A 144179-nucleotide genomic window follows, 5' to 3' on the forward strand; every position below is an offset into this window, starting at 1 on the left:
ACGAATGCACACACTCAGACTCTCTCTGTCTGTCTCTCTCTCTCACGAATGCACACACTCAGACTCGCTCTCTCTCTCTCTCACGAATGCACACACTCAGACTCTCTCTGTCTGTCTCTCTCTGTCTCTCTCTCACGAATGCACACACTCAGACTCTCTCTCTGTCTCTCTCTCACGAATGCACACACTCAGACTCTCTCTCTCTGTCTCTCTCTCTCTCACGAATGCACACACTCAGACTCTCCCTCTCTCTCTCCCTCACACGAATGCACACACTCAGACTCTCTCTCTCTGTCTCTTTGTCTCTCTCTCTCTCACGAATGCACACACTCAGACTCTTTCTCTGTCTCTCTCTCTCTCTCACGAACGCACACACTCAGACTCTCTCTCTGTCTCTCTCTCTCACGAATGCACACGCTCAGACTCTCTCTCTGTCTCTCTCTCACGAATGCACACACTCAGACTCTCTCTCTGTCTCTCTGTCTCTCTCTCTCATGAATGCACACAGTCAGGCTCTCTCTCTGTCTCTCTCTCTCTCTCACGAATGCACACACTCAGACTCTTTCTCTGTCTCTCTCTCTCTCTCACGAACGCACACACTCAGACTCTCTCTCTGTCTCTCTCTCTCACGAATGCACACACTCAGACTCTCTCTCTGTCTCTCTCTCTGTCTCTCTCTCTCACGAATGCACACACTCAGACTCTCTCTCTCTGTCTCTCTGTCTCTCTCTCTCTCACACTAATGCACACACTCAGACTCGCTCTCTCTCTCTCTCACGAATGCACACACTCAGACTCCCTCTCTCTGTCTCTCTCTCTCTCTCACGAATGCACACACTCAGACTCTCTCTGTCTCTCTCATGAATGCACACACTCAGTCTCTCTCTCTCTCTCTCTGTCTCTCTCTCACGAATGCACACACTGAGACTCTCTCTCTCTCTCTCTCTCTCTCACGAATGCACACACTCAGACTCGCTCTCTCTCTCTCTCTCACGAATGCACACACTCAGACTCTCTCTCTCTCTCTCACGAATGCACACACTTAGACTCTCTCTCTCTCTCTCACGAATGCACACACTCAGACTCCCTCTCTGTCTCTCTCTCACGAATGCACACACTCAGACTCTCTCTCTCTCTCACGAATGCACACACTCAGTCTCGCTCTCTCTCTCACGAATGCACACACTCAGACTCTCTCTCTCTCACGAATGCACACACTCAGACTCGCTCTCTCTCTCTCTCTCACGAATGCACACACTCAGACTCTCTCTGTCTGTCTCTCTCTCTCACGAATGCACACACTCAGACTCGCTCTCTCTCTCTCACGAATGCACACACTCAGACTCTCTCTGTCTGTCTCTCTCTGTCTCTCTCTGACGAATGCACACACTCAGACTCTCTCTCTGTCTCTCTCTCACGAATGCACACACTCAGACTCTCTCTCTGTCTCTCTCTCTCACGAATGCACACACTCAGACTCTCTCTCTGTCTCTCTCTCACGAATGCACACACTCAGGCTCTCTCTCTGTCTCTCTCTCTCTCTCACGAATGCACACACTCAGACTCTTTCTCTGTCTCTCTCTCTCTCTCACGAACGCACACACTCAGACTCTCTCTCTGTCTCTCTCTCTCACGAATGCACACACTCAGACTCTCTCTCTGTCTCTCTCTCTCACGAATGCACACACTCAGACTCTCTCTCTCTGTCTCTCTGTCTCTCTCTCTCTCACACTAATGCACACACTCAGACTCGCTCTCTCTCTCTCTCACGAATGCACACACTCAGACTCTCTCTCTCTGTCTCTCTCTCTCTCTCTCACGAATGCACACACTTAGTCTCTCTCTCTCTCTCTCTGTCTCTCTCTCACGAATGCACACACTGAGACTCGCTCTCTCTCTCTCTCTCTCTCACGAATGCACACACTCAGACTCTCTCTCTCTGTCTCTCTCTCACGAATGCACACACTCAGACTGGCTCTCTCTCTCTCTCTCACGAATGCACACACTCAGACTCTCTCTCTCTCTCACGAATGCACACACTCAGACTCTCTCTCTCTCTCTCTCACGAATGCACACACTCAGACTGGCTCTCTCTCTCACGAATGCACACACTCAGACTCGCTCTCTCTCTCACGAATGCACACACTCAGACTCTCTCTCTCTCTCTCATGAATGCACACACTCAGACTGTCTCTCTCTCTCTCTCTCACGAATGCACACACTCAGACTCTCTCTGTCTCTCTCTCACGAATGCACACACTCAGACTCTCTCTCTCTCTCACGAATGCACACACTCAGACTCGCTCTCTCTCTCTCTCTCTCTCACGAATGCACACACTCAGACTCTCTCTCTCTCTCTCACGAATGCACACACTCAGACTCGCTCTCTCTCTCTCTCTCACGAATGCACACACTCAGACTCTCTCTCTCTCTCTCTCTCTCTCTCACACGAATGCACACACTCAGACTCTCTCTGTCTGTCTCTCTCTCTCTTTCACGAATGCACACACTCAGACTCTCCCTCTGTCTCTCTCTCTCACGAATGCACACACTCAGACTCTCTCTCTCTCACGAATGCACACACTCAGACTCTCCCTCTGTCTCTCTCTCTCACGAATGCACACACTCAGACTCTCCCTCTGTCTCTCTTTCACAAATGCACACACTCAGACTCTCCCTCTGTCTCTCTCTCTCACGAATGCACACACTCAGACTCTCTCTCTCTCACGAATGCACACACTCAGACTCTCTCTCTCTGTCTCTCTGTCTCTCTCTCTCTCACACGAATGCACACACTCAGACTCGCTCTCTCTCTCTCTCTCACGAATGCACACACTCAGACTCGCTCTCTCTCTCTCTCTCTCTCTCACGAATGCACACACTCAGACTCGCTCTCTGTCTCTCTCTCTCACGAATGCACACACTCAGACTCTCTCTCTGTCTGTCTCTCTCTCTCACGAATGCACACACTCAGACTCTCCCTCTGTCTCTCTCTCTCTCTCGCGAATGCACACACTCAGACTCTCTCTGTCTGTTTCTCTCTCTCTCTCTCACGAATGCACACACTCAGACTCGCCCTCTCTCTCTCTCTCTCACGAATGCACACACTCAGACTCTCTCTGTCTGTCTCTCTCTCTCACGAATGCACACACTCAGACTCGCTCTCTCTCTCTCTCTCACGAATGCACACACTCAGACTCTCTCTGTCTGTCTCTCTCTGTCTCTCTCTCACGAATGCACACACTCAGACTCTCTCTCTGTCTCTCTCTCACGAATGCACACACTCAGACTCTCTCTCTCTGTCTCTCTCTCTCTCACGAATGCACACACTCAGACTCTCCCTCTCTCTCTCCCTCTCACGAATGCACACACTCAGACTCTCTCTCTCTGTCTCTTTGTCTCTCTCTCTCTCTCACGAATGCACACACTCAGACTCTTTCTCTGTCTCTCTCTCTCTCTCACGAACGCACACACTCAGACTCTCTCTCTGTCTCTCTCTCTCATGAATGCACACACTCAGACTCTCTCTCTGTCTCTCTCTCACGAATGCACACACTCAGACTCTCTCTCTGTCTCTCTCTCTCTGTCTCTCTCTCTCATGAATGCACACACTCAGGCTCTCTCTCTGTCTCTCTCTCTCTCTCACGAATGCACACACTCAGACTCTTTCTCTGTCTCTCTCTCTCTCTCACGAACGCACACACTCAGACTCTCTCTCTGTCTCTCTCTCTCACGAATGCACACACTCAGACTCTCTCTCTGTCTCTCTCTCTGTCTCTCTCTCTCTCACGAATGCACACACTCAGACTCTCTCTCCCTCCCTCACACAAATGCACACACTCAGACTCTCTCTCTGTCTCTGTTTCTCTCGCGAATGCACACACTCAGGCTCTCTCTCTGTCTCTCTCTCTCTCTCACGAATGCACGCACTCAGACTCTCTCTCTGTCTCTCTCTCTCTCTCACGAACGCACACACTCAGACTCTCTCTCTGTCTCTCTCTCTCACGAATGCACACACTCAGACTCTCTCTCTGTCTCTCTCTCTGTCTCTCTCTCTCTGTCTCTCTCTCTCTCTCATGAATGCACACACTCAGACTCTCTCTGTCTCTCTCTCTCTGTCTCTCTCTCTCTCTCACGAAAGCACACACTCAGACTCTCTCTCTCTTTCACGAATACACACACTCAGACTCTCTCTCTCTCTCTCTCTCACACGAATGCACACACTCAGACTCGCTCTCTCTCACTCTCTCACGAATGCACACACTCAGACTCTCTCTCTCTCTCTCTCTCTCTCACGAATGCACACACTCAGACTCTCTCTCTCTCTCTCTCATGAATGCACACACTCAGACTCTCTCTCTCACTCTCTCACGAATGCACACACTCAGACTGGCTCTCTCTCTCTCTCTCACGAATGCACACACTCAGACTCTCTCTCTCTCTCACGAATGCACACACTCAGACTCTCTCTCTCTCTCTCTCTCACGAATGCACACACTCAGACTCTCTCTCTCTCTCTCACGAATGCACACACTCAGACTCTCTCTCTCTCTCTCTCTCACGAATGCACACACTCAGACTCCCTCTCTGTCTCTCTCTCACGAATGCACACACTCAGACTCTCTTTCTCTCTCTCACAAATGCACACACTCAGACTGGCTCTCTCTCTCTCTCTCACGAAATCACACACTCAGACTCTCTCTCTCTCTCACACGAATGCACACACTCAGACTCTCTCTCTCTCTCTCTCACAAATGCACACACTCAGACTCTCTTTCTCTCTCTCACAAATGCACACACTCAGACTCGCTCTCTCTCTCTCTCTCACGAATGCACACACTCAGACTCCCTCTCTGTCTCTCTCTCACGAATGCACACACTCAGACTCTCTCTCTCTCTCTCTCTCTCTCACGAATGCACACACTCAGACTCTCTCTCCCTCACACGAATGCACACACTCAGACTATCTGTCTCTCTCTCTCATGAATGCACACACTCAGACTCCCTCTCTCTCTCTTTCACACGAATACACGCACTCAGACTCTCTCTCTGTCTCTCTCTGTCTCTCTCTCTCTCTCTCACGAATGCATACACTCAGACTCTCCCTCTGTCTCTGTCTTTGTCTCTTTCACACGAATACACACACTCAGACTCTCCCTCTGTCTCTCTCTCTCTCACACGAATACACACACTTAGACTCTCCCTCTCCCTCTGTCTCTCTCTCTCTCTCTCTCACACGAATGCACACACTCAGACTCTCTCTCTCTCTCTCTCACGAATGCACACACTCAGACTCTCTCTCTCTCTCACATGAATGCACGCACTCAGTCTCTCTGTCTGTCTTTCTCTTTTTCACGAATGCACACACTCAGACTCTTTCTGTCTGTCTCTCTCTGTCTCTCTCTCACGAATGCACACACTCAGACTCTCTCTCTGTCTCTCTCTCACGAATGCACACACTCAGACTCTCTCTCTCTGTCTCTCTCTCTCTCACGAATGCACACACTCAGACTCTCCCTCTCTCTCTCCCTCACACGAATGCACACACTCAGACTCTCTCTCTCTGTCTCTTTGTCTCTCTCTCTCTCTCACGAATGCACACACTCAGACTCTTTCTCTGTCTCTCTCTCTCTCTCGCGAATGCACACACTCAGACTCTCTCTCTCTGTCTCTCTCTCTCTCTCACGAATGCACATACTCAGACTCTCTCTCTGTCTCTCTCTCTCTCTCGCGAATGCACACACTCAGACTCTTTCTCTGTCTCTCTCCCTCTCTCTCGCGAATGCACACACTCAGACTCTCCCTCTGTCTCTCTCTCTCTCGCGAATGCACACACTCAGACTCTCCCTCTGTCTCTCTCTCTCGCAAATGCACACACTCAGACTCTCTCTCTCTCTCTCTCTTTTTCACGAATGCACACACTCAGACTCTCTCTTTGTCTGTCTCTCTCTCTCTCTCTTTCACACATGCCCACACTCCAAGTCTCTCCCTCTCTGGGCTAGCCACTCGATCTCTGGGACCATTACACACCAGAAATGGAGTCACTGCTGAAGGGGCTGCTGGAACCAGTCGTGGACCAGAGGCTGGGATGTTCCAAGAAGGGGTAGGTATCCCCCAGTGTCCAGATATCTCCCTGAGAGAGAGAGAGGGGACTGAGAGACACCAGTCAGTGTACAGATATCTCCCTGAGAGAGAGAGAGGGGACTGAGAGACAAGTCAGTGTACAGATATCTCCCTGAGAGAGAGGGGAACTGAGATACACCAGTCAGTGTACAGATATCTCCTGAGAGAGAGAGAGGGGGACTGAGATTCACCAGTCAGTGTACAGATATCTCCCAGAGAGAGAGAGAGAGGACTGAGAGACACCAGTCAGTGTACAGATATCTCCCTGAGAGCGAGAGGGGACTGAGAGACACCAGTCAGTGTACAGATATCTCCCTGAGAGAGAGAGGGAGGGGACTGAGAGACACCAGTCAGTGTACAGATATCTCCCTGAGAGAGAGAGGGGACTGAGAGACACCAGTCAGTGTACAGATATCTCCCTGAGAACAAGAGGGGACTGAGAGACACCATTCAGTGTACAGATATCTCCCTGAGAGAGAGAGAGGGGACTGAGAGACACCAGTCAGTGTACAGATATCTCCCTGAGAGAGAGGGAGGGGACTGAGATTCACCAGTCAGTGTACAGATATCTCCTTGAGAGAGAGAGGGGACTGAGAAACACCAGTCAGTGTACAGATATCTCCCTGAGGGAGAGAGAGGACTGAGAGACACCAGTCAGTGTACAGATATCTCCCTGAGAGAGAGAGAGGGGACTGAGAGACACCAGTCAGTGGACAGATATCTCCCTGAGAGAGAGAGAGGGGACTGAGAGACACCATTCAGTGTACAGATATCTCCCAGAGAGAGAGAGAGACGATTGAGAGACACCAGTCAGTGTACAGATATCTCCCTGAGAGAGAGGGGACTGAGAGACACCAGTCAGTGTACAGATATCTCCCTGAGAGAGAGAGAGAGAGAGAGGGGACTGACAGACACTAGTCAGTGGACAGATATCTCCCTGAGAGAGAGAGGGGACTGAGAGACACCATTCAGTGTACAGATATCTCCCAGAGACAGAGAGAGAGAGAGAGGATTGAGAGACACCAGTCAGTGTACAGATATCTCCCAGAGAGAGAGAGGACTGAGAGACACCAGTCAGTGTACAGATATCTCCCTGAGAGAGAGAGGGGACTGAGAGACACCAGTCAGTGGACAGATATCTCCCTGAGAGAGAGAGGGGACTGAGAGACACCATTCAGTGTACAGATATCTCCCAGAGAGAGAGAGAGAGGATTGAGAGACACCAGTCAGTGTACAGATATCTCCCTGAGAGAGAGAGAGGACTGAGAGACACCAGTCAGTGTACAGATATCTCCCAGAGAGAGAGAGAGAGGACTGAGAGACACCAGTCAGTGTACAGATATCTCCCTGAGAGAGAGAGGGGACTGAGAGACACTAGTCAGAGGACAGATATCTCCCTGAGAGAGAGAGGGGACTGAGAGACACCATTCAGTGTACAGATATCTCCCTGAGAGAGAGGGGACTGAGAGACACGAGTCAGTGTACAGATATCTCCCTGAGAGAGAGAGAGAGGGGACTGAGAGACACCAGTCAGTGTACAGATATCTCCCTGAGAGAGAGAGAGGGGGGACTGAGAGACACCAGTCAGTGCACAGATATCCTGAGAGAGAGAGAGAGAGGGGACTGAGAGACACCAATCAGTGTACAGATATCTCCCTGAGAGAGAGAGAGAGAGAGGGGACTGAGAGACACTAGTCAGTGTACAGATATCTCCCTGAGAGAGAGGGGACTGAGAGACACCAGTCAGTGTACAGATATCTCCCTGAGAACAAGAGGGGACTGAGAGACACCATTCAGTGTACAGATATCTCCCTGAGAGAGAGCGGGGGGACTGAGAGACACCAGTCAGTGCACAGATATCTCCCTGAGAGAGAGGGGTCAGCGAGACACCAGTCAGTGTACAGATATCTCCCTGAGAGAGAGGGGACTGAGAGACACCAGTCAGTGTACAGATATCTCCCTGAGAGAGAGAGAGAGGGGACTGAGAGACACCAGTCAGTGTACAGATATCTCCCTGAGAGAGAGCGGGGGGACTGAGAGACACCAGTCAGTGCACAGATATCTCCCTGAGAGAGAGGGGTCAGCGAGACACCAGTCAGTGTACAGATATCTCCCTGAGAGAGAGAGAGAGAAAGGGACTGAGAGACACTAGTCAGTGCACAGATATCTCCCTGAGAGAGAGAGAGAGGGGACTGAGAGACACCAGTCAGTGTACAGATATCTCCCTGAGAGAGGGAGAGGGGGGACTGAGAGAAACCAGTCAGTGTACAGATATCTCCCTGAGAGAGAGAGAGAGGGGACTGAGAGACACCAGTCAGTGTACAGATATCTCCCTGAGAGAGAGGGGACTGAGAGACACCAGTCAGTGTACAGATATCTCCCTGAGAGAGAGAGGAAGGACTGAGAGACACCAGTCAGTGTACAGATATCTCCCTGAGAGAGAGAGAGAGGGGACTGAGAGACACCAGTCAGTGTACAGATATCTCCCTGAGAGAGAGAGGGGACTGAGAGACACCAGTCAGTGTACAGATATCACCCTGAGAGAGAGAGGGGACTGGCAGACACCAGTCAGTGGACAGATATCTCCCTGAGAGAGAGAGGGGACTGAGAGACACCAGTCAGTGTACAGATATCTCCCTGAGAGAGAGGGGACTGAGAGACACCAGTCAGTGTACAGATATCTCCCTGAGAGAGAGAGGGAGGACTGAGAGACACCAGTCAGTGTACAGATATCTCCCTGAGAGAGAGAGAGAGGGGACTGAGAGACACCAGTCAGTGTACAGATATCTCCCTGAGAGAGAGAGGGGACTGAGAGACACCAGTCAGTGTACAGATATCACCCTGAGAGAGAGAGGGGACTGAGAGACACCAGTCAGTGGACAGATATCTCCCTGAGAGAGAGAGGGGACTGAGAGACACCAGTCAGTGTACAGATATCTCCCTGAGAGAGAGAGAGAAGGGACTGAGAGACACCAGTCAGTGTACAGATATCTCCCTGAGAGAGAGAGGGGACTGAGAGACACCAGTCAGTGTACAGATATCTCCCTGAGAGAGAGAGAGAGGGGACTGAGAGACACCAGTCAGTGTACAGATATCTCCCTGAGAGAGAGAGGGGGGACTGAGAGACACCAGTCAGTGTACAGATATCTCCCTGAGAGAGAGAGGGGACTGAGAGACACCAGTCAGTGTACAGATATCTCCCTGAGGGAGAGAGAGGGGACTGAGAGACACCAGTCAGTATACAGATATCTCCCTGAGAGAGAGGGGACTGAGAGACACGAGTCAGTGTACAGATATCTCCCTGAGAGAGAGAGAGAGGGGACTGAGAGACACCATTCAGTGTACAGATATCTCCCTGAGAGAGAGGGGACTGAGATACACCAGTCAGTGTACAGATATCTCCCTGAGAGCGAGGGGTCTGAGAGACACCAGTCAGTGTACAGATATCTCCCTGAGAGAGAGAGAGAGGGGACTGAGAGACACCAGTCAGTGTACAGATATCTCCCTGAGAGAGAGAGAGAGAGGGGACTGAGAGACACCAGTCAGTGTACAGATATCTCCCGGAGAGAGAGAGCGGGGGGACTGAGAGACACCAGTCAGTGTAGAGATATCTCCCTGAGAGAGAGAGAAAGGGACTGAGAGACACTAGTCAGTGTACAGATATCTCCCTGAGAGAGAGAGAGGGGACTGAGAGACACCAGTCAGTGTACAGATATCTCCCTGAGAGAGAGGGGTCTGAGAGACACCAGTCAGTGCACAGATATCTCCCTGAGAGAGAGAGAGAGAGAGGGGACTGACAGACACTAGTCAGTGTACAGATATCTCCCTGAGAGAGAGAGAGAGAGGGGACTGAGAGATACCAGTCAGTGTACAGATATCTCCCTGAGAGAGAGAGAGAGAGGGGACTGAGAGACACCAGTCAGTGTACAGATATCTCCCTGAGATAGAGAGGAGACTGAGAGACACCAGTCAGTGTACAGATATCTCCCTGAGAGAGAGAGGGGACTGAGAGACACCATTCAGTGTACAGATATCTCCCTGAGAGAGAGGGGACTGAGAGACACGAGTCAGTGTACAGATATCTCCCTGAGAGAGAGAGAGAGGGGACTGAGAGACACCAGTCAGTGTACAGATATCTCCCTGAGAGAGAGAGAGGGGGGACTGAGAGACACCAGTCAGTGCACAGATATCCTGAGAGAGAGAGAGAGAGGGGACTGAGAGACACCAATCAGTGTACAGATATCTCCCTGAGAGAGAGAGAGAGAGAGGGGACTGAGAGACACCAGTCAGTGTACAGATATCTCCCTGAGATAGAGAGGAGACTGAGAGACACCAGTCAGTGTACAGATATCTCCCTGAGAGAGAGGGGACTGAGAGACCCCAGTCAGTGTACAGATATCTCCCTGAGAGAGAGAGAGGGGACTGAGAGACCCCAGTCAGTGTACAGATATCTCCCTGAGAGAGAGAGGGGGGACTGAGAGACACCAGTCAGTGTACAGATATCTCCCTGAGAGAGAGAGAGGGGACTGAGAGACACCAGTCAGTGTACAGATATCTCCCTGAGAGAGAGAGAGGGGACTGAGAGACCCCAGTCAGTGTACAGATATCTCCCTGAGAGAGAGAGGGGGGACTGAGAGACACCAGTCAGTGTACAGATATCTCCCTGAGAGAGAGAGGGGGGACTGAGAGACACCAGTCAGTGTACAGATATCTCCCTGAGAGAGAGAGAGGGGACTGAGAGACACCAGTCAGTGTACAGATATCTCCCTGAGAGAGAGAGAGGGGACTGAGACACCAGTCAGTGTACAGATATCTCCCTGAGAGAGAGGGGGGACTGAGAGACACCAGTCAGTGTACAGATATCTCCCTGAGAGAGAGAGAGAGAGGGGACTGAGAGACACCAGTCAGTGTACAGATATCTCCCTGAGAGAGAGAGAGAGAGGGGACTGAGAGACACCAGTCAGTGTACAGATATCTCCCTGAGAGAGAGAGAGAGAGGGGACTGAGAGACACCAGTCAGTGTACAGATATCTCCCTGAGAGAGAGAGAGGGGACTGAGAGACACCAGTCAGTGCACAGATATCTCCCTGAGAGAGAGAGGGGGGACTGAGAGACACCTGTCAGTGTACAGATATCTCCCTGAGAGAGAGGGGACTTAGAGACACCAGTCAGTGTACAGATATCTCCCTGAGAGAGAGGGGACTTAGAGACACCAGTCAGTGTACAGATATCTCCCTGAGAGAGAGGGGACTTAGAGACACCAGTCAGTGTACAGATATCTCCCTGAGAGAGAGAGGGGGGACTGAGGGACACCAGTCAGTGTACAGATATCTCCCTGAGAGAGAGAGAGGGGGGACTGAGGGACACCAGTCAGTGTACAGATATCTCCCTGAGAGAGAGAGGGGACTGAGAGACACCAGTCAGTGTACAGATATCTCCCTGAGAGAGAGAGAGAGGGGACTGAGATACACCAGTCAGTGTACAGATATCTCCCTGAGAGAGAGAGGGGACTGAGAGACACCAGTCAGTGTACAGATATCTCCCTGAGAGAGAGAGGGGACTGAGAGACACCAGTCAGTGTACAGATATCTCCCTGAGAGAGAGAGGGGACTGAGAGACACCAGTCAGTGTACAGATATCTCCCTGAGAGAGAGGGGGGGGCCAGCATATTTTGGTGTGCTTGGTGCAGTTTGGCTGAGCTGTGAACAGTGTGTTTAATCTGCTGTGTTGCAGGGCTTTGGAATTGAAATCGCACCCATTCTTCACCAACGTGAACTGGCACAGGGTCTTCGTACAGGAGGTACATCTCCCTCAGGAAACCATCGGGAATCCCTTCACACCCCATCCGACTGATGTCTCCGCCTGGGCCAAACTGCCAGTTTGGTATCAGGGAATTACTATGCACAGTTCCAGTCTCTATATCCCTCAGTTAGACCCACACTGAGAGCACTGTGCACAGTTCCGGTCTCTATATCCCTCAGTCAGACCCACACTGGGAGCACTGTGCACAGTTCCAGTCTCTATATCCCTCAGTTAGACCCACACTGAGAGCACTGTGCACAGTTCCACTCTCTATATCCCTCAGTTAGACCCACACTGGGAGCACTGTGCACAGTTCCGGTCTCTATATCCCTCAGTTAGACCCATACTGGGGGCACTGTACATAGTTCCGGTCTCTATATCCCTCGGTTAGACCCACACTGGGAGCACTGTGCACAGTTCCGGTCTCTATATCCCTCAGTTAGACCCACACTGGGAGCACTGTGCACAGTTCCGGTCTCTATATCCCTCAGTCAGACCCACACTGGGAGCACTGTGCACAGTTCCGGTCTCTATATCCCTCAGTTAGACCCACACTGGGAGCACTGTGCACAGTTCCGGTCTCTATATCCCTCAGTCAGACCCAGACTGGGAGCACTGTGCAAAGATCCGGTCTCGATATCCCTCAGTTAGACCCACACTGGGGGCACTGTGCACAGTTCCGGTCTCTATATCCCTCAGTTAGACCCACACTGGGAGCACTGTGCACAGTTCCGGTCTCTATATCCCTCAGTTAGACCCACACTGGGAGCACTGTGCACAGTTCCAGTCTCTATATCCCTCAGTCAGACCCACACTGGGAGCACTGTGCACAGTTCCGGTCTCTATATCCCTCAGTTAGACCCACACTGGGAGCACTGTGCACAGTTCCAGTCTCTATATCCCCCAGTTCGACCCACACTGGGAGCACTGTGCACAGTTCCAGTCTCTATATCCCTCAGTTAGACCCACACTGGGAGCACTGTGCACAGTTCCCGTCTCTATATCCCTCAGTTAGACCCACACTGGGAGCACTGTGCACAGTTCCGGTCTCTATATCCCTCAGTTAGACCCACACTGGGAGCACTGTGCACAGTTCCGGTCTCTATATCCCTCAGTCAGACCCACACTGGGAGCACTGTGCACAGTTCCGGTCTCTATATCCCTCAGTTAGACCCACACTGGGAGCACTGTGCACAGTTCCGGTCTCTATATCCCTCAGTCAGACCCACACTGGGAGCACTGTGCACAGTTCCGGTCTCTATATCCCTCAGTTAGACCCACACTGTGAGCACTGTGCACAGTTCCAGTCTCTATATCCCTCAGTTAGACCCACACTGGGAGCACTGTGCACAGTTCCAGTCTCTATATCCCTCAGTTAGACCCACACTGGGAGCACTGTGCACAGTTCCAGTCTCTATATCCCTCAGTTAGACCCACACTGGGAGCACTGTGCACAGTTCCGGTCTCTATATCCCTCAGTTAGACCCACACTGGGAGCACTGTGCACAGTTCCACTCTCTATATCCCTCAGTTAGACCCACACTGGGAGCACTGTGCACAGTTCCGGTCTCTATATCCCTCAGTTAGACCCACTCTGGGAGCACTGTTTCAGTTCCAGTCTCTATATCCCTCAGTTAGACCCACACTGGGAGCACTGTGCACAGTTCCGGTCTCTATATCCATCAGTCACACCCACACTGGGAGCACTGTGCACAGTTCCAGCTTCTATTTACCTCAGTTAGAGCCACGCTTAGAGCACTGTGCACAGTTCCAGTCTCTATATCCCTCAGTTAGACCCGCACTGTGAGCACTGCACAGTTCCGGTCTCCATATCCCTCAGTTAGACCCACACTGGGAGCACTGTGCACAGTTCCAGTCTCTGTATCCCTCAGTTAGACCCGCACTGTGAGCACTGCACAGTTCCGGTGTCTATATCCCTCAGTTAGACCCACACTGGGAGCATTGTGCAGCGTTCCGGTCTCTATATCCCTCATTTAGACCCACTCTGGGAGCACTGTGCACAGTTCCGGTCTCTATATCCCTCATTTAGACCCACTCTGGGAGCACTGTGCACAGTTCCGGTCTCTATATCCCTCAGTTAGACCCACACTGGGTGCACTGTGGACAGTTCCCGTCTCTATATCCCTCAGTTAGACCCACACTGGGAGCACTGTGCACAGTTCCGGTCTCTATACACCTCAGTTAGACTCACACAGTGAGCACTGTGTACAGTTCCTGTCTCTATATCCGTCAGTTAGACCCACACTGGGAGCACTGTGCACAGTTCCGGTCTCTATATCCCTCAGTTAGACCCACACTGTGAGCACTCTGTCCAGTTCCGGTCTCTATATCCCTCAGTCAGACCCACTCTGGGAGCACTGTGTCTCTATATCCCTCAGTTAGTCCCACACTGGGAGCACTGTGCACAGTTCCGGTCTCTATATCCCTCAGTTAGACCCACACTGGGAGCACTGTGCACAGTTCCCGTCCCTATATCCCTCAGTTAGACCCACACTGGGAGCACTGTGCACAGTTCCGGTCTCTATATCCCTCAGTTAGACCCACACTGGGAGCCCTGTGCACAGTTCCGGTCTCTATATCCCTCAGTTAGACCCACACTGGGAGCACTGTGCACAGTTCCGGTCTCTATATCCCTCAGTCAGACCAACACTGGGAGCACTGTGCACAGTTCCAGTCTCTATATACCTCAGTTAGACCCACACTGTGAGCACTGTGCACAGTTCCGGTCTCAATATCCCTCAGTAGACCCACAGTGTGAGCACTGTGCTATGTTCCAGTCTCTATATCCCTCAGTTAGACCCACACTGGGAGCACTGTGCACAGTTCCGGTCTCTATATCCCTCAGTTAGACCCACACTGGGATCACTGTGCACAGTTCCGGTCTCTATATCCCTCAGCTAGACCCACACTGGGAGCACTGTGCACAGTTCCGGTCTCTATATCCCTCAGTTAGACCCACACTGGGATCACTGTGCACAGTTCCGGTCTCTATATCCCTCAGCTAGACCCACACTGGGAGCACTGTGCACAGTTCCGGTCTCTATATCCCTCAGTTAGACCCACACTGGGATCACTGTGCACAGTTCCGGTCTCTATATCCCTCAGCTAGACCCACACTGGGAGCACTGTGCACAGTTCCGGTCTGAATATCCCTCAGCTAGACCCACACTGGGAGCACTGTGCACACTTCCGGTCTGAATATCCCTCAGTAGACCCACACTGTGAGCACTGTGCACAGTTCCGGTCTCAATATCCCTCAGTAGACCCACACTGGGAGCACTGTGCACAGTTCCGGTATCTGTATCCCACAGTCAGACCCACACAGGGAGCACTGTGCACAGTTCCCGTCCCTATATCCCTCAGTTAGACCCACACTGGGAGCACTGTGCACAGTTCCAGTCTCTATATCCCTCAGTTAGACCCACACTCTGTGCACTGTGCACAGTTCCAGTCTCTATATCCCTCAGTCAGACCCACACTGGGAGCACAGTGCACAGTTCCAGTCTCTATATACCTCAGTTAGACCCATACTGTGAGCACTGTGCACAGTTCCGGTCTCAATATCCCTCAGTAGACCCACAGTGTGAGCACTGTGCTATGTTCCAGTCTCTATATCCCTCAGTTAGACCCACACTGGGAGCACTGTGCACAGTTCCGGTCTCTATATCCCTCAGTTAGACCCACACTGGGATCACTGTGCACAGTTCCGGTCTCTATATCCCTCAGCTAGACCCACACTGGGAGCACTGTGCACAGTTCCGGTCTCTATATCCCTCAGTTAGACCCACACTGGGATCACTGTGCACAGTTCCGGTCTCTATATCCCTCAGCTAGACCCACACTGGGAGCACTGTGCACAGTTCCGGTCTCTATATCCCTCAGTTAGACCCACACTGGGATCACTGTGCACAGTTCCGGTCTCTATATCCCTCAGCTAGACCCACACTGGGAGCACTGTGCACAGTTCCGGTCTCTATATCCGTCAGTCAGACCAACACTGGGAGCACTGTGCACAGTTCCAGTCTCTATATACCTCAGTTAGACCCACACTGTGAGCACTGTGCACAGTTCCGGTCTCAATATCCCTCAGTAGACCCACAGTGTGAGCACTGTGCTATGTTCCAGTCTCTATATCCCTCAGTTAGACCCACACTGGGAGCACTGTGCACAGTTCCGGTCTCTATATCCCTCAGTTAGACCCACACTGGGATCACTGTGCACAGTTCCGGTCTCTATATCCCTCAGCTAGACCCACACTGGGAGCACTGTGCACAGTTCCGGTCTCTATATCCCTCAGTTAGACCCACACTGGGATCACTGTGCACAGTTCCGGTCTCTATATCCCTCAGCTAGACCCACACTGGGAGCACTGTGCACAGTTCCGGTCTGAATATCCCTCAGCTAGACCCACACTGGGAGCACTGTGCACACTTCCGGTCTGAATATCCCTCAGTAGACCCACACTGTGAGCACTGTGCACAGTTCCGGTCTCAATATCCCTCAGTAGACCCACACTGGGAGCACTGTGCACAGTTCCGGTATCTGTATCCCACAGTCAGACCCACACAGGGAGCACTGTGCACAGTTCCCGTCCCTATATCCCTCAGTTAGACCCACACTGGGAGCACTGTGCACAGTTCCAGTCTCTATATCCCTCAGTTAGACCCACACTCTGTACACTGTGCACAGTTCCAGTCTCTATATCCCTCAGTCAGACCCACACTGGGAGCACAGTGCACAGTTCCCGTCTCTATAACCCTCAGTTCGACCCACACTGGGAGCACTGTGCACAGTTCCAGTCTCTATATCCCTCAGTTAGACCCACACTGGGAGCACTGTGCACAGTTCCGGTCTCTATATCCCTCAGACCCACTCTGGGAGCACTGTGCACAGTTCCAGTCTCTATATCCCTCAGTTAGACCCACACTGGGAGCCCTGTGCACAGTTCCAGTCTCTATATCCCTCAGTTAGACCCACACTGGGAGCCCTGTGCACAGTTCCAGTCTCTATATCCCTCAGTTAGACCCACACTGGGAACATTGAGGGTTGGAATCAGAGTGAGAAAGGGCTGTAAACATTTACATAACAAGAAAAATTCACAAATGCCCTGAGTATCTTTGAGTCTGTCCCATAGGGAGGGGGTGCAGTGGCTGGAGGGGGTTACAGAGATAGGGAGGGGGTGTAGGTGCTGGAGGGGGTTACAGAGATAGGGAGGGGGTGTAGAGGCTGGAGGGGATTACAGAGATAGGGAGGGGGTGTAGAGGCTGGAGGGGATTACAGAGATAGGTAGGGGGTGGAGGGGGTACAGCGATAGGGAGGGGATGTAGGGGGTTACAGAGGGAGTGATGATGAGGTGGAGGCCGGCGTCCAGCTCACTAACCCAGTCTGTGCTGTCTGTTACAGTACTCTCCCCCACTTATTCCACCTCGGGAATCTGTGCTGGACACCAGCCTGCACTCTGAGCACATCGATGGCACACAAGTCTCGGTAATAAACATCGTGTGAATCTGTGTAACTGTGAGTGAGACACACTCTCGCTGTGCTGTGTGACTGTGAGTGAGACACACTCTCTCTGTGCTGTGTGACTGTGAGTGAGACACACTCTCTCTGTGCTGTGTAACTGTGAGTGAGACACACTCTCTCTGTGCTGTGTGACGGTGAGTGAGACACACTCTCTCTGTGCTGTGTAACTGTGAGTGAGACACACTCTCTCTGTGCTGTGTGACTGTGAGTGAGACACACTCTCTCTGTGCTGTGTGACTGTGAGTGAGACACACTCTCTGTGCTGTGTGACTGTGAGTGAGACACACTCTCTCTGTGCTGTGTAACTGTGAGTGAGACACACTCTCTCTGTGCTGTGTGACTGTGAGTGAGACACACTCTCTCTGTGCTGTGTGACTGTGAGTGAGACACACTCTCTCTGTGCTGTGTGACTGTGAGTGAGACACACTCTCTCTGTGCTGTGTGACTGTGAGTGAGACACACTCTCTGTGCTGTGTGACTGTGAGTGAGACACACTCTCTCTGTGCTGTGTAACTGTGAGTGAGACACACTCTCTCTGTGCTGTGTGACTGTGAGTGAGACACACTCTCTCTGTGCTGTGTAACTGTGAGTGAGACACACTCTCTGTGCTGTGTAACTGTGAGTGAGACACACTCTGTGCTGTGTAACTGTGAGTGAGACACACTCTCTCTGTGCTGTGTGACTGTGAGTGAGACACACTCTCTCTGTGCTGTGTGACTGTGAGTGAGACACACTCTCTCTGTGCTGTGTAACTGTGAGTGAGACACACTCTCTGTGCTGTGTGACTGTGAGTGAGACACACTCTCTCTGTGCTGTGTAACTGTGAGTGAGACACACTCTCTCTGTGCTGTGTGACTGTGAGTGAGACACACTCTCTCTGTGCTGTGTGACTGTGAGTGAGACACACTCTCTCTGTGCTGTGTGACTGTGAGTGAGACACACTCTCTCTGTGCTGTGTGACTGTGAGTGAGACACACTCTCTGTGCTGTGTGACTGTGAGTGAGACACACTCTCTCTGTGCTGTGTAACTGTGAGTGAGACACACTCTCTCTGTGCTGTGTGACTGTGAGTGAGACACACTCTCTCTGTGCTGTGTAACTGTGAGTGAGACACACTCTCTGTGCTGTGTAACTGTGAGTGAGACACACTCTGTGCTGTGTAACTGTGAGTGAGACACACTCTCTCTGTGCTGTGTGACTGTGAGTGAGACACACTCTCTCTGTGCTGTGTGACTGTGAGTGAGACACACTCTCTCTGTGCTGTGTGACTGTGAGTGAGACACACTCTCTCTGTGCTGTGTAACTGTGAGTGAGACACACTCTCTCTGTGCTGTGTGACTGTGAGTGAGACACACTCTCTCTGTGCTGTGTGACTGTGAGTGAGACACACTCTCTGTGCTGTGTGACTGTGAGTGAGACACACTCTCTCTGTGCTGTGTAACTGTGAGTGAGACACACTCTCTCTGTGCTGTGTGACTGTGAGTGAGACACACTCTCTCTGTGCTGTGTAACTGTGAGTGAGACACACTCTCTGTGCTGTGTAACTGTGAGTGAGACACACTCTGTGCTGTGTAACTGTGAGTGAGACACACTCTCTCTGTGCTGTGTGACTGTGAGTGAGACACACTCTCTCTGTGCTGTGTGACTGTGAGTGAGACACACTCTCTCTGTGCTGTGTGACTGTGAGTGAGACACACTCTCTCTGTGCTGTGTAACTGTGAGTGACACACACTCTCTGTGCTGTGTAACTGTGAGTGAGACACACTCTCTCTGTGCTGTGTGAATGTGAGTGAGACACACTCTCTCTGTGCTGTGTAACTGTGAGTGACACCCACTCTCTCTGTGCTGTGTAACGGTGAGTGAGACACACTCTCTGTGCTGTGTAAGTGTGAGTGAGTCACACTCTCTCTGTGCTGTGTAACTGTGAGTGAGACACTCTCTCTGTGCTGTGTGACTGTGAGTGAGACACACTCTCTCTGTGCTGTGTAAGTGTGAGTGAGTCACACTCTCTCTGTGTTGTGTAACTGTGAGTGAGACACACTCTCTCTGTGCTGTGTACCTGTGAGTGAGACACACTCTCTCTGTGCTGTGTGACTGTGAGTGAGACACACTCTCTCTGCTGTGTGACTGTGAGTGACACACACTCTCTCTGTGCTGTGTGACTGTGAGTGAGACACTCTCTCTGTGCTGTGTAACTGTGAGTGAGACACACTCTCTCTGTGCTGTGTAACTTTGAGTGAGACACACTCTCTCTGAGCTGTGTGACTGTGAATGAGACACACTCTCTCTGTGCTGTGTGACTGTGAGTGAGACACACTCTCTCTGTGCTGTGTAACTGTGAGTGAGACACACTCTCTCTGTGCTGTGTGACTGTGAGTGAGACACACTCTCTCTGTGCTGTGTAACTGTGAGTGAGACACACTCTCTCTGTGCTGTGTAACTGTGAGTGAGACACACTCTCTCTGTGCTGTGTGACTGTGAGTGAGACACACTCTCTCTGTGCTGTGTGACTGTGAGTGAGACACACTCTCTCTGTGCTGTGTAACTGTGAGTGAGACACACTGTCTCTCTCTGCTGTGTAACTGTGAGTGAGACACACTCTCTCTGTGTTGTGTGACTGTGAGTGAGTCACACTCTCTCTCTGCTGTGTAACTGTGAGTGAGACACACTCTCTCTGTGCTGTGTGACTGTGAGTGAGACACTCTCTGTGCTGTCTAACTGTGAGTGAGACACACTCTCTCTGTGCTGTGTAACTGTGAGTGAGACACACTCTCTCTGTGCTGTGTAACTGTGAGTGAGACACACTCTCTCTGTGTTGTGTAACTGTGAGTGAGCCACACTCTCTCTGTGCTGTGTGACTGTGAGTGAGACACAGTCTCTCTGTGCTGTGTGACTGTGAGTGAGACACACTCTCTCTGTGCTGTGTGACTGTGAGTGAGACACACTCTCTCTGTGCTGTGTGACTGTGAGTGAGACACACTCTCTCTGTGCTGTGTGACTGTGAGTGAGACACACTCTCTCTGTGCTGTGTGACTGTGAGTGAGACACACTCTCTCTGTGCTGTCTAACTGTGAGTGAGACACACTCTCTCTGTGCTGTGTGACTGTGAGTGATCTACACTCTCTCTGTGCTGTGTAACTGTGAGTGAGACACACTCTCTCTGTGCTGTGTGACTGTGAGTGAGACACACTCTCTCTGTGCTGTGTGACTGTGAGTGAGACACACTCTCTCTGTGCTGTGTGACTGTGAGTGAGACACACTCTCTCTGTGCTGTGTGACTGTGAGTGAGACACACTCTCTCTGTGCTGTGTGACTGTGAGTGAGACACACTCTCTCTGTGCTGTGTAAGTGTGAGTGAGTCACACTCTCTCTGTGTTGTGTAACTGTGAGTGAGACACACTCTCTCTGTGCTGTGTACCTGTGAGTGAGACACACTCTCTCTGTGCTGTGTGACTGTGAGTGAGACACACTCTCTCTGTGCTGTGTGACTGTGAGTGACACACACTCTCTCTGTGCTGTGTGACTGTGAGTGAGACACTCTCTCTGTGCTGTGTAACTGTGAGTGAGACACACTCTCTCTGTGCTGTGTAACTTTGAGTGAGACACACTCTCTCTGAGCTGTGTGACTGTGAATGAGACACACTCACTCTGTGCTGTGTGACTGTGAGTGAGACACACTCTCTGTGCTGTGTGACTGTGAGTGAGACACACTCTCTCTGTGCTGTGTAACTGTGAGTGAGACACACTCTCTCTGTGCTGTGTGACTGTGAGTGATCTACACTCTCTCTGTGCTGTGTAACTGTGAGTGAGACACACTCTCTCTGTGCTGTATAACTTTGAGTGAGACACACTCTCTCTGTGCTGTGTAACTGTGAGTGAGACACACTCTCTCTGTGCTGTGTAACTGTGAGTGAGACACACTCTCTCTGTGCTGTGTGACTGTGAGTGAGACACACTCTCTGTGCTGTGTAACTGTGAGTGAGACACACTCTGTGCTGTGTAACTGTGAGTGAGACACACTCTCTCTGTGATGTGTGACTGTGAGTGAGACACACTCTCTCTGTGCTGTGTGACTGTGAGTGAGACACACTCTCTCTGTGCTGTGTAACTGTGAGTGAGACACACTCTCTCTGTGCTGTGTAACTATGAGTGAGACACACTCTCTCAGTGCTGTGTGACTGTGAGTGAGACACACTCTCTCTGTGCTGTGTGACTGTGAGTGAGACACACTCTCTCTGTGCTGTCTAACTGTGAGTGAGACACACTCTCTCTGTGCTGTGTGACTGTGAGTGATCTACACTCTCTCTGTGCTGTGTAACTGTGAGTGAGACACACTCTCTCTGTGCTGTGTGACTGTGAGTGAGACACACTCTCTCTGTGCTGTGTGACTGTGAGTGAGACACACTCTCTCTGTGCTGTGTGACTGTGAGTGAGACACACTCTCTCTGTGCTGTGTGACTGTGAGTGAGACACACTCTCTCTGTGCTGTGTGACTGTGAGTGAGACACACTCTCTCTGTGCTGTGTAAGTGTGAGTGAGTCACACTCTCTCTGTGCTGTGTGACTGTGAGTGAGACACACTCTCTCTGTGCTGTGTGACTGTGAGTGAGACACACTCTCTCTGTGCTGTGTAACTGTGAGTGAGACACACTCTCTCTGTGCTGTGTAACTGTGAGTGAGACACACTCTCTCTGTGCTGTGTACCTGTGAGTGAGACACACACTCTCTGTGCTGTGTGACTGTGAGTGAGACACACTCTCTCTGTGCTGTGTGACTGTGAGTGACACACACTCTCTCTGTGCTGTGTGACTGTGAGTGAGACACTCTCTCTGTGCTGTGTGACTGTGAGTGAGACACACTCTCTCTGTGCTGTGTAACTTTGAGTGAGACACACTCTCTCTGAGCTGTGTGACTGTGAATGAGACACACTCTCTCTGTGCTGTGTGACTGTGAGTGAGACACACTCTCTGTGCTGTGTGACTGTGAGTGAGACACACTCTCTCTGTGCTGTGTAACTGTGAGTGAGACACACTCTCTCTGTGCTGTGTGACTGTGAGTGATCTACACTCTCTCTGTGCTGTGTAACTGTGAGTGAGACACACTCTCTCTGTGCTGTGTGACTGTGAGTGAGACACACTCTCTCTGTGCTGTGTGACTGTGAGTGAGACATACTCTCTCTCTGCTGTGTGACTGTGAGTGAGACACACTCTCTCTGTGCTGTGTGACTGTGAGTGAGACACACTCTCTCTGTGCTGTGTGACTGTGAGTGAGACACACTCTCTCTGTGCTGTGTAAGTGTGAGTGAGTCACACTCTCTCTGTGTTGTGTAACTGTGAGTGAGACACACTCTCTCTGTGCTGTGTACCTGTGAGTGAGACACACTCTCTCTGTGCTGTGTGACTGTGAGTGAGACACACTCTCTCTGTGCTGTGTGACTGTGAGTGACACACACTCTCTCTGTGCTGTGTGACTGTGAGTGAGACACTCTCTCTGTGCTGTGTGACTGTGAGTGAGACACACTCTCTCTGTGCTGTGTAACTGTGAGTGAGACACACTCTCTCTGTGCTGTGTATCTGTGAGTGAGACACACTCTCTCTGTGCTGTGTAACAGTGAGTGAGACACACTCTCTCTGTGCTGTGTGACTTTGAGTGAGACACACACTCTGTGCTGTGTAACTGTGAGTGAGACACACTCTGTGCTGTGTAACTGTGAGTGAGACACACTCTCTCTGTGCTGTGTGACTGTGAGTGAGACACACTCTCTCTGTGCTGTGTGACTGTGAGTGAGACACACTCTCTCTGTGCTGTGTAACTGTGAGTGAGACACACTCTCTCTGTGCTGTGTAACTGTGAGTGAGACACACTCTCTCTGTGCTGTGTAACTGTGAGTGACACACACTCTCTGTGCTGTGTAACTGTGAGTGAGACACACTCTCTCTGTGCTGTGTGAATGTGAGTGAGACACACTCTCTCTGTGCTGTGTAACTGTGAGTGAGACACACTCTCTGTGCTGTGTAAGTGTGAGTGAGTCACACTCTCTCTGTGCTGTGTAACTGTGAGTGAGACACTCTCTCTGTGCTGTGTAACTGTGTGTGAGACACACTCACTCTGTGCTGTGTAACTGTGAGTGAGGCACACTCTCTCTGTGCTGTGTGACTGTGAGTGACACCCACTCTCTCTGTGCTGTGTGACTGTGAGTGACACCCACTCTCTCTGTGCTGTGTAACGGTGAGTGAGACACACTCTCTGTGCCGTGTAAGTGTGAATGAGACACACTCTCTCTGTGCTGTGTGACTGTGAGTGAGACACACTCTCTCTGTGTTGTGTAACTGTGAGTGAGCCACACTCTCTCTGTGCTGTGTGGCTGTGAGTGAGACACACTCTCTCTGTGCTGTGTAAGTGTGAGTGAGTCACACTCTCTCTGTGTTGTGTAACTGTGAGTGAGACACACTCTCTCTGTGCTGTGTACCTGTGAGTGAGACACACTCTCTCTGTGCTGTGTGACTGTGAGTGAGACACACTCTCTCTGTGCTGTGTGACTGTGAGTGACACACACTCTCTCTGTGCTGTGTGACTGTGAGTGAGACACTCTCTCTGTACTGTGTAACTGTGAGTGAGACACACTCTCTCTGTGCTGTGTAACTTTGAGTGAGACACACTCTCTCTGAGCTGTGTGACTGTGAATGAGACACACTCTCTCTGTGCTGTGTGACTGTGAGTGAGACACACTCTCTGTGCTGTGTGACTGTGAGTGAGACACACTCTCTCTGTGCTGTGTAACTGTCAGTGAGACACACTCTCTCTGTGCTGTGTAACTGTGAGTGAGACACACTCTCTCTGTGCTGTGTAACTGTGAGTGAGACACACTCTCTCTGTGCTGTCTGACTGTGAGTGAGACACACTCTCTGTGCTGTGTAACTGTGAGTGAGACACACTCTGTGCTGTGTAACTGTGAGTGAGACACACTCTCTCTGTGCTGTGTGACTGTGAGTGAGACACACTCTCTCTGTGCTGTGTAACTGTGAGTGAGACACACTCTCTCTGTGCTGTGTAACTCTGTGTGAGACACACTCCCTCTGTGCTGTGTAACTGTGAGTGAGACACACTCTCTCTGTGCTGTGTGACTGTGAGTGAGACACACTCTCTCTGTGCTGTGTGACTGTGAGTGAGACACACTCTCTCTGTGCTGTGTAACTGTGAGTGAGACACACTCTCTCTGTGCTGTGTGACTGTGAGTGAGACACACTCTCTCTGTGCTGTGTGACTGTGAGTGAGACACACTCTCTCTGTGCTGTGTGACTGTGAGTGAGACACACTCTCTCTGTGCTGTGTGACTGTGAGTGAGACACACTCTCTCTGTGCTGTCTAACTGTGAGTGAGACACACTCTCTCTGTGCTGTGTGACTGTGAGTGATCTACACTCTCTCTGTGCTGTGTGACTGTGAGTGAGACACACTCTCTCTGTGCTGTGTGACTGTGAGTGAGACACACTCTCTCTGTGCTGTGTGACTGTGAGTGAGACACACTCTCTCTGTGCTGTGTGACTGTGAGTGAGACACACTCTCTCTGTGCTGTGTGACTGTGAGTGAGACACACTCTCTCTGTGCTGTGTGGCTGTGAGTGAGACACACTCTCTCTGTGCTGTGTAAGTGTGAGTGAGTCACACTCTCTCTGTGTTGTGTAACTGTGAGTGAGACACACTCTCTCTGTGCTGTGTACCTGTGAGTGAGACACACTCTCTCTGTGCTGTGTGACTGTGAGTGAGACACACTCTCTCTGTGCTGTGTGACTGTGAGTGACACACACTCTCTCTGTGCTGTGTGACTGTGAGTGAGACACTCTCTCTGTACTGTGTAACTGTGAGTGAGACACACTCTCTCTGTGCTGTGTAACTTTGAGTGAGACACACTCTCTCTGAGCTGTGTGACTGTGAATGAGACACACTCTCTCTGTGCTGTGTGACTGTGAGTGAGACACACTCTCTGTGCTGTGTGACTGTGAGTGAGACACACTCTCTCTGTGCTGTGTAACTGTCAGTGAGACACACTCTCTCTGTGCTGTGTAACTGTGAGTGAGACACACTCTCTCTGTGCTGTGTAACTGTGAGTGAGACACACTCTCTCTGTGCTGTCTGACTGTGAGTGAGACACACTCTCTGTGCTGTGTAACTGTGAGTGAGACACACTCTGTGCTGTGTAACTGTGAGTGAGACACACTCTCTCTGTGCTGTGTGACTGTGAGTGAGACACACTCTCTCTGTGCTGTGTGACTGTGAGTGAGACACACTCTCTCTGTGCTGTGTAACTGTGAGTGAGACACACTCTCTCTGTGCTGTGTGACTGTGAGTGAGACACACTCTCTCTGTGCTGTGTAACTGTGAGTGACACACACTCTCTGTGCTGTGTAACTGTGAGTGAGACACACTCTCTCTGTGCTGTGTGAATGTGAGTGAGACACACTCTCTCTGTGCTGTGTAACTGTGAGTGACACCCACTCTCTCTGTGCTGTGTAACGGTGATTGAGACACACTCTCTGTGCTGTGTGACTGTGAGTGAGACACACTCTCTGTGCTGTGTAACTGTGTGTGAGACACACTCACTCTGTGCTGTGTAACTGTGAGTGAGGCACACTCTCTCTGTGCTGTGTGACTGTGAGTGACACCCACTCTCTCTGTGCTGTGTGACTGTGAGTGACACCCACTCTCTCTGTGCTGTGTAACGGTGAGTGAGACACACTCTCTGTGCCGTGTAAGTGTGAATGAGACACACTCTCTCTGTGCTGTGTGACTGTGAGTGAGACACACTCTCTCTGTGTTGTGTAACTGTGAGTGAGCCACACTCTCTCTGTGCTGTGTAACTGTGAGTGAGACACACTCTCTCTGTGCTGTGTAACTCTGTGTGAGACACACTCCCTCTGTGCTGTGTAACTGTGAGTGAGACACACTCTCTCTGTGCTGTGTGACTGTGAGTGAGACACACTCTCTCTGTGCTGTGTAACTGTGAGTGAGACACACTCTCTCTGTGCTGTGTGACTGTGAGTGAGACACACTCTCTCTGTGCTGTGTGACTGTGAGTGAGACACACTCTCTCTGTGCTGTGTGACTGTGAGTGAGACACACTCTCTCTGTGCTGTGTGACTGTGAGTGAGACACACTCTCTCTGTGCTGTCTAACTGTGAGTGAGACACACTCTCTCTGTGCTGTGTGACTGTGAGTGATCTACACTCTCTCTGTGCTGTGTAACTGTGAGTGAGACACACTCTCTCTGTGCTGTGTGACTGTGAGTGAGACACACTCTCTCTGTGCTGTGTGACTGTGAGTGAGACACACTCTCTCTGTGCTGTGTGACTGTGAGTGAGACACACTCTCTCTGTGCTGTGTGACTGTGAGTGAGACACACTCTCTCTGTGCTGTGTGGCTGTGAGTGAGACACACTCTCTCTGTGCTGTGTAAGTGTGAGTGAGTCACACTCTCTCTGTGTTGTGTAACTGTGAGTGAGACACACTCTCTCTGTGCTGTGTACCTGTGAGTGAGACACACTCTCTCTGTGCTGTGTGACTGTGAGTGAGACACACTCTCTCTGTGCTGTGTGACTGTGAGTGACACACACTCTCTCTGTGCTGTGTGACTGTGAGTGAGACACTCTCTCTGTACTGTGTAACTGTGAGTGAGACACTCTCTCTGTGCTGTGTAACTTTGAGTGAGACACACTCTCTCTGAGCTGTGTGACTGTGAATGAGACACACTCTCTCTGTGCTGTGTGACTGTGAGTGAGACACACTCTCTGTGCTGTGTAACTGTGAGTGAGACACACTCTCTCTGTGCTGTGTGACTGTGAGTGAGACACACTCTCTCTGTGCTGTGTGACTGTGAGTGAGACACACTCTCTGTGCTGTGTAACTGTGAGTGAGACACACTCTCTCTGTGCTGTGTAACTGTGAGTGAGACACACTCTCTCTGTGCTGTGTAACTGTGAGTGAGACACACTCTCTCTGTGCTGTGTGACTGTGAGTGAGACACACTCTCTCTGTGCTGTGTAACTGTGAGTGAGACACACTCTCTCTGTGCTGTGTAACTGTGAGTGAGACACACTCTCTCTGTGCTGTGTAACTGTGAGTGAGACACACTCTCTCTGTGCTGTGTGACTGTGAGTGAGACACACTCTCTGTGCTGTGTAACTGTGAATGAGACACACTCTGTGCTGTGTAACTGTGAGTGAGACACACTCTCTCTGTGCTGTGTGACTGTGAGTGAGACACACTCTCTCTGTGCTGTGTGACTGTGAGTGAGACACACTCTCTCTGTGCTGTGTAACTGTGAGTGAGACACACTCTCTCTGTGCTGTGTGACTGTGAGTGAGACACACTCTCTCTGTGCTGTGTAACTGTGAGTGACACACACTCTCTGTGCTGTGTAACTGTGAGTGAGACACACTCTCTCTGTGCTGTGTGAATGTGAGTGAGACACACTCTCTCTGTGCTGTGTAACTGTGAGTGACACCCACTCTCTCTGTGCTGTGTAACGGTGAGTGAGACACACTCTCTGTGCTGTGTGACTGTGAGTGAGACACACTCTCTGTGCTGTGTGACTGTGAGTGAGACACACTCACTCTGCTGTGTAACTGTGAGTGAGGCACACTCTCTCTGTGCTGTGTAACTGTGAGTGAGACACACTCTCTCTGTGCTGTGTTACTGTGAGTGAGACACAGTCCCTCTGTGCTGTGTAACTGTGAGAGACACATACTCTCTCTGTGCTGTGTAACTCTGTGTGAGACACACTCCCTCTGTGCTGTGTAACTGTGAGTGAGACACACTCTCTCTGTGCTGTGTGACTGTGAGTGAGACACACTCTCTCTGTGCTGTGTAACTGTGAGTGAGACACTCTCTCTCTGTGCTGTGTAACTGTGAGTGAGACACACTCTCTCTGTGCTGTGTAACTGTGAGTGAGACACTCTCTCTCTGTGCTGTGTAACTGTGAGTGAGACACACTGTCTCTGTGCTGTGTGACTGTGAGTGATCCACACTTTCTCTGTGCTGTGTAACTGTGAGTGAGACACTCTCTCTCTGTGCTGTGTGACTGTGAGTGCGACACACACTGTCTGTGCTGTGTGACTGTGAGTGAGACACACTCTCTCTGTGCTGTGTGACTGTGAGTGAGACACACTCTCTGTGCTGCTTAACTGTGAGTGAGACACACTCACTCTGTGCTGTGTAACTGTGAGTGAGACACACTCTCTCTGTGCTGTGTAACTGTGAGTGAGACACACTCTCTCTGTGCTGTATAACTGTGAGTGGACACACTCTCTCTGTGCTGTGTAACTGTGTGTGAGACACACTCACTCTGTGCTGTGTAACTGTGAGTGAGGCACACTCTCTCTGTGCTGTGTGACTGTGAGTGACACCCACTCTCTCTGTGCTGTGTGACTGTGAGTGACACCCACTCTCTCTGTGCTGTGTAACGGTGAGTGACACACTCTCTGTGCTGTGTAAGTGTGAATGAGACACACTCTCTCTGTGCTGTGTGACTGTGAGTGAGACACACTCTCTCTGTGTTGTGTAACTGTGAGTGAGCCACACTCTCTCTATGCTGTGTAACTGTGAGTGACACACACTCTCTCTGTGCTGTGTAACTCTGTGTGAGACACACTCCCTCTGTGCTGTGTAACTGTGAGTGAGACACACTCTCTCTGTGCTGTGTGACTGTGAGTGAGACACACTCTCTCTGTGCTGTGTGACTGTGAGTGAGACACACTCTCTCTGTGCTGTGTGACTGTGAGTGAGACACACTCTCTCTGTGCTGTGTGACTGTGAGTGAGACACACTCTCTCTGTGCTGTGTGACTGTGAGTGAGACACACTCTCTCTGTGCTGTGTGACTGTGAGTGAGACACACTCTCTCTGTGCTGTGTGACTGTGAGTGAGACACACTCTCTCTGTGCTGTCTAACTGTGAGTGAGACACACTCTCTCTGTGCTGTGTGACTGTGAGTGATCTACACTCTCTCTGTGCTGTGTAACTGTGAGTGAGACACACTCTCTCTGTGCTGTGTGACTGTGAGTGAGACACACTCTCTCTGTGCTGTGTGACTGTGAGTGAGACACACTCTCTCTGTGCTGTGTGACTGTGAGTGAGACACTCTCTCTGTGCTGTGTGACTGTGAGTGAGACACACTCTCTCTGTGCTGTGTGGCTGTGAGTGAGACACACTCTCTCTGTGCTGTGTAAGTGTGAGTGAGTCACACTCTCTCTGTGTTGTGTAACTGTGAGTGAGACACACTCTCTCTGTGCTGTGTGACTGTGAGTGAGACACACTCTCTCTGTGCTGTGTGACTGTGAGTGAGACACACTCTCTCTGTGCTGTGTGACTGTGAGTGAGACACACTCTCTCTGTGCTGTGTGACTGTGAGTGAGACACACTCTCTCTGTGCTGTGTAACTGTGAGTGAGACACACTCTCTCTGTGCTGTGTAACTTTGAGTGAGACACACTCTCTCTGAGCTGTGTGACTGTGAATGAGACACACTCTCTCTGTGCTGTGTGACTGTGAGTGAGACACACTCTCTGTGCTGTGTGACTGTGAGTGAGACACACTCTCTCTGTGCTGTGTAACTCTGAGTGAGACACACTCTCTCTGTGCTGTGTAACTGTGAGTGAGACACACTCTCTCTGTGCTGTGTAACTGTGAGTGAGACACACTCTCTCTGTGCTGTGTGACTGTGAGTGAGACACACTCTCTGTGCTGTGTAACTGTGAGTGAGACACACTCTGTGCTGTGTAACTGTGAGTGAGACACACTCTCTCTGTGCTGTGTGACTGAGTGAGACACACTCTCTCTGTGCTGTGTGACTGTGAGTGAGACACACTCTCTCTGTGCTGTGTAACTGTGAGTGAGACACACTCTCTCTGTGCTGTGTAACTGTGAGTGACACACACTCTCTGTGCTGTGTAACTGTGAGTGAGACACACTCTCTCTGTGCTGTGTGAATGTGAGTGAGACACACTCTCTCTGTGCTGTGTAACTGTGAGTGACACCCACTCTCTCTGTGCTGTGTAACGGTGAGTGAGACACACTCTCTGTGCTGTGTAAGTGTGAGTGAGTCACACTCTCTCTGTGCTGTGTAACTGTGTGTGAGACACACTCACTCTGTGCTGTGTAACTGTGAGTGAGGCACACTCTCTCTGTGCTGTGTAACTGTGAGTGAGCCACACTCTCTCTGTGCTGTGTAACTGTGAGTGAGACACACTCTCTCTGTGCTGTGTTCCTGTGAGTGAGACACATTCTCTCTCTGTCCTGTGTAACTCTGTGTGAGACACACTCCCTCTGTGCTGTGTAACTGTGAGTGAGACACACTCTCTCTGTGCTGTGTGACTGTGAGTGAGACACACTCTCTCTGTGCTGTGTGACTGTGAGTGAGACACTCTCTCTCTGTGCTGTGTAACTGTGAGTGAGACACACTCTGTGCTGTGTAACTGTGAGTGAGACACACTCTCTCTGTGCTGTGTAACTGTGAGTGAGTCACACTCTCTCTGTGCTGTGTAACTGTGAGTGATCTACACTCTCTCTGTGCTGTGTAACTGTGAGTGAGACACTCTCTCTGTGCTGTATAACTGTGTGTGAGACACACTCACTCTGTGCTGTGTAACTGTGAGTGAGGCACACTCTCTCTGTGCTGTGTGACTGTGAGTGACACCCACTCTCTCTGTGCTGTGTGACTGTGAGTGACACCCACTCTCTCTGTGCTGTGTAACGGTGAGTGAGACACACTCTCTGTGCTGTGTAAGTGTGAATGAGACACACTCTCTCTGTGCTGTGTGACTGTGAGTGAGACACACTCTCTCTGTGCTGTGTGACTGTGAGTGAGACACACTCACTCTGTGCTGTGTGAGTGTGAGTGAGACACACTCTCTCTGTGCTGTGTAACTGTGAGTGAGACACACTCTCTCTGTGCTGTGTAACTGTGAGTGAGACACTCTCTCTGTGCTGTGTAACTGTGTGTGAGACACACTCACTCTGTGCTGTGTAACTGTGAGTGAGGCACACTCTCTCTGTGCTGTGTAACTGTGAGTGAGCCACACTCTCTCTGTGCTGTGTAACTGTGAGTGAGACACACTCTCTCTGTGCTGTGTTACTGTGAGTGAGACACAGTCCCTCTGTGCTGTGTAACTGTGAGAGACACATACTCTCTCTGTGCTGTGTAACTCTGTGTGAGACACACTCCCTCTGTGCTGTGTAACTGTGAGTGAGACACACTCTCTCTGTGCTGTGTGACTGTGAGTGAGACCCACTCTCTCTGTGCTGTGTGACTGTGAGTGAGACACACTCTCTCTGTGCTGTGTGACTGTGAGTGAGACACACTCTCTCTGTGCTGTGTGGCTGTGAGTGAGACACACTCTCTCTGTGCTGTGTAAGTGTGAGTGAGTCACACTCTCTCTGCGTTGTGTAACTGTGAGTGAGACACACTCTCTCTGTGCTGTGTACCTGTGAGTGAGACACACTCTCTCTGTGCTGTGTGACTGTGAGTGAGACACACTCTCTCTGTGCTGTGTGACTGTGAGTGACACACACTCTCTCTGTGCTGTGTGACTGTGAGTGAGACACTCTCTCTGTGCTGTGTAACTGTGAGTGAGACACACTCTCTCTGTGCTGTGTAACTTTGAGTGAGACACACTCTCTCTGAGCTGTGTGACTGTGAATGAGACACACTCTCTCTGTGCTGTGTGACTGTGAGTGAGACACACTCTCTGTGCTGTGTGACTGTGAGTGAGACACACTCTCTCTGTGCTGTGTAACTGTGAGTGAGACACACTCTCTCTGTGCTGTGTAACTGTGAGTGAGACACACTCTCTCTGTGCTGTGTAACTGTGAGTGAGACACACACTGTCTGTGCTGTGTGACTGTGAGTGAGACACACTCTCTGTGCTGTGTAACTGTGAGTGAGACACACTCTGTGCTGTGTAACTGTGAGTGAGACACACTCTCTCTGTGCTGTGTGACTGTGAGTGAGACACACTCGCTCTGTGCTGTGTGACTGTGAGTGAGACACACTCTCTCTGTGCTGTGTAACTGTGAGTTAGACACACTCTCTCTGTGCTGTGTGACTGTGAGTGAGACACACTCTCTCTGTGCTGTGTAACTGTGAGTGACACACACTCTCTGTGCTGTGTAACTGTGAGTGAGACACACTCTCTCTGTGCTGTGTGAATGTGAGTGAGACACACTCTCTCTGTGCTGTGTAACTGTGAGTGACACCCACTCTCTCTGTGCTGTGTAACGGTGAGTGAGACACACTCTCTGTGCTGTGTAAGTGTGAGTGAGTCACACACTCTCTGTGCTGTGTAACTGTGAGTGAGACACTCTCTCTGTGCTGTGTAACTGTGTGTGAGACACACTCACTCTGTGCTGTGTAACTGTGAGTGAGGCACACTCTCTCTGTGCTGTGTTACTGTGAGTGAGACACAGTCCCTCTGTGCTGTGTAACTGTGAGAGACACATACTCTCTCTGTGCTGTGTAACTCTGTGTGAGACACACTCCCTCTGTGCTGTGTAACTGTGAGTGAGACACACTCTCTCTGTGCTGTGTGACTGTGAGTGAGACCCACTCTCTCTGTGCTGTGTGACTGTGAGTGAGACACACTCTCTCTGTGCTGTGTGACTGTGAGTGAGACACACTCTCTCTGTGCTGTGTGGCTGTGAGTGAGACACACTCTCTCTGTGCTGTGTAAGTGTGAGTGAGTCACACTCTCTCTGTGCTGTGTGACTGTGAGTGAGACACACTCTCTCTGTGCTGTGTGACTGTGAGTGACACACACTCTCTCTGTGCTGTGTGACTGTGAGTGAGACACTCTCTCTGTGCTGTGTAACTGTGAGTGAGACACACTCTCTCTGTGCTGTGTAACTTTGAGTGAGACACACTCTCTCTGAGCTGTGTGACTGTGAATGAGACACACTCTCTCTGTGCTGTGTGACTGTGAGTGAGACACACTCTCTGTGCTGTGTGACTGTGAGTGAGACACACTCTCTCTGTGCTGTGTAACTGTGAGTGAGACACACTCTCTCTGTGCTGTGTAACTGTGAGTGAGACACACTCTCTCTGTGCTGTGTAACTGTGAGTGAGACACACTCTCTCTGTGCTGTGTGACTGTGAGTGAGACACACTCTCTGTGCTGTGTAACTGTGAGTGAGACACACTCTGTGCTGTGTAACTGTGAGTGAGACACACTCTCTCTGTGCTGTGTGACTGTGAGTGAGACACACTCTCTCTGTGCTGTGTAACTGTGAGTGAGACACACTCTCTCTGTGCTGTGTGACTGTGAGTGAGACACACTCTCTCTGTGCTGTGTAACTGTGAGTGACACACACTCTCTGTGCTGTGTAACTGTGAGTGAGACACACTCTCTCTGTGCTGTGTGAATGTGAGTGAGACACACTCTCTCTGTGCTGTGTAACTGTGAGTGACACCAACTCTCTCTGTGCTGTGTAACGGTGAGTGAGACACACTCTCTGTGCTGTGTAAGTGTGAGTGAGTCACACTCTCTCTGTGCTGTGTAACTGTGAGTGAGACACTCTCTCTGTGCTGTGTAACTGTGTGTGAGACACACTCACTCTGTGCTGTGTAACTGTGAGTGAGGCACACTCTCTCTGTGCTGTGTGACTGTGAGTGTCACCCACTCTCTCTGTGCTGTGTGACTGTGAGTGACACCCACTCTCTCTGTGCTGTGTAACGGTGAGTGAGACACACTCTCTGTGCTGTGTAAGTGTGAATGAGACACACTCTCTCTGTGCTGTGTGACTGTGAGTGAGACACACTCTCTCTGTGCTGTGTGCCTGTGAGTGAGACACACTCACTCTGTGCTGTGTGAGTGTGAGTGAGACACACTCTCTCTGTGCTGTGTAACTGTGACTGAGACACACTCTCTCTGTGCTGTGTAACTGTGAGTGAGACACTCTCTCTGTGCTGTGTAACTGTGTGTGAGACACACTCACTCTGTGCTGTGTAACTGTGAGTGAGGCACACTCTCTCTGTGCTGTGTAACTGTGAGTGAGCCACACTCTCTCCATGCTGTGTAACTGTGAGTGAGACACACTCTCTCTGTGCTGTGTTACTGTGAGTGAGACACAGTCCCTCTGTGCTGTGTAACTGTGAGAGACACATACTCTCTCTGTGCTGTGTAACTCTGTGTGAGACACACTCCCTCTGTGCTGTGTAACTGTGAGTGAGACACACTCTCTCTGTGCTGTGTGACTGTGAGTGAGACACACTCTCTCTGTGCTGTGTAACTGTGAGTGAGACACTCTCTCGCTGTGCTGTGTAACTGTGAGTGAGACACACTCTCTCTGTGCTGTGTAACTGTGAGTGAGACACACTCTCTCTGTGCTGTGTAACTGTGAGTGAGTCACACTCTCTCTGTGCTGTGTAACTGTGAGTGATCTACACTCTCTCTGTGATGTGTAACTGTGAGTGAGACACACTCTCTCTGTGCTGTGTGACTGTGAGTGAGACACACTCTCTCTGTGCTGTGTGACTGTGAGTGAGACACACTCTCTCTGTGCTGTGTGACTGTGAGTGAGACACACTCTCTGAGCTGTGTGACTGTGAGTGAGACACACTCTCTCTGTGCTGTGTGGCTGTGAGTGAGACACACTCTCTCTGTGCTGTGTAAGTGTGAGTGAGTCACACTCTCTCTGTGTTGTGTAACTGTGAGTGAGACACACTCTCTGTGCTGTGTACCTGTGAGTGAGACACAATCTCTCTGTGCTGTGTGACTGTGAGTGAGACACACTGTCTCTGTGCTGTGTGACTGTGAGTGAGACACACTCTCTCTGTGCTGTGTGGCTGTGAGTGAGACACTCTCTCTGTGCTGTGTAACTGTGAGTGAGACACACTCTCTCTGTGCTGTGTGACTGTGAGTGAGACACTCTCTCTGTGCTGTGTAACTGTGAGTGAGACACACTCTCTCTGTGCTGTGTAACTTTGAGTGAGACACACTCTCTCTGAGCTGTGTGACTGTGAATGAGACACACTCTCTCTGTGCTGTGTGACTGTGAGTGAGACACACTCTCTGTGCTGTGTGACTGTGAGTGAGACACACTCTCTCTGTGCTGTGTAACTGTGAGTGAGACACACTCTCTCTGTGCTGTGTAACTGTGAGTGAGACACACTCTCTCTGTGCTGTGTAACTGTGAGTGAGACACACTCTCTCTGTGCTGTGTGACTGTGAGTGAGACACACTCTCTGTGCTGTGTAACTGTGAGTGAGACACACTCTGTGCTGTGTAACTGTGAGTGAGACACACTCTCTCTGTGCTGTGTGACTGTGAGTGAGACACACTCTCTCTGTGCTGTGTAACTGTGAGTGAGACACACTCTCTTTGTGCTGTGTGACTGTGAGTGAGACACACTCTCTCTGTGCTGTGTAACTGTGAGTGACACACACTCTCTGTGCTGTGTAACTGTGAGTGAGACACACTCTCTCTGTGCTGTGTGAATGTGAGTGAGACACACTCTCTCTGTGCTGTGTAACTGTGAGTGACACCCACTCTCTCTGTGCTGTGTAACGGTGAGTGAGACACACTCTCTGTGCTGTGTAAGTGTGAGTGAGTCACACACTCTCTGTGCTGTGTAACTGTGTGTGAGACACACTCACTCTGTGCTAAGTAACTGTGAGTGAGGCACACTCTCTCTGTGCTGTGTGACTGTGAGTGACACCCACTCTCTCTGTGCTGTGTGACTGTGAGTGACACCCACTCTCTCTGTGCTGTGTAACGGTGAGTGAGACACACTCTCTGTGCTGTGTAAGTGTGAATGAGACACACTCTCTCTGTGCTGTGTGACTGTGAGTGAGACACACTCTCTCTGTGCTGTGTGACTGTGAGTGAGACACACTCACTCTGTGCTGTGTGAGTGTGAGTGAGACACACTCTCTCTGTGCTGTGTAACTGTGAGTGAGACACACTCTCTCTGTGCTGTGTAACTGTGAGTGAGACACTCTCTCTGTGCTGTGTAACTGTGTGTGAGACACACTCACTCTGTGCTGTGTAACTGTGAGTGAGGCACACTCTCTCTGTGCTGTGTAACTGTGAGTGAGCCACACTCTCTCTGTGCTGTGTAACTGTGAGTGAGACACACTCTCTCTGTGCTGTGTTACTGTGAGTGAGACACAGTCCCTCTGTGCTGTGTAACTGTGAGAGACACATACTCTCTCTGTGCTGTGTAACTCTGTGTGAGACACACTCCCTCTGTGCTGTGGAACTGTGAGTGAGACACACTCTCTCTGTGCTGTGTGACTGTGAGTGAGACACACTCTCTCTGTGCTGTGTAACTGTGAGTGAGACACTCTCTCTCTGTGCTGTGTAACTGTGAGTGAGACACACTCTCTCTGTGCTGTGTAACTGTGAGTGAGACACTCTCTCTCTGTGCTGTGTAACTGTGAGTGAGACACACTGTCTCTGTGCTGTGTGACTGTGAGTGATCCACACTTTCTCTGTGCTGTGTAACTGTGAGTGAGACACTCTCTCTCTGTGCTGTGTGACTGTGAGTGCGACACACACTGTCTGTGCTGTGTGACTGTGAGTGAGACACACTCTCTCTGTGCTGTGTGACTGTGAGTGAGACACACTCTCTCTGTGCTGTGTGACTGTGAGTGAGACACACTCTCTCTGTGCTGTGTGGCTGTGAGTGAGACACACTCTCTCTGTGCTGTGTAAGTGTGAGTGAGTCACACTCTCTCTGTGTTGTGTAACTGTGAGTGAGACACACTCTCTCTGTGCTGTGTACCTGTGAGTGAGACACACTCTCTCTGTGCTGTGTGACTGTGAGTGAGACACACTCTCTCTGTGCTGTGTGACTGTGAGTGACACACACTCTCTCTGTGCTGTGTGACTGTGAGTGAGACACTCTCTCTGTGCTGTGTAACTGTGAGTGAGACACACTCTCTCTGTGCTGTGTAACTTTGAGTGAGACACACTCTCTCTGAGCTGTGTGACTGTGAATGAGACACACTCTCTCTGTGCTGTGTGACTGTGAGTGAGACACACTCTCTGTGCTGTGTGACTGTGAGTGAGACACACTCTCTCTGTGCTGTGTAACTGTGAGTGAGACACACTCTCTCTGTGCTGTGTAACTGTGAGTGAGACACACTCTCTCTGTGCTGTGTAACTGTGAGTGAGACACACTCTCTCTGTGCTGTGTGACTGTGAGTGAGACACACTCTCTGTGCTGTGTAACTGTGAGTGAGACACACTCTCTCTGTGCTGTGTGACTGTGAGTGAGACACACTCTCTCTGTGCTGTGTAACTGTGAGTGAGACACACTCTCTCTGTGCTGTGTGACTGTGAGTGACACACACTCTCTCTGTGCTGTGTGACTGTGAGTGAGACACACTCTCTCTGTGCTGTGTAACTGTGAGTGAGACACACTCTCTCTGTGCTGTGTAACTGTGAGTGAGACACACTCTCTCTGTGCTGTGTGACTGTGAGTGAGACACACTCTCTCTGTGCTGTGTAACTGTGAGTGAGACACACTCTCTCTGTGCTGTGTGACTGTGAGTGAGACACACTCTCTCTGTGCTGTGTAACTGTGAGTGACACACACTCTCTGTGCTGTGTAACTGTGAGTGAGACACACTCTCTCTGTGCTGTGTGAATGTGAGTGAGACACACTCTCTCTGTGCTGTGTAACTGTGAGTGACACCAACTCTCTCTGTGCTGTGTAACGGTGAGTGAGACACACTCTCTGTGCTGTGTAAGTGTGAGTGAGTCACACTCTCTCTGTGCTGTGTAACTGTGAGTGAGACACTCTCTCTGTGCTGTGTAACTGTGTGTGAGACACACTCACTCTGTGCTGTGTAACTGTGAGTGAGGCACACTCTCTCTGTGCTGTGTGACTGTGAGTGTCACCCACTCTCTCTGTGCTGTGTGACTGTGAGTGACACCCACTCTCTCTGTGCTGTGTAACGGTGAGTGAGACACACTCTCTGTGCTGTGTAAGTGTGAATGAGACACACTCTCTCTGTGCTGTGTGACTGTGAGTGAGACACACTCTCTCTGTGCTGTGTGCCTGTGAGTGAGACACACTCACTCTGTGCTGTGTGAGTGTGAGTGAGACACACTCTCTCTGTGCTGTGTAACTGTGACTGAGACACACTCTCTCTGTGCTGTGTAACTGTGAGTGAGACACTCTCTCTGTGCTGTGTAACTGTGAGTGAGACACACTCTCTGTGCTGTGTGACTGTGAGTGAGACACACTCTCTCTGTGTTGTGTGACTGTGAGTGAGACACACTCTCTCTGTGCTGTGTAACTGTGAGTGAGCCACACTCTCTCTATGCTGTGTAACTGTGAGTGAGACACACTCTCTCTGTGCTGTGTTACTGTGAGTGAGACACAGTCCCTCTGTGCTGTGTAACTGTGAGAGACACATACTCTCTCTGTGCTGTGTAACTCTGTGTGAGACACACTCCCTCTGTGCTGTGTAACTGTGAGTGAGACACACTCTCTCTGTGCTGTGTGACTGTGAGTGAGACACACTCTCTCTGTGCTGTGTAACTGTGAGTGAGACACTCTCTCTCTGTGCTGTGTAACTGTGAGTGAGACACACTCTCTCTGTGCTGTGTAACTGTGAGTGAGACACACTCTCTCTGTGCTGTGTAACTGTGAGTGAGTCACACTCTCTCTGTGCTGTGTAACTGTGAGTGATCTACACTCTCTCTGTGATGTGTAACTGTGAGTGAGACACACTCTCTCTGTGCTGTGTGACTGTGAGTGAGACACACTCTCTCTGTGCTGTGTGACTGTGAGTGAGACACACTCTCTCTGTGCTGTGTGACTGTGAGTGAGACACACTCTCTGAGCTGTGTGACTGTGAGTGAGACACACTCTCTCTGTGCTGTGTGGCTGTGAGTGAGACACACTCTCTCTGTGCTGTGTAAGTGTGAGTGAGTCACACTCTCTCTGTGTTGTGTAACTGTGAGTGAGACACACTCTCTCTGTGCTGTGTACCTGTGAGTGAGACACAATCTCTCTGTGCTGTGTGACTGTGAGTGAGACACACTGTCTCTGTGCTGTGTGACTGTGAGTGACACACACTCTCTCTGTGCTGTGTGACTGTGAGTGAGACACTCTCTCTGTGCTGTGTAACTGTGAGTGAGACACACTCTCTCTGTGCTGTGTAACTTTGAGTGAGACACACTCTCTCTGAGCTGTGTGACTGTGAATGAGACACACTCTCTCTGTGCTGTGTGACTGTGAGTGAGACACACTCTCTGTGCTGTGTGACTGTGAGTGAGACACACTCTCTGTGTGCTGTGTAACTGTGAGTGAGACACACTCTCTCTGTGCTGTGTAACTGTGAGTGAGACACACTCTCTCTGTGCTGTGTAACTGTGAGTGAGACACACTCTCTCTGTGCTGTGTGACTGTGAGTGAGACACACTCTCTGTGCTGTGTAACTGTGAGTGAGACACACTCTGTGCTGTGTAACTGTGAGTGAGACACACTCTCTCTGTGCTGTGTGACTGTGAGTGAGACACACTCTCTCTGTGCTGTGTAACTGTGAGTGAGACACACTCTCTCTGTGCTGTGTGACTGTGAGTGAGACACACTCTCTCTGTGCTGTGTAACTGTGAGTGACACCCACTCTCTGTGCTGTGTAACGGTGAGTGAGACACACTCTCTGTGCTGTGTAAGTGTGAGTGAGTCACACTCTCTCTGTGCTGTGTAACTGTGAGTGAGACACTCTCTCTGTGCTGTGTAACTGTGTGTGAGACACACTCACTCTGTGCTAAGTAACTGTGAGTGAGGCACACTCTCTCTGTGCTGTGTAACTGTGAGTGAGACACTCTCTCTGTGCTGTGTAACTCTGTGTGAGACACACTCCCTCTGTGCTGTGGAACTGTGAGTGAGACACACTCTCTCTGTGCTGTGTGACTGTGAGTGAGGCACACTCTCTCTGTGCTGTGTAACTGTGAGTGAGACACAGTCCCTCTGTGCTGTGTAACTGTGAGAGACACATACTCTCTCTGTGCTGTGTGACTGTGAGTGAGACACACTCTCTCTGTGCTGTGTAACTGTGAGTGAGACACTCTCTCTCTGTGCTGTGTAACTGTGAGTGAGACACACTGTCTCTGTGCTGTGTGACTGTGAGTGATCCACACTTTCTCTGTGCTGTGTAACTGTGAGTGAGACACTCTCTCTCTGTGCTGTGTGACTGTGAGTGCGACACACACTGTCTGTGCTGTGTGACTGTGAGTGAGACACACTCTCTCTGTGCTGTGTGACTGTGAGTGAGACACACTCTCTCTGTGCTGTCTAACTGTGAGTGACACACACTCTCTGTGCTGTGTAACTGTGAGTGAGACACACTCTCTCTGTGCTGTGTGACTGTGAGTGAGACACACTCTCTCTGTGCTGTGTGAATGTGAGTGAGACACACTCTCTGTGCTGTGTAAGTGTGAGTGAGTCACACTCTCTCTGTGCTGTGTAACTGTGAGTGAGACACTCCCTGTGCTGTGTAACTGTGTGTGAGACACACTCACTCTGTGCTGTGTAACTGTGTGTGAGACACACTCACTCTGTGCTGTGTAACTGTGAGTGAGACACACTCTCTCTGTGCTGTGTGACTGTGAGTGAGACACACTGTCTCTGTGCTGTGTGACTGTGAGTGATCCACACTTTCTCTGTGCTGTGTAACTGTGAGTGAGACACTCTCTCTCTGTGCTGTGTGACTGTGAGTGCGACACACACTGTCTGTGCTGTGTGACTGTGAGTGAGACACACTCTCTCTGTGCTGTGTGACTGTGAGTGAGACACACTCTCTGTGCTGCTTAACTGTGAGTGAGACACACTCACTCTGTGCTGTGTGACTGTGAGTGAGTCACACTCTCTCTATCCTGTGTAACTGTGAGTGAGACACACTCTCTCTGTGCTGTGTAACTGTGAGTGAGACACACTCTCTCTGTGCTGTATAACTGTGAGTGGACACACTCTCTCTGTGCTGTGTAACTGTGAGTGAGACACACTCTCTCTGTGCTGTGTAACTGTGAGTGAGACACACTCTCTCTGTGTTCTTGTAACTGTGAGTGAGACACTCTCTCTGTGCTGTGTAACTGTCAGTGAGACACACTGTCTCTCTCTGCTGTGTAACTGTGAGTGACACACACTCTCTCTGTGCTGTGTAACTGTGAGTGAGACACACTGTCTCTCTCTGCTGTGTAACTGTGAGTGAGACACACTCTCTCTGTGTTGTGTGACTATGAGTGAGTCACACTCTCTCTCTGCTGTGTAACTGTGAGTGAGACACACTCTCTCTGTGCTGTGTGACTGTGAGTGAGACACTCTCCGTGCTGTCTAACTGTGAGTGAGACACACTCTCTCTGTGCTGTGTAACTGTGAGTGAGACACACTCTCTCTGTGCTGTGTAACTGTGAGTGAGACACACTCTCTCTGTGTTGTGTAACTGTGAGTGAGCCACGCTCTCTCTGTGCTGTGTAACTGTGAGTGACACACACTCTCTCTGTGCCGTGTAACTCTGTGTGAGACACACTCCCTCTGTGCTGTGTAACTGTGAGTGAGACACACTCTCTCTGTGCTGTGTGACTGTGAGTGAGACACACTCTCTGTGCTGTGTGACTGTGAGTGAGACACACTCTCTGTGCTGTGTAACTGTGAGTGAGACACACTCTGTGCTGTGTAACTGTGAGTGAGACACACTCTCTCTGTGCTGTGTGACTGTGAGTGAGACACACTCTCTCTGTGCTGTGTGACTGTGAGTGAGACACACTCTCTCTGTGCTGTGTAACTGTGAGTGAGACACACTCTCTCTGTGCTGTGTAACTGTGAGTGAGACACACTCTCTCTGTGCTGTGTAACTGTGAGTGAGACACACTCTCTGTGTGCTGTGTAACTGTGAGTGAGACACACTCTCTCTGTGCTGTGTAACTGTGAGTGACACACACTCTCTGTGCTGTGTAACTGTGAGTGAGACACACTCTCTCTGTGCTGTGTGAATGTGAGTGAGACACACTCTCTGTGCTGTGTAAGTGTGAGTGAGTCACACTCTCTCTGTGCTGTGTAACTGTGAGTGAGACACTCTCTGTGCTGTGTAACTGTGTGTGAGACACACTCACTCTGTGCTGTGTAACTGTGAGTGAGGCACACTCTCTCTGTGCTGTGTGACTGTGAGTGACACCAACTCTCTCTGTGCTGTGTGACTGTGAGTGACACCCACTCTCTCTGTGCTGTGTAACGGTGAGTGAGACACACTCTCTGTGCTGTGTAAGTGTGAATGAGACACACTCTCTCTGTGCTGTGTGACTGTGAGTGAGACACACTCTCTCTGTGCTGTGTGACTGTGAGTGAGACACTCTCTCTGTGCTGTGTAACTGTGAGTGAGACACACTCTCTCTGTGTTGTGTAACTGTGAGTGAGACACTCTCTCTGTGCTGTGTAACTGTGTGTGAGACACACTCACTCTGTGCTGTGTAACTGTGAGTGAGGCACACTCTCTCTGTGCTGTGTAACTGTGAGTGAGACACACTCTCTCTGTGCTGTGTTACTGTGAGTGAGACACAGTCCCTCTGTGCTGTGTAACTGTGAGTGACACACACTCTCTCTGTGCTGTGTAACTCTGTGTGAGATACACTCCCTCTGTGCTGTGTAACTGTGAGTGAGACACACTCTCTCTGTGCTGTGTGACTGTGAGTGATACACACTCTCTCTGTGCTGTGTAACTGTGAGTGAGACACTCTCTCTCTGTGCTGTGTAACTGTGAGTGAGACACACTCTCTCTGTGCTGTGTAACTGTGAGTGAGACACTCTCTCTCTGTGCTGTGTAACTGTGAGTGAGACACACTGTCTCTGTGCTGTGTGACTGTGAGTGATCCACACTTTCTCTGTGCTGTGTAACTGTGAGTGAGACACTCTCTCTCTGTGCTGTGTGACTGTGAATGCGACACACACTGTCTGTGCTGTGTGACTGTGAGTGAGACACACTCTCTCTGTGCTGTGTGACTGTGAGTGAGACACACTCTCTGTGCTGCTTAACTGTGAGTGAGACACACTCTCTCTGTGCTGTGTGACTGTGAGTGAGACACACTCTCTGTGCTGCTTAACTGTGAGTGAGACACACTCTCTCTGTGCTGTGTGACTGTGAGTGAGACACACTCTCTCTGTGCTGTGTAACTGTGAGTGAGACACACTCTCTCTGTGCTGTGTGACTGTGAGTGAGACACACTCTCTCTGTGCTGTGTGACTGTGAGTGAGACACACTCTCTGTGCTGCTTAACTGTGAGTGAGACACACTCACTCTGTGCTGTGTGACTGTGAGTGAGTCACACTCTCTCTGTGCTTTGTAACTGTGAGTGAGACACACTCTCTCTGTGTTGTGTAACTGTGAGTGAGACACACTCTCTCTGTGCTGTGTGACTGTGAGTGAGACACACTCTCTCTGTGCTGTGTGACTGTGAGTGACACACACTCTCTCTGTGCTGTGTAACTGTGAGTGAGACACTCTCTCTGTGCTGTGTAACTGTGAGTGAGACACACTGTCTCTCTCTGCTGTGTAACTGTGAGTGAGACACACTCTCTCTGTGCTGTGTAACTGTGAGTGAGACACACTGTCTCTCTCTGCTGTGTAACTATGAGTGAGACACACTCTCTCTGTGTTGTGTGACTGTGAGTGAGTCACACTCTCTCTCTGCTGTGTAACTGTGAGTGAGACACACTCTCTCTGTGCTGTGTGAATGTGAGTGAGACACACTCTCTGTGCTGTGTAAGTGTGAGTGAGTCACACTCTCTCTGTGCTGTGTAACTGTGAGTGAGACACTCTCTGTGCTGTGTAACTGTGTGTGAGACACACTCACTCTGTGCTGTGTAACTGTGTGTGAGACACACTCACTCTGTGCTGTGTAACTGTGAGTGAGACACACTCTCTCTGTGCTGTGTGACTGTGAGTGAGACACACTGTCTCTGTGCTGTGTGACTGTGAGTGATCCACACTTTCTCTGTGCTGTGTAACTGTGAGTGAGACACTCTCTCTCTGTGCTGTGTGACTGTGAGTGCGACACACACTGTCTGTGCTGTGTGACTGTGAGTGAGACACACTCTCTCTGTGCTGTGTGACTGTGAGTGAGACACACTCTCTGTGCTGCTTAACTGTGAGTGAGACACACTCACTCTGTGCTGTGTGACTGTGAGTGAGTCACACTCTCTCTATCCTGTGTAACTGTGAGTGAGACACACTCTCTCTGTGCTGTGTAACTGTGAGTGAGACACACTCTCTCTGTGCTGTATAACTGTGAGTGGACACACTCTCTCTGTGCTGTGTAACTGTGAGTGAGACACACTCTCTCTGTGCTGTGTAACTGTGAGTGAGACACACTCTCTCTGTGTTCTTGTAACTGTGAGTGAGACACTCTCTCTGTGCTGTGTAACTGTCAGTGAGACACACTGTCTCTCTCTGCTGTGTAACTGTGAGTGACACACACTCTCTCTGTGCTGTGTAACTGTGAGTGAGACACACTGTCTCTCTCTGCTGTGTAACTGTGAGTGAGACACACTCTCTCTGTGTTGTGTGACTATGAGTGAGTCACACTCTCTCTCTGCTGTGTAACTGTGAGTGAGACACACTCTCTCTGTGCTGTGTGACTGTGAGTGAGACACTCTCCGTGCTGTCTAACTGTGAGTGAGACACACTCTCTCTGTGCTGTGTAACTGTGAGTGAGACACACTCTCTCTGTGCTGTGTAACTGTGAGTGAGACACACTCTCTCTGTGTTGTGTAACTGTGAGTGAGCCACACTCTCTCTGTGCTGTGTAACTGTGAGTGACACACACTCTCTCTGTGCCGTGTAACTCTGTGTGAGACACACTCCCTCTGTGCTGTGTAACTGTGAGTGAGACACACTCTCTCTGTGCTGTGTGACTGTGAGTGAGACACACTCTCTGTGCTTTGTAACTGTGAGTGAGACACACTCACTCTGTGCTGTGTAACTGTGAGTGAGACACACTCTCTCTGTGCTGTGTGACTGTGAGTGAGACACACTGTCTCTGTGCTGTGTGACTGTGAGTGATCCACACTTTCTCTGTGCTGTGTAACTGTGAGTGAGACACTCTCTCTCTGTGCTGTGTGACTGTGAGTGCGACACACACTGTCTGTGCTGTGTGACTGTGAGTGAGACACACTCTCTCTGTGCTGTGTGACTGTGAGTGAGACACACTCTCTGTGCTGCTTAACTGTGAGTGAGACACACTCACTCTGTGCTGTGTGACTGTGAGTGAGTCACACTCTCTCTATCCTGTGTAACTGTGAGTGAGACACACTCTCTCTGTGCTGTGTAACTGTGAGTGAGACACACTCTCTCTGTGCTGTATAACTGTGAGTGGACACACTCTCTCTGTGCTGTGTAACTGTGAGTGAGACACACTCTCTCTGTGCTGTGTAACTGTGAGTGAGACACACTCTCTCTGTGTTCTTGTAACTGTGAGTGAGACACTCTCTCTGTGCTGTGTAACTGTCAGTGAGACACACTGTCTCTCTCTGCTGTGTAACTGTGAGTGACACACACTCTCTCTGTGCTGTGTAACTGTGAGTGAGACACACTGTCTCTCTCTGCTGTGTAACTGTGAGTGAGACACACTCTCTCTGTGTTGTGTGACTATGAGTGAGTCACACTCTCTCTCTGCTGTGTAACTGTGAGTGAGACACACTCTCTCTGTGCTGTGTGACTGTGAGTGAGACACTCTCCGTGCTGTCTAACTGTGAGTGAGACACACTCTCTCTGTGCTGTGTAACTGTGAGTGAGACACACTCTCTCTGTGCTGTGTAACTGTGAGTGAGACACACTCTCTCTGTGTTGTGTAACTGTGAGTGAGCCACACTCTCTCTGTGCTGTGTAACTGTGAGTGACACACACTCTCTCTGTGCCGTGTAACTCTGTGTGAGACACACTCCCTCTGTGCTGTGTAACTGTGAGTGAGACACACTCTCTCTGTGCTGTGTGACTGTGAGTGAGACACACTCTCTGTGCTGTGTAACTGTGAGTGAGACACACTCTGTGCTGTGTAACTGTGAGTGAGACACACTCTCTCTGTGCTGTGTGACTGTGAGTGAGACACACTCTCTCTGTGCTGTGTGACTGTGAGTGAGACACACTCTCTCTGTGCTGTGTAACTGTGAGTGAGACACACTCTCTCTGTGCTGTGTGACTGTGAGTGAGACACACTCTCTCTGTGCTGTGTAACTGTGAGTGAGACACACTCTCTGTGTGCTGTGTAACTGTGAGTGAGACACACTCTCTCTGTGCTGTGTAACTGTGAGTGACACACACTCTCTGTGCTGTGTAACTGTGAGTGAGACACTCTCTCTGTGTGCTGTGTAACTGTGAGTGAGACACACTCTCTCTGTGCTGTGTAACTGTGAGTGAGACACACTCTCTCTGTGCTGTGTAACTGTGAGTGACACACACTCTCTGTGCTGTGTAACTGTGAGTGAGACACACTCTCTCTGTGCTGTGTGAATGTGAGTGAGACACACTCTCTGTGCTGTGTAAGTGTGAGTGAGTCACACTCTCTCTGTGCTGTGTAACTGTGAGTGAGACACTCTCTGTGCTGTGTAACTGTGTGTGAGACACACTCACTCTGTGCTGTGTAACTGTGAGTGAGGCACACTCTCTCTGTGCTGTGTGACTGTGAGTGACACCCACTCTCTCTGTGCTGTGTGACTGTGAGTGACACCCACTCTCTCTGTGCTGTGTAACGGTGAGTGAGACACACTCTCTGTGCTGTGTAAGTGTGAATGAGACACACTCTCTCTGTGCTGTGTGACTGTGAGTGAGACACACTCTCTCTGTGCTGTGTGACTGTGAGTGAGACACACTCTCTCTGTGCTGTGTAACTGTGAGTGAGACACACTCTCTCTGTGCTGTGTAACTGTGAGTGAGACACTCTCTCTGTGCTGTGTAACTGTGTGTGAGACACACTCACTCTGTGCTGTGTAACTGTGAGTGAGGCACACTCTCTCTGTGCTGTGTAACTGTGAGTGAGACACACTCTCTCTGTGCTGTGTTACTGTGAGTGAGACACAGTCCCTCTGTGCTGTGTAACTTTGAGTGACACACACTCTCTCTGTGCTGTGTAACTCTGTGTGAGATACACTCCCTCTGTGCTGTGTAACTGTGAGTGAGACACACTCTCTCTGTGCTGTGTGACTGTGAGTGATACACACTCTCTCTGTGCTGTGTAACTGTGAGTGAGACACTCTCTCTCTGTGCTGTGTAACTGTGAGTGAGACACACTCTCTCTGTGCTGTGTAACTGTGAGTGAGACACTCTCTCTGTGCTGTGTAACTGTGAGTGAGACACACTGTCTCTGTGCTGTGTGACTGTGAGTGATCCACACTTTCTCTGTGCTGTGTAACTGTGAGTGAGACAGTCTCTCTCTGTGCTGTGTGACTGTGAGTGCGACACACACTGTCTGTGCTGTGTGACTGTGAGTGAGACACACTCTCTCTGTGCTGTGTGACTGTGAGTGAGACACACTCTCTGAGCTGTGTGACTGTGAGTGAGACACACTCACTCTGTGCTGTGTGACTGAGAGTGAGTCACACTCTCTCTGTGCTGTGTAACTGTGAGTGAGACACACTCTCTCTGTGTTGTGTAACTGTGAGTGAGACACACTCTCTCTGTGCTGTGTGACTGTGAGTGAGACACACTCTCTCTGTGCTGTGTGACTGTGAGTGACACACACTCTCTCTGTGCTGTGTAACTGTGAGTGAGACACTCTCTCTGTGCTGTGTAACTGTGAGTGAGACACACTCTCTCTGTGCTGTGTAACTGTGAATGAGACACACTCTCTCTGTGCTGTGTAACTGTGAGTGAGACACACTGTCTCTCTCTGCTGTGTAACTGTGAGTGAGACACACTCTCTCTGTGCTGTGTAACTGTGAGTGAGACACACTGTCTCTCTCTGCTGTGTAACTATGAGTGAGACACACTCTCTCTGTGTTGTGTGACTGTGAGTGAGTCACACTCTCTCTCTGCTGTGTAACTGTGAGTGAGACACGCTCTCTCTGTGCTGTGTAACTGTGAGTGAGACACTCTCTGTGCTGTGTAACTGTGAGTGAGACACACTCTCTCTGTGCTGTGTAACTGTGAGTGAGACACACTCTCTCTGTGCTGTGTAACTGTGAGTGAGACACACTCTCTCTGTGTTGTGTAACTGTGAGTGAGCCACACTCTCTCTGTGCTGTGTAAGTGTGAGTGAGTCACACTCTCTCTCTGCTGTGTAACTGTGAGTGAGACACACTCTCTCTGTGCTGTGTGACTGTGAGTGAGACAATCTCTGTGCTGTCTAACTGTGAGTGAGACACACTCTCTCTGTGCTGTGTAACTGTGAGTGAGACACACTCTCTCTGTGCTGTGTAACTGTGAGTGAGACACACTCTCTCTGTGCTGTGTAACTGTGAGTGAGACACACTCTCTCTGTGTTGTGTAACTGTGAGTGAGCCACACTCTCTCTGTGCTGTGTAACTGTGAGTGACACACACTCTCTCTGTGCTGTGTAACTCTGTGTGAGACACACTCCCTCTGTGCTGTGTAACTGTGAGTGAGACACACTCTCTCTGTGCTGTGTGACTGTGAGTGAGACACACTCTCTGTGCTGTGTAACTGTGAGTGAGACACACTCTGTGCTGTGTAACTGTGAGTGAGACACACTCTCTCTGTGCTGTGTGACTGTGAGTGAGACACTCTCTCTGTGCTGTGTGACTGTGAGTGAGACACACTCTCTCTGTGCTGTGTAACTGTGAGTGAGACACACTCTCTCTGTGCTGTGTAACTGTGAGTGACACACACTCTCTGTGCTGTGTAACTGTGAGTGAGACACACTCTCTCTGTGCTGTGTGAATGTGAGTGAGACACACTCTCTGTGCTGTGTAAGTGTGAGTGAGTCACACTCTCTCTGTGCTGTGTAACTGTGAGTGAGACACTCTCTGTGCTGTGTAACTGTGTGTGAGACACACTCTCTGTGCTGTGTAACTGTGAGTGAGGCACACTCTCTCTGTGCTGTGTGACTGTGAGTGACACCCACTCTCTCTGTGCTGTGTGACTGTGAGTGACACCCACTCTCTCTGTGCTGTGTAACGGTGAGTGAGACACACTCTCTGTGCTGTGTAAGTGTGAATGAGACACACTCTCTCTGTGCTGTGTGACTGTGAGTGAGACACACTCTCTCTGTGCTGTGTGACTGTGAGTGAGACACACTCTCTCTGTGCTGTGTAACTGTGAGTGAGGCACACTCTCTCTGTGCTGTGTAACTGTGAGTGAGACACACTCTCTCTGTGCTGTGTTACTGTGAGTGAGACACAGTCCCTCTGTGCTGTGTAACTGTGAGTGACACACACTCTCTCTGTGCTGTGTAACTCTGTGTGAGACACACTCTCTCTGTGCTGTGTGACTGTGAGTGAGACACACTCTCTCTGTGCTGTGTAACTGTGAGTGAGACACTCTCTCTCTGTGCTGTGTAACTGTGAGTGAGACACACTCTCTCTGTGCTGTGTAACTGTGAGTGAGACACTCTCTCTCTGTGCTGTGTAACTGTGAGTGAGACACACTCTCTCTGTGCTGTGTGACTGTGAGTGAGACACACTGTCTCTGTGCTGTGTGACTGTGAGTGATCCACACTTTCTCTGTGCTGTGTAACTGTGAGTGAGACACACTCCCTCTGTGCTGTGTAACTGTGAGTGAGACACACTCTCTCTGTGCTGTGTGACTGTGAGTGAGACACACTGTCTCTGTGCTGTGTGACTGTGAGTGATCCACACTTTCTCTGTGCTGTGTAACTGTGAGTGAGAAACTCTCTCTCTGTGCTGTGTGACTGTGAGTGCGACTCACACTGTCTGTGCTGTGTGACTGTGAGTGAGACACACTCTCTCTGTGCTGTGTGACTGTGAGTGAGACACACTCTCTGTGCTGCTTAACTGTGAGTGAGACACACTCACTCTGTGCTGTGTGACTGTGAGTGAGTCACACTCTCTCTGTGCTGTGTAACTGTGAGTGAGACACACTCTCTCTGTGTTGTGTAACTGTGAGTGAGACACACTCTCTCTGTGCTGTGTGACTGTGAGTGAGACACACTCTCTCTGTGCTGTGTGACTGTGAGTGACACACACTCTCTCTGTGCTGTGTAAGTGTGAGTGAGTCACACTCTCTCTCTGCTGTGTAACTGTGAGTGAGACACACTCTCTCTGTGCTGTGTGACTGTGAGTGAGACAATCTCTGTGCTGTCTAACTGTGAGTGAGACACACTCTCTCTGTGCTGTGTAACTGTGAGTGAGACACACTCTCTCTGTGCTGTGTAACTGTGAGTGAGACACACTCTCTCTGTGCTGTGTAACTGTGAGTGAGACACACTCTCTCTGTGTTGTGTAACTGTGAGTGAGCCACACTCTCTCTGTGCTGTGTAACTGTGAGTGACACACACTCTCTCTGTGCTGTGTAACTCTGTGTGAGACACACTCCCTCTGTGCTGTGTAACTGTGAGTGAGACACACTCTCTCTGTGCTGTGTGACTGTGAGTGAGACACACTCTCTGTGCTGTGTAACTGTGAGTGAGACACACTCTGTGCTGTGTAACTGTGAGTGAGACACACTCTCTCTGTGCTGTGTGACTGTGAGTGAGACACACTCTCTCTGTGCTGTGTGACTGTGAGTGAGACACACTCTCTCTGTGCTGTGTAACTGTGAGTGAGACACACTCTCTCTGTGCTGTGTAACTGTGAGTGACACACACTCTCTGTGCTGTGTAACTGTGAGTGAGACACACTCTCTCTGTGCTGTGTGAATGTGAGTGAGACACACTCTCTGTGCCGTGTAAGTGTGATTGAGTCACACTCTCTCTGTGCTGTGTAACTGTGAGTGAGACACTCTCTGTGCTGTGTAACTGTGAGTGAGACACTCTCTCTGTGCTGTGTAACGGTGAGTGAGGCACACTCTCTCTGTGCTGTGTAACTGTGAGTGAGACACACTCTCTCTGTGCTGTGTTACTGTGAGTGAGACACAGTCCCTCTGTGCTGTGTAACTGTGAGTGAGACACACTCTCTCTGTGCTGTGTGACTGTGAGTGAGACACACTCTCTCTGTGCTGTGTAACTGTGAGTGAGACACTCTCTCTCTGTGCTGTGTAACTGTGAGTGAGACACACTCTCTCTGTGCTGTGTAACTGTGAGTGAGACACTCTCTCTCTGTGCTGTGTAACTGTGAGTGAGACACACTCTCTCTGTGCTGTGTGACTGTGAGTGAGACACACTGTCTCTGTGCTGTGTGACTGTGAGTGATCCACACTTTCTCTGTGCTGTGTAACTGTGAGTGAGACACACTCCCTCTGTGCTGTGTAACTGTGAGTGAGACACACTCTCTCTGTGCTGTGTGACTGTGAGTGAGACACACTCTCTCTGTGCTGTGTAACTGTGAGTGATCCACACTTTCTCTGTGCTGTGTAACTGTGAGTGAGAAACTCTCTCTCTGTGCTGTGTGACTGTGAGTGCGACACACACTGTCTGTGCTGTGTGACTGTGAGTGAGACACACTCTCTCTGTGCTGTGTGACTGTGAGTGAGACACACTCTCTGTGCTGCTTAACTGTGAGTGAGACACACTCACTCTGTGCTGTGTGACTGTGAGTGAGTCACACTCTCTCTGTGCTGTGTAACTGTGAGTGAGACACACTCTCTCTGTGTTGTGTAACTGTGAGTGAGACACACTCTCTCTGTGCTGTGTGACTGTGAGTGAGACACACTCTCTCTGTGCTGTGTGACTGTGAGTGAGACACACTCTCTCTGTGCTGTGTAACTGTGAGTGAGACACTCTCTCTGTGCTGTGCAACTGTGAGTGAGACACACTGTCTCTCTCTGCTGTGTAACTGTGAGTGAGACACACTCTCCCTGTGCTGTGTAACTGTGAGTGAGACACACTGTCTCTATGTGCTGTGTAACTGTGAGTGAGACACACTCTCTCTGTGTTGTGTGACTGTGAGTGAGTCACACTCTCTCTCTGCTGTGTAACTGTGAGTGAGACACACTCTCTCTGTGCTGTGTGACTGTGAGTGAGACACTCTCTGTGCTGTCTAACTGTGAGTGAGACACACTCTCTCTGTGCTGTGTAACTGTGAGTGAGACACACTCTCTCTGTGCTGTGTAACTGTGAGTGAGACACACTCTCTCTGTGTTGTGTAACTGTGAGTGAGCCACACTCTCTCTGTGCTGTGTAACTGTGAGTGACACACACTCTCTCTGTGCTGTGTAACTCTGTGTGAGACACACTCTCTCTGTGCTGTGTAACTGTGAGTGAGACACACTCTCTCTGTGTTGTGTAACTGTGAGTGAGACACACTCTCTCTGTGCTGTGTGACTGTGAGTGAGACACACTCTCTCTGTGCTGTGTGACTGTGAGTGACACACACTCTCTCTGTGCTGTGTAACTGTGAGTGAGACACTCTGTGCTGTGTAACTGTGAGTGAGACACACTGTCTCTCTCTGGTGTGTAACTGTGAGTGAGACACACTCTCTCTGTGCTGTGTAACTGTGAGTGAGACACACTGTCTCTCTCTGCTGTGTAACTGTGAGTGAGACACACTCTCTCTGTGTTGTGTGACTGTGAGTGAGTCACACTCTCTCTCTGCTGTGTAACTGTGAGTGAGACACACTCTCTCTGTGCTGTGTGACTGTGAGTGAGACACTCTCTGTGCTGTCTAACTGTGAGTGAGACACACTCTCTCTGTGCTGTGTAACTGTGAGTGAGACACACTCTCTCTGTGCTGTGTAACTGTGAGTGAGACACACTCTCTCTGTGTTGTGTAACTGTGAGTGAGCCACACTCTCTCTGTGCTGTGTAACTGTGAGTGACACACACTCTCTCTCTGCTGTGTAACTGTGAGTGAGACACACTCTCTCTGTGCTGTGTGACTGTGAGTGAGACACTCTCTGTGCTGTCTAACTGTGAGTGAGACACACTCTCTCTGTGCTGTGTAACTGTGAGTGAGACACACTCTCTCTGTGCTGTGTAACTGTGAGTGAGACACACTCTCTCTGTGTTGTGTAACTGTGAGTGAGCCACACTCTCTCTGTGCTGTGTAACTGTGAGTGACACACACTCTCTCTGTGCTGTGTAACTCTGTGTGAGACACACTCTCTCTGTGCTGTGTAACTGTGAGTGAGACACACTCTCTCTGTGTTGTGTAACTGTGAGTGAGACACACTCTCTCTGTGCTGTGTGACTGTGAGTGAGACACACTCTCTCTGTGCTGTGTGACTGTGAGTGACACACACTCTCTCTGTGCTGTGTAACTGTGAGTGAGACACTCTGTGCTGTGTAACTGTGAGTGAGACACACTGTCTCTCTCTGGTGTGTAACTGTGAGTGAGACACACTCTCTCTGTGCTGTGTAACTGTGAGTGAGACACACTGTCTCTCTCTGCTGTGTAACTGTGAGTGAGACACACTCTCTCTGTGTTGTGTGACTGTGAGTGAGTCACACTCTCTCTCTGCTGTGTAACTGTGAGTGAGACACACTCTCTCTGTGCTGTGTGACTGTGAGTGAGACACTCTCTGTGCTGTCTAACTGTGAGTGAGACACACTCTCTCTGTGCTGTGTAACTGTGAGTGAGACACACTCTCTCTGTGCTGTGTAACTGTGAGTGAGACACACTCTCTCTGTGTTGTGTAACTGTGAGTGAGCCACACTCTCTCTGTGCTGTGTAACTGTGAGTGACACACACTCTCTCTGTGCTGTGTAACTCTGTGTGAGACACACTCCCTCTGTGCTGTGTAACTGTGAGTGAGACACACTCTCTCTGTGCTGTGTGACTGTGAGTGAGACACACTCTCTCTGTGCTGTGTGACTGTGAGTGAGACACACTCTCTCTGTGCTGTGTGACTGTGAGTGAGACACACTCTCTCTGTGCTGTGTGACTGTGAGTGAGACACACTCTCTCTGTGCTGTGTGACTGTGAGTGAGACACACTCTCTCTGTGCTGTGTGACTGTGAGTGAGACACACTCTCTCTGTGCTGTCTAACTGTGAGTGAGACACACTCTCTCTGTGCTGTGTGACTGTGAGTGATCTACACTCTCTCTGTGCTGTGTAACTGTGAGTGAGACACACTCTCTCTGTGCTGTGTGACTGTGAGTGAGACACACTCTCTCTGTGCTGTGTGACTGTGAGTGAGACACACTCCCTCTGTGCTGTGTGACTGTGAGTGAGACACACTCTCTCTGTGCTGTGTGACTGTGAGTGAGACACACTCTCTCTGTGCTGTGTGACTGTGAGTGAGACACACTCTCTCTGTGCTGTGTAAGTGTGAGTGAGTCACACTCTCTCTGTGTTGTGTAACTGTGAGTGAGACACACTCTCTCTGTGCTGTGTACCTGTGAGTGAGACACACTCTCTCTGTGCTGTGTGACTGTGAGTGAGACACACTCTCTCTGTGCTGTGTGACTGTGAGTGACACACACTCTCTCTGTGCTGTGTGACTGTGAGTGAGACACTCTCTCTGTGCTGTGTAACTGTGAGTGAGACACACTCTCTCTGTGCTGTGTAACTTTGAGTGAGACACACTCTCTCTGAGCTGTGTGACTGTGAATGAGACACACTCACTCTGTGCTGTGTGACTGTGAATGAGACACACTCTCTCTGTGCTGTGTGACTGTGAGTGAGACACACTCTCTCTGTGCTGTGTAACTGTGAGTGAGACACACTCTCTCTGAGCTGTGTGACTGTGAATGAGACACACTCTCTCTGTGCTGTGTGACTGTCAGTTAGACACACTCTCTCTGTGCTGTGTGACTGTGAGTGACACACACTCTCACTGTGCTGTGTGACTGTGAGTGAGACTCTCTCTGTGCTGTGCAACTGTGAGTGAGACACACTCTCTCTGTGCTGTGCAACTGTGAGTGAGACACACTCTGTGCTGTGTGACTGTGAGTGAGACACACTCTCTCTGTGCTGTGTGACTGTGAGTGAGACACACTCTCTCTGTGCTGTCTATCTGTGAGTGAGACACACTCTCTCTGAGCTGTGTGACTGTGAGTGAGACACACACTCTCTCTGTGCTGTGTAACTGTGAGTGAGACACACTCTCTCTTGCTGTGTAACTGTGAGTGAGACACACTCTCTCTGTGCTGTGTAACTGTGAGTGAGACACACTCTCTCTGTGCTGTGTGACTGTGAGTGAGACACTCTCTCTCTGTGCTCTGTAAGTGTGAGTGAGACACACTCTCTCTGTGCTGTGTAATTGTGAGTGAGACACTCTCTCTGTGCTGTGTGACTGTGTGTGAGACACACTCTCTCTGTGCTGTGTACCTGTGAGTGACACACACTCTCTCTGTGCTGTGTAACTCTGTGTGAGACACACTCCCTCCGTGCTGTGTAACTTTGAGTGAGACACACTCTCTCTGTGCTGTGTGACTGTGAGTGAGACACACTCTCTCTGTGCTGTGTAACTGTGAGTGAGACACTCTCTCTCTGTGCTGTGTAACTGTGAGTGACACACACTCTCTCTGTGCTGTGTAAGTGTGAGTGAGACACACTCTCTCTGTGCTGTGTAATTGTGAGTGAGACACTCTCTCCGTGCTGTGTAACTGTGAGTGAGACACACTCTCTCTGTGCTGTGTGACTGTGAGTGAGACACACTCTCTGTGCTGTGTAACTGTGAGTGAGACACACTCTGTGCTGTGTAACTGTGAGTGAGACACACTCTCTCTGTGCTGTGTGACTGTGAGTGAGACACACTCTCTCTGTGCTGTGTGACTGTGAGTGAGACACACTCTCTCTGTGCTGTGTAACTGTGAGTGAGACACACTCTCTCTGTGCTGTGTAACTGTGAGTGACACACACTCTCTGTGCTGTGTAACTGTGAGTGAGACACACTCTCTCTGTGCTGTGTGAATGTGAGTGAGACACACTCTCTGTGCCGTGTAAGTGTGATTGAGTCACACTCTCTCTGTGCTGTGTAACTGTGAGTGAGACACTCTCTGTGCTGTGTAACTGTGAGTGAGACACACTCTCTGTGCTGTGTAACTGTGAGTGAGACACTCTCTCTCTGTGCTGTGTGACTGTGAGTGAGACACACTCTCTCTGTGCTGTGTGACTGTGAGTGACACACACTCTCTCTGTGCTGTGTGACTGTGAGTGAGACACACTCTCTCTGTGCTGTGTAACTGTGAGTGAGACACACTCTCTCTGTGCTGTGTGACTGTGAGTGAGACACACACTCTCTCTGTGCTGTGTGACTGTGAGTGAGACACACACTCTCTCTGTGCTGTGTAACTGTGAGTGAGACACACTCTCTCTGTGCTGTGTAACGGTGAGTGAGGCACACTCTCTCTGTGCTGTGTAACTGTGAGTGAGGCACACTCTCTCTGTGCTGTGTAACTGTGAGTGAGACACACTCTCTCTGTGCTGTGTTACTGTGAGTGAGACACAGTCCCTCTGTGCTGTGTAACTGTGAGTGACACACACTCTCTCTGTGCTGTGTAACTCTGTGTGAGACACACTCCCTCTGTGCTGTGTAACTGTGAGTGAGACACACTCTCTCTGTGCTGTGTGACTGTGAGTGAGACACACTCTCTCTGTGCTGTGTAACTGTGAGTGAGACACTCTCTCTCTGTGCTGTGTAACTGTGAGTGAGACACACTCTCTCTGTGCTGTGTAACTGTGAGTGAGACACTCTCTCTCTGTGCTGTGTAACTGTGAGTGAGACACACTCTCTCTGTGCTGTGTGACTGTGAGTGAGACACACTGTCTCTGTGCTGTGTGACTGTGAGTGATCCACACTTTCTCTGTGCTGTGTAACTGTGAGTGAGACACACTCCCTCTGTGCTGTGTAACTGTGAGTGAGACACACTCTCTCTGTGCTGTGTGACTGTGAGTGAGACACACTGTCTCTGTGCTGTGTGACTGTGAGTGATCCACACTTTCTCTGTGCTGTGTAACTGTGAGTGAGAAACTCTCTCTCTGTGCTGTGTGACTGTGAGTGCGACACACACTGTCTGTGCTGTGTGACTGTGAGTGAGACACACTCTCTCTGTGCTGTGTGACTGTGAGTGAGACACACTCTCTGTGCTGCTTAACTGTGAGTGAGACACACTCACTCTGTGCTGTGTGACTGTGAGTGAGTCACACTCTCTCTGTGCTGTGTAACTGTGAGTGAGACACACTCTCTCTGTGTTGTGTAACTGTGAGTGAGACACACTCTCTCTGTGCTGTGTGACTGTGAGTGAGACACACTCTCTCTGTGCTGTGTGACTGTGAGTGAGACACACTCTCTCTGTGCTGTGTAACTGTGAGTGAGACACTCTCTCTGTGCTGTGCAACTGTGAGTGAGACACACTGTCTCTCTCTGCTGTGTAACTGTGAGTGAGACACACTCTCCCTGTGCTGTGTAACTGTGAGTGAGACACACTGTCTCTCTCTGCTGTGTAACTGTGAGTGAGACACACTCTCTCTGTGTTGTGTGACTGTGAGTGAGTCACACTCTCTCTCTGCTGTGTAACTGTGAGTGAGACACACTCTCTCTGTGCTGTGTGACTGTGAGTGAGACACTCTCTGTGCTGTCTAACTGTGAGTGAGACACACTCTCTCTGTGCTGTGTAACTGTGAGTGAGACACACTCTCTCTGTGCTGTGTAACTGTGAGTGAGACACACTCTCTCTGTGTTGTGTAACTGTGAGTGAGCCACACTCTCTCTGTGCTGTGTAACTGTGAGTGACACACACTCTCTCTGTGCTGTGTAACTCTGTGTGAGACACACTCTCTCTGTGCTGTGTAACTGTGAGTGAGACACACTCTCTCTGTGTTGTGTAACTGTGAGTGAGACACACTCTCTCTGTGCTGTGTGACTGTGAGTGAGACACACTCTCTCTGTGCTGTGTGACTGTGAGTGACACACACTCTCTCTGTGCTGTGTAACTGTGAGTGAGACACTCTGTGCTGTGTAACTGTGAGTGAGACACACTGTCTCTCTCTGGTGTGTAACTGTGAGTGAGACACACTCTCTCTGTGCTGTGTAACTGTGAGTGAGACACACTGTCTCTCTCTGCTGTGTAACTGTGAGTGAGACACACTCTCTCTGTGTTGTGTGACTGTGAGTGAGTCACACTCTCTCTCTGCTGTGTAACTGTGAGTGAGACACACTCTCTCTGTGCTGTGTGACTGTGAGTGAGACACTCTCTGTGCTGTCTAACTGTGAGTGAGACACACTCTCTCTGTGCTGTGTAACTGTGAGTGAGACACACTCTCTCTGTGCTGTGTAACTGTGAGTGAGACACACTCTCTCTGTGTTGTGTAACTGTGAGTGAGCCACACTCTCTCTGTGCTGTGTAACTGTGAGTGACACACACTCTCTCTCTGCTGTGTAACTGTGAGTGAGACACACTCTCTCTGTGCTGTGTGACTGTGAGTGAGACACTCTCTGTGCTGTCTAACTGTGAGTGAGACACACTCTCTCTGTGCTGTGTAACTGTGAGTGAGACACACTCTCTCTGTGCTGTGTAACTGTGAGTGAGACACACTCTCTCTGTGTTGTGTAACTGTGAGTGAGCCACACTCTCTCTGTGCTGTGTAACTGTGAGTGACACACACTCTCTCTGTGCTGTGTAACTCTGTGTGAGACACACTCTCTCTGTGCTGTGTAACTGTGAGTGAGACACACTCTCTCTGTGTTGTGTAACTGTGAGTGAGACACACTCTCTCTGTGCTGTGTGACTGTGAGTGAGACACACTCTCTCTGTGCTGTGTGACTGTGAGTGACACACACTCTCTCTGTGCTGTGTAACTGTGAGTGAGACACTCTGTGCTGTGTAACTGTGAGTGAGACACACTGTCTCTCTCTGGTGTGTAACTGTGAGTGAGACACACTCTCTCTGTGCTGTGTAACTGTGAGTGAGACACACTGTCTCTCTCTGCTGTGTAACTGTGAGTGAGACACACTCTCTCTGTGTTGTGTGACTGTGAGTGAGTCACACTCTCTCTCTGCTGTGTAACTGTGAGTGAGACACACTCTCTCTGTGCTGTGTGACTGTGAGTGAGACACTCTCTGTGCTGTCTAACTGTGAGTGAGACACACTCTCTCTGTGCTGTGTAACTGTGAGTGAGACACACTCTCTCTGTGCTGTGTAACTGTGAGTGAGACACACTCTCTCTGTGTTGTGTAACTGTGAGTGAGCCACACTCTCTCTGTGCTGTGTAACTGTGAGTGACACACACTCTCTCTGTGCTGTGTAACTCTGTGTGAGACACACTCCCTCTGTGCTGTGTAACTGTGAGTGAGACACACTCTCTCTGTGCTGTGTGACTGTGAGTGAGACACACTCTCTCTGTGCTGTGTGACTGTGAGTGAGACACACTCTCTCTGTGCTGTGTGACTGTGAGTGAGACACACTCTCTCTGTGCTGTGTGACTGTGAGTGAGACACACTCTCTCTGTGCTGTGTGACTGTGAGTGAGACACACTCTCTCTGTGCTGTGTGACTGTGAGTGAGACACACTCTCTCTGTGCTGTCTAACTGTGAGTGAGACACACTCTCTCTGTGCTGTGTGACTGTGAGTGATCTACACTCTCTCTGTGCTGTGTAACTGTGAGTGAGACACACTCTCTCTGTGCTGTGTGACTGTGAGTGAGACACACTCTCTCTGTGCTGTGTGACTGTGAGTGAGACACACTCCCTCTGTGCTGTGTGACTGTGAGTGAGACACACTCTCTCTGTGCTGTGTGACTGTGAGTGAGACACACTCTCTCTGTGCTGTGTGACTGTGAGTGAGACACACTCTCTCTGTGCTGTGTAAGTGTGAGTGAGTCACACTCTCTCTGTGTTGTGTAACTGTGAGTGAGACACACTCTCTCTGTGCTGTGTAACTGTGAGTGAGACACACTCTCTCTGTGCTGTGTGACTGTGAGTGAGACACACTCTCTCTGTGCTGTGTGACTGTGAGTGACACACACTCTCTCTGTGCTGTGTGACTGTGAGTGAGACACTCTCTCTGTGCTGTGTAACTGTGAGTGAGACACACTCTCTCTGTGCTGTGTAACTTTGAGTGAGACACACTCTCTCTGAGCTGTGTGACTGTGAATGAGACACACTCACTCTGTGCTGTGTGACTGTGAATGAGACACACTCTCTCTGTGCTGTGTGACTGTGAGTGAGACACACTCTCTCTGTGCTGTGTAACTGTGAGTGAGACACACTCTCTCTGAGCTGTGTGACTGTGAATGAGACACACTCTCTCTGTGCTGTGTGACTGTGAGTTAGACACACTCTCTCTGTGCTGTGTGACTGTGAGTGACACACACTCTCACTGTGCTGTGTGACTGTGAGTGAGACTCTCTCTGTGCTGTGCAACTGTGAGTGAGACACACTCTCTCTGTGCTGTGCAACTGTGAGTGAGACACACTCTGTGCTGTGTGACTGTGAGTGAGACACACTCTCTCTGTGCTGTGTGACTGTGAGTGAGACACACTCTCTCTGTGCTGTCTATCTGTGAGTGAGACACACTCTCTCTGAGCTGTGTGACTGTGAGTGAGACACACACTCTCTCTGTGCTGTGTAACTGTGAGTGAGACACACTCTCTCTTGCTGTGTAACTGTGAGTGAGACACACTCTCTCTGTGCTGTGTAACTGTGAGTGAGACACACTCTCTCTGTGCTGTGTGACTGTGAGTGAGACACTCTCTCTCTGTGCTGTGTAAGTGTGAGTGAGACACACTCTCTCTGTGCTGTGTAATTGTGAGTGAGACACTCTCTCTGTGCTGTGTGACTGTGTGTGAGACACACTCTCTCTGTGCTGTGTAACTGTGAGTGACACACACTCTCTCTGTGCTGTGTAACTCTGTGTGAGACACACTCCCTCCGTGCTGTGTAACTTTGAGTGAGACACACTCTCTCTGTGCTGTGTGACTGTGAGTGAGACACACTCTCTCTGTGCTGTGTAACTGTGAGTGAGACACTCTCTCTCTGTGCTGTGTAACTGTGAGTGACACACACTCTCTCTGTGCTGTGTAAGTGTGAGTGAGACACACTCTCTCTGTGCTGTGTAATTGTGAGTGAGACACACTCTCTCTGTGCTGTGTGACTGTGTGTGAGACACACTCTCTCTGTGGTGTGTAACTGTGCGTGAGACACACTCTCTCTGTACTGTGTGACTGTGAGTGAGACACTCTCTCTGTGCGGTGTTAATGTGAGTGAGACACTCTCTCTGTGCTGCTTAACTGTGAGTGAGACACACTCTCTCTGTGCGGTGTTACTGTGAGTGAGACACTCTCTCTGTGCTGTGTAACTGTGAGTGAGACACACTCACTCTGTGCTGTGTAACTGTGAGTGAGACACACTGTCTCTCTCTGCTGTGTAACTGTGAGTGAGACACACTCTCTCTGTGCTGTGTAATTGTGAGTGAGACACACTCTCTCTGTGCTGTGTAACTGTGAGTGAGCCACACTCTCTCTGTGCTGTGTAACTGTGAGTGACACACACTCTCTCTGTGCTGTGTAACTCTGTGTGAGACACACTCCCTCTGTGCTGTGTAACTGTGAGTGAGACACACTCTCTCTGTGCTGTGTGACTGTGAGTGAGACACACTCTCTCTGTGCTGTGTGACTGTGAGTGATCCACACTCTCTCTGTGCTGTGTGACTGTGAGTGATCCACACTCTCTCTGTGCTGTGTGACTGTGAGTGCGACACACACTGTCTGTGCTGTGTGACTGTGAGTGAGACACACTCTCTCTGTGCTGTGTGACTGTGAGTGAGACACACTCTCTGTGCTGCTTAACTGTGAGTGAGACACACTCACTCTGTGCTGTGTGACTGTAAGTGAGTCACACTCTCTCTGTGCTGTGTAACTGTGAGTGAGACACACTCTCTCTGTGTTGTGTAACTGTGAGTGAGACACACTCTCTCTGTGCTGTGTGACTGTGAGTGAGACACACTCTCTCTGTGCTGTGTGACTGTGAGTGACACACACTCTCTCTGTGCTGTGTAACTGTGAGTGAGACACTCTCTCTGTGCTGTGCAACTGTGAGTGAGACACACTGTCTCTCTCTGCTGTGTAACTGTGAGTGAGACACACTCTCCCTGTGCTGTGTAACTGTGAGTGAGACACACTGTCTCTCTCTGCTGTGTAACTGTGAGTGAGACACACTCTCTCTGTGTTGTGTGACTGTGAGTGAGTCACACTCTCTCTCTGCTGTGTAACTGTGAGTGAGACACGCTCTCTCTGTGCTGTGTGACTGTGAGTGAGACACTCTCTGTGCTGTCTAACTGTGAGAGAGACACACTCTCTCTGTGCTGTGTAACTGTGAGTGAGACACACTCTCTCTGTGCTGTGTAACTGTGAGTGAGACACACTCTCTCTGTGTTGTGTAACTGTGAGTGAGCCACACTCTCTCTGTGCTGTGTAACTGTGAGTGACACACACTCTCTCTCTGTGCTGTGTAACTCTGTGTGAGACACACTCTCTCTGTGCTGTGTAACTGTGAGTGAGACACACTCTCTCTGTGTTGTGTAACTGTGAGTGAGACACACTCTCTCTGTGCTGTGTGACTGTGAGTGAGACACACTCTCTCTGTGCTGTGTGACTGTGAGTGACACACACTCTCTCTGTGCTGTGTAACTGTGAGTGAGACACTCTGTGCTGTGTAACTGTGAGTGAGACACACTGTCTCTCTCTGGTGTGTAACTGTGAGTGAGACACACTCTCTCTGTGCTGTGTAACTGTGAGTGAGACACACTCTCTCTGTGCTGTGTGACTGTGAGTGAGACACACTCTCTCTGTGCTGTGTGACTGTGAGTGAGACACACTCTCTCTGTGCTGTCTAACTGTGAGTGAGACACACTCTCTCTGTGCTGTGTGACTGTGAGTGATCTACACTCTCTCTGTGCTGTGTAACTGTGAGTGAGACACACTCACTCTGTGCTGTGTGACTGTGAGTGAGACACACTCTCTCTGTGCTGTGTGACTGTGAGTGAGACACACTCCCTCTGTGCTGTGTGACTGTGAGTGAGACACACTCTCTCTGTGCTGTGTGACTGTGAGTGAGACACACTCTCTCTGTGCTGTGTGACTGTGAGTGAGACACACTCTCTCTGTGCTGTGTAAGTGTGAGTGAGTCACACTCTCTCTGTGTTGTGTAACTGTGAGTGAGACACACTCTCTCTGTGCTGTGTACCTGTGAGTGAGACACACTCTGTGCTGTGTGACTGTGAGTGAGACACACTCTCTCTGTGCTGTGTGACTGTGAGTGACACACACTCTCTCTGTGCTGTGTGACTGTGAGTGAGACACTCTCTCTGTGCTGTGTAACTGTGAGTGAGACACACTCTCTCTGTGCTGTGTAACTTTGAGTGAGACACACTCTCTCTGAGCTGTGTGACTGTGAATGAGACACACTCACTCTGTGCTGTGTGACTGTGAATGAGACACACTCTCTCTGTGCTGTGTGACTGTGAGTGAGACACACTCTCTCTGTGCTGTGTAACTGTGAGTGAGACACACTCTCTCTGAGCTGTGTGACTGTGAATGAGACACACTCTCTCTGTGCTGTGTGACTGTGAGTGAGACACACTCTCTCTGTGCTGTGTGACTGTGAGTGAGACACACTCTCTCTGTGCTGTGTAAGTGTGAGTGAGTCACACTCTCTCTGTGTTGTGTAACTGTGAGTGAGACACACTCTCTCTGTGCTGTGTACCTGTGAGTGAGACACACTCTCTCTGTGCTGTGTGACTGTGAGTGAGACACACTCTCTCTGTGCTGTGTGACTGTGAGTGACACACACTCTCTCTGTGCTGTGTGACTGTGAGTGAGACACTCTCTCTGTGCTGTGTAACTGTGAGTGAGACACACTCTCTCTGTGCTGTGTAACTTTGAGTGAGACACACTCTCTCTGAGCTGTGTGACTGTGAATGAGACACACTCACTCTGTGCTGTGTGACTGTGAATGAGACACACTCTCTCTGTGCTGTGTGACTGTGAGTGAGACACACTCTCTCTGTGCTGTGTAACTGTGAGTGAGACACACTCTCTCTGAGCTGTGTGACTGTGAATGAGACACACTCTCTCTGTGCTGTGTGACTGTGAGTTAGACACACTCTCTCTGTGCTGTGTGACTGTGAGTGACACACACTCTCACTGTGCTGTGTGACTGTGAGTGAGACTCTCTCTGTGCTGTGCAACTGTGAGTGAGACACACTCTCTCTGTGCTGTGCAACTGTGAGTGAGACACACTCTGTGCTGTGTGACTGTGAGTGAGACACACTCTCTCTGTGCTGTGTGACTGTGAGTGAGACACACTCTCTCTGTGCTGTCTATCTGTGAGTGAGACACACTCTCTCTGTGCTGTGTGACTGTGAGTGAGACACACACTCTCTCTGTGCTGTGTAACTGTGAGTGAGACACACTCTCTCTTGCTGTGTAACTGTGAGTGAGACACACTCTCTCTGTGCTGTGTAACTGTGAGTGAGACACACTCTCTCTGTGCTGTGTGACTGTGAGTGAGACACTCTCTCTCTGTGCTGTGTAAGTGTGAGTGAGACACACTCTCTCTGTGCTGTGTAATTGTGAGTGAGACACTCTCTCTGTGCTGTGTGACTGTGTGTGAGACACACTCTCTCTGTGCTGTGTAACTGTGAGTGACACACACTCTCTCTGTGCTGTGTAACTCTGTGTGAGACACACTCCCTCTGTGCTGTGTAACTTTGAGTGAGACACACTCTCTCTGTGCTGTGTGACTGTGAGTGAGACACACTCTCTCTCTGCTGTGTAACTGTGAGTGAGACACTCTCTCTCTGTGCTGTGTGACTGTGAGTGAGACACACTCTCTCTGTGCTGTGTAACTCTGTGTGAGACACACTCCCTCTGTGCTGTGTAACTGTGAGTGAGACACACTCTCTCTGTGCTGTGTGACTGTGAGTGATCCACCCTCTCTCTGTGCTGTGTAACTGTGAGTGAGACACTCTCTCTCTGTGCTGTGTGACTGTGAGTGCGACACACACTGTCTGTGCTGTGTGACTGTGAGTGAGACACACTCTCTCTGTGCTGTGTAACTGTGAGTGACACACACTCTCTCTGTGCTGTGTAAGTGTGAGTGAGACACACCCTCTCTGTGCTGTGTAATTGTGAGTGAGACACTCTCTCCGTGCTGTGTGACTGTGTGTGAGACACACTCTCTCTGTGGTGTGTAACTGTGCGTGAGACACACTCTCTCTGTACTGTGTGACTGTGAGTGAGACACTCTCTCTGTGCGGTGTTAATGTGAGTGAGACACTCTCTCTGTGCTGCTTAACTGTGAGTGAGACACACTCTCTCTGTGCGGTGTTACTGTGAGTGAGACACTCTCTCTGTGCTGTGTAACTGTGAGTGAGACACACTCACTCTGTGCTGTGTAACTGTGAGTGAGACACACTGTCTCTCTCTGCTGTGTAACTGTGAGTGAGACACACTCTCTCTGTGCTGTGTAATTGTGAGTGAGACACACTCTCTCTGTGCTGTGTAACTGTGAGTGAGCCACACTCTCTCTGTGCTGTGTAACTGTGAGTGACACACACTCTCTCTGTGCTGTGTAACTCTGTGTGAGACACACTCCCTATGTGCTGTGTAACTGTGAGTGAGACACACTCTCTCTGTGCTGTGTGACTGTGAGTGAGACACACTCTCTCTGTGCTGTGTGACTGTGAGTGATCCACACTCTCTCTGTGCTGTGTGACTGTGAGTGATCCACACTCTCTCTGTGCTGTGTGACTGTGAGTGAGCCACACTCTCTCTGTGCTGTGTGACTGTGAGTGAGCCACACTCTCTCTGTGCTGTGTGACTGTGAGTGAGACACACTCTCTCTGTGCTGTGTGACTGTGAGTGAGACACACTCTCTGTGCTGTGTGACTGTGAGTGAGACACACTCTCTCTGTGCTGTGTGACTGTGAGTGAGACACACTCTCTCTGTGCTGTGTAACTGTGAGTGAGACACACTCTCTCTGTGCTGTGTAACTGTGACTGAGACACACTCTCTCTGTGCTGTGTGACTGTGAGTGAGACACACTCTCTGTGCTGTGTAACTGTGAGTGAGACACACTCTCTCTGTGCTGTGTAACTGTGAGTGAGACACACTCTCTCTGTGCTGTGTGACTGTGAGTGAGACACACTCTCTCTGTGCTGTGTAACTGTGAGTGAGACACACTCTCTCTGTGCTGTGTAACTGTGAGTGAGACACACTGTCTCTGTGCTGTGTAACTGTGAGACACACTCTCTCTGTGCTGTGTAACTCTGTGTGAGACACACTCCCTCTGTGCTGTGTAACTGTGAGTGAGACACACTCTCTCTGTGCTGTGTGACTGTGACTGAGACACACTCTCTATGTGCTGTGTGACTGTGAGTGAGACACACTCTCTCTGTGCTGTGTGACTGTGAGTGAGACACACTCTCTCTGTGCTGTGTGACTGTGAGTGAGACACACTCTCTCTGTGCTGTGTGACTGTGAGTGAGACACACTCTCTCTGTGCTGTGTGACTGTGAGTGATCTACACTCTCTCTGTGCTGTGTAACTGTGAGTGAGACACACTCTCTCTGTGCTGTGTGACTGTGAGTGAGACACACTCTCTCTGTGCTGTGTGACTGTGAGTGAGACACACTCTCTCTGTGCTGTGTGACTGTGAGTGAGACACACTCTCTCTGTGCGGTGTCACTGTGAGTGAGACACACTCTCTCTGTGCTGTGTAAGTGTGAGTGGGTCACACTCTCTCTGTGTTGTGTAACTGTGAGTGAGACACACTCTCTCTGTGCTGTGTACCTGTGAGTGAGACACACTCTCTCTGTGCTGTGTGACTGTGAGTGAGACACACTCTCTCTGTGCTGTGTGACTGTGAGTGACACACACTCTCTCTGTGCTGTGTGACTGGGAGTGAGACACTCTCTCTGTGCTGTGTAACTGTGAGTGAGACACACTCTCTCTGTGCTGTGTGACTGTGAGTGAGACACACTCTCTCTGTGCGGTGTCACTGTGAGTGAGACACACTCTCTCTGTGCTGTGTAAGTGTGAGTGGGTCACACTCTCTCTGTGTTGTGTAACTGTGAGTGAGACACACTCTCTCTGTGCTGTGTACCTGTGAGTGAGACACACTCTCTCTGTGCTGTGTGACTGTGAGTGAGACACACTCTCTCTGTGCTGTGTGACTGTGAGTGACACACACTCTCTCTGTGCTGTGTGACTGGGAGTGAGACACTCTCTCTGTGCTGTGTAACTGTGAGTGAGACACACTCTCTCTGTGCTGTGTAACTTTGAGTGAGACACACTCTCTCTGAGCTGTGTGACTGTGAATGAGACACACTCACTCTGTGCTGTGTGACTGTGAATGAGACACACTCTCTCTGTGCTGTGTGACTGTGAGTGAGACACACTCTCTCTGTGCTGTGTGACTGTGAGTGAGACACACTCTCTCTGTGCTGTGTGACTGTGAGTGAGACACACTCTCTCTGTGCTGTGTAACTGTGAGTGAGACACACTCTCTCTGTGCTGTGTGACTGTGAGTGAGACACACTCTCTCTGTGCTGTGTGACTGTGAGTGAGACACACTCCCTCTGTGCTGTGTGACTGTGAGTGAGACACACTCTCTCTGTGCTGTGTGACTGTGAGTGAGACACACTCTCTCTGTGCTGTGTGACTGTGAGTGAGACACACTCTCTCTGTGCTGTGTAAGTGTGAGTGAGTCACACTCTCTCTGTGTTGTGTAACTGTGAGTGAGACACACTCTCTCTGTGCTGTGTACCTGTGAGTGAGACACACTCTCTCTGTGCTGTGTGACTGTGAGTGAGACACACTCTCTCTGTGCTGTGTGACTGTGAGTGACACACACTCTCTCTGTGCTGTGTGACTGTGAGTGAGACACTCTCTCTGTGCTGTGTAACTGTGAGTGAGACACACTCTCTCTGTGCTGTGTAACTTTGAGTGAGACACACTCTCTCTGAGCTGTGTGACTGTGAATGAGACACACTCACTCTGTGCTGTGTGACTGTGAATGAGACACACTCTCTCTGTGCTGTGTGACTGTGAGTGAGACACACTCTCTCTGTGCTGTGTAACTGTGAGTGAGACACACTCTCTCTGAGCTGTGTGACTGTGAATGAGACACACTCTCTCTGTGCTGTGTGACTGTGAGTTAGACACACTCTCTCTGTGCTGTGTGACTGTGAGTGACACACACTCTCACTGTGCTGTGTGACTGTGAGTGAGACTCTCTCTGTGCTGTGCAACTGTGAGTGAGACACACTCTCTCTGTGCTGTGCAACTGTGAGTGAGACACACTCTGTGCTGTGTGACTGTGAGTGAGACACACTCTCTCTGTGCTGTGTGACTGTGAGTGAGACACACTCTCTCTGTGCTGTCTATCTGTGAGTGAGACACACTCTCTCTGTGCTGTGTGACTGTGAGTGAGACACACACTCTCTCTGTGCTGTGTAACTGTGAGTGAGACACACTCTCTCTTGCTGTGTAACTGTGAGTGAGACACACTCTCTCTGTGCTGTGTAACTGTGAGTGAGACACACTCTCTCTGTGCTGTGTGACTGTGAGTGAGACACTCTCTCTCTGTGCTGTGTAAGTGTGAGTGAGACACACTCTCTCTGTGCTGTGTAATTGTGAGTGAGACACTCTCTCTGTGCTGTGTGACTGTGTGTGAGACACACTCTCTCTGTGCTGTGTAACTGTGAGTGACACACACTCTCTCTGTGCTGTGTAACTCTGTGTGAGACACACTCCCTCTGTGCTGTGTAACTTTGAGTGAGACACACTCTCTCTGTGCTGTGTGACTGTGAGTGAGACACACTCTCTCTGTGCTGTGTAACTGTGAGTGAGACACTCTCTCTCTGTGCTGTGTGACTGTGAGTGAGACACACTCTCTCTGTGCTGTGTAACTCTGTGTGAGACACACTCCCTCTGTGCTGTGTAACTGTGAGTGAGACACACTCTCTCTGTGCTGTGTGACTGTGAGTGATCCACCCTCTCTCTGTGCTGTGTAACTGTGAGTGAGACACTCTCTCTCTGTGCTGTGTGACTGTGAGTGCGACACACACTGTCTGTGCTGTGTGACTGTGAGTGAGACACACTCTCTCTGTGCTGTGTAACTGTGAGTGACACACACTCTCTCTGTGCTGTGTAAGTGTGAGTGAGACACACTCTCTCTGTGCTGTGTAATTGTGAGTGAGACACTCTCTCCGTGCTGTGTGACTGTGTGTGAGACACACTCTCTCTGTGGTGTGTAACTGTGCCTGAGACACACTCTCTCTGTACTGTGTGACTGTGAGTGAGACACTCTCTCTGTGCGGTGTTAATGTGAGTGAGACACTCTCTCTGTGCTGCTTAACTGTGAGTGAGACACACTCTCTCTGTGCTGTGTAACTGTGAGTGAGACACACTCTCTCTGTGCTGTGTAACTGTGAGTGAGACACACTGTCTCTCTCTGCTGTGTAACTGTGAGTGAGACACACTCTCTCTGTGCTGTGTAATTGTGAGTGAGACACACTCTCTCTGTGCTGTGTATCTGTGAGTGAGCCACACTCTCTCTGTGCTGTGTAACTGTGAGTGACACACACTCTCTCTGTGCTGTGTAACTCTGTGTGAGACACACTCCCTCTGTGCTGTGTAACTGTGAGTGAGACACACTCTCTCTGTGCTGTGTGACTGTGAGTGAGACACACTCTCTCTGTGCTGTGTGACTGTGAGTGATCCACACTCTCTCTGTGCTGTGTGACTGTGAGTGATCCACACTCTCTCTGTGCTGTGTGACTGTGAGTGAGCCACACTCTCTCTGTGCTGTGTGACTGTGAGTGAGCCACACTCTCTCTGTGCTGTGTGACTGTGAGTGAGCCACACTCTCTCTGTGCTGTGTGACTGTGAGTGAGACACACTCTCTCTGTGCTGTGTGACTGTGAGTGAGACACACTCTCTGTGCTGTGTGACTGTGAGTGAGACACACTCTCTCTGTGCTGTGTGACTGTGAGTGAGACACACTCTCTCTGTGCTGTGTAACTGTGAGTGAGACACACTCTCTCTGTGCTGTGTAACTGTGAGTGAGACACACTCTCTCTGTGCTGTGTAACTGTGACTGAGACACACTCTCTCTGTGCTGTGTGACTGTGAGTGAGACACACTCTCTGTGCTGTGTAACTGTGAGTGAGACACACTCTCTCTGTGCTGTGTAACTGTGAGTGAGACACACTCTCTCTGTGCTGTGTGACTGTGAGTGAGACACACTCTCTCTGTGCTGTGTGACTGTGAGTGAGACACATTCTCTCTGTGCTGTGTAACTGTGAGTGAGACACACTCTCTCTGTGCTGTGTAACTGTGAGTGAGACACACTGTCTCTGTGCTGTGTAACTGTGAGACACACTCTCTCTGTGCTGTGTAACTCTGTGTGAGACACACTCCCTCTGTGCTGTGTAACTGTGAGTGAGACACACTCTCTCTGTGCTGTGTGACTGTGACTGAGACACACTCTCTATGTGCTGTGTGACTGTGAGTGAGACACACTCTCTCTGTGCTGTGTGACTGTGAGTGAGACACACTCTCTCTGTGCTGTGTGACTGTGAGTGAGACACACTCTCTCTGTGCTGTGTGACTGTGAGTGAGACACACTCTCTCTGTGCTGTGTGACTGTGAGTGAGACACACTCTCTCTGTGCTGTCTAACTGTGAGTGAGACACACTCTCTCTGTGCTGTGTGACTGTGAGTGATCTACACTCTCTCTGTGCTGTGTAACTGTGAGTGAGACACACTCTTTCTGTGCTGTGTGACTGTGAGTGAGACACACTCTCTCTGTGCTGTGTGACTGTGAGTGAGACACACTCTCTCTGTGCTGTGTGACTGTGAGTGAGACACACTCTCTCTGTGCTGTGTGACTGTGAGTGAGACACACTCTCTCTGTGCTGTGTCACTGTGAGTGAGACACACTCTCTCTGTGCTGTGTAAGTGTGAGTGAGTCACACTCTCTCTGTGTTGTGTAACTGTGAGTGAGACACACTCTCTCTGTGCTGTGTACCTGTGAGTGAGACACACTCTCTCTGTGCTGTGTGACTGTGAGTGAGACACACTCTCTCTGTGCTGTGTGACTGTGAGTGACACACACTCTCTCTGTGCTGTGTGACTGTGAGTGAGACACTCTCTCTGTGCTGTGTAACTGTAAGTGAGACACACTCTCTCTGTGCTGTGTAACTTTGAGTGAGACACACTCTCTCTGAGCTGTGTGACTGTGAATGAGACACACTCACTCTGTGCTGTGTGACTGTGAATGAGACACACTCTCTCTGTGCTGTGTGACTGTGAGTGAGACACACTCTCTCTGTGCTGTGTAACTGTGAGTGAGACACACTCTCTCTGAGCTGTGTGACTGTGAATGAGACACACTCTCTCTGTGCTGTGTTACTGTGAGTTAGACACACTCTCTCTGTGCTGTGTGACTGTGAGTGACACACACTCTCACTGTGCTGTGTGACTGTGAGTGAGACTCTCTCTGTGCTGTGCAACTGTGAGTGAGACACACTCTCTCTGTGCTGTGCAACTGTGAGTGAGACACACTCTCTCTGTGCTGTGCAACTGTGAGTGAGACACACTCTCTCTGTGCTGTGTGACTGTGAGTGAGACACACTCTCTGCTGTCTATCTGTGAGTGAGACACACTCTCTCTGTGCTGTGTGACTGTGAGTGAGACACACACTCTCTCTGTGCTGTGTAACTGTGAGTGAGACACACTCTCTCTTGCTGTGTAACTGTGAGTGAGACACACTCTCTCTGTGCTGTGTAACTGTGAGTGAGACACACTCTCTCTGTGCTGTGTGACTGTGAGTGAGACACACTCTCTCTGTGCTGTGTAATTGTGAGTGAGACACTCTCTCTGTGCTGTGTGACTGTGTGTGAGACACACTCTCTCTGTGCTGTGTAACTGTGAGTGACACACACTCTCTCTGTGCTGTGTAACTCTGTGTGAGACACACTCCCTCTGTGCTGTGTAACTTTGAGTGAGACACACTCTCTCTGTGCTGTGTGACTGTGAGTGAGACACACTCTCTCTGTGCTGTGTAACTGTGAGTGAGACACTCTCTCTCTGTGCTGTGTGACTGTGAGTGAGACACACTCTCTCTGTGCTGTGTAACTCTGTGTGAGACACACTCCCTCTGTGCTGTGTAACTGTGAGTGAGACACACTCTCTCTGTGCTGTGTGACTGTGAGTGATCCACCCTCTCTCTGTGCTGTGTAACTGTGAGTGAGACACTCTCTCTCTGTGCTGTGTGACTGTGAGTGCGACACACACTGTCTGTGCTGTGTGACTGTGAGTGAGACACACTCTCTCTGTGCTGTGTAACTGTGAGTGACACACACTCTCTCTGTGCTGTGTAAGTGTGAGTGAAACACACTCTCTCTGTGCTGTGTAATTGTGAGTGAGACACTCTCTCCGTGCTGTGTGACTGTGTGTGAGACACACTCTCTCTGTGGTGTGTAACTGTGAGTGAGACACACTCTCTCTGTACTGTGTGACTGTGAGTGAGACACTCTCTCTGTGCGGTGTTAATGTGAGTGAGACACTCTATCTGTGCTGCTTAACTGTGAGTGAGACACACTCTCTCTGTGCGGTGTTACTGTGAGTGAGACACTCTCTCTGTTCTGTGTAACTGTGAGTGAGACACACTCACTCTGTGCTGTGTAACTGTGAGTGAGACACACTGTCTCTCTCTGCTGTGTAACTGTGAGTGAGACACACTCTCTCTGTGCTATGTAATTGTGAGTGAGACACACTCTCTCTGTGCTGTGTAACTGTGAGTGAGCCACACTCTCTCTGTGCTGTGTAACTGTGAGTGACACACACTCTCTCTGTGCTGTGTAACTGTGAGTGAGACACACTGTCTCTCTCTGCTGTGTAACTGTGAGTGAGACACACTCTCTCTGTGCTATGTAATTGTGAGTGAGACACACTCTCTCTGTGCTGTGTAACTGTGAGTGAGCCACACTCTCTCTGTGCTGTGTAACTGTGAGTGAGACACACTCTCTCTGTGCTGTGTGACTGTGAGTGAGACACACTCTCTCTGTGCTGTGTGACTGTGAGTGATCCACACTCTCTCTGTGCTGTGTGACTGTGAGTGATCCACACTCTCTCTGTGCTGTGTGACTGTGAGTGAGCCACACTCTCTCTGTGCTGTGTGACTGTGAGTGAGCCACACTCACTCTGTGCTGTGTGACTGTGAGTGAGACACACTCTCTCTGTGCTGTGTGACTGTGAGTGAGACACACTCTCTGTGCTGTGTGACTGTGAGTGAGACACACTCTCTCTGTGCTGTGTAACTGTGAGTGAGACACACTCTCTCTGTGCTGTGTAACTGTGAGTGAGACACACTCTCTCTGTGCTGTGTGACTGTGAGTGAGACACACTCTCTGTGCTGTGTAACTGTGAGTGAGACACACTCTCTCTCTGCTGTGTAACTGTGAGTGAGACACACTCTCTCTGTGCTGTGTGACTGTGAGTGAGACACACTCTCTCTGTGCTGTGTAACTGTGAGTGAGACACACTCTCTCTGTGCTGTGTAACTGTGAGTGAGACACACTGTCTCTGTGCTGTGTAACTGTGAGTGAGACACACTCTCTCTGTGCTGTGTAACTGTGAGTGAGACACACTCTCTCTGTGCTGTGTAACTGTGAGTGACACACACTCTCTGTGCTGTGTAACTGTGAGTGAGACACACTCTCTCTGTGCTGTGTGAATGTGAGTGAGACACACTCTCTCTGTGCTGTGTAACTGTGAGTGACACCCACTCTCTCTGTGCTGTGTAACGGTGAGTGAGACACACTCTCTGTGCTGTGTAAGTGTGAGTGAGTCACACTCTCTCTGTGCTGTGTAACTGTGAGTGAGACACACTCTCTGTGCTGTGTGACTGTGAGTGAGACACACTCTCTCTGTGCTGTGTGACTGTGAGTGAGACACACTCTCTCTGTGCTGTGTGATTGTGAGTGAGACACACTCTCTCTGTGCTGTGTAACTGTGAGTGAGACACACTCTCTGTGCTGTGTGACTGTGAGTGAGACACACTCTCTGTGCTGTGTAACTGTGAGTGAGACACACTCTCTCTGTGCTGTGTAACTGTGAGTGAGACACACTCTCTCTGTGCTGTGTGAATGTGAGTGAGACACACTCTCTCTGTGCTGTGTGAATGTGAGTGAGACACACTCTCTCTGTGCTGTCTAACTGTGAGTGAGACACACTCTCTCTGAGCTGTGTGACTGTGAATGAGACACACTCACTCTGTGCTGTGTGACTGTGAATGAGACACACTCTCTCTGTGCTGTGTGACTGTGAGTGAGACACACTCTCTCTGTGCTGTGTAACTGTGAGTGAGACACACTCTCTCTGAGCTGTGTGACTGTGAATGAGACACACTCTCTCTGTGCTGTGTTACTGTGAGTTAGACACACTCTCTCTGTGCTGTGTGACTGTGAGTGACACACACTCTCACTGTGCTGTGTGACTGTGAGTGAGACTCTCTCTGTGCTGTGCAACTGTGAGTGAGACACACTCTCTCTGTGCTGTGCAACTGTGAGTGAGACACACTCTCTCTGTGCTGTGAAACTGTGAGTGAGACACACTCTCTCTGTGCTGTGTGACTGTGAGTGAGACACACTCTCTCTCTGCTGTCTATCTGTGAGTGAGACACACTCTCTCTGTGCTGTGTGACTGTGAGTGAGACACACACTCTCTCTGTGCTGTGTAACTGTGAGTGAGACACACTCTCTCTTGCTGTGTAACTGTGAGTGAGACACACTCTCTCTGTGCTGTGTAACTGTGAGTGAGACACACTCTCTGTGCTGTGTGACTGTGAGTGAGACACACTCTCTCTGTGCTGTGTAGTTGTGAGTGAGACACTCTCTCTGTGCTGTGTGACTGTGTGTGAGACACACTCTCTCTGTGCTGTGTAACTGTGAGTGACACACACTCTCTCTGTGCTGTGTAACTCTGTGTGAGACACACTCCCTCTGTGCTGTGTAACTTTGAGTGAGACACACTCTCTCTGTGCTGTGTGACTGTGAGTGAGACACACTCTCTCTGTGCTGTGTAACTGTGAGTGAGACACTCTCTCTCTGTGCTGTGTGACTGTGAGTGAGACACACTCTCTCTGTGCTGTGTAACTCTGTGTGAGACACACTCCCTCTGTGCTGTGTAACTGTGAGTGAGACACACTCTCTCTGTGCTGTGTGACTGTGAGTGATCCACCCTCTCTCTGTGCTGTGTAACTGTGAGTGAGACACTCTCTCTCTGTGCTGTGTGACTGTGAGTGCGACACACACTGTCTGTGCTGTGTGACTGTGAGTGAGACACACTCTCTCTGTGCTGTGTAACTGTGAGTGACACACACTCTCTCTGTGCTGTGTAAGTGTGAGTGAAACACACTCTCTCTGTGCTGTGTAATTGTGAGTGAGACACTCTCTCCGTGCTGTGTGACTGTGTGTGAGACACACTCTCTCTGTGGTGTGTAACTGTGAGTGAGACACACTCTCTCTGTACTGTGTGACTGTGAGTGAGACACTCTCTCTGTGCGGTGTTAATGTGAGTGAGACACTCTATCTGTGCTGCTTAACTGTGAGTGAGACACACTCTCTCTGTGCGGTGTTACTGTGAGTGAGACACTCTCTCTGTTCTGTGTAACTGTGAGTGAGACACACTCACTCTGTGCTGTGTAACTGTGAGTGAGACACACTGTCTCTCTCTGCTGTGTAACTGTGAGTGAGACACACTCTCTCTGTGCTATGTAATTGTGAGTGAGACACACTCTCTCTGTGCTGTGTAACTGTGAGTGAGCCACACTCTCTCTGTGCTGTGTAACTGTGAGTGACACACACTCTCTCTGTGCTGTGTAACTGTGAGTGAGACACACTGTCTCTCTCTGCTGTGTAACTGTGAGTGAGACACACTCTCTCTGTGCTATGTAATTGTGAGTGAGACACACTCTCTCTGTGCTGTGTAACTGTGAGTGAGCCACACTCTCTCTGTGCTGTGTAACTGTGAGTGAGACACACTCTCTCTGTGCTGTGTGACTGTGAGTGAGACACACTCTCTCTGTGCTGTGTGACTGTGAGTGATCCACACTCTCTCTGTGCTGTGTGACTGTGAGTGATCCACACTCTCTCTGTGCTGTGTGACTGTGAGTGAGCCACACTCACTCTGTGCTGTGTGACTGTGAGTGAGCCACACTCTCTCTGTGCTGTGTGACTGTGAGTGAGACACATTCTCTCTGTGCTGTGTGACTGTGAGTGAGACACACTCTCTGTGCTGTGTGACTGTGAGTGAGACACACTCTCTCTGTGCTGTGTGACTGTGAGTGAGACACACTCTCTGTGCTGTGTGACTGTGAGTGAGACACACTCTCTCTGTGCTGTGTAACTGTGAGTGAGACACACTCTCTCTGTGCTGTGTAACTGTGAGTGAGACACACTCTCTCTGTGCTGTGTGACTGTGAGTGAGACACACTCTCTGTGCTGTGTAACTGTGAGTGAGACACACTCTCTCTGTGCTGTGTGACTGTGAGTGAGACACACTCTCTCTGTGCTGTGTGACTGTGAGTGAGACACACTCTCTCTGTGCTGTGTAACTGTGAGTGAGACACACTCTCTCTGTGCTGTGTAACTGTGAGTGAGACACACTGTCTCTGTGCTGTGTAACTGTGAGTGAGACACACTCTCTCTGTGCTGTGTAACTGTGAGTGAGACACACTCTCTCTGTGCTGTGTAACTGTGAGTGACACACACTCTCTGTGCTGTGTAACTGTGAGTGAGACACACTCTCTCTGTGCTGTGTGAATGTGAGTGAGACACACTCTCTCTGTGCTGTGTAACTGTGAGTGACACCCACTCTCTCTGTGCTGTGTAACGGTGAGTGAGACACACTCTCTGTGCTGTGTAAGTGTGAGTGAGTCACACTCTCTCTGTGCTGTGTAACTGTGAGTGAGACACACTCTCTGTGCTGTTTGTTTGTGAGTGAGACACACTCTCTCTGTGCTGTGTGACTGTGAGTGAGACACACTCTCTCTGTGCTGTGTGATTGTGAGTGAGACACACTCTCTCTGTGCTGTGTAACTGTGAGTGAGACACACTCTCTGTGCTGTGTGACTGTGAGTGAGACACACTCTCTGTGCTGTGTAACTGTGAGTGAGACACACTCTCTCTGTGCTGTGTAACTGTGAATGAGACACACTCTCTCTGTGCTGTGTGAATGTGAGTGAGACACACTCTCTCTGTGCTGTGTGAATGTGAGTGAGACACACTCTCTCTGTGCTGTGTAACTGTGAGTGAGACACACTCTCTCTGTGCTGTGTTACTGTGAGTGACACCCACTCTCTCTGTGCTGTGTAACGGTGAGTGAGACACACTCTCTGTGCTGTGTGACTGTGAGTGAGTCACACTCTCTCTGTGCTGTGTGACTGTGAGTGAGACACACTCTCTCTGTGCTGTGTGACTGTGAGTGAGACACACTCTCTGTGCTGTGTAACTGTGAGTGAGACACACTCTCTCTGTGCTGTGTGACTGTGAGTGAGACACACTCTCTCTGTGCTGTCTAACTGTGAGTGAGACACACTCTCTCTGTGCTGTGTGACTGTGAGTGAGACACACTCTCTCTGTGCTGTCTATCTGTGAGTGAGACACACTCTCTCTGTGCTGTGTGACTGTGAGTGAGACACACTCTCTCTGTGCTGTGTGACTGTGAGTCACACTCTCTCTGTGCTGTGTGACTGTGAGTGAGACACACTCTCTCTGTGCTGTGTGACTGTGAGTGAGACACACTCTCTCTGTGCTGTGTAACTGTGAGTGAGACACACTCTCTGTGCTGTGTGACTGTGAGTGAGACACACTCTCTCTGTGCTGTGTAACTGTGAGTGAGACACACTCTCTCTGTGCTGTGTGACTGTGAGTGAGACACACTCTCTGTGCTGTGTGACTGTGAGTGAGACACACTCTCTCTGTGCTGTGTGAATGTGAGTGAGACACACTCTCTCTGTGCTGTGTGAATGTGAGTGAGACACACTCTCTCTGTGCTGTGTAACTGTGAGTGAGACACACTCTCTCTGTGCTGTGTTACTGTGAGTGACACCCACTCTCTCTGTGCTGTGTAACGGTGAGTGAGACACACTCTCTGTGCTGTGTGACTGTGAGTGAGTCACACTCTCTCTGTGCTGTGTGACTGTGAGTGAGACACACTCTCTCTGTGCTGTGTGACTGTGAGTGAGACACACTCTCTGTGCTGTGTAACTGTGAGTGAGACACACTCTCTCTGTGCTGTGTGACTGTGAGTGAGACACACTCTCTCTGTGCTGTCTAACTGTGAGTGAAACACACTCTCTCTGTGCTGTGTGACTGTGAGTGAGACACACTCTCTCTGTGCTGTCTATCTGTGAGTGAGACACACTCTCTGTGCTGTGTGACTGTGAGTGAGACACACTCTCTCTGTGCTGTGTGACTGTGAGTGAGTCACACTCTCTCTGTGCTGTGTGACTGTGAGTGACACACACTCTCTCTGTGCTGTGTGACTGTGAGTGAGACACACTCTCTCTGTGCTGTGTAACTGTGAGTGAGACACACTCTCTGTGCTGTGTGACTGTGAGTGAGACACACTCTCTCTGTGCTGTGTAACTGTGAGTGAGACACACTCTCTCTGTGCTGTGTAACTGTGAGTGATCTACACTCTCTCTGTGCTGTGTGAGTGTGAGTGAGACACACTCTCTCTGTGCTGTGTAACTGTCAGTGAGACACACTCTCTCTGTGCTGTGTGACTGTGAGTGAGACACACTCTCTCTGTGCTGTGTGACTGTGAGTGACACACACTTTCTCTGTGCTGTGTGACTGTGAGTGAGACACACTCTCTCTGTGCTGTGTAACTGTGAGTGAGACACACTCTCTCTGTGCTGTGTGACTGTGAGTGAGTCACACTCTCTCTGTGCTGTGTGACTGTGAGTGACACACACTCTCTCTGTGCTGTGTGACTGTGAGTGAGACACACTCTCTCTGTGCTGTGTAACTGTCAGTGAGACACACTCTCTCTGTGCTGTGTGACTGTGAGTGAGACACACTCTCTCTGTGCTGTGTGACTGTGAGTGACACACACTTTCTCTGTGCTGTGTAACTGTGAGTGAGACACACTCTCTCTGTGCTGTGTAACTGTGAGTGAGACACACTGTCTCTGTGCTGTGTAACTGTGAGTGAGACACACTCTCTCTGTGCTGTGTAACTGTGAGTGAGACACACTCTCTCTGTGCTGTGTAACTGTGAGTGACACACACTCTCTGTGCTGTGTAACTGTGAGTGAGACACACTCTCTCTGTGCTGTGTGAATGTGAGTGAGACACACTCTCTCTGTGCTGTGTAACTGTGAGTGACACCCACTCTCTCTGTGCTGTGTAACGGTGAGTGAGACACACTCTCTGTGCTGTGTAAGTGTGAGTGAGTCACACTCTCTCTGTGCTGTGTAACTGTGAGTGAGACACACTCTCTGTGCTGTGTGACTGTGAGTGAGACACACTCTCTCTGTGCTGTGTGACTGTGAGTGAGACACACTCTCTCTGTGCTGTGTGATTGTGAGTGAGACACTCTCTCTCTGTGCTGTGTAACTGTGAGTGAGACACACTCTCTGTGCTGTGTGACTGTGAGTGAGACACACTCTCTGTGCTGTGTAACTGTGAGTGAGACACACTCTCTCTGTGCTGTGTAACTGTGAGTGAGACACACTCTCTCTGTGCTGTGTGAATGTGAGTGAGACACACTCTCTCTGTGCTGTGTGAATGTGAGTGAGACACACTCTCTCTGTGCTGTGTGACTGTGAGTGAGACACACTCTCTCTGTGCTGTGTGACTGTGAGTGAGACACACTCTCTGTGCTGTGTAACTGTGAGTGAGACACACTCTCTCTGTGCTGTGTGACTGTGAGTGAGACACACTCTCTCTGTGCTGTCTAACTGTGAGTGAAACACACTCTCTCTGTGCTGTGTGACTGTGAGTGAGACACACTCTCTCTGTGCTGTCTATCTGTGAGTGAGACACACTCTCTCTGTGCTGTGTGACTGTGAGTGAGACACACTCTCTCTGTGCTGTGTGACTGTGAGTCACACTCTCTCTGTGCTGTGTGACTGTGAGTGACACACACTCTCTCTGTGCTGTGTGACTGTGAGTGAGACACACTCTCTCTGTGCTGTGTAACTGTGAGTGAGACACACTCTCTGTGCTGTGTGACTGTGAGTGAGACACACTCTCTCTGTGCTGTGTGACTGTGAGTGAGACACACTCTCTGTGCTGTGTGACTGTGAGTGAGACACACTCTCTCTGTGCTGTGTGAATGTGAGTGAGACACACTCTCTCTGTGCTGTGTGAATGTGAGTGAGACACACTCTCTCTGTGCTGTGTAACTGTGAGTGAGACACACTCTCTCTGTGCTGTGTTACTGTGAGTGACACCCACTCTCTCTGTGCTGTGTAACGGTGAGTGAGACACACTCTCTGTGCTGTGTGACTGTGAGTGAGTCACACTCTCTCTGTGCTGTGTGACTGTGAGTGAGACACACTCTCTCTGTGCTGTGTGACTGTGAGTGAGACACACTCTCTGTGCTGTGTAACTGTGAGTGAGAAACACTCTCTCTGTGCTGTGTGACTGTGAGTGAGACACACTCTCTCTGTGCTGTCTAACTGTGAGTGAAACACACTCTCTCTGTGCTGTGTGACTGTGAGTGAGACACACTCTCTCTGTGCTGTCTATCTGTGAGTGAGACACACTCTCTCAGTGCTGTGTGACTGTGAGTGAGACACACTCTCTCTGTGCTGTGTGACTGTGAGTGAGTCACACTCTCTCTGTGCTGTGTGACTGTGAGTGACACACACTCTCTCTGTGCTGTGTGACTGTGAGTGAGACACACTCTCTCTGTGCTGTGTAACTGTGAGTGAGACACACTCTCTGTGCTGTGTGACTGTGAGTGAGACACACTCTCTCTGTGCTGTGTAACTGTGAGTGAGACACACTCTCTCTGTGCTGTGTAACTGTGAGTGATCTACACTCTCTCTGTGCTGTGTGAGTGTGAGTGAGACACACTCTCTCTGTGCTGTGTAACTGTCAGTGAGACACTCTCTCTCTGTGCTGTGTGACTGTGAGTGAGACACACTCTCTCTGTGCTGTGTGACTGTGAGTGACACACACTTTCTCTGTGCTGTGTGACTGTGAGTGAGACACACTCTCTCTGTGCTGTGTAACTGTGAGTGAGACACACTCTCTCTGTGCTGTGTGACTGTGAGTGAGTCACACTCTCTCTGTGCTGTGTGACTGTGAGTGACACACACTCTCTCTGTGCTGTGTGACTGTGAGTGAGACACACTCTCTCTGTGCTGTGTAACTGTCAGTGAGACACACTCTCTCTGTGCTGTGTGACTGTGAGTGAGACACACTGTCTCTGTGCTGTGTGACTGTGAGTGACACACACTTTCTCTGTGCTGTGTGACTGTGAGTGAGACACACTCTCTCTGTGCTGTGTAACTGTGAGTGAGACACACTCTCTCTGTGCTGTGTGACTGTGAGTGAGTCACACTCTCTCTGTGCTGTGTGACTGTGAGTGACACACACTCTCTCTGTGCTGTGTGACTGTGAGTGAGACACACTCTCTCTGTGCTGTGTGACTGTGAGTGATCTACACTCTCTCTCTGCTGTGTGACTGTGAGTGACACACACTCTCACTGTGCTGTGTGACTGTGAGTGACACACACTCTCTCTGTGCTGTCTAAATGTGAGTGAGACACACTCTCTCTGTGCTGTGTAACTGTGAGTGAGACACACTCTCTCTGTGCTGTGTGACTGTGAGTGAGACACACTCTCTCTGTGCTGTGTGACTGTGAGTGAGGCACACTCTCTCTGTGCTGTGTAACTGTGAGTGAGACACACTCTCTCTGTGCTGTGTGACTGTGAGTGAGACACACTCTCTCTGTGCTGTGTAACTGTGAGTGAGACGCACTCTCTCTGTGCTGTGTAACTGTGAGTGAGACACACTCTCTCTGTGTTGTGTGACTGTGAGTGAGACACACTCTCTCTGTGATGTGTGACTGTGAGTGAGACACACTCTCTCTGTGCTGTGTAACTGTGAGTGAGACTCTCTCTGTGCTGTGTAACTGTGAGTGAGACGCACTCTCTCTGTGCTCTGTGACTGTGAGTGAGACACACTCTCTCTGTGCTGTGTAACTGTGAGTGAGACACACTCTCTCTGTGCTGTGTAACTGTGAGTGAGACACACTCTCTCTGTGCTGTGTAACTGTGAGTGAGACACATTCTCTCTGTGCTGTGTAACTGTGAGTGAGACTCTCTCTGTGCTGTGTGACTGTGAGTGACACACACTCTGTGCTGTGTGACTGTGAGTGAGACACACTCTCTCTGTGCTGTGTAACTGTGAGTGAGACACACTCTCTCTGTGCTGTGTAACTGTGAGTGAGACACTCTCTCTCTGAGCTGTGTAACTGTGAGTGAGACACACACTCTCTGTGCTGTGTGACTGTGAGTGAGACACACTCTCTCTGTGCTGTGTGACTGTGAGTGAGACACACTCTCTCTGTGCTGTGTGACTGTGAGTGAGACACACTCTCTCTGTGCTGTGTAACTGTGAGTGACACACACTCTCTCTAAGCTGTGTAACTGTGAGTGAGACACACTCTCTCTGTGCTGTGTAACTGTGAGTGAGACACTCTCTCTGTGCTGTGTAACTGTGAGTGAGACACACTCTCTCTGTGCTGTGTAACTGTGAGTGAGACACACTCGCTCTGTGCTGTGTAACTGTGAGTGAGACACTCTCTCTGTGCTGTGTGACTGTGAGTGAGACACACTCTCTCTGTGCTGTGTAACTGTGAGTGACACACACTCTCTCTAAGCTGTGTAACTGTGAGTGAGACACACTCTCTCTGTGCTGTGTAACTGTGAGTGAGACACTCTCTCTGTGCTGTGTAACTGTGAGTGAGACGCACTCTCTCTGTGCTGTGTGACTGTGAGTGAGACACACTCTCTCTGTGTTGTGTAACTGTGAGTGAGACACACTCTCTCTGAGCTGTGTGACGGTGAGTGAGACACACTCTCTCTGTGCTGTGTGACTGTGAGTGAGACTATGAGAGAATCACACACTCTCTCCCTCCCTCCCTCCCCCTCCCACTGCTTCTGCCTCTCCCTCTCCCTCCCTCTCCCTTCCTCCCCCTCCCTCACTCTCCCTCCCTCCCTCTCCCTCTCTCCCTCTGCCTCTACCTGCCTCCCTCTCCCTTCCTCTCTCTCTCTCCCTCTCCCTCCTCCTCCCTCCCTCCCCCTCCCTCACTCTCCCTCCCTCCCTCTCCCTCTCTCTCCCTCTGCCTCTTCCTGCCTCCCTCTCCCTGCCTCCCTCTCCCTCCCTCTCTGTCTCTCTCTCTCCCTCTCCCTCCCCCTCCCTCCCTCCCTCTCCCTCCCTCACTCTCCCTCCCTCCCTCTCCCTCTCTCTCCCTCTCCCTCTCCCTGCCTCCCTCTCCCTGCCTCCCTCTCCCTGCCTCCCTCTCCCTCTCTCTCCCTGCCTCCCTCTCCTTGCCTCCCTCTCCCTCCCTCCCTCTCCCTCTCTCTCCCTCTGCCTCTCCCTGCCTCCCTCTCCCTGCCTCCCTCTCCCTGCCTCTCTCTCCCTCCCCTCCCTCTCCCTCCCTCCCCCGCCCTCTCCCTCCCTCTCCCTCCATCTCCCTGCCTCCCTCTCACTGCCTCCCTCTTCCTGCCTCCCCCTCCCTCCCTCTCCCTCCCTCCCCCTCCCTCTCCCTCCCTCCCCCTCCCTCTCCCTCCCTCTCCCTCCCTCTCCCTGCCTCCCTCTCCCTGCCTCCCTCTTCCTGCCTCCCTCTCCCTCTCTCTCCCTGCCTCCCTCTCCGTCCCTCCCCCTCCCTCTCTCTCCCTCCCCCTCCCTCTCCCTCCCTCTCCCTCCCTCTCCCTGCCTCCCTCTTCCTGCCTCCCTCTCCCTCTCTCTCCCTGCCTCCCTCTCCGTCCCTCCCCCTCCCTCTCTCTCCCTCCCCCTCCCTCCCCCTCCCTCTCCCTCCCTCTCTCTCCCTCCCCCTCCCATTCCCTCTCCCTCCCTCCCCCTCCCTCTCCCTCCCTCTCCCTCCCTCCCCCTCCCCCTCCCTCTCCCTCCCTCCCTCCCCCTCCCTCTCCCTCCCCCTCCCTCTCCCTCCCCCTCCCTCTCCCTCCCTCTCCCTCCCTCTCCCTCCCTCCCCCCCCTCTCCCTCCCTCCCCCTCCCTCTCCCTCCCTCTCCCTCCCTCTCCCTCCCTCCCCCGCCCTCCCCCTCCCTCCCCCTCCCTTCCCCTCCCTCTCCCTCCCTCCCCCTCCCTCCCCCTCCCTCCTCCTCCCTCTCCCTCCGTCCCCCTCCCTCCCCCCCTCTCCCTCCCCCCCTCTCCCTCCCTCCCCCTCCCTCTCCCTCCCACCCCCTCCCTCCCCCTCCCTCCCACCCCCTCCCTCCCCCTCCCTCCCCCTCCCTCCCCCTCCCTCCCCCTCCCTCCGCCTCCCTCCCTCCCCCTCCCTCTCCCTCCCTCCCCCTCCCTCCCCCTCCCTCTCCCTCCCTCTCCCTCCCTCCCCCTCCCTCTCCCTCCCTCCCTCTCCCTCCCCCTCCCTCCCCCTCCCGCCCCCTCCCTCCCCCTCCCTCCCCCTCCCTCCCCCTCCCGCCCCCTCCCTCCCCCTCCCTCTCTCTCCCTCTCCATCCCCCTCCCTCCCCCTCCCTCTCCCTCCCTCTCCCTCCCTCCCCCTCCCTCTCCCTCCCTCTCCCTCCCTCCCTCTCCATCCGCCTCCCTCCCCCTCCCTCACCCTCCCTCTCCCTCTCCCTCACCCTCCCTCTCCCTCTCCCTCCCTCCCCCTCCCTCTCCCTCCCTCTCTCTCCCTCCCTCCCCCTCCCTCCCCCTCCCTCCCCCTCCCTCCCCCTCCCTCCCTCCCCCTCCCTCCCCCTCCCTCCCCCTCCCCCTCCCTCCCTCTCCCTCCCTCTCCCTCCCCCTCCCTCCCCCTACCTCTCCCTCCCTCTCCCTCCCTCCCCCTCCCTTCCCCTCCCTCTCCCTCCCTCCCCCTCCCTCCCCCTCATTCTCCCTCCCCCTGCCACTCTCCCCATTCCCCCCCCTGCCACTCTCCCCATTCCCCCCCCTGCCACTCTCCCCATCCCCATCCTGATGTAGTTGGCGGGAAGTGATGAGGAACACTTCCGGAATTTCCCTGTGACCATGCCGGAGCGTTGGTCCTCGGAGATCGTTGATACCATTTTCGGGGAAGTGAATGTAGCAGCTGATCAGGCTGCGGCTGCTCACGGCTGGAAGCCCTGGGATCCTGATGGCCTGGCAGGTAGGGACAGTTCGCCACCTGGAACTGGATCGGCCGGACAGCTGGGCATCTCCCCCCGGCATGCACAGTGCGCATTTACACAGACACAAGGCCCTGCGTGTGCGCACACACATGCAGAGGAGGAGGGAGTTACACACGCACAGGCACTCGCACAGGCAGAGACAGTCACACACACAGACAGAGACATACACACACAGACACAAGTGCAGGCGGAGACAGTTACACACACAGACAGTTACATACACAGTTACATACGCACAGACACACACAGACAGTTATATACTCACAGACACATACACAGTTACATACACACAGTGACATACTCACAGACAGTAACATACTCACAGACATACGCACAGACAGTTACATACACACAGTGACATACTCTCAGACAGTAACATACTCACAGACATTCGCACAGACAGTTACATACACACAGTGACATACTCACAGACAGTAACATACTCACAGACATACGCACAGACAGTTACATACACAGTGACATACTCACAGACAGTAACATACTCACAGACATACGCACAGACAGTTACATACACACAGTGACGTACTCTCAGACAGTAACATACTCACAGACATACGCACAGACAGTTACATACACACAGTGACATACTCACAGACAGTAACATACTCACAGACATACGCACAGACAGTTACATACTCACAGACATACGCACAGACAGTAACATACACACAGTGACATACTGTCAGACAGTAACATACTCACAGACACATACACAGTTACATACACACAGTGACATACTCACAGACAGTAACATACTCACAGACACATACACAGTTACATACACACAGTGACATACTCACAGACAGTAACATACTCACAGACATACGCACAGACAGTTACATACACACAGTGACATACTCTCAGACAGTAACATACTCACAGACACATACACAGTTACATACACACAGTGACATACTCACAGACAGTAACATACTCACAGACATACGCACAGACAGTTACATACACACAGTGACATACTCTCAGACAGTAACATACTCACAGACACATACACAGTTACATACACACAGTGACATACTCACAGACAGTAACATACTCACAGACATACGCACAGACAGTTACATACACACAGTGACATACTCTCAGACAGTAACATACTCACAGACACATACACAGTTACATACACACAGTGACATACTCACAGACAGTAACATACTCACAGACATACGCACAGACAGTTACATACACACAGTGACATACTCTCAGACAGTAACATACTCACAGACATACGCACAGACAGTTACATACACACAGTGACATACTCACAGACAGTAACAGACTCACAGACATACGCACAGACAGTTACATACACAGTGACATACTCTCAGACAGTAACATACTCACAGACATACGCACAGACAGTTACATACACACAGTGACATACTCACAGACAGACGCACAGACATACGCACAGACAGTTACATACACACAGTGACATACTCACAGACAGACGCACAGACAGTTACATACACACAGTGACATACTCACAGACAGTAACATACTCACAGACATACACACAGACAGTTACATACACACAGTGACATACTCACAGACAGACGCACAGACAGTTACATACACACAGTGACATACTCACAGACAGTAACATACTCACAGACATACGCACAGACAGTTACATACACACAGTGACATACTCTCAGACAGTAACATACTCACAGACATACGCACAGACAGTTACATACACACAGTGACATACTCACATACAGTAACATACTCACAGACATACGCACAGACAGTTACATACACACAGTGACATACTCTCAGACAGTAACATACTCACAGACATACGCACAGACAGTTACATACACACAGTGACATACTCTCAGACAGTAACATACTCACAGACATACGCACAGACAGTTACATACACACAGTGACATACTCTCAGACAGTAACATACTCACAGACATACGCACAGACAGTAACATACACACAGTGACATACTCTCAGACAGTAACATACTCACAGACATACGCACAGACAGTTACATACACACAGAGACATACTCTCAGACAGTAACATACTCACAGACATACGCACAGACAGTTACATACACACAGAGACATACTCTCAGACAGTAACATACTCACAGACATACGCACAGACAGTTACATACACACAGTGACATACTCTCAGACAGTAACATACTCACAGACATACGCACAGACAGTAACATACACACAGTGACATACTCACAGACAGTAACATACTCACAGACATTCACACAGACAGTTACATACACACAGTGACATACTCTCAGACAGTAACATACTCACAGACATACGCACAGACAGTAACATACACACAGTGACATACTCACAGACAGTAACATACTCACAGACATACGCACAGACAGTTACATACTCACAGACATACGCACAGACAGTAACATACTCACAGACATACGCACAGACAGTAACATACTCACAGACATACGCACAGACAGTAACATACACACAGTGACATACTCTCAGACAGTAACATACTCACAGACACATACACAGTTACATACACACAGTGACATACTCACAGACAGTAACATACTCACAGACACATACACAGTTACATACACACAGTGACATACTCACAGACAGTAACATACTCACAGACATACGCACAGTTACATTCACACAGTGACATACTCACAGACAGTAACATACTCACAGACATACGCACAGACAGTTACATACACACAGTGACATACTCTCAGACAGTAACATACTCACAGACACATACACAGTTACATACACACAGTGACATACTCACAGACAGTAACATACTCACAGACATACGCACAGACAGTTACATACACACAGTGACATACTCTCAGACAGTAACATACTCACAGACACATACACAGTTACATACACACAGTGACATACTCACAGACAGTAACATACTCACAGACATACGCACAGACAGTTACATACACACAGTGACATACTCTCAGACAGTAACATACTCACAGACATACGCACACAGTTACATACACACAGTGACATACACACAGACAGTAACATACTCACAGACATACGCACAGACAGTTACATACACACAGTGACATACTCACAGACAGTAACATACTCACAGACATACGCACAGACAGTTACATACACAGTGACATACTCTCAGACAGTAACATACTCACAGACATACGCACAGACAGTTACATACACACAGTGACATACTCACAGACAGACGCACAGACAGTTACATACACACAGTGACATACTCACAGACAGTAACATACTCACAGACATTCACACAGACAGTTACATACACACAGTGACATACTCACAGACAGACGCACAGACAGTTACATACACACAGTGACATACTCTCAGACAGTAACATACTCACAGACATACGCACAGACAGTTACATACACACAGTGACATACTCACAGACAGTAACATACTCACAGACATACGCACAGACAGTTACATACACACAGTGACATACTCTCAGACAGTAACATACTCACAGACATACGCACAGACAGTTACATACACACAGTGACATACTCACAGACAGTAACATACTCACAGACATACGCACAGACAGTTACATACACACAGTGACATACTCTCAGACAGTAACATACTCACAGACATACGCACAGACAGTTACATACACACAGTGACATACTCTCAGACAGTAACATACTCACAGACATACGCACAGACAGTAACATACACACAGTGACATACTCTCAGACAGTAACATACTCACAGACATACGCACAGACAGTTACATACACACAGAGACATACTCTCAGACAGTAACATACTCACAGACATACGCACAGACAGTTACATACACACAGAGACATACTCTCAGACAGTAACATACTCACAGACATACGCACAGACAGTTACATACACACAGTGACATACTCTCAGACAGTAACATACTCACAGACATACGCACAGACAGTAACATACACACAGTGACATACTCACAGACAGTAACATACTCACAGACATTCACACAGACAGTTACATACACACAGTGACATACTCACAGACAGACGCACAGACAGTTACATACACACAGTGACATACTCTCAGACAGTAACATACTCACAGACATACGCACAGACAGTTACATACACACAGTGACATACTCTCAGACAGTAACATACTCACAGACATACGCACAGACAGTAACATACACACAGTGACATACTCACAGACAGTAACATACTCACAGACATTCACACAGACAGTTACATACACACAGTGACATACTCACAGACAGACGCACAGACAGTTACATACACACAGTGACATACTCTCAGACAGTAACATACTCACAGACATACGCACAGACAGTTACATACACACAGTGACATACTCACAGACAGTAACATACTCACAGACATACGCACAGACAGTTACATACACACAGTGACATACTCACAGACAGTAACATACTCACAGACATACGCACAGACAGTTACATACTCACAGACATACGCACAGACAGTAACATACTCACAGACATACGCACAGACAGTAACATACTCACAGACATACGCACAGACAGTAACATACACACAGTGACATACTCTCAGACAGTAACATACTCACAGACACATACACAGTTACATACACACAGTGACATACTCACAGACAGTAACATACTCACAGACACATACACAGTTACATACACACAGTGACATACTCACAGACAGTAACATACTCACAGACATACGCACAGTTACATTCACACAGTGACATACTCACAGACAGTAACATACTCACAGACATACGCACAGACAGTTACATACACACAGTGACATACTCTCAGACAGTAACATACTCACAGACACATACACAGTTACATACACACAGTGACATACTCACAGACAGTAACATACTCACAGACATACGCACAGACAGTTACATACACACAGTGACATACTCTCAGACAGTAACATACTCACAGACACATACACAGTTACATACACACAGTGACATACTCACAGACAGTAACATACTCACAGACATACGCACAGACAGTTACATACACACAGTGACATACTCTCAGACAGTAACATACTCACAGACATACGCACACAGTTACATACACACAGTGACATACACACAGACAGTAACATACTCACAGACATACGCACAGACAGTTACATACACACAGTGACATACTCACAGACAGTAACATACTCACAGACATACGCACAGACAGTTACATACACAGTGACATACTCTCAGACAGTAACATACTCACAGACATACGCACAGACAGTTACATACACACAGTGACATACTCACAGACAGACGCACAGACAGTTACATACACACAGTGACATACTCACAGACAGACGCACAGACAGTTACATACACACAGTGACATACTCACAGACAGTAACATACTCACAGACATTCACACAGACAGTTACATACACACAGTGACATACTCACAGACAGACGCACAGACAGTTACATACACACAGTGACATACTCTCAGACAGTAACATACTCACAGACATACGCACAGACAGTTACATACACACAGTGACATACTCTCAGACAGTAACATACTCACAGACATACGCACAGACAGTTACATACACACAGTGACATACTCACAGACATACGCACAGACAGTTACATACACACAGTGACATACTCTCAGACAGTAACATACTCACAGACATACGCACAGACAGTTACATACACACAGTGACATACTCTCAGACAGTAACATACTCACAGACATACGCACAGACAGTTACATACACACAGTGACATACTCTCAGACAGTAACATACTCACAGACATACGCACAGACAGTTACATACACACAGTGACATACTCTCAGACAGTAACATACTCACAGACATACGCACAGACAGTTACATACACACAGTGACATACTCTCAGACAGTAACATACTCACAGACATACGCACAGACAGTTACATACACACAGTGACATTCTCTCAGACAGTAACATACTCACAGACATACGCACAGACAGTTAAATACAGTGACATACTCTCAGACAGTAACATACTCACAGACACACACACACACAGATACATACACACAGTGACATACTCTCAGACAGTAACATACTCACAGACATACGCACAGACAGTTACATACACACAGTGACATACTCTCAGACAGTAACATACTCACAGACATACGCACAGACAGTTACATACACACAGTGACATACTCTCAGACAGTAACATACTCACAGACATACGCACAGACAGTTACATACACACAGTGACATACTCTCAGACAGTAACATACTCACAGACATACGCACAGACAGTTACATACACACAGTGACATACTCTCAGACAGTAACATACTCACAGACATACGCACAGACAGTTACATACACACAGTGACATACTCTCAGACAGTAACATACTCACAGACATACGCACAGACAGTTACATACACACAGTGACATACTCACAGACAGTAACATACTCACAGACACACACACACACAGATACATACACACAGTGACATACTCTCAGACAGTAACATACTCACACACATACGCACAGATACACACACAGTGACATACTCTCAGACAGTAACATACTCACAGACATACGCACAGACAGTTACATACACACAGTGACATACTCTCAGACAGTAACATACTCACAGACATACGCACAGACAGTTACATACACACAGTGACATACTCTCAGACAGTAACATACTCACAGACATACGCACAGACAGTTACATTCACACAGTAACATACTCACAGACACACACACACACAGATACATACACACAGTGACATACTCTCAGACAGTAACATACTCACACACATACACACAGTTACACACACAGTGACATACTCTCAGACAGTAACATACTCACAGACATACGCACAGACAGTTACATACACACAGTGACATACTCTCAGACAGTAACATACTCACAGACATACGCACAGACAGTTACATACACACAGTGACATACTCTCAGACAGTAACATACTCACAGACATACGCACAGACAGTTACATACACACAGTGACATACTCTCAGACAGTAACATACTCACAGACATACGCACAGACAGTTACATACACACAGTGACATACTCACAGACAGTAACATACTCACAGACATACTCACAGACAGTTACATAGACACAGTGACATACTCTCAGACAGTAACATACTCACAGACATACGCACAGACAGTTACATACACACAGTGACATACTCTCCGACAGTAACATACTCACAGACATACGCACAGACAGTTACATACACACAGTGACATACTCTCAGACAGTAACATACTCACAGACATACGCACAGACAGTTACATACACACAGTGACATACTCACAGACAGTAACATACTCACAGACATACGCACAGTTACATACACACAGTGACATACGCACAGACAGTAACATACTCACAGACATACGCACAGACAGTTACATACACACAGTGACATACTCTCAGACAGTAACATACTCACAGACATACGCACAGACAGTTACATACACACAGTGACATACTCTCAGACAGTAACATACTCACAGACATACGCACAGACAGTTACATACAGTGACATACTCTCAGACAGTAACATACTCACAGACATACGCACAGACAGTTACATACACACAGTGACATACTCTCAGACAGTAACATACTCACAGACATACGCACAGACAGTTACATACTCACAGACATACGCACAGACAGTTACATTCACACAGTGACATACTCTCAGACAGTAACATACTCACAGACATACGCACAGACAGTTACATACATACAGTGACATACTCTCAGACAGTAACATACTCACAGACATACGCACAGACAGTTACATACTCACAGACATACGCACAGACAGTTACATTCACACAGTGACATACTCTCAGACAGTAACATACTCACAGACATACGCACAGACAGTTACATACACACAGTGACATACTCTCAGACAGTAACATACTCACAGACATACGCACAGACAGTTACATACAGTGACATACTCTCAGACAGTAACATACTCACAGACATACGCACAGACAGTTACATACACACAGTGACATACTCTCAGACAGTAACATACTCACAGACATACGCACAGACAGTTACATACACACAGTGACATACTCTCAGACAGTAACATACTCACAGACATACGCACAGACAGTTACATACACACAGTGACATACTCTCAGACAGTAACATACTCACAGACATACGCACAGACAGTTACATACACACAGTGACATACTCTCAGACAGTAACATACTCACAGACATACGCACAGACAATTACATACACACAGTGACATACTCTCAGACAGTAACATACTCACAGACATACGCACAGACAGTTACATACACACAGTGACATACTCTCAGACAGTAACATACTCACAGACATACGCACAGACAGTTACATACACACAGTGACATACTCACAGACAGTAACATACTCACAGACATACGCACAGTTACATACACACAGTGACATACTCTCAGACAGTAACATACTCACAGACATACGCACAGTTACATACACACAGTGACATACGCACAGACAGTAACATACTCACAGACATACGCACAGACAGTTACATACACACAGTGACATACTCTCAGACAGTAACATACTCACAGACATACGCACAGACAGTTACATACACACAGTGACATACTCACAGACAGTAACATACTCACAGACATACGCACAGACAGTTACATACAGTGACATACTCTCAGACAGTAACATACTCACAGACATACGCACAGACAGTTACATACACACAGTGACATACGCACAGACAGTAACATACTCACAGACATACGCACAGACAGTTACATACACACAGTGACGTACTCTCAGACAGTAACATACTCACAGACATACGCACAGTTACATACACACAGTGACATACTCACAGACAGTAACATACTCACAGACATACGCACAGACAGTTACATACACACAGTGACGTACTCTCAGACAGTAACATACTCACAGACATACGCACAGACAGTTACATACACACAGTGACGTACTCTCAGACAGTAACATACTCACAGACATACGCACAGTTACATACACACAGTGACATACTCACAGACAGTAACATACTCACAGACATACGCACAGACAGTTACATACACACAGTGACATACTCTCAGACAGTAACATACTCACAGACATACGCACAGTTACATACACACAGTGACGTACTCTCAGACAGTAACATACTCACAGACATACACACAGACAGTTACATACACACAGTGACATACTCTCAGACAGTAACATACTCACAGACATACGCACAGACAGTTACATACACACAGTGACATACTCTCAGACAGTAACATACTCACAGACATACGCACAGTTACACACACAGTGACATAGTCTCAGACAGTAACATACTCACAGACATTCGCACAGACAGTTACATACACACAGTGACATACTCACAGACAGTAACATACTCACAGACATACGCACAGTTACACACACAGTGACATACTCTCAGACAGTAACATACTCACAGACATACGCACAGACAGTTACATACACACAGTGACATACTCTCAGACAGTAACATACTCACAGACATACGCACAGACAGTTACATACACACAGTGACATACTCTCAGACAGTAACATACTCACAGACATACGCACAGACAGTTACATACACACAGTGACATACTCTCAGACAGTAACATACTCACAGACATACTCACAGACAGTTACATACACACAGTGACATACTCTCAGACAGTAACATACTCACAGACATACGCACAGACAGTAACATACACACAGACATACGCACAGTTACATACACACAGTGACATACTCTCAGACAGTAACATACTCACAGACATACGCACAGACAGTTACATACACACAGTGACATACTCACAGACAGTAACATACTCACAGACATACGCACAGACAGTTACATACACAGTGACGTACTCTCAGACAGTAACATACTCACAGACATACACACAGACAGTTACATTCACACAGTGACATACTCTCAGACAGTAACATACTCACAGACATACGCACAGACAGTTACATACACACAGTGACATACTCACAGACAGTAACATACTCACAGACATACGCACAGACAGTTACATACACAGTGACGTACTCTCAGACAGTAACATACTCACAGACATACACACACACAGTTACATACACACAGTGACATACTCTCAGACAGTAACATACTCACAGACATACACACAGACAGTTACATACACACAGTGACATACTCTCAGACAGTAACATACTCACAGACATACGCACAGACAGTTACATACACACAGTGACATACTCACAGACAGTAACATACTCACAGACATACACACAGACAGTTACATACACAGTGACATACTCTCAGACAGTAACATACTCACAGACATACACACAGACAGTTACATACACACAGTGACATACTGTCAGACAGTAACATACTCACAGACATACGCACAGTTACATACACACAGTGACATACTCTCAGACAGTAACATACTCAGAGACATACGCACAGACAGTTACATACACACAGTGACATACTCTCAGACAGTAACATACTCACAGACATACTCACAGACAGTAACATACTCACAGACATACACACAGACAGTTACATACACACAGTGACATACTCTCAGACAGTAACATACTCACAGACATACACACAGACAGTTACATACACACAGTGACATACTGTCAGACAGTAACATACTCACAGACATACGCACAGTTACATACACACAGTGACATACTCTCAGACAGTAACATACTCAGAGACATACGCACAGACAGTTACATACACACAGTGACATACTCACAGACAGTAACATACTCACAGACATACGCACAGACAGTTACATACACACAGTGACATACTCTCAGACAGTAACATACTCACAGACATACGCACAGACAGTTACATACACACAGTGACATACTCTCAGACAGTAACATACTCACAGACATACGCACAGTTACACACACAGTGACATACTCTCAGACAGTAACATACTCACAGACATACGCACAGACAGTTACATACAGTGACATACTTTCAGACAGTAACATACTCACAGACATACGCACAGACAGTTACATACAGTGACATACTCTCAGACAGTAACATACTCACAGACATACGCACAGACAGTTACATACACAGTGACATACTCTCAGACAGGAACATACTCACAGACATACGCACAGACAGTTACATACAGTGACATACTCTCAGACAGTAACATACTCACAGACATACGCACAGACAGTTACATACACACAGTGACATACTCACAGACAGTAACATACTCACAGACATACGCACAGACAGTAACATACACACAGTGACATACTCACAGACAGTAACATACTCACAGACATACGCACAGACAGTTACATACACACAGTGACATACTCACAGACAGTAACATACTCACAGACATACGCACAGACAGTTACATACACACAGTGACATACTCTCAGACAGTAACATACTCACAGACATACGCACAGACAGTAACATACACACAGTGACATACTCACAGACAGTAACATACTCACAGACATACGCACAGACAGTTACATACACACAGTGACATACTCACAGACAGTAACATACTCACAGACATACGCACAGACAGTTACATACACAGTGACATACTCTCAGACAGTAACATACTCACAGACATACGCACAGTTACATACACACAGTGACGTACTCTCAGACAGTAACATACTCACAGACATACGCACAGACAGTTACATACACACAGTGACATACTCACAGACAGTAACATACTCACAGACATACGCACAGACAGTTACATTCACACAGTGACATACTCTCAGACAGTAACATACTCACAGACATACACACAGACAGTTACATACACACAGTGACATACTCACAGACAGTAACATACTCACAGACATACGCACAGACAGTAACATACTCACAGACATACGCACAGACAGTTACATACACACAGTGACATACTCTCAGACAGTAACATACTCACAGACATACGCACAGACAGTTACATACACAGTGACATACTCTCAGACAGTAACATACTCACAGACATACGCACAGACAGTTACATACACACAGTGACGTACTCTCAGACAGTAACATACTCACAGACATACGCACAGACAGTTACATACACACAGTGACGTACTCTCAGACAGTAACATACTCACAGACATACGCACAGTTACATACACACAGTGACATACTCACAGACAGTAACATACTCACAGACATACGCACAGACAGTTACATACACACAGTGACATACTCTCAGACAGTAACATACTCACAGACATACGCACAGTTACATACACACAGTGACGTACTCTCAGACAGTAACATACTCACAGACATACGCACAGACAGTTACATACACACAGTGACATACTCACAGACAGTAACATACTCACAGACATACGCACAGTTACACACACAGTGACATAGTCTCAGACAGTAACATACTCACAGACATTCGCACAGACAGTTACATACACACAGTGACATACTCACAGACAGTAACATACTCACAGACATACGCACAGTTACACACACAGTGACATACTCTCAGACAGTAACATACTCACAGACATACGCACAGACAGTTACATACACACAGTGACATACTCTCAGACAGTAACATACTCACAGACATACGCACAGACAGTTACATACACACAGTGACATACTCTCAGACAGTAACATACTCACAGACATACGCACAGACAGTTACATACACACAGTGACATACTCTCAGACAGTAACATAATCACAGACATACTCACAGACAGTTACATACACACAGTGACATACTCTCAGACAGTAACATACTCACAGACATACGCACAGACAGTAACATACACACAGAGTTACGCACAGTTACATACACACAGTGACATACTCTCAGACAGTAACATACTCACAGACATACGCACAGACAGTTACATTCACACAGTGACATACTCTCAGACAGTAACATACTCACAGACATACGCACAGACAGTTACATACACACAGTGACATACTCTCAGACAGTAACATAATCACAGACATACTCACAGACAGTTACATACACACAGTGACATACTCTCAGACAGTAACATACTCACAGACATACGCACAGACAGTAACATACACACAGAGTTACGCACAGTTACATACACACAGTGACATACTCTCAGACAGTAACATACTCACAGACATACGCACAGACAGTTACATTCACACAGTGACATACTCTCAGACAGTAACATACTCACAGACATACGCACAGACAGTTACATTCACACAGTGACATACTCTCAGACAGTAACATACTCACAGACATACACACAGACAGTTACATACACAGTGACATACTCTCAGACAGTAACATACTCACAGACATACACACAGACAGTTACATACACACAGTGACATACTGTCAGACAGTAACATACTCACAGACATACGCACAGACAGTTACATACACAGTGACGTACTCTCAGACAGTAACATACTCACAGACATACGCACAGACAGTTACATACACACAGTGACATACTCTCAGACAGTAACATACTCACAGACATACGCACAGACAGTTACATACACACAGTGACATACTCTCAGACAGTAACATACTCACAGACATACACACAGACAGTTACATACACAGTGACATACTCTCAGACAGTAACATACTCACAGACATACACACAGACAGTTACATACACACAGTGACATACTGTCAGACAGTAACATACTCACAGACATATGCACAGTTACACACACAGTGACATACGCACAGACAGTAACATACTCACAGACATACGCACAGACAGTTACATACACAGTGACATACTCTCAGACAGTAACATACTCACAGACATACGCACAGACAGTTACATACACACAGTGACATACTCTCAGACAGTAACATACTCACAGACATACGCACAGACAGTTACATACACACAGTGACGTACTCTCAGACAGTAACATACTCACAGACATACGCACAGTTACATACACACAGTGACATACTCACAGACAGTAACATACTCACAGACATACGCACAGACAGTTACATACACACAGTGACATACTCTCAGACAGTAACATACTCACAGACATACGCACAGTTACATACACACAGTGACGTACTCTCAGACAGTAACATACTCACAGACATACACACAGACAGTTACATACACACAGTGACATACTCACAGACAGTAACATCCTCACAGACATACGCACAGACAGTTACATACACACAGTGACATACTCTCAGACAGTAACATACTCACAGACATACGCACAGACAGTTACATACACACAGTGACATACTCTCAGACAGTAACATACTCACAGACATACGCACAGACAGTTACATACACACAGTGACATACTCTCAGACAGTAACATACTCACAGACATACTCACAGACAGTTACATACACACAGTGACATACTCTCAGACAGTAACATACTCACAGACATACGCACAGACAGTAACATACACACAGACATACGCACAGTTACATACACACAGTGACATACTCTCAGACAGTAACATACTCACAGACATACGCACAGACAGTTACATTCACACAGTGACATACTCTCAGACAGTAACATACTCACAGACATACGCACAGACAGTTACATTCACACAGTGACATACTCTCAGACAGTAACATACTCACAGACATACGCACAGACAGTTACATTCACACAGTGACATACTCTCAGACAGTAACATACTCACAGACATACGCACAGACAGTTACATACACACAGTGACATACTCTCAGACAGTAACATACTCACAGACATACGCACAGACAGTTACATACACACAGTGACATACTCTCAGACAGTAACATACTCACAGACATACGCACAGACAGTTACATACACACAGTGACGTACTCTCAGACAGTAACATACTCACAGACATACACACAGACAGTTACATACACACAGTGACATACTCTCAGACAGTAAGATACTCACAGACATACACACAGACAGTTACATACACAGTGACATACTCTCAGACAGTAACATACTCACAGACATACACACAGACAGTTACATACACACAGTGACATACTGTCAGACAGTAACATACTCACAGACATACGCACAGTTACATACACACAGTGGCATACTCTCAGACAGTAACATACTCACAGACATACGCACAGACAGTTACATACACACAGTGACATACTCACAGACAGTAACATACTCACAGACATACGCACAGACAGTTACATACACACAGTGACGTACTCTCAGACAGTAACATACTCACAGACATACACACAGACAGTTACATACACACAGTGACATACTGTCAGACAGTAACATACTCACAGACATACGCACAGTTACATACACACAGTGACATACTCTCAGACAGTAACATACTCACAGACAGTTACATACACACAGTGACATACTCTCAGACAGTAACATACTCACAGACATACACACAGACAGTTACATACACACAGTGACATACTCACAGACAGTAACATACTCACAGACATACGCACAGACAGTTACATACACACAGTGACATACTCTCAGACAGTAACATACTCACAGACATACGCACAGTTACATACACACAGTGACATACTCTCAGACAGTAACATACTCACAGACATACACACAGTTACATACACACAGTGACATACTCTCAGACAGTAACATACTCACAGACATACGCACAGTTACATACACACAGTGACATACTCTCAGACAGTAACATACTCAGAGACATACGCACAGACAGTTACACACACAGTGACATACTCTCAGACAGTAACATACTCACAGACATACGCACAGACAGTTACATACAGTGACATACTCTCAGACAGTAACATACTCACAGACATACGCACAGACAGTTACATACACACAGTGACATACTCTCAGACAGTAACATACTCACAGACATACGCACAGACAGTTACATTCACACAGTGACGTACTCTCAGACAGTAACATACTCACAGACATACACACAGACAGTTACATACACACAGTGACATACTCACAGACAGTAACATCCTCACAGACATACGCACAGACAGTTACATACACACAGTGACATACTCTCAGACAGTAACATACTCACAGACATACGCACAGACAGTTACATACACACAGTGACATACTCTCAGACAGTAACATACTCACAGACATACGCACAGACAGTTACATACACACAGTGACATACTCTCAGACAGTAACATACTCACAGACATACTCACAGACAGTTACATACACACAGTGACATACTCTCAGACAGTAACATACTCACAGACATACGCACAGACAGTAACATACACACAGACATACGCACAGTTACATACACACAGTGACATACTCTCAGACAGTAACATACTCACAGACATACGCACAGACAGTTACATTCACACAGTGACATACTCTCAGACAGTAACATACTCACAGACATACGCACAGACAGTTACATTCACACAGTGACATACTCTCAGACAGTAACATACTCACAGACATACGCACAGACAGTTACATTCACACAGTGACATACTCTCAGACAGTAACATACTCACAGACATACGCACAGACAGTTACATACACACAGTGACATACTCTCAGACAGTAACATACTCACAGACATACGCACAGACAGTTACATACACACAGTGACATACTCTCAGACAGTAACATACTCACAGACATACGCACAGACAGTTACATACACACAGTGACGTACTCTCAGACAGTAACATACTCACAGACATACACACAGACAGTTACATACACACAGTGACATACTCTCAGACAGTAAGATACTCACAGACATACACACAGACAGTTACATACACAGTGACATACTCTCAGACAGTAACATACTCACAGACATACACACAGACAGTTACATACACACAGTGACATACTGTCAGACAGTAACATACTCACAGACATACGCACAGTTACATACACACAGTGGCATACTCTCAGACAGTAACATACTCACAGACATACGCACAGACAGTTACATACACACAGTGACATACTCACAGACAGTAACATACTCACAGACATACGCACAGACAGTTACATACACACAGTGACGTACTCTCAGACAGTAACATACTCACAGACATACACACAGACAGTTACATACACACAGTGACATACTGTCAGACAGTAACATACTCACAGACATACGCACAGTTACATACACACAGTGACATACTCTCAGACAGTAACATACTCACAGACAGTTACATACACACAGTGACATACTCTCAGACAGTAACATACTCACAGACATACACACAGACAGTTACATACACACAGTGACATACTCACAGACAGTAACATACTCACAGACATACGCACAGACAGTTACATACACACAGTGACATACTCTCAGACAGTAACATACTCACAGACATACGCACAGTTACATACACACAGTGACATACTCTCAGACAGTAACATACTCACAGACATACACACAGTTACATACACACAGTGACATACTCTCAGACAGTAACATACTCACAGACATACGCACAGTTACATACACACAGTGACATACTCTCAGACAGTAACATACTCAGAGACATACGCACAGACAGTTACACACACAGTGACATACTCTCAGACAGTAACATACTCACAGACATACGCACAGACAGTTACATACAGTGACATACTCTCAGACAGTAACATACTCACAGACATACGCACAGACAGTTACATACACACAGTGACATACTCTCAGACAGTAACATACTCACAGACATACGCACAGACAGTTACATACACACAGTGACATACTTTCAGACAGTAACATACTCACAGACATACGCACAGACAGTTACATACACACAGTGACATACTCTCAGACAGTAACATACTCACAGACATACGCACAGACAGTTACATACACACAGTGACATACTCTCAGACAGTAACAAACTCACAGACATACGCACAGACAGTTTCATACACAGTGACATACTCTCAGACAGGAACATACTCACAGACATACGCACAGACAGTTACATACAGTGACATACTCTCAGACAGTAACATACTCACAGACATACGCACAGACAGTTACATACACACAGTGACATACTCACAGACAGTAACATACTCACAGACATACGCACAGACAGTTACATACACAGTGACATACTCTCAGACAGTAACATACTCACAGACATACGCACAGACAGTTACATTCACACAGTGACATACTCTCAGACAGTAACATACTCACAGACATACACACAGACAGTTACATACACACAGTGACATACTCACAGACAGTAACATACTCACAGACATACGCACAGACAGTAACATACTCACAGACATACGCACAGACAGTTACATACACACAGTGACATACTCTCAGATAGTAACATACTCACAGACATACGCACAGACAGTTACATACACACAGTGATATACTCTCAGACAGTAACATACTCACAGACATACGCACAGACAGTTACATACACAGTGACATACTCTCAGACTGTAACATACTCACAGACATACACACAGACAGTTACATACACACAGTGACATACTCTCAGACAGTAACATACTCACAGACATACGCACAGTTACATACACACAGTGACATACTCTCAGACAGTAACATACTCAGAGACATACGCACAGACAGTTACATACACACAGTGACATACTCTCAGACAGTAACATACTCACAGACATACGCACAGACAGTTACATACACACAGTGACATACTCACAGACAGTAACATACTCACAGACATACGCACAGTTACATACACACAGTGACATACTCTCAGACAGTAACATACTCAGAGACATACGCACAGACAGTTACATACACACAGTGACATACTCTCAGACAGTAACATACTCACAGACATACGCACAGACAGTAACATACACACAGTGACATACTCTCAGACAGTAACATACTCACAGACATACGCACAGACAGTTACATACACACAGTGACATACTCTCAGACAGTAACATACTCACAGACATACGCACAGACAGTTACATACACACAGTGACATACTCTCAGACAGTAACATACTCACAGACATACACACAGACAGTTACATACACACAGTGACATACTGTCAGACAGTAACATACTCACAGACATACGCACAGTTACATACACACAGTGACATACTCTCAGACAGTAACATACTCAGAGACATACGCACAGACAGTTACATACACACAGTGACATACTCTCAGACAGTAACATACTCACAGACATACGCACAGTTACATACACACAGTGACATACTCTCAGACAGTAACATACTCACAGACATACGCACAGTTACACACACAGTGACATACTCTCAGACAGTAACATACTCACAGACATACGCACAGACAGTTACATACAGTGACATACTTTCAGAAAGTAACATACTCACAGACATACGCACAGACAGTTACATACACGCAGTGACATACTCTCAGACAGTAACATACTCACAGACATACGCACAGACAGTTACATACACACAGTGACATACTCTCAGACAGTAACATACTCACAGACATACGCACAGACAGTTACATACACACAGTGACATACTCTCAGACAGTAACATACTCACAGACATACGCACAGACAGTTACATACACACAGTGACATACTCTCAGACAGTAACATACTCACAGACATACGCACAGACAGTTACATACACACAGTGACATACTCTCAGAGAGGAACATACTCACAGACATACGCACAGACAGTTACATACAGTGACATACTCTCAGACAGTAACATACTCACAGACATACACACAGACAGTTACATACACACAGTGACATACTCACAGACAGTAACATACTCACAGACATACGCACAGACAGTTACATACAGTGACATACTCTCAGACAGTAACATACTCACAGACATACGCACAGACAGTTACATACACAGTGACATACTCTCAGACAGTAACATACTCACAGACATACGCACAGACAGTTACATACACACAGTGACATACTCACAGACAGTAACATACTCACAGACATACGCACAGACAGTTACATACACAGTGACATACTCTCAGACAGTAACATACTCACAGACATACGCACAGACAGTTACATTCACACAGTGACATACTCTCAGACAGTAACATACTCACAGACATACACACAGACAGTTACATACACACAGTGACATACTCACAGACAGTAACATACTCACAGACATACGCACAGACAGTAACATACTCACAGACATACGCACAGACAGTTACATACACACAGTGACATACTCTCAGATAGTAACATACTCACAGACATACGCACAGACAGTTACATACACACAGTGACATACTCTCAGACAGTAACATACTCACAGACATACGCACAGACAGATACATACACAGTGACATACTCTCAGACAGTAACATACTCACAGACATACACACAGACAGTTACATACACACAGTGACATACTGTCAGACAGTAACATACTCACAGACATACGCACAGTTACATACACACAGTGACATACTCTCAGACAGTAACATACTCAGAGACATACGCACAGACAGTTACATACACAGTGACATACTCTCAGACAGTAACATACTCACAGACATACGCACAGACAGTTACATACACACAGTGACATACTCACAGACAGTAACATACTCACAGACATACGCACAGACAGTTACATACACACAGTGACGTACTCTCAGACAGTAACATACTGACAGACATACGCACAGACAGTTACATACACACAGTGACGTACTCTCAGACAGTAACATACTCACAGACATACGCACAGTTACATACACACAGTGACATACTCACAGACAGTAACATACTCACAGACATACGCACAGACAGTTACATACACACAGTGACATACTCTCAGACAGTAACATACTCACAGACATACGCACAGTTACATACACACAGTGACGTACTCTCAGACAGTAACATACTCACAGACATACACACAGACAGTTACATACACACAGTGACATACTCACAGACAGTAACATACTCACAGACATACGCACAGTTACACACACAGTGACATAGTCTCAGACAGTAACATACTCACAGACATTCGCACAGACAGTTACATACACACAGTGACATACTCACAGACAGTAACATACTCACAGACATACGCACAGTTACACACACAGTGACATACTCTCAGACAGTAACATACTCACAGACATACGCACAGACAGTTACATACACACAGTGACATACTCTCAGACAGTAACATACTCACAGACATACGCACAGACAGTTACATACACACAGTGACATACTCTCAGACAGTAACATACTCACAGACATACGCACAGACAGTTACATACACACAGTGACATACTCTCAGACAGTAACATACTCACAGACATACTCACAGACAGTTACATACACACAGTGACATACTCTCAGACAGTAACATACTCACAGACATACGCACAGACAGTAACATACACACAGACATACGCACAGTTACATACACACAGTGACATACTCTCAGACAGTAACATACTCAGAGACATACGCACAGACAGTTACATACACACAGTGACATACTCTCAGACAGTAACATACTCACAGACACACGCACAGACAGTTACATTCACACAGTGACATACTCTCAGACAGTAACATACTCACAGACATACGCACAGACAGTTACATACACACAGTGACATACTCACAGACAGTAACATACTCACAGACATACGCACAGACAGTTACATACACACAGTGACATACTCACAGACAGTAACATACTCACAGACATACGCACAGACAGTTACATTCACACAGTGACATACTCTCAGACAGTAACATACTCACAGACATACGCACAGACAGTTACATTCACACAGTGACATACTCTCAGACAGTAACATACTCACAGACATACGCACAGACAGTTACATACACACAGTGACATACTCTCAGACAGTAACATACTCACAGACATACGCACAGTTACATACACACAGTGACATACTCTCAGACAGTAACATACTCACAGACACACGCACAGACAGTTACATTCACACAGTGACATACTCTCAGACAGTAACATACTCACAGACATACGCACAGACAGTTACAAACACACAGTGACATACTCACAGACAGTAACATACTCACAGACATACGCACAGACAGTTACATACACAGTGACGTACTCTCAGACAGTAACATACTCACAGACATACACACAGACAGTTACATACACACAGTGACATACTCTCAGACAGTAACATACTCACAGACATACACACAGACAGTTACATACACAGTGACATACTCTCAGACAGTAACATACTCACAGACATACACACAGACAGTTACATACACACAGTGACATACTGTCAGACAGTAACATACTCACAGACACATACACAGTTACATACACACAGTGACATACTGTCAGACAGTAACATACTCACAGACATACGCACAGACAGTTACATACACACAGTGATATACTCACAGACAGTAACATACTCACAGACATACGCACAGTTACATACACACAGTGACATACTCTCAGACAGTAACATACTCACAGACACACGCACAGACAGTTACATTCACACAGTGACATACTCTCAGACAGTAACATACTCACAGACATACGCACAGACAGTTACAAACACACAGTGACATACTCACAGACAGTAACATACTCACAGACATACGCACAGACAGTTACATACACAGTGACGTACTCTCAGACAGTAACATACTCACAGACATACACACAGACAGTTACATACACACAGTGACATACTCTCAGACAGTAACATACTCACAGACATACACACAGACAGTTACATACACAGTGACATACTCTCAGACAGTAACATACTCACAGACATACACACAGACAGTTACATACACACAGTGACATACTGTCAGACAGTAACATACTCACAGACATATGCACAGTTACATACACACAGTGACATACTCTCAGACAGTAACATACTCACAGACATACGCACAGACAGTTACATACACACAGTGACATACTCTCAGACAGTAACATACTCACAGACATACACACAGACAGTTACATACACACAGTGACATACTGTCAGACAGTAACATACTCACAGACATACGCACAGTTACATACACACAGTGACATACTCTCAGACAGTAACATACTCACAGACATACGCACAGTTACACACACAGTGACATACTCTCAGACAGTAACATACTCACAGACATACGCACAGACAGTTACATACACACAGTGACATACTGTCAGACAGTAACATACTCACAGACACATACACAGTTACATACACACAGTGACATACTGTCAGACAGTAACATACTCACAGACATATGCACAGTTACATACACACAGTGACATACTCTCAGACAGTAACATACTCACAGACATACGCACAGACAGTTACATACACACAGTGACATACTCTCAGACAGTAACATACTCACAGACATACACACAGACAGTTACATACACACAGTGACATACTTTCAGACAGTAACATACTCACAGACATACGCACAGACAGTTACATACACACAGTGACATACTCTCAGACAGTAACATACTCACAGACATACGCACAGACAGTTACATACACAGTGACATACTCTCAGACAGTAACATACTCACAGACATACGCACAGACAGTTACATACACACAGTGACATACTCTCAGACAGTAACATACTCACAGACATACGCACAGACAGTTACATACACAGTGACATACTCTCAGACAGTAACATACTCACAGACATAAGCACAGACAGTTACATAGACACAGTGACATACTCTCAGACAGGAACATACTCACAGACATACGCACAGACAGTTACATACAGTGACATACTCTCAGACAGTAACATACTCACAGACATACGCACAGACAGTAACATACACACAGTGACATACTCACAGACAGTAACATACTCACAGACATACGCACAGACAGTTACATACACACAGTGACATACTCACAGACAGTAACATACTCACAGACATACGCACAGACAGTTACATACACAGTGACATACTCTCAGACAGTAACATACTCACAGACATACGCACAGACAGTTACATTCACACAGTGACATACTCTCAGACAGTAACATACTCACAGACATACACACAGACAGTTACATACACACAGTGACATACTCACAGACAGTAACATACTCACAGACATACGCACAGACAGTAACATACTCACAGACATACGCACAGACAGTTACATACACACAGTGACATACTCTCAGATAGTAACATACTCACAGACATACGCACAGACAGTTACATACACACAGTGACATACTCACAGACAGTAACATACTCACAGACATACACACAGACAGTTACATACACACAGTGACATACTCACAGACAGTAACATACTCACAGACATACACACAGACAGTTACATACACACAGTGACATACTCACAGACAGTAACATACTCACAGACATACGCACAGACAGTTACATACACACAGTGACATACTCTCAGACAGTAACATACTCACAGACATACGCACAGACAGTTACATACACACAGTGACATACTCTCAGACAGTAACATCCTCACAGACATACGCACAGACAGTTACATACACACAGTGACATACTCTCAGACAGTAACATCCTCACAGACATACGCACAGACAGTTACATACACACAGTGACATACTCTCAGACAGTAACATACTCACAGACATACGCACAGACAGTTACATACACACAGTGACATACTCACAGACAGTAACATACTCACAGACATACGCACAGACAGTTACATACACACAGTGACATACTCACAGACAGTAACATACTGACAGACATACGCACAGACAGTTACATACACAGAGTGACATACTCTCAGACAGTAACATACTCACAGACATACTCACAGACAGTTACATACACACAGTGACATACTCTCAGACAGTAACATACACACAGACATACGCACAGACAGTTACATACACACAGTGACATACTCTCAGACAGTAACATACTCACAGACATACGCACAGACAGTTACATACACACAATGACATACTCACAGACAGTAACATACTCACAGACATACACACAGACAGTTACATACACACAGTGACATACTCACAGACAGTAACATACTCACAGACATACGCACAGACAGTTACATACACACAGTGACATACTCTCAGACAGTAACATACTCACAGACATACGCACAGACAGTTACATACACACAGTGACATACTCTCAGACAGTAACATACTCACAGACATACGCACAGACAGTTACATACACACAGTGACATACTCACAGACAGTAACATACTCACAGACATACACACAGACAGTTACATACACACAGTGACATACTCTCAGACAGTAACATACTCACAGACATACGCACAGACAGTTACATACACACAGTGACATACTCTCAGACAGTAACATACTCACAGACATACGCACAGACAGTTACATACACACAGTGACATACTCTCAGACAGTAACATACTCACAGACATACGCACAGACAGTTACATACACGCAGTGACATACTCTCAGACAGTAACATACTCACAGACATACGCACAGACAGTTACATACACACAGTGACATACTCTCAGACAGTAACATACTCACAGACATACGCACAGACAGTTACATACACACAGTGACATACTCTCAGACAGTAACATACTCACAGACATACGCACAGACAGTTACATACACACAGTGACATACTCTCAGACAGTAACATACTCACAGACATACGCACAGACAGTTACATACACACAGTGACATACTCTCAGACAGTAACATACTCACAGACATACGCACAGACAGTTACATACACACAGTGACATACTCTCAGACAGTAACATACTCACAGACATACGCACAGACAGTTACATACACACAGTGACATACTCTCAGACAGTAACATACTCACAGACATACGCACAGACAGTTACATACACGCAGTGACATACTCTCAGACAGTAACATACTCACAGACATACGCACAGACAGTTACATACACACAGTGACATACTCTCAGACAGTAACATACTCACAGACATACGCACAGACAGTTACATACACACAGTGACATACTCTCAGACAGTAACATACTCACAGACATACGCACAGACAGTTACATACACACAGTGACATACTCTCAGACAGTAACATACTCACAGACATACGCACAGACAGTTACATACACACAGTGACATACTCTCAGACAGTAACATACTCACAGACATACGCACAGACAGTTACATACACACAGTGACATACTTTCAGACAGTAACATACTCACAGACATACGCACAGACAGTTACATACACACAGTGACATACTCTCAGACAGTAACATACTCACAGACATACGCACAGACAGTTACATACACACAGTGACATACTCTCAGACAGTAACATACTCACAGACATACGCACAGACAGTTACATACACACAGTGACATACTCTCAGACAGTAACATGCTCACAGACATACGCACAGACAGTTACATACACACAGTGACATACTCTCAGACAGTAACATACTCACAGACATACGCACAGACAGTTACATACACGCAGTGACATACTCTCAGACAGTAACATACTCACAGACATACGCACAGACAGTTACATACACGCAGTGACATACTCTCAGACAGTAACATACTCACAGACAAACGCACAGACTGTTACATACACGCAGTGACATACTCTCAGACAGTAACATACTCACAGACATACACACAGACAGTTACATACACACAGTGACATACTCTCAGACAGTAACATACTCACAGACATACGCACAGACCGTTACATACACACAGTGACATACTCACAGACAGTAACATACTCACAGACATACGCACAGACAGTTACATACACACAGTGACATACTCACAGACAGTAACATACTCACAGACATACGCACAGACAGTTACATACACACAGTGACATACTCACAGACAGTAACATACTCACAGACATACGCACAGACCGTTACATACACACAGTGACATACTCACAGACAGTAACATACTCACAGACATACGCACAGACAGTTACATACACACAGTGACATATTCACAGACAGTTACATACACACAGTGACATACTCTCAGATAGTAACATACTCACAGACATACGCACAGACAGTTACATACACACAGTGACATACTCACAGACAGTAACATACTCACAGACATACACACAGACAGTTACATACACACAGTGACATACTCACAGACAGTAACATACTCACAGACATACACACAGACAGTTACATACACACAGTGACATACTCACAGACAGTAACATACTCACAGACATACGCACAGACAGTTACATACACACAGTGACATACTCTCAGACAGTAACATACTCACAGACATACGCACAGACAGTTACATACACACAGTGACATACTCTCAGACAGTAACATCCTCACAGACATACGCACAGACAGTTACATACACACAGTGACATACTCTCAGACAGTAACATACTCACAGACATACGCACAGACAGTTACATACACACAGTGACATACTCTCAGACAGTAACATACTCACAGACATACGCACAGACAGTTACATACACACAGTGACATACTCACAGACAGTAACATACTCACAGACATACGCACAGACAGTTACATACACACAGTGACATACTCACAGACAGTAACATACTGACAGACATACGCACAGACAGTTACATACACAGTGACATACTCTCAGACAGTAACATACTCACAGACATACGCACAGACAGTTACATACACACAGTGACATACTCTCAGACAGTAACATACTCACAGACATACGCACAGACAGTTACATACACACAGTGACATACTCTCAGACAGTAACATACTCACAGACATATGCACAGACAGTTACATACACACAGTGACATACTCTCAGACAGTAACATACTCACAGACATACGCACAGACAGTTACATACACACAGTGACATACTCTCAGACAGTAACATACTCACAGACATACGCACAGACAGTTACATACACACAGTGACATACTCTCAGACAGTAACATACTCACAGACATACGCACAGACAGTTACATACACACAGTGACATACTCTCAGACAGTAACATACTCACAGACATACGCACAGACAGTTACATACACACAGTGACATACTCTCAGACAGTAACATACTCACAGACATACGCACAGACAGTTACATACACACAGTGACATACTCTCAGACAGTAACATACTCACAGACATACGCACAGACAGTTACATACACGCAGTGACATACTCTCAGACAGTAACATACTCACAGATATACGCACAGACAGTTACATACACACAGTGACATACTCTCAGACAGTAACATACTCACAGACATACGCACAGACAGTTACATACACACAGTGACATACTCTCAGACAGTAACATACTCACAGACATACGCACAGACAGTTACATACACACAGTGACATACTCTCAGACAGTAACATGCTCACAGACATACGCACAGACAGTTACATACACACAGTGACATACTCTCAGACAGTAACATACTCACAGACAAACGCACAGACAGTTACATACACGCAGTGACATACTCTCAGACAGTAACATACTCACAGACAAACGCACAGACTGTTACATACACGCAGTGACATACTCTCAGACAGTAACATACTCACAGACATACACACAGACAGTTACATACACACAGTGACATACTCTCAGACAGTAACATACTCACAGACATACGCACAGACCGTTACATACACACAGTGACATACTCACAGACAGTAACATACTCACAGACATACGCACAGACAGTTACATACACACAGTGACATACTCACAGACAGTAACATACTCACAGACATACGCACAGACAGTTACATACACACAGTGACATACTCACAGACAGTAACATACTCACAGACATACGCACAGACCGTTACATACACACAGTGACATACTCACAGACAGTAACGTACTCACAGACATACGCACAGACAGTTACATACACACAGTGACATACTCACAGACAGTAACATACTCACAGACATACGCACAGACAGTTACATACACACAGTGACATACTCACAGACAGTAACATACTCACAGACATACGCACAGACAGTTACATACACACAGTGACATACTCTCAGACAGTAACATACTCACAGACATACGCATAGTTACATACACACAGTGACATACTCTCAGACAGTAACATACTCACAGACATACGCACAGACAGTTACATACACACAGTGACATACTCTCAGACAGTAACATACTCACAGACATACGCACAGACAGTTACATACACACAGTGACATACTCTCAGACAGTAACATACTCACAGACATACGCACAGACAGTTACATACACGCAGTGACATACTCACAGACAGTAACATACTCACAGACATACGCACAGACAGTTACATACACACAGTGACATACTCACAGACAGTAACATACTCACAGACATACGCACAGACAGTTACATACACACAGTGACATACTCTCAGACAGTAACATACTCACAGACATACGCACAGACAGTTACATACACACAGTGACATACTCACAGACAGTAACATACTCACAGACATACGCACTGACAGTTACATACACACAGTGACATACTCTCAGACAGTAACATACTCACAGACATACGCACAGACAGTTACATACACACAGTGACATACTCTCAGACAGTAACATACTCACAGACATACGCACAGACAGTTACATATACACAGTGACATACTCTCAGACAGTAACATACTCACAGACATACGCACAGACCGTTACATACACACAGTGACATACTCTCAGACAGTAACATACTCACAGACATACGCACAGACATGTTACATACACGCAGTGACATACTCTCAGACAGTAACATACTCACAGACATACGCACAGACAGTTACATACACACAGTGACATACTCACAGACAGTAACATACTCACAGACATACGCACAGACAGTTACATACACACAGTGACATACTCTCAGACAGTAACATACTCACAGACATACACACAGACAGTTACATACACACAGTGACATACTCACAGACAGTAACATACTCACAGACATACGCACAGACAGTTACATACACGCAGTGACATACTCTCAGACAGTAACATACTCACAGACATACACACAGACAGTTACATACACACAGTGACATACTCACAGACAGTAACATACTCACAGACATACGCACAGACAGTTACATACACACAGTGACATACTCACAGACAGTAACATACTCACAGACATACGCACAGACAGTTACATACACGCAGTGACATACTCTCAGACAGTAACATACTCACAGACATACGCACAGACAGTTACATACACACAGTGACATACTCACCGACAGTAACATACTCACAGACATACGCACAGACAGTTACATACACACAGTGACATACTCACAGACAGTAACATACTCACAGAGATACGCACAGACAGTTACATACACACAGTGACATACTCTCAGACAGTAACATACTCACAGACATACACACAGACAGTTACATACACACAGTGATATACTCACAGACAGTAACATACTCACAGACAGACGCACAGACAGTTACATACACACAGTGACATACTCTCAGACAGTAACATACTCACAGACATACGCACAGACAGTTACATACACACAGTGACATACTCTCAGAGAGTAACATATTCACAGACATACGCACAGACAGTTACATACACACAGTGACATACTCACAGACAGTAACATACTCACAGAGATACGCACAGACAGTTACATACACACAGTGACATACTCTCAGACAGTAACATACTCACAGACATACGCACAGACAGTTACATACACACAGTGACATACTCTCAGACAGTAACATACTCACAGACATACGCACAGACAGTTACATACACACAGTGACATACTCTCAGACAGTAACATACTCACAGACATACGCACAGACAGTTACATACACACAGTGACATACTCTCAGACAGTAACATACTCACAGACATGCGCACAGACAGTGACATACACACAGTGACATACTCTCAGTCAGTAACATACTCACAGACATACGCACAGACAGTTACATACACACAGTGACATACTCTCAGAGAGTAACATATTCACAGACTTACGCACAGACAGTTACATACACACAGTGACATACTCTCAGACAGTAACATACTCACAGACATACGCACAGACAGTTACATACACACAGTGACATACTCACAGACAGTAACATACTCACAGACAGTTACATACACACAGTAACATACTCTCAGACAGTAACATACTCACAGACATACGCACAGACAGTTACATACACACAGTGACATACTCACAGACAGTAACATACTCACAGACATACGCACAGACAGTTACATACACACAGTGACATACTCTCAGACAGTAACATACTCACAGACATGCGCACAGACAGTGACATACACACAGTGACATACTCTCAGTCAGTAACATACTCACAGACATACGCACAGACAGTTACATACACACAGTGACATACTCTCAGACAGTAACATACTCACAGACATACGCACAGACAGTTACATACACACAGTGACATACTCTCAGACAGTAACATACTCACAGACATACGCACAGACAGTTACATACATACAGTGACATACTCTCAGAGAGTAACATATTCACAGACATACGCACAGACAGTTACATACACACAGTGACATACTCTCAGACAGTAACATACTCACAGACATACGCACAGACAGTTACATACACACAGTGACATACTCTCAGAGAGTAACATATTCACAGACATACGCACAGACAGTTACATACACACAGTGACATACTCACAGACAGTAACATACTCACAGACATACGCACAGACAGTTACATACACACAGTGACATACTCACAGACAGTAACATACTCACAGAGATACGCACAGACAGTTACATACACACAGTGACATACTCACAGACAGTAACATACTCACAGACATACGCACAGACAGTTACATACACACAGTGACATACTCTCAGACAGTAACATACTCACAGACATACGCACAGACAGTTACATACACACAGTGACATACTCTCAGACAGTAACATACTCACAGACATACGCACAGACAGTTACATACACACAGTGACATACTCTCAGACAGTAACATACTCACAGACATACGCACAGACAGTTACATACACACAGTGACATACTCACAGACAGTAACATACTCACAGAGATACGCACAGACAGTTACATACACACAGTGACGTACTCACAGACAGTAACATACTCACAGACAAACGCACAGACAGTTACATACACACAGTGACATACTCTCAGACAGTAACATACTCACAGACATACGCACAGACAGTTACATACACACAGTGACATACTCTCAGACAGTAACATACTCACAGACATACGCACAGACAGTTACATACACACAGTGACATACTCACAGACAGTAACATACTCACAGACATACGCACAGACAGTTACATACACACAGTGACGTACTCACAGACAGTAACATACTCACAGACATACGCACAGACAGTTACATACACACAGTGACATACTCTCAGACAGTAACATACTCACAGACATACGCACAGACAGTTACATACACACAGTGACATACTCTCAGACAGTAACATACTCACAGACATACGCACAGACAGTTACATACACACAGTGACATACTCACAGACAGTAACATACTCACAGACATACGCACAGTTACATACACACAGTGACATACTCTCAGACAGTAACATACTCACAGACATACGCACAGACAGTTACATACACACAGAGACATACTCACAGACAGTAACATACTCACAGACATACGCACAGACAGTTACATACACACAGAGACATACTCTCAGACAGTAACATACTCACAGACATACGCACAGACACATACACACAGTGACATACTCTCAGACAGTAACATACTCACAGACATACGCACAGACAGTTACATACACACAGTGACATACTCTCAGACAGTAACATACTCACAGACATACGCACAGACAGTTACATACACACAGTGACATACACTCAGACAGTAACATACTCACAGACATACGCACAGTTACATACACACAGTGACATACTCTCAGACAGTAACATACTGACAGACATACGCACAGACAGTTACATACACACAGTGACATACTCTCAGACAGTAACATACTCACAGACATACGCACAGACAGTTACATACACACAGTGACATACTCACAGACAGTAACATACTCACAGACATACGCACAGACAGTAACATACACACAGTGACATACTCTCAGACAGTAACATACTCACAGACATACGCACAGACAGTTACATACACGCAGTGACATACTCTCAGACAGTAACATACACACAGACATACGCACAGACAGTTACATACACACAGTGACATACTCTCAGACAGTAACATACTCACAGACATACGCACAGACAGTTACATACACACAGTGACATACTCTCAGACAGTAACATACTCATAGACATACGCACAGACAGTTACATACACACAGTGACATACTCTCAGACATGAACATACTCACAGACATACGCACAGACAGTTACATACACACTGTGACATACTCTCAGACATGAACATACTCACAGACATACGCACAGACAGTTACATACACACAGTGACATACTCACAGACAGTAACATACTCACAGACATACGCACAGACAGTTACATACACACAGTGACATACTCTCAGACAGTAACATACTCACAGACATACGCACAGACCGTTACATACACACAGTGACATACTCACAGACAGTAACATACTCACAGACATACGCACAGACAGTTACATACACACAGTGACATACTCACCGACAGTAACATACTCACAGACATACGCACAGACAGTTACATACACACAGTGACATACTCTCAGACAGTAACATACTCACAGACATACGCACAGACAGTTACATACACACAGTGACATACTCTCAGACAGTAACATACTCACAGAAATACGCACAGACAGTTACATACACACAGTGACATACTCACAGACAGTAACATACTCACAGACATACGCACAGACAGTTACATACACACAGTGACATACTCTCAGACAGTAACATACTCACAGACATACGCACAGACAGTCACATACACACAGTGACATACTCACAGACAGTAACATGCTCACAGACATACGCACAGACAGTTACATACACGCAGTGACATACTCTCAGACAGTAACATACTCACAGACATACGCACAGACAGTTACATACACGCAGTGACATACTCTCAGACAGTAACATACTCACAGACATACACACAGACAGTTACATATACACAGTGACATACTCACAGACAGTAACATACTCACAGACATACGCACAGACAGTTACATACACAGTGACATACTCACAGACAGTAACATACTCACAGACATACGCACAGTTACATACACACAGTGACATACTCACAGACAGTAACATACTCACAGACATACGCACAGACAGTTACATACACGCAGTGACATACTCTCAGACAGTAACATACTCACAGACATACACACAGACAGTTACATATACACAGTGACATACTCACAGACAGTAACATACTCACAGACATACGCACAGACAGTTACATACACACAGTGACATACTCACAGACAGTAACATACTCACAGACATACGCACAGACAGTTACATACACGCAGTGACATAGTCACAGACAGTAACATACTCACAGACATACGCACAGACAGTTACATACACACAGTGACATACTCACAGACAGTAACATAATCACAGACATACGCACAGACAGTTACATACACGCAGTGACATACTCTCAGACAGTAACATAATCACAGACATACGCACAGACAGTTACATACACGCAGTGACATACTCTCAGACAGTAACATAATCACAGACATACGCACAGACAGTTACATTCACACAGTGACATACTCTCAGACAGTAACATACTCACAGACATACGCACAGACAGTTACATACACACAGTGACATACTCTCAGAGAGTAACATACTCACAGACATATGCACAGACAGTTACATGCACACAGTGACATACTCACAGACAGTAACATACTCACAGACATATGCACAGACAGTTACATACACACAGTGACATACTCTCAGACAGTAACATACTCACAGACATACGCACAGACAGTTACATACACACAGTGACATACTCTCAGACAGTAACATACTCACAGACATACGCACAGACAATTACATACACACAGTGACATACTCTCAGACAGTAACATACTCACAGACATACGCACAGACAATTACATACACACAGTGACATACTCTCAGACAGTAACATACTCACAGACATACGCACAGACAATTACATACACACAGTGACATACTCTCAGACAGTAACATACTCACAGACATACGCACAGACAGTTACATACACACAGTGACATAGTCACAGACAGTAACATACTCACAGACATACGCACAGACAGTTACATACACACAGTGATATACTCTCAGACAGTAACATACTCACAGACATACGCACAGACAGTCACATACACAGAGTGACATACTCTCAGACAGTAACATACTCACAGACATACGCACAGACCATTACATGCACACAGTGACATACTCACAGACAGTAACATACTCACAGACATACGCACAGACAGTTACATACAGTGACATACTCTCAGACAGTAACATACTCACAGACATACGCACAGACAGTTACATACACACAGTGACATACTTTATGACAGTAACATTCTCACAGACATACGCACAGACAGTTGCATACACGCAGTGACATACTTTCTGACAGTAACATACTCACAGACATACGCACAGACAGTTACATACAGTGACATACTCTCAGACAGTAACATACTCACAGACATACGCACAGACAGTTACATACACACAGTGACATACTTTATGACAGTAACATACTCACAGACATACGCACAGACAGTTGCATACACGCAGTGACAAACTTTCTGACAGTAACATACTCACAGACATACGCACAGACAGTTATATACACGCAGTGACATACTCACAGACAGTAACATACTCACAGACATTCGCACAGACAGTTACATACACACAGTGACATACTCTCAGACAGGAACATACTCACAGACATACGCACAGACAGTTACATACACACAGTGACATACTTTCAGACAGTAACATACTCACAGACATACGCACAGACAGTTACATACACACAGTGACATACTCACAGACAGTAACATACTCACAGACATACGCACAGACAGTTACATACACACAGTGACATACTTTCAGACAGTAACATACTCACAGAAATACGCACAGACAGTTACATACACGCAGTGACATCTTTCAGACAGTAACATACTCACAGACATACGCACAGACAGTTACATACTCACAGACATACGCACAGACAGTTACATACACACAGTGATATACTCTCAGAGAGTAACATACTCACAGACATATGCACAGACAGTTACATACACACAGTGACATACTCACAGACAGTAACATACTCACAGACATATGCACAGACAGTTACATACACGCAGTGACATACTCTCAGACAGTAACATACTCACAGACATACGCACAGACAGTTACATACACACAGTGACATACTCTCAGACAGTAACATACTCACAGACATACGCACAGACAGTTACATACACACAGTGACATAGTCACAGACAGTAACATACTCACAGACATACGCACAGACAGTTACATACACACAGTGATATACTCTCAGACAGTAACATACTCACAGACATACGCACAGACAGTCACATACACAGAGTGACATACTCTCAGACAGTAACATACTCACAGACATACGCACAGACCATTACATGCACACAGTGACATACTCACAGACAGTAACATACTCACAGACATACGCACAGACAGTTACATACAGTGACATACTCTCAGACAGTAACATACTCACAGACATACGCACAGACAGTTACATACACACAGTGACATACTTTATGACAGTAACATACTCACAGACATACGCACAGACAGTTGCATACACGCAGTGACATACTTTCTGACAGTAACATACTCACAGACATACGCACAGACAGTTATATACACGCAGTGACATACTCACAGACAGTAACATACTCACAGACATTCGCACAGACAGTTACATACACACAGTGACATACTCTCAGACAGGAACATACTCACAGACATACGCACAGACAGTTACATACACACAGTGACATACTTTCAGACAGTAACATACTCACAGAAATACGCACAGACAGTTACATACACGCAGTGACATCTTTCAGACAGTAACATACTCACAGACATACGCACACAGTTACATACACACAGTGACATACTCTCAGACAGTAACATACTCACAGACATACGCACAGTTACATACACGCAGTGACATACTCACAGACAGTAACATACTCACAGACATACGCACAGACAGTTACATACACACAGTGACATACTCACAGACAGTAACATACTCACAGACATATGCACAGACAGTTACATACACACAGTGACATACTCACAGACAGTAACATACTCACAGACATACGCACAGACAGTTACATACACACAGTGACATACTCTCAGACAGTAACATACTCACAGACATACGCACAGACAGTTACATACACGCAGTGACATACTTTCAGACAGTAACATACTCACAGACATACGCACACAGTTACATACACACAGTGACATACTCACAGACAGTAACATACTCACAGACATACGCACAGACAGTTACATACACACAGTGACATACTCACAGACATACGCACAGACAGTTACATACACACAGTGACATACTTTCAGACAGTAACATACTCACATACGCACAGACAGTTACATACACACAGTGACATGCTCACAGACAGTAACATACTCACAGACATACGCACAGACAGTTACATACACACAGTGACATACTTTATGACAGTAACATACTCACAGACATACGCACAGACAGTTGCATACACGCAGTGACAAACTTTCTGACAGTAACATACTCACAGACATACGCACAGACAGTTATATACACGCAGTGACATACTCACAGACAGTAACATACTCACAGACATTCGCACAGACAGTTACATACACACAGTGACATACTCTCAGACAGGAACATACTCACAGACATACGCACAGACAGTTACATACACACAGTGACATACTTTCAGACAGTAACATACTCACAGAAATACGCACAGACAGTTACATACACACAGTGACATACTCACAGACAGTAACATACTCACAGACATACGCACAGACAGTTACATACACACAGTGACATCTTTCAGACAGTAACATACTCACAGACATACGCACACAGTTACATACACACAGTGACATACTCTCAGACAGTAACATACTCACAGACATACGCACAGACAGTTACATATACACAGTGATATACTCTCAGAGAGTAACATACTCACAGACATACGCACACAGTTACATACACGCAGTGACATACTCACAGACAGTAACATACTCACAGACATACGCACAGACAGTTACATACACACAGTGATATACTCTCAGAGAGTAACATACTCACAGACATACGCACAGACAGTTACATACACACAGTGACATACTTTCAGACAGTAACATACTCACAGAAATACGCACAGACAGTTACATACACGCAGTGACATCTTTCAGACAGTAACATACTCACAGACATACGCACACAGTTACATACACGCAGTGACATACTCACAGACAGTAACATACTCACAGACATATGCACAGACAGTTACATACACGCAGTGACATACTCTCAGACAGTAACATACTCACAGACATACGCACAGACAGTTACATACACACAGTGACATACTCTCAGACAGTAACATACTCACAGACATACGCACAGACAGTTACATACACACAGTGACATAGTCACAGACAGTAACATACTCACAGACATACGCACAGACAGTTACATACACACAGTGATATACTCTCAGACAGTAACATACTCACAGACATACGCACAGACAGTTACATACACAGAGTGACATACTCTCAGACAGTAACATACTCACAGACATACGCACAGACCATTACATGCACACAGTGACATACTCACAGACAGTAACATACTCACAGACATACGCACAGACAGTTACATACAGTGACATACTCTCAGACAGTAACATACTCACAGACATACGCACAGACAGTTACATACACACAGTGACATACTTTATGACAGTAACATACTCACAGACATACGCACAGACAGTTGCATACACGCAGTGACATACTTTCTGACAGTAACATACTCACAGACATACGCACAGACAGTTACATACACGCAGTGACATACTCACAGACAGTAACATACTCACAGACATACGCACAGACAGTTACATACACACAGTGACATACTCTCAGACAGGAACATACTCACAGACATACGCACAGACAGTTACATACACACAGTGACATACTTTCAGACAGTAACATACTCACAGAAATACGCACAGACAGTTGCATACACGCAGTGACATACTTTCTGACAGTAACATACTCACAGACATTCGCACAGACAGTTACATACACACAGTGACATACTCTCAGACAGGAACATACTCACAGACATACGCACAGACAGTTACATACACACAGTGACATACTTTCAGACAGTAACATACTCACAGAAATACGCACAGACAGTTACATACACGCAGTGACATCTTTCAGACAGTAACATACTCACAGACATACGCACACAGTTACATACACACAGTGACATACTCTCAGACAGTAACATACTCACAGACATACGCACAGACAGTTACATACACGCAGTGACATACTCACAGACAGTAACATACTCACAGACATACGCACAGACAGTTACATACACACAGTGACATACTCACAGACAGTAACATACTCACAGACATATGCACAGACAGTTACATACACACAGTGACATACTCACAGACAGTAACATACTCACAGACATACGCACAGACAGTTACATACACAGTGACATACTCTCAGACAGTAACATACTCACAGACATACACACAGACAGTTACATACACACAGTGACATACTCTCAGACAGTAACATACTCACAGACATACGCACAGACAGTTACATACACACAGTGACATACTTTCAGACAGTAACATACTCACAGACATACGCACACAGTTACATACACACAGTGACATACTCACAGACAGTAACATACTCACAGACATACGCACAGACAGTTACATACACACAGTGACATACTTTCAGACAGTAACATACTCACATACGCACAGACAGTTACATACACACAGTGACATGCTCACAGACAGTAACATACTCACAGACATACGCACAGACAGTTACATACACACAGTGACATACTCTCAGACAGTAACATACTCACAGACATACGCACAGACAGTTACACACACACAGTGACATACTCTCCGACAGTAACATACTCACAGACATACGCACAGACAGTTACATACACACAGTGACATACTCTCAGACAGTAACATACTCACAGACAGTCACATACACACAGTGACATACTCTCAGACAGTAACATACTCACAGACATACGCACAGACCGTTACATGCACACAGTGACACACTCACAGACAGTAACATACTCACAGACATACGCACAGACAGTTACATACACGCAGTGACATACTCTCAGACAGTAACATACTCACAGACATACGCACAGACAGTTACATACACACAGTGACATACTCTCAGACAGTAACATACTCACAGACATACGCACAGACAGTTACATACACACAGTGACATACTCACAGACAGTAACATACTCACAGACATACGCACAGACCGTTACATGCACACAGTGACATACTCACAGACAGTAACATGCTCACAGACATACGCACAGACAGTTACATGCACACAGTGACATACTCACAGACAGTAACATACTCACAGATATACGCACAGACAGTTACATACAGTGACATACTCTCAGACAGCAACATACTCACAGACATACGCACAGACAGTTGCATACACGCAGTGACATACTTTCTGACAGTAACATACTCACAGACATACGCACAGACAGTTACATACACACAGTGACATACTCACAGACAGTAACATGCTCACAGACATACGCACAGACAGTTACATGCACACAGTGACATACTCACAGACAGTAACATACTCACAGATATACGCACAGACAGTTACATACAGTGACATACTCTCAGACAGTAACATACTCACAGACATACGCACAGACAGTTGCATACACGCAGTGACATACTTTCTGACAGTAACATACTCACAGACATACGCACAGACAGTTACATACACACAGTGACATACTCACAGACAGTAACATACTCACAGACATACGCACAGACAGTTACATACACACAGTGACATACTCACAGACAGTAACATACTCACAGACATACGCACAGACAGTTACATACACACAGTGACATACTCACAGACAGTAACACACTCACAGACATACTCACAGACAGTTACATACACACAGTGACATACTCTCAGACAGTAACACACTCACAGACATACTCACAGACAGTTACATACACACAGTGACATACTCTCAGACAGTAACATACTCACAGACATACGCACAGACAGTTACATACACACAGTGACATACTCTCAGACAGTAACACACTCACAGACATACTCACAGACAGTTACATACACACAGTGACATACTCTCAGACAGTAACATACTCACAGACATACGCACAGACAGTTACATACACAGTGACATACTCTCAGACAGTAACATACTCACAGACATATGCACAGACAGTTACATACACACAGTGACATACTTTCAGACAGTAACATACTCACAGACATACGCACAGACAGTCACATACACACAGTGACATACTCTCAGACAGTAACATACTCACAGACATACGCACAGACCGTTACATGCACACAGTGACATTCTCACAGACAGTAACATACTCACAGACATACGCACAGACAGTTACATACACACAGTGACATACTCACAGACAGTAACATGCTCACAGACATACGCACAGACAGTTACATGCACACAGTGACATACTCACAGACAGTAACATGCTCACAGACATACGCACAGACAGTTACATGCACACAGTGACATACTCACAGACAGTAACATACTCACAGACATACGCACAGACAGTTACATACAGTGACATACTCTCAGACAGTAACATACTCACAGACATACGCACAGACAGTTACATACACACAGTGACATACTTTCTGACAGTAACATACTCACAGACATACGCACAGACAGTTGCATACACGCAGTGACATACTTTCTGACAGTAACATACTCACAGACATACGCACAGACAGTTACACACACACAGTGACATACTCTCAGACAGTAACATACTCACAGACATACGCACAGACAGTTACATACACACAGTGACATGCTCACAGACAGTAACATACTCACAGACATACGCACAGACAGTTACATACACACAGTGACATACTCTCAGACAGTAACATACTCACAGACATACGCACAGACAGTTACACACACACAGTGACATACTCTCCGACAGTAACATACTCACAGACATACGCACAGACAGTTACATACACACAGTGACATACTCTCAGACAGTAACATACTCACAGACATACGCACAGACAGTTACATACACACAGTGACATACTCACAGACAGTAACATACTCACAGACATACGCACAGACAATTACATACACACAGTGATATACTCTCAGACAGTAACATACTCACAGACAGTCACATACACACAGTGACATACTCTCAGACAGTAACATACTCACAGACATACGCACAGACCGTTACATGCACACAGTGACATACTCACAGACAGTAACATACTCACAGACATACGCACAGACAGTTACATACACGCAGTGACATACTCTCAGACAGTAACATACTCACAGACATACGCACAGACAGTTACATACACACAGTGACATACTCTCAGACAGTAACATACTCACAGACATACGCACAGACAGTTACATACACACAGTGACATACTCACAGACAGTAACATACTCACAGACATACGCACAGACCGTTACATGCACACAGTGACATACTCACAGACAGTAACATGCTCACAGACATACGCACAGACAGTTACATGCACACAGTGACATACTCACAGACAGTAACATACTCACAGATATACGCACAGACAGTTACATACAGTGACATACTCTCAGACAGCAACATACTCACAGACATACGCACAGACAGTTGCATACACGCAGTGACATACTTTCTGACAGTAACATACTCACAGACATACGCACAGACAGTTACATACACACAGTGACATACTCACAGACAGTAACATGCTCACAGACATACGCACAGACAGTTACATGCACACAGTGACATACTCACAGACAGTAACATACTCACAGATATACGCACAGACAGTTACATACAGTGACATACTCTCAGACAGTAACATACTCACAGACATACGCACAGACAGTTGCATACACGCAGTGACATACTTTCTGACAGTAACATACTCACAGACATACGCACAGACAGTTACATACACACAGTGACATACTCACAGACAGTAACATACTCACAGACATACGCACAGACAGTTACATACACACAGTGACATACTCACAGACAGTAACATACTCACAGACATACGCACAGACAGTTACATACACACAGTGACATACTCACAGACAGTAACACACTCACAGACATACTCACAGACAGTTACATACACACAGTGACATACTCTCAGACAGTAACACACTCACAGACATACTCACAGACAGTTACATACACACAGTGACATACTCTCAGACAGTAACATACTCACAGACATACGCACAGACAGTTACATACACACAGTGACATACTCTCAGACAGTAACACACTCACAGACATACTCACAGACAGTTACATACACACAGTGACATACTCTCAGACAGTAACATACTCACAGACATACGCACAGACAGTTACATACACAGTGACATACTCTCAGACAGTAACATACTCACAGACATACGCACAGACAGTTACATACACACAGTGACATACTTTCAGACAGTAACATACTCACAGACATACGCACAGACAGTCACATACACACAGTGACATACTCTCAGACAGTAACATACTCACAGACATACGCACAGACCGTTACATGCACACAGTGACATTCTCACAGACAGTAACATACTCACAGACATACGCACAGACAGTTACATACACACAGTGACATACTCACAGACAGTAACATGCTCACAGACATACGCACAGACAGTTACATGCACACAGTGACATACTCACAGACAGTAACATGCTCACAGACATACGCACAGACAGTTACATGCACACAGTGACATACTCACAGACAGTAACATACTCACAGACATACGCACAGACAGTTACATACAGTGACATACTCTCAGACAGTAACATACTCACAGACATACGCACAGACAGTTACATACACACAGTGACATACTTTCTGACAGTAACATACTCACAGACATACACACAGACAGTTACATACACACAGTGACATACTCACAGACAGTAACATACTCACAGACATACGCACAGACAGTTACATACACACAGTGACATACTTTCTGACAGTAACATACTCACAGACATACACACAGACAGTTACATACACACAGTGACATACTCACAGACAGTAACATACTCACAGACATACGCACAGACAGTTACATACACACAGTGACATACTTTCTGACAGTAACATACTCACAGACATACACACAGACAGTTACATACACACAGTGACATACTCACAGACAGTAACATACTCACAGACATACGCACAGACAGTTACATACACACAGTGACATACTTTCTGACAGTAACATACTCACAGACATACGCACAGACAGTTACATACACACAGTGACATACTTTCTGACAGTAACATACTCACAGACATACACACAGACAGTTACATACACACAGTGACATACTCTCAGACAGTAACATACTCACAGACATACGCACAGACAGTTGCATACACGCAGTGACATACTTTCTGACAGTAACATACTCACAGACATACGCACAGACAGTTACACACACACAGTGACATACTCTCAGACAGTAACATACTCACAGACATACGCACAGACAGTTACATACACACAGTGACATACTCTCAGACAGTAACATACTCACAGACATACGCACAGACAGTTACATACACACAGTGACATACTCTCAGACAGTAACATACTCACAGACATACGCACAGACAGTTACATACACACAGTGACATACTCTCAGACAGTAACATACTCACAGACATACGCACAGACAATTACATACACACAGTGATATACTCTCAGACAGTAACATACTCACAGACATACGCACAGACAGTCACATACACACAGTGACATACTCTCAGACAGTAACATACTCACAGACATACGCACAGACAGTTACATGCACACAGTGACATACTCACAGACAGTAACATGCTCACAGACATACGCACAGACAGTTGCATACACACAGTGACATACTCACAGACAGTAACATACTCACAGACATACGCACAGACAGTTACATACACACAGTGACATACTCTCAGACAGTAACATACTCACAGACATACACACAGACAGTTACATACACGCAGTGACATACTCTCAGACAGTAACATACTCACAGACATACGCACAGACAGTTACATACACGCAGTGACATACTCACAGACAGTAACATACTCACAGACAAACGCACAGACAGTTACATACACGCAGTGACATACTTTCTGACAGTAACATACTCACAGACATACGCACAGACAGTTACATACACACAGTGACATACTCTCAGACAGTAACATACTCACAGACATACGCACAGACAGTTACATACACACAGTGACATACTCTCAGACAGTAACATACTCACAGACATACACACAGACAGTTACATACACACAGTGACATACTCTCAGACAGTAACATACTCACAGACATACGCACAGACCGTTACATACACACAGTGACATACTCACAGACAGTAACATACTCACAGACATACGCACAGACAGTTACATACACACAGTGACATACTCACAGACAGTAACATACTCACAGACATACGCACAGACAGTTACATACACACAGTGACATACTCACAGACAGTAACATACTCACAGACATACGCACAGACCGTTACATACACACAGTGACATACTCACAGACAGTAACATACTCACAGACATACGCACAGACAGTTACATACACACAGTGACATACTCACAGACAGTAACATACTCTCAGACATACGCACAGACAGTTACATACACACAGTGACATACTCACAGACAGTAACATACTCACAGACATACGCACAGACAGTTACATACACACAGTGACATACTCACAGACAGTAACATACTCACAGACATACGCACAGACAGTTGCATACACACAGTGACATACTCACAGACAGTAACATACTCACAGACATACGCACAGACAGTGACATACACACAGTGACATACTCTCAGACAGTAACATACTCACAGACATACGCACAGACAGTTACATACACACAGTGACATACTTTCAGACAGTAACATACTCACAGACATACGCACAGACAGTTACATACACACAGTGACATACTCACAGACAGTAACATACTCACAGACATACGCACAGACAGTGACATACACACAGTGACATACTCTCAGACAGTAACATACTCACAGACATACGCACAGACAGTTACATACACACAGTGACATACTCACAGACAGTAACATACTCACAGACATACGCACAGACAGTTACATACACACAGTTACATACTCTCAGACAGCAACATACTCACAGGCATACGCACAGACAGTTACATAGACACAGTGACATACTCACAGACAGTAACATACTCACAGACATACGCACAGACAGTTACATACACACAGTGATATACTCCCAGACAGTAACATACTCACAGACATACGCACAGACAGTTACATACACACAGTGACATACTCTCAGACAGTAACATACTCACAGACATACACACAGACAGTTACATACACACAGTGACATACTCACAGACAGTAACATACTCACAGACATACGCACAGACAGTTACATACACACAGTGACATACTCTCAGACAGTAACATACTCACAGACATACGCACAGACAGTTACATACACACAGTGACATACTCTCAGACAGTAACACACTCACAGACATACTCACAGACAGTTACATACACACAGTGACATACTCTCAGACAGTAAAACACTCACAGACATACTCACAGACAGTTACATACACACAGTGACATACTCTCAGACAGTAACATACTCACAGACATACACACAGACAGTTACATACACACAGTGACATACTCACAGACAGTAACATACTCACAGACATACACACAGACAGTTACATACACACAGTGACATACTCACAGACAGTAACATACTCACAGACATACGCACAGACAGTTACATACACAGTGACATACTCTCAGACAGTAACATACTCACAGACATATGCACAGACAGTTACATACACACAGTGACATACTTTCAGACAGTAACATACTCACAGACATACGCACAGACAGTTGCATACACACAGTGACATACTCACAGACAGTAACATACTCACAGACATATGCACAGACAGTTACATACACACAGTGACATACTCACAGACAGTAACATACACACAGTGACATACTCACAGACAGTAACATACTCACAGACATACGCACAGACAGTTACATACACACAGTGACATACTCACAGACAGTAACATACTCACAGACATACGCACAGACAGTTACATACACACAGTGACATACTCTCAGACAGTAACATACTCACAGACATACGCACAGACAGTTACATACACGCAGTGAAATACTTTCAGACAGTAACATACTCACAGACATACGCACAGACAGTTACATACACACAGTGACATACTCACAGACAGTAACATACTCACAGACATACGCACAGACTGTTACATACACACAGTGACATACTCACAGACAGTAACATACTCACAGACATACACACAGACAGTGACATACACACAGTGACATACTCACAGACAGTAACATACTCACAGACATACGCACAGACAGTTACATACACGCAGTGACATACTCACAGACAGTAACATACTCACAGACATACGCACAGACAGTGACATACACACAGTGACATACTCTCAGACAGTAACATACTCACAGACATACGCACAGACAGTTACATACACGCAGTGACATACTCACAGACAGTAACATACTCACAGACATACGCACAGACTGTTACATACACACAGTGACATACTCTCAGACAGTAACATACTCACAGACATACGCACAGACAGTTACATACACACAGTGACATACTCACAGACAGTTACATACTCACAGACATACGCACAGACAGTGACATACACGCAGTGACATACTCACAGACAGTAACATACTCACAGACATACGCACAGACTGTTACATACACACAGTGACATACTCACAGACAGTAACATACTCACAGACATACGCACAGACAGTTACATACACACAGTGACATACTCTCAGACAGTAACATACTCATAGACATACGCACAGACAGTTACATACACACAGTGACATACTCACAGACAGTAACATACTCACAGACATACGCACAGACTGTTACATACACACAGTGACATACTCTCAGACAGTAACATACTCACAGACATACGCACAGACAGTTACATACACACAGTGACATACTCACAGACAGTAACATACTCACAGACATACGCACAGACAGTTACATACACACAGTGACATACTCACAGACAGTAACATACTCACAGACATACACAGAGACAGTGACATACACACAGTGACATACTCACAGACAGTAACATACTCACAGACATACGCACAGACAGTTACATACACACAGTGACATACTCACAGACAGTAACATACTCACAGACATACGCACAGACAGTTACATACACGCAGTGACATACTTTCAGACAGTAACATACTCACAGACATACGCACAGACAGTTACATACACACAGTGACATACTCACAGACAGTAACATACTCGCAGACATACGCACAGACAGTTACATACACGCAGTGACATACTTTCAGACAGTAACATACTCACAGACATACGCACAGACAGATACATACACACAGTGACATACTCTCAGACAGTAACATACTCACAGACATACGCACAGACAGTTACATACACACAGTGACATACTCACAGACAGTAACATACTCACAGACATACGCACAGACAGTTACATATACACAGTGACATACTCTCAGACAGTAACATACTCACAGACATACGCACAGACAGTTACATACACACAGTGACATACTCTCAGACAGTAACATACTCACAGACATACGCACAGACAGTTACATACACGCAGTGACATACTTTCAGACAGTAACATACTCACAGACATACGCACAGACAGATACATACACACAGTGACATACTCTCAGACAGTAACATACTCACAGACATACGCACAGACAGTTACATACACACAGTGACATACTCACAGACAGTAACATACTCACAGACATACGCACAGACAGTTACATACACACAGTGACATACTCACAGACAGTAACATACTCACAGACATACGCACAGACAGTTACATACACGCAGTGACATACTCACAGACAGTAACATACTCACAGACATAAGCACAGACAGTGACATACACGCAGTGACATACTCACAGACAGTAACATACTCACAGACATACGCACAGACAGTTACATACACACAGTGACATACTCACAGACAGTAACATACTCACAGACATACGCACAGACAGTTACATACACGCAGTGACCTACTTTCAGACAGTAACATACTCACAGACATACGCACAGACAGTTACATACACACAGTGACATACTCTCAGACAGTAACATACTCACAGACATACACACAGACAGTTACATACACGCAGTGACATACTTTCAGACAGTAACATACTCACAGACAGTTACATACACACAGTGACATACTCTCAGACAGTAACATACTCACAGACATACGCACAGACAGTTACATACACACAGTGACATACTCACAGACAGTAACATACTCACAGACATACGCACAGACAGTTACATACACACAGTGGCATACTCACAGACAGTAACATACTCACAGACATACGCACAGACAGTTTCATACACACAGTGACATACTCTCAGACAGTAACATACTCACAGACATACGCACAGACAGTTACATACACACAGTGACATACTCTCAGACAGTAACATACTCACAGACATACGCACAGACAGTTACATACACACAGTGACATACTCTCAGACAGTAACATACTCACAGACATACGCACAGACAGTTACATACACACAGTGACATACTCTCAGACAGTAACATACTCACAGACATACGCACAGACAGTTACATACACACAGTGACATACTCTCAGACAGTAACATACTCACAGACATACGCACAGACAGTTACATACACACAGTGACATACTCTCAGACAGTAACATACTCACAGACATACGCACAGACAGTTACATACACACAGTGACATACTCTCAGACAGTAACATACTCACAGACATACACACAGACAGTGACATACACACAGTGACATACTCACAGACAGTAACATACTCACAGACATACGCACAGACAGTTACATACACACAGTGACATACTCACAGACAGTAACATACTCACAGACATACGCACAGACAGTTACATACACACAGTGACATACTCACAGACAGTAACATACTCACAGACATACGCACAGACAGTTACATACACACAGTGACATACTCTCAGACAGTAACATACTCACAGACATACGCACAGACAGTTACATACACACAGTGACATACTCACAGACAGTAGCATACTCACAGACATACGCACAGACAGTTACATACACACAGTGACATACTCACAGACAGTAACATACTCACAGACATACGCACAGACAGTTACATACACACAGTGACATACTCACAGACAGTAACATACTCACAGACATACGCACAGACAGTTACATACACACAGTGACATACTCACAGACAGTAACATACTCACAGACATACACACAGACAGTGACATACACACAGTGACATACTCACAGACAGTAACATACTCACAGACATACGCACAGACAGTTACATACACACAGTGACATACTCACAGACAGTAACATACTCACAGACATACGCACAGACAGTTACATACACACAGTGACATACTCACAGACAGTAACATACTCACAGACATACGCACAGACAGTTACATACACACAGTGACATACTCTCAGACAGTAACATACTCACAGACATACGCACAGACAGTTACATACACACAGTGACATACTCACAGACAGTAGCATACTCACAGACATACGCACAGACAGTTACATACACACAGTGACATACTCACAGACAGTAACATACTCACAGACATACGCACAGACAGTTACATACACACAGTGACATACTCACAGACAGTAACATACTCACAGACATACGCACAGACAGTTACATACACGCAGTGACCTACTTTCAGACAGTAACATACTCACAGACATACGCACAGACAGTTACATACACACAGTGACATACTCTCAGACAGTAACATACTCACAGACATACACACAGACAGTTACATACACGCAGTGACATACTTTCAGACAGTAACATACTCACAGACAGTTACATACACACAGTGACATACTCTCAGACAGTAACATACTCACAGACATACGCACAGACAGTTACATACACACAGTGACATACTCACAGACAGTAACATACTCACAGACATACGCACAGACAGTTACATACACACAGTGGCATACTCACAGACAGTAACATACTCACAGACATACGCACAGACAGTTTCATACACACAGTGACATACTCTCAGACAGTAACATACTCACAGACATACGCACAGACAGTTACATACACACAGTGACATACTCTCAGACAGTAACATACTCACAGACATACGCACAGACAGTTACATACACACAGTGACATACTCTCAGACAGTAACATACTCACAGACATACGCACAGACAGTTACATACACACAGTGACATACTCTCAGACAGTAACATACTCACAGACATACGCACAGACAGTTACATACACACAGTGACATACTCTCAGACAGTAACATACTCACAGACATACGCACAGACAGTTACATACACACAGTGACATACTCTCAGACAGTAACATACTCACAGACATACGCACAGACAGTTACATACACACAGTGACATACTCTCAGACAGTAACATACTCACAGACATACACACAGACAGTGACATACACACAGTGACATACTCACAGACAGTAACATACTCACAGACATACGCACAGACAGTTACATACACACAGTGACATACTCACAGACAGTAACATACTCACAGACATACGCACAGACAGTTACATACACACAGTGACATACTCACAGACAGTAACATACTCACAGACATACGCACAGACAGTTACATACACACAGTGACATACTCTCAGACAGTAACATACTCACAGACATACGCACAGACAGTTACATACACACAGTGACATACTCACAGACAGTAGCATACTCACAGACATACGCACAGACAGTTACATACACACAGTGACATACTCACAGACAGTAACATACTCACAGACATACGCACAGACAGTTACATACACACAGTGACATACTCACAGACAGTAACATACTCACAGACATACGCACAGACAGTTACATACACACAGTGACATACTCACAGACAGTAACATACTCACAGACATACACAGAGACAGTGACATACACACAGTGACATACTCACAGACAGTAACATACTCACAGACATACGCACAGACAGTTACATACACACAGTGACATACTCACAGACAGTAACATACTCACAGACATACGCACAGACAGTTACATACACGCAGTGACATACTTTCAGACAGTAACATACTCACAGACATACGCACAGACAGTTACATACACACAGTGACATACTCACAGACAGTAACATACTCGCAGACATACGCACAGACAGTTACATACACGCAGTGACATACTTTCAGACAGTAACATACTCACAGACATACGCACAGACAGATACATACACACAGTGACATACTCTCAGACAGTAACATACTCACAGACATACGCACAGACAGTTACATACACACAGTGACATACTCACAGACAGTAACATACTCACAGACATACGCACAGACAGTTACATACACACAGTGACATACTCTCAGACAGTAACATACTCACAGACATACGCACAGACAGTTACATACACACAGTGACATACTCACAGACAGTAACATACTCACAGACATACGCACAGACAGTTACATACACACAGTGACATACTCACAGACAGTAACATACTCACAGACATACGCACAGACAGTTACATACACGCAGTGACATACTCACAGACAGTAACATACTCACAGACATAAGCACAGACAGTGACATACACGCAGTGACATACTCACAGACAGTAACATACTCACAGACATACGCACAGACAGTTACATACACACAGTGACATACTCACAGACAGTAACATACTCACAGACATACGCACAGACAGTTACATACACGCAGTGACCTACTTTCAGACAGTAACATACTCACAGACATACGCACAGACAGTTACATACACACAGTGACATACTCTCAGACAGTAACATACTCACAGACATACGCACAGACAGTTACATACACACAGTGACATACTCACAGACAGTAACATACTCACAGACATACGCACAGACAGTTACATACACACAGTGGCATACTCACAGACAGTAACATACTCACAGACATACGCACAGACAGTTTCATACACACAGTGACATACTCTCAGACAGTAACATACTCACAGACATACGCACAGACAGTTACATACACACAGTGACATACTCTCAGACAGTAACATACTCACAGACATACGCACAGACAGTTACATACACACAGTGACATACTCTCAGACAGTAACATACTCACAGACATACGCACAGACAGTTACATACACACAGTGACATACTCTCAGACAGTAACATACTCACAGACATACGCACAGACAGTTACATACACACAGTGACATACTCTCAGACAGTAACATACTCACAGACATACGCACAGACAGTTACATACACACAGTGACATACTCTCAGACAGTAACATACTCACAGACATACGCACAGACAGTTACATACACACAGTGACATACTCTCAGACAGTAACATACTCACAGACATACACACAGACAGTGACATACACACAGTGACATACTCACAGACAGTAACATACTCACAGACATACGCACAGACAGTTACATACACACAGTGACATACTCACAGACAGTAACATACTCACAGACATACGCACAGACAGTTACATACACACAGTGACATACTCACAGACAGTAACATACTCACAGACATACGCACAGACAGTTACATGCACACAGTGACATACTCTCAGACAGTAACATACTCACAGACATACGCACAGACAGTTACATACACACAGTGACATACTCACAGACAGTAGCATACTCACAGACATACGCACAGACAGTTACATACACACAGTGACATACTCACAGACAGTAACATACTCACAGACATACGCACAGACAGTTACATACACACAGTGACATACTCACAGACAGTAACATACTCACAGACATACGCACAGACAGTTACATACACACAGTGACATACTCACAGACAGTAACATACTCACAGACATACGCACAGACAGTTACATACACACAGTGACATACTCACAGACAGTAACATACTCACAGACATACGCACAGACAGTTACATACACACAGTGACATACTCACAGACAGTAACATACTCACAGACATACGCACAGACAGTGACATACACACAGTGACATACTCACAGACAGTAACATACTCACAGACATACGCACAGACAGTGACATACATGCAGTGACATACTCACAGACAGTAACATACTCACAGACATACGCACAGACAGTTACATACACACAGTGACATACTCACAGACAGTAACATACTCACAGACATACGCACAGACTGTTACATACACGCAGTGACATACTCACAGACAGTAACATACTCACAGACATACGCACAGACAGTTACATACACACAGTGACATACTCTCAGACAGTAACATACTCACAGACATACGCACAGACAGTTACATACACACAGTGACATACTCACAGACAGTAACATACTCACAGACATACGCACAGACAGTGACATACACGCAGTGACATACTCACAGACAGTAACATACTCACAGACATACGCACAGACAGTTACATACACACAGTGACATACTCTCAGACAGTAACATACTCACAGACATACGCACAGTTACATACACACAGTGACATACTCTCAGACAGTAACATACTCACAGACATACGCACAGACAGTTACATACACACAGTGACATACTCACAGACAGTAACATACTCACAGACATACGCATAGACAGTTACATACACACAGTGACATACTCTCAGACAGTAACATACTCACAGACATACGCACAGACAGTTACATACACACAGTGACATACTCTCAGACAGTAACATACTCACAGACATACGCATAGACAGTTACATACACACAGTGACATACTCTCAGACAGTAACATACTCACAGACATACGCACAGACAGTTACATACACACAGTGACATACTCTCAGACAGTAACATACTCACAGACATACGCACAGACAGTTACATACACACAGTGACATACTCTCAGACAGTAACATACTCACAGACATACGCACAGACAGTTACATACACACAGTGACATACTCTCAGACAGTAACATACTCACAGACATACGCACAGTTACATACACACAGTGACATACTCACAGACAGTAACATACTCACAGACATACGCATAGACAGTTACATACACACAGTGACATACTCTCAGACAGTAACATACTCACAGACATACGCACAGACAGTTACATACACACAGTGACATACTCTCAGACAGTAACATACTCACAGACATACGCACAGACAGTTACATACACACAGTGACATACTCTCAGACAGTAACATACTCACAGACATACGCACAGACAGTTACATACACACAGTGACATACTCACAGACAGTAACATACTCACAGACATACGCACAGACAGTTACATACACACAGTGACATACTCACAGACAGTAACATACTCACAGACATACGCACAGACAGTTACATACACACAGTGACATACTCACAGACAGTAACATACTCACAGACATACGCACAGACAGTTACATACACACAGTGACATACTCTCAGTAACATACTCACAGACATACGCACAGACAGTTACATACACAGAGTGACATACTCTCAGACAGTAACATACTCACAGACATACGCACAGACAGTTACATACAAACAGTGACATACTCACAGACAGTAACATACTCACAGACATACGCACAGACAGTTACATACACGCAGTGACATACTTTCAGACAGTAACATACTCACAGACATACGCACAGACAGTTACATACACACAGTGACATACTCACAGACAGTAACATACTCACAGACATACGCACAGACAGTTACATACACACAGTGACATACTCACAGACAGTAACATACTCACAGACATACGCACAGACAGTTACATACACACAGTGACATACTCTCAGACAGTAACATACTCACAGACATACGCACAGACAGTTACATACACACAGTGACATACTCTCAGACAGTAACATACTCACAGACATACGCACAGACAGTTACATACACACAGTGACATACTCTCAGACAGTAACATACTCACAGACACACGCACAGACAGTTACATACACACAGTGACATACTTTCAGACAGTAACATACTCACAGACATACGCACAGACAGTTACATACACGCAGTGACATACTCTCAGACAGTACATTACTCACAGACATACGCACAGACAGTTACATACACACAGTGACATACTTTCAGACAGTAACATACTCACAGACATACGCACAGACAGTTACATACACACAGTGACATACTCACAGACAGTAACATACTCACAGACATACGTACAGACAGTTACATACACACAGTGACATACTCACAGACGGTAACATACTCACAGACATACGTACAGACAGTTACATACACACAGTGACATACTCTCAGACAGTAACATACTCACAGACATACGCACAGACAGTTACATACATACAGTGACATACTCTCAGACAGTAACATACTCACAGACATACGCACAGACAGTTACATACACATAGTGACATACTCTCAGACAGTAACATACTCACAGACATACGCACAGACAGTTACATACACACAGTGACATACTCTCAGACAGTAACATACTCACAGACATACGCACAGACAGTTACATACACACAGTGACATACTCACAGACAGTAACATACTCACAGACATACGCACAGACAGTTACATACACAGAGTGACATACTCTCAGACAGTAACATAGTCACAGACATACGCACAGACAGTTACATACACAGAGTGACATACTCTCAGACAGTAACATACTCACAGACATACGCACAGACAGTTACATACAAACAGTGACATACTCACAGACAGTAACATACTCACAGACATACGCACAGACAGTTACATACACATAGTGACATACTTTCAGACAGTAACATACTCACAGACATACGCACAGACAGGTACATACACACAGTGACATACTCACAGACAGTAACATACTCACAGACA

The 144179-nt window shown here is 47.2% G+C and overlaps 1 protein-coding gene across 1 annotated transcript; it reads left to right on the forward strand.

Moving 5' to 3' along the window:
• Positions 1–5982: 5982 nt before the first annotated feature.
• LOC148134086 (G protein-coupled receptor kinase 2-like) lies at positions 5983–85827 on the forward strand (the record flags this gene model as incomplete). The annotated part of the gene is made up of 4 exons (XM_087985693.1): positions 5983–6103; positions 11857–11923; positions 17350–17433; positions 85665–85827. Coding segments are annotated over exons 1-4 (382 nt in total), but the record flags the coding sequence as incomplete, so codon positions are not given.
• Positions 85828–144179: the final 58352 nt, after the last annotated feature.

This window comes from Chiloscyllium plagiosum, unplaced genomic scaffold, assembly GCF_037043375.1.
Source record: "Chiloscyllium plagiosum isolate Xiang-an unplaced genomic scaffold, Cpla_swu_hap1 HiC_scaffold_99, whole genome shotgun sequence".
In the NCBI taxonomy this organism is placed as follows: domain Eukaryota; kingdom Metazoa; phylum Chordata; class Chondrichthyes; order Orectolobiformes; family Hemiscylliidae; genus Chiloscyllium; species Chiloscyllium plagiosum.